Source organism: Gymnoscopelus braueri (genome assembly GCF_963280865.1).
Source record: "Gymnoscopelus braueri genome assembly, chromosome: 11".
Classification (NCBI taxonomy): Eukaryota; Metazoa; Chordata; class Actinopteri; order Myctophiformes; family Myctophidae; genus Gymnoscopelus; species Gymnoscopelus braueri.
Window position 1 is genome coordinate 1,894,632 of NC_137613.1, and position 144,179 is coordinate 2,038,810.

At 40.7% G+C, this 144,179-nt stretch overlaps 2 protein-coding genes across 26 annotated transcripts in view; one reads left to right on the top strand and one right to left on the bottom strand.

The window, feature by feature from the left end:
• The first annotated feature begins 20,408 nt into the window (after window positions 1-20,408).
• On the top strand, window positions 20,409-80,015 carry LOC308095000 (NACHT, LRR and PYD domains-containing protein 3-like). 21 transcript variants are annotated; one of them, XM_080441860.1, is made up of 19 exons: window positions 20,409-20,476; window positions 30,368-30,495; window positions 32,529-32,642; window positions 33,473-33,586; window positions 34,183-34,296; window positions 37,019-37,132; window positions 37,723-37,836; window positions 38,649-38,762; window positions 39,355-39,468; window positions 41,583-41,696; window positions 46,054-46,167; window positions 46,758-46,871; window positions 47,934-48,169; window positions 48,426-50,214; window positions 53,342-53,518; window positions 59,410-59,538; window positions 60,924-61,073; window positions 64,447-64,508; window positions 77,632-80,015. In XM_080441860.1, exons 2-19 carry the CDS (start codon window positions 30,386-30,388, stop codon window positions 78,174-78,176), a joined length of 4,338 nt encoding a protein of 1,445 aa, XP_080297986.1. In that variant the 5' UTR covers window positions 20,409-20,476; window positions 30,368-30,385; the 3' UTR covers window positions 78,177-80,015. The 21 variants fall into 21 exon arrangements, with proteins under 21 accessions (XP_080297986.1, XP_080297975.1, XP_080297990.1 ...); XM_080441849.1 differs by lacking the exon at window positions 20,409-20,476 and adding an exon at window positions 26,473-26,562; XM_080441864.1 differs by lacking the exon at window positions 20,409-20,476 and adding an exon at window positions 26,473-26,562 and having other exon boundaries at window positions 47,946-48,169.
• A 53,218-nt stretch (window positions 80,016-133,233) lies between these two features.
• The window catches only part of LOC308095033 (uncharacterized protein), an 11,125-nt gene continuing 179 nt past the window's right edge, over window positions 133,234-144,179 (bottom strand). Inside the window, exons 1-11 of one of the 5 annotated variants that reach the window (XR_013934011.1) lie at window positions 144,150-144,179; window positions 140,806-140,868; window positions 138,375-138,484; window positions 137,819-137,916; window positions 137,534-137,593; window positions 136,163-136,222; window positions 135,998-136,055; window positions 135,832-135,891; window positions 135,458-135,529; window positions 134,657-134,686; window positions 133,239-133,354 (exon numbers count right to left, since the gene is read on the bottom strand). The exon at window positions 144,150-144,179 is cut by the window's right edge and continues 179 nt beyond it. Coding sequence is in view for 1 of the 5 variants with exons in the window: in XM_080441948.1 (XP_080298074.1) it covers window positions 135,846-135,891; window positions 135,998-136,055; window positions 136,163-136,222; window positions 137,534-137,593; window positions 137,819-137,916; window positions 138,375-138,484; window positions 140,806-140,868; window positions 144,150-144,179 (525 nt within the window). In the remaining 4 variants the exon portion in view is untranslated. Of the gene's footprint in view, window positions 133,355-134,656; window positions 134,687-135,457; window positions 135,530-135,831; window positions 135,892-135,975; window positions 136,056-136,162; window positions 136,223-137,533; window positions 137,594-137,818; window positions 137,917-138,374; window positions 138,485-140,805; window positions 140,869-144,149 lie in introns of all 5 variants that reach the window. The other 4 variants (XR_013934009.1, XR_013934010.1, XR_013934008.1 and 1 more) reach the window with 4 other exon arrangements.

A 144,179-nucleotide genomic window follows, 5' to 3' on the forward strand; every position in this document is an offset into this window, starting at 1 on the left:
GTCAGGGCATTTGGGTGTCAAGAAAACATATTATCGGATTTTGCAGTATTTTTTTTGGCCCAAGTTGAGAAAGGATGTGGCTGCATACATTAAAACGTGTCACACATGCCAGATGACTGGGAAGCCCAATCAGGTAATTAAGCCTGCCCCATTGCACCCCATACCAGCTATAGGGCAGCCATTTGAGCACATCATCATCGATTGTGTCGGCCCTCTGCCTCCCTCTAGGTCTGGCGCAAAGTACCTGTTAACAGTCATGTGCCAGGCAACCAGGTATCCAGCTGCCTATCCACTACGGTCAATAACGACTAGGGCTGTGGTTAAAGCTCTCTCGCAGTTCATGTCAATATTTGGTATTGCTCGGGTTCTGCAGAGCGACCAGGGATCCAACTTCTCCTCCCATATGTTTGCTCAGGTTCTGAAGCAGCTCCGGGTGAAACACTCTCAATCATCAGCGTACCATGCTCAAAGTCAGGGGGCGCTAGAGCGGTTTCACCAGACCTTAAAATCCTTAATGCGGGCTTATTGCATGGAGTTGGGCAAAGATTGGGGGGAGGGCTTGCCCTGGTTACTTCTGGCTGCTCGGGAGGTGGTGCAAGAAAGTACTGGGTTTAGTCCTAATCAGTTGGTTTTTGGTCATTTAGTTCGTGGTCCACTTGCACTGCTTCATGACAACTTTAAGGCTCCTGACCCTCCCAAAAATCTAATTGACTTTGTCAATGGGTTCAGGCAGCAGTTGTATGTGGCAGGTACAATGGCTAAAGAGAATCTAGCAAAGGCTCAAGTGAAAATGAAGCGCTCCTATGATCGGCGGGCTGAACGTCGGGAATTCAGTCCGGGCGATCAGGTGCTGGCTCTTTTGCCAATTGTGACCTCGCCTTTCCAAGCAAAGTTTACAGGTCCACACACTGTGGTTGAGAAAATTTCAGAGGAAAACTATGTCATTTCAACTCCAAACCGTCGTAAAGCTACTCAATTGTGTCACGTAAATCTGTTAAAACCATATTATGGCCGAGAGTCTGGGGAGATTCTACCTGTGTGTTTGGCAGCGGGCGTGGGTCCTACCTCTCAGTCGGTGGCGGTGGCTGAGGGCGAGGACACCAACACATTTGACGAGACATTGGTGTATGGGCGCTTGAAAAACACAGAGTCCCTTAGTAAGTTAGACAACCTGTTGTGTCATCTCCCCAAGGCTCGGCGGTCAGAGTAAGGGCATGGAGAGTAGAGTTGGAGCTGGTGGAGATAGGTCTGCTTCTCTCAGGCTTCTCCTAGAGACTGGCCAGGGTGGGGCTTTTATAGCCTCCTGGAGGCACCGGGCCCAGGTGCTCTCCAATGAGCAATCAGCTCCACCCTGCTCCTCTATAGGGCAAGAGTTAGTGCAAGGCATTCACCCCCACAACCACCCAGACTAACATACGGGGCATCACACCCCCCCCCTTAAAGACGTGGTCCCACTAGGAACCACGGCTCCCCATTGAACACTTACTTAAATACAAAACAATAATCAAACCCAAAATTCAAACACTTGAGTGCACTTTACATCACACTCTTTTAACATTAAATTTTACAATTTCAGACTCAAAATACTTTCAGAAAATGTGTGTACTACTAGAGTGTAATACACCCTTAGAGCCCTGGCTTTGCACACCCCTGGACTCTCCTCCCCCCTCAACAGCTGGATCCTGGTGTTTCAGCTAGCAATAGGGCTGTCAAGGAGCAGGACAGGCCAGGGACCACAACGCCAGGCTCTAGAAAAACAAAGACATCAAGGATTAGACAGACATTTACACAGGAGCACGAGACAGTGCATCTGCCACCACATTATCTTTCCCTTTAATGTGCCTGATGTCCAAAGAAAATGACTGTAACAACAAAGACCACCTAATAAGTCTTTGGTTTGGACATTTAAGAGAGCTAAGGAATGTAAGTGGGTTGTGATCTGTATCGACAATAACAGGCACCCCAGATCCCACATACACACTGAAATGCACCAAAGCCAACACCAGTGCCAATGCTTCCTTTTCAATAACAGAGTAATTAAGCTGGTGCTTATTAAACTTTCTAGAAAAGAAACTGACTGGTCTGTCCAGCCCCCCACTGTCAGCCTGCAACAATACTGCACCTGCCCCAAAATGACTCGCATCGACCTGCAACTTGAACTGTTGGTCCATGCGAGGAGCTGCCAACACTGGGGCAGAGCACAGCAAGATCTTAGCATTTTGGAATGCTTGCTGACACTGGGAGGACCAGACAAACTTCACCTTGTCCTTGAGAAGGTCAGTCAGAGGACAGACAACAGAAGAAAAATTTCGGCAGAAACTTCTATAGTATCCTATTAACCCTAAGAATCGCATAAGATCTTTCTTAGTAGCGGGAGGAGGATAATTCTCCACAGCAATCACTTTTGCGTGCACAGGACGGACCTCCCCCTGGCCGACCACCCGACCAAGGTACGTGACCGTTGCACGAGCAAATTCACATTTTGCAAGATTGACTGTTAACTGCGCATCAGCCAAACGCTGAAAGAGCGAGTGGATACGTGCAATGTGACTCTCCCAAGTGTCACTATACACGACCACGTCGTCCAAATAAACGGCACAGCCTTCTAGGTCACCAACAACCCTATTCATAAGGCGTTGGAACGTCGCCGGTGCATTTCGTAACCCAAATGGCATGACTTTGTAGGAGTAGAGACCGGACGGAGTAATAAAGGATGCAATTTCCCTAGCTCTTTTTGACAGTGGGACTTGCCAGTATCCCTTTAACAAATCAAATTTGCTGACAAACTTCGCTGACCCAACCTCGTCAATACAGTCATCCATTCTAGGCAATGGAAAGGCATCTGGTTTTGTCACGTTGTTAACTTTGCGAAAATCTGAACAGAACCTAAATGACCCGTCAGACTTCGGAACCAAAATGCATGGTGAAGCCCAACTAGCCGACGACGGCTCCGCAATCCCATTCTCCAACATATACCGGACCTCTGCATCCAACACCCGGCGTTTGTCTGCAGAGACCCGATAAAAACGCTGCCGAATGGGTTTTGGATCAATCAACTCAATGTCATGTTCGATAAGATGTGTTTGTGATGGTGTATCACCAAATAAACCTGGGAAGTTACCAATCAACCTAGCCAACTCTGACCGCCGAGCCTTGGGGAGATGACACAACAGGTTGTCTAACTTACTAAGGGACTCTGTGTTTTTCAAGCGCCCATACACCAATGTCTCGTCAAATGTGTTGGTGTCCTCGCCCTCAGCCACCGCCACCGACTGAGAGGTAGGACCCACGCCCGCTGCCAAACACACAGGTAGAATCTCCCCAGACTCTCGGCCATAATATGGTTTTAACAGATTTACGTGACACAATTGAGTAGCTTTACGACGGTTTGGAGTTGAAATGGCATAGTTTTCCTCTGAAATTTTCTCAACCACAGTGTGTGGACCTGTAAACTTTGCTTGGAAAGGCGAGGTCACAATTGGCAAAAGAGCCAGCACCTGATCGCCCGGACTGAATTCCCGACGTTCAGCCCGCCGATCATAGGAGCGCTTCATTTTCACTTGAGCCTTTGCTAGATTCTCTTTAGCCATTGTACCTGCCACATACAACTGCTGCCTGAACCCATTGACAAAGTCAATTAGATTTTTGGGAGGGTCAGGAGCCTTAAAGTTGTCATGAAGCAGTGCAAGTGGACCACGAACTAAATGACCAAAAACCAACTGATTAGGACTAAACCCAGTACTTTCTTGCACCACCTCCCGAGCAGCCAGAAGTAACCAGGGCAAGCCCTCCCCCCAATCTTTGCCCAACTCCATGCAATAAGCCCGCATTAAGGATTTTAAGGTCTGGTGAAACCGCTCTAGCGCCCCCTGACTTTGAGCATGGTACGCTGATGATTGAGAGTGTTTCACCCGGAGCTGCTTCAGAACCTGAGCAAACATATGGGAGGAGAAGTTGGATCCCTGGTCGCTCTGCAGAACCCGAGCAATACCAAATATTGACATGAACTGCGAGAGAGCTTTAACCACAGCCCTAGTCGTTATTGACCGTAGTGGATAGGCAGCTGGATACCTGGTTGCCTGGCACATGACTGTTAACAGGTACTTTGCGCCAGACCTAGAGGGAGGCAGAGGGCCGACACAATCGATGATGATGTGCTCAAATGGCTGCCCTATAGCTGGTATGGGGTGCAATGGGGCAGGCTTAATTACCTGATTGGGCTTCCCAGTCATCTGGCATGTGTGACACGTTTTAATGTATGCAGCCACATCCTTTCTCAACTTGGGCCAAAAAAAATACTGCAAAATCCGATAATATGTTTTCTTGACACCCAAATGCCCTGACTGGTCATGTGAAAGTTTCAACACTAAATCCCTGTATTTAGCTGGAACTACCACCTGGAACACTGGTTCCCCCACCCCAAGTTCCCCACATGGCACCCACTTCCTCACTAGCAACCCTTTATCAAGGAAATACCCATTTGCGCTATCCTCCACCTCACTACCTGTCAGAACTTCCTCAAAGAGGCCTCTGATGGACGGATCGGACTGCTGCGCCGCAACAAGCTCTGTCTGGGAAACAGAAATGGGCACATCAGATAACGCAAAACCGGCATCAGAATTTTCAACTTTGTCACGCTCAATTTCACGAGCGCCGGCGCGTGTCACAGCTGCTGCTGCAAATACCTGCGGAAAATCCCGCTCGCTCTCGTCTGGATCACTGGCTACAATCGGAACCAGACTCACCAATGGTGCTGGCGGCACCTTAGCCCATACGAGGCCACCCGCATGCATATTCCCCAAGAGGACATCGACCCCAGCCATCGGAAACGCCTCACGCAACGCCACCTCCACCTCACCATGGACCAAGCCACAGTCAATTTCAAGTTTGTGTGTAGGAGAAGAGATTATGGACATGCCCATACCACGGCTCAACATGGCATCCCCAGTTGCAGACTTAGAGGAAAACGCCAGAACCGAATCAAGCACGTATGTGCCCAGCGCCGCAGTGTCCCGCAGAATTGTTACGGGCACCTTTTCATTGGACCCAACAAGGGAGACAAACCCCCTCTCTACGAATGGACGGTACGCCTCGTCTACATCGCCGAGACTCCTCTCGTTCCCATGTAAAGGACCTTCCGACCGCGACACCACAGACACCGGCGCAACAAACGCTGCTGACTTCACGTTCACGTGCGTTTTATTCCTCTGTTGTAAAGAATAACAGTCTGCCTTTATGTGACCCTTTTTCCCACAATAGTGACATGTTTTTTCACCATCACGGGCAGCCCTACTTTTCCCATCCTCCATTTTCGAATACCTGGTGAAAGGTGCGTTAGAATTATGGCTGGGTGCGCTATAATGATGGCTGGGTGCGCTGCTCTCCCGGTGCGTACTTTGGGCGCCCCGCGGTACCCACTCTCGGTGCGTCAACACATATTGATCAGCCAAAGCGGCCGCCTCTGCCACTGTTTTAATCTGCTGCTCTGTAATATACGTTGCTATACGATTTGGGATAGCATTTTTAAACTGTTCTAATAGTAGTAAGTCACATAAACCCTCACATGTGTCGCCACCTGAAACCATCCGCCAACGGTTAAAGTTAATGACCAACTCCCGTGAGAACTCCAAATATGACTGTTTGTCGTCTTTTCTGTTGTTTCTAAAGTGCTGACGGTAACTCTCCGGCACCCTTTCATACACTTTAAGAACAGCAGATTTAACAGTGGCATAATTTAAACTTTCCATTACCGATAATGCCGAATACGCCTCCTGTGCCTTCCCAGTAAGCACGCACTGCAGCATTACAGTCCGGTCCGCATCAGGCCAACCTCTTGAATTAGCCAATCTTTCGAAAAGTGAAAAAAAAGTCTCTGGCTCCTTCTCACTAAACTTTGGCATCAATCGCAAACTGCTCACCAAATCAAACGATCGCTTTCCTGAAGCTACACTTCCATCTCCTTCCAACAGCTTCTGGTCCAATTTACCCTCCTTGACAAGCTCTACCTTCTCTCTCTGCAGAAGAATTCTCATTTTTTCCACCTCAAGTCTCTCTCGCTCTACTTCAACTCTTTCTTTTTCAATTTTAAGCTGCTGTCTGACCCTCTCCATCTCTAACTGAACAAGCATCAGTTCTTTTTGTTCCAAAAAAGACAGATTTTGGGTTGGTGGCGGCACCGCCGCACCGTCCTCCCCTGTTTCATTACCTGGCAAGATCCCAATATCTTCCAAGCCAGCACTTAATACTACCTTAATTGTCTGTAATTTCCGTCTCCTGTCCCCAATGTCAATTTTGTAATGGTCAGAAATTTCTAGGAGCTGCTCCTTTGTACAGCTTTCCAAAAAATCTTCTGACGGTGTCGCAACAAATTCATCAATTTGAGCCATTTTAATTATCACTTGAATGTATATATAGACACGTTAAATGAAACACTGGTACAAACTGTAACCGACTAATCAGGAGCGTCCCCTAGCTGCCTAATCCAATCTTATATAACTCACCCCTAGCTCTTCATGAGGTGTTGCGGGGGTACTTACGCACTAAATATACGTAGGAGACAACGTAATCCGTTGATAATTATGCCGTCAGCCACGTACCGTGCTCCCGAGACAACTGCTACTACCGCGTTCACCCCAACATTACAAAAATACAAGAAAAAAAACAAAATCCACGAAAGTTTAAAAACTAACCGTGGCTTATGCCTAACATGGGACAAACAGTAGCTCCTATGTGAATATTCAATTACCAGTGTACCAGTGTGTCAAAAACTTAGCCCACATACATTCAAATAACTCCACGCTCAACGAAAAAAATACGGAGAATCAAAATTTAACTATAACAAAACGTTTAACAAAACACCGCACGCACTGAAAACACTTTGAAACCGCTTTACACAAAGAAAAAGGGAATCCCGAGTTAGGCCCTCCCAAACCGCATTTGATTGGCCCAACTTTACATTACGTCACGGGGAATACCCCACTTACTTCAAGACCGGCTTTCAAAAAACACTCAGTAACTGCGCGCAACAAAAAACTTTAACTTAACTTTAAAGTTTGACAATACTCACTTAAGTTCGGAACGAGCCCCCATACTGCTACTAAGAAAGATCTTATGCGATTCTTAGGGTTAATAGGATACTATAGAAGTTTCTGCCGAAATTTTTCTTCTGTTGTCTGTCCTCTGACTGACCTTCTCAAGGACAAGGTGAAGTTTGTCTGGTCCTCCCAGTGTCAGCAGGCATTCCAAAATGCTAAGATCTTGCTGTGCTCTGCCCCAGTGTTGGCAGCTCCTCGCATGGACCAACAGTTCAAGTTGCAGGTCGATGCGAGTCATTTTGGGGCAGGTGCAGTATTGTTGCAGGCTGACAGTGGGGGGCTGGACAGACCAGTCAGTTTCTTTTCTAGAAAGTTTAATAAGCACCAGCTTAATTACTCTGTTATTGAAAAGGAAGCATTGGCACTGGTGTTGGCTTTGGTGCATTTCAGTGTGTATGTGGGATCTGGGGTGCCTGTTATTGTCGATACAGATCACAACCCACTTACATTCCTTAGCTCTCTTAAATGTCCAAATCAAAGACTTATTAGGTGGTCTTTGTTGTTACAGTCATTTTCTCTGGACATCAGGCACATTAAAGGGAAAGATAATGTGGTGGCAGATGCACTGTCTCGTGCTCCTGTGTAAATGTCTGTCTAATCCTTGATGTCTTTGTTTTTCTAGAGCCTGGCGTTGTGGTCCCTGGCCTGTCCTGCTCCTTGACAGCCCTATTGCTAGCTGAAACACCAGGATCTAGCTGTTGAGGGGGGAGGAGAGTCCAGGGGTGTGCAAAGCCAGGGCTCTAAGGGTGTATTACACTCTAGTAGTACACACATTTTCTGAAAGTATTTTGAGTCTGAAATTGTAAAATTTAATGTTAAAAGAGTGTGATGTAAAGTGCACTCAAGTGTTTGAATTTTGGGTTTGATTATTGTTTTGTATTTAAGTAAGTGTTCAATGGGGAGCCGTGGTTCCTAGTGGGACCACGTCTTTAAGGGGGGGGGTGTGATGCCCCGTATGTTAGTCTGGGTGGTTGTGGGGGTGAATGCCTTGCACTAACTCTTGCCCTATAGGGGAGCAGGGTGGAGCTGATTGCTCATTGGAGAGCACCTGGGCCCGGTGCCTCCAGGAGGCTATAAAAGCCCCACCCTGGCCAGTCTCTAGGAGAAGCCTGAGAGAAGCAGACCTATCTCCACCAGCTCCAACTCTACTCTCCATGCCCTTACCATTATGATTATGTTCTTTCTTTCCATCCACACACCTCGCACCACACCATGCTCCACACATCCACATCTACACTACTGATTACTGACTTCACACTCCATAGGATCCGTAGGTTCTGTTTATACCTCAGTTGTTTGTTGTTAGTAGCTTTCGTTTAATAAATATGATTTGATTTATAACTTCATCCTGGTCTCCGTCCCAATGTTTGTCACGGCCTAGAGCCAAGCTGTGACAGCATCTTCGTCATTTTAGATTTTAGCTTTGATATATGTGTGTGTGTGTGTCACGACTTTTCAAAAATAGCAGATCTACAAGCTTAGCAGCTTGTAGATCTGCTATTTTTGAAAAATGATATACTTGTGCAAATCTTTGAATATATATATATATAAATATATTTTTATATACTAGGGGTGCGTTCGGAAATACAGCACTGAGCGCCAGTCACTGGCCAATACAAACTAATAGGAAAGTGCGCTCCGGTGCGCAATTTCCGAACGCACCCTAAATCTTTTGCTTCTGGGGGGTCCCTCCCTGGAACATAATATTTTGAGATGGGGGTCCGCGGCCAAATGCATATCATTATGGGGGTGGTTGACGAGAAAAGGTTTGAGCAGCACTGATACACTGGTACCAGCACTGGTACTGTGAACTAATCGTGAAAATAATGATAATGATAAGTAATAAGTTATGACTAACATTTATCACAGTGAGTCACTCAGAGTCTCCACAGCAGTTTACTGTAAATCATGTGATGTGACACAGAGGAAGTTGGTCCTTGCTGCTTTCACTTCCTGTCTGTCTGTCTGTCTGTCTGTCTGTCTGTCTGTCTCTAATTCTATCCATTCCTCTGACTGTCTGTCTCTCCCCCTGTCTGTCTGCCTCTCTCTCTGTCTGTCTGTCTGTCTGTCTGTCTGTCTGTCTGTCTGTCTCTAATTCTATCCATTCCTCTGTCTGTCTGTCTGTCTGTCTGTCTGTCTGTCTGTCTGTCTGTCTGTCTCTAGTTCGATCCATTCCTCTCTCTCTGTGATTTCCAAGTAAATTAAGCCAATTAAATAAATACTAATAGTAAAGTGTGTGAATCCTATTCTATAGATCTATAGATCTATACCATATACACAACAAAGTTATCTATATATCTATACCATATACACAACACAACAAAGTGATCTATAGATCTATACCATATACACAACACAACAAAGTGATCTATAGATCTATACCATATACACAACAGTGATCTCATGATAAGTTACAGGAGAAAAAAAAAGACAATTCAGCGTGAAATATCAGCCGAGTATTATTATTTTATAGTATTTATATTCAATAGTATGTATTATTTTTTTGTGTTTTTTTACAGAATCAAATGTTTTATGGTCATGATTAGCCAGGAGCCTGGATGGCTTGGTTTCAGGCTTAAAATAATTTATATAAATATGTTTCGGAAATCACCGAAGGTTTCATTACATGTGACATATTTTGCGTATATTAAAGGGATATTTAGCTTTCAAAAACACATGTGGGTCATTTTATGATCTAGTCAGGCTTTTGTGAGCACCCAGCCAGTTTTTAAGTTATTTGATTCACTATTTAAATATTTGATATTAATTTTATCAGACACGCCCCCTTCCTATACAAACCCATTATAACTTCAAACATTTTTAACGTGTTACATTCATCAAAAAGTGAAAAGGTTACAATGGGTTTGTATAGGAAGGGGGCGTGTCTGATAAAATTAATATTAAATATCTAAATAGTGAATTCAAGCAAAAAAAAACTCCTAACTCCCAAAAGCCTTAGACGATAAATTGACCCAATTTCTTTTGTAAAGCGAAATATCCCTTTAAGTACCAGGTCTTCTGACTTGGCCAATGTTGTGACGCTATTTTGAGTGGCTAAACAGCATTGGCCACGCCTCTAGGTCTTAAGTTATGTCAGAAGACCTGGTACTTGAGAAGTGCCCTCAATGTTCCAGCATTAGACTACTTTCAATTGAAATAGAGCCAAAAAAAAATAAACGTTAAAATGTTTGAAAAGTGTTTAAGCTAACAAGCTAACGGTAGCCTACATGCTGCTGTCAGAGCAGTAGTCTTGTTGAACAGTGTTTAAGCTAACAAGCTAACTGTAGCCTACATGCTGCTGTCAGAGCAGTAGTGCTGTTGAACAGTGTTTAAGCTAACAAGCTAACGGTAGCCTACATGCTGCTGTCAGCGCAGTAGTCTTGTTGAACAGTGTTTAAGCTAACAAGCTAACGCTAGCCTAAAAGCTGCTGTCAGAGCAGTAGTGTTATTGAACAGTGTTTAAGCTAACGAGCTAACGGTAGCCTACATGCTGCTGTCAGAGCAGTAGTGTTGTTGAACAGTGTTTAAGCTAACAAGCTAACGCTAGCCTAAAAGCTGCTGTCAGAGCAGTAGTGTTGTTGAACAGTGTATAAGCTAACAAGCTAACGGTAGCCTGCATGCTGCTGTCAGAGCAGTAGTGTTGTTGAACAGTGTTTAAGGTAATAAGCTAACGGTAGCGTACATGCTGCTGTCAGAGCAGTAGTGTTGTTGAACAGTGTTTAAGCTAACAAGCTAACGGTAGCCTAAATGCTGCTGTCAGAGCTGTAGTGTTGTTGAACAGTGTTTAAGCTAACAAGCTTACGCTAGCCTAAAAGCTGCTGTCAGAGCTCTCTCTAGGTTGTCCTCAGACGAGCCCTCCATCGTTGCTTCCAGTCATCCCGACTCTCCATACATCTGGCCAGCTCATTGGTGCTATGGGCTCCTGCATCCTTCTTGAGCGTGTCCACATATGTTGGTGTGGGGCGTCCTCTTGACCGGTGCCCATGTGTTGGTTCCCACAGCACCAGTTTGCTGGCTGGCAGCTCTCGGTGCCTTTGGCAGTGTCCTGCTAGTCTCATTCTCCTTACAGCAATCTTCTCGCTCACCCTTGGTATTCCCTCATACAGGATTATGTTGGTAACATGCGCACTCTTGCTGATGTTAAGCACTGCACGCAGCATCCTGGTGTAGCACCCGTCCAGGGACTTCTCAAGGGCTGGTTTCAGGGTCCAGCATTCACTGCCATAGAGAAGAACGGACTCTACTGTCGCGTAGAAGAAGCTGAGTTTGATTTGGCGGGGGAGATTGGAGTTCCATACACTGGTCATGCCATTCAGGGCCCTCCATGCAAGTGCCTTCCTCACTTTAAGATCTTTCTCAGTTGAGTTGACCCAACTTCTTTCAGCACAGTGCCTCCTGCTGTAGTCAGAGGTTGATGTTCTGGTGGAACGTTGTAGGTGAGGACCTCAGTTTTCTTGGCGTTTAGCCTGAGGCCGACCTTGGCGCACTCTAGCTCTACCCTGTTCAGAATCAGAATCAGAATCAGAATCAGTTTTATTGTCACATCACAGGTTTACAAGGTAAAGAAGTGGGTGAAATTCGTTTTTGTACATCGTTCCCATCGCAACGTTAATTTCCATAGAAAGAAGAGGGGGGGGGGGAGAAGAAGAGGGGTGGGGGGCAAGTGGGAAGGAGATCAAAACAAGAGAGCAACAGAAGGCCAGACAAGTTATCTACATATTTACAAAGTACCTGAGATAATAAAAAACTAAGGTGCCTGAGCATAGCAGCAATGTATGTATACTGTGCATGTTATACTTATACTGTGCATGATATACATATGGACGTTAAGGTGCTTAGAGAAAAAAAGCACAATAAAAAAGACAAAAAAGTCAGTGCGTTATACATGGGATTAAGGTGCAAAAGGTCAGTGCGTGTCCACCTAGGGTGGACTGACCCTAGTATAATCCGCAAGTAGCTCCATGAGGGAGTGCAGCAAAAAAGTAATTTGTACCTGGTGTAGTCCACAGGTGTGTCCGAGGGGGAGCTAAGTCCAAGTCATTGTCCCTGGTATAATCCACAGGTGTGTTCAGGAGGAGCCAGAAAGGTTTTACACCGCCTGCTGTCAGGCTGCTGAGCAAGGCTTATGCCTCATTCAGCACCCTGACAGCAGCTGGATTAAAACTACACCAGTACCTGGTGGTGGAACTCTTGATACTGCGGTAGAGCCCCTTGCCCGGTCGCGGTCGTTGTAGGGGTTTGAACAGTCTGTGACTTGGGTGGTGCTTGTCCTTGATGATGCGCTTGGCTTTGACCACGCACCGCTTTTTGTACAGTTCCTGGAGCGCTGGGAGCTCGATTCCCATTATCCGCTCTGCCGATCGCACTACTCGCTGTAGGCTGGTCTTTTCTCGGGCAGTGCAGTTCCCGTACCAGGCCGTGACACAGCCTGTTAGGATGCCTTCAACCGAACTGTTGTAATACAGCCTGAGGATGCGACGTCCTACTCCGAGCTTCTTCAGGTGGCGGAGCCAGTACAGTCGCTGCTGAGCCTTTTTCCTCACGTGTGGTGTGCGTCTCCCATTTGAGGTCCTCCTCGATGTGTACTCCGAGGAACTTGAACTCGCTGACCCTTTCCACTGCAGCACCGTCGATGAGGATGGGCGCATGGTCTCTCCGCGGCCTCCTGAAGTCCACGATCAGTTCTTTGGTCTTGTCGACGTTAAGAGAGAGGTTGTTCTCCCTGCACCAGCGTGCCAGTGAGTTGATCTCCTCTCTATAGTCAGACTCGTCGTTGTTGACGATTCGGCCTATCACTGTCGTGTCGTCCGCGTACTTTATGATGGTGTTGGAGACATGTGTGGCTGTGCAGTCATACGTGTACAGGGAGTAGAGGAGAGGGCTCAGCACGCATCCCTGGGGTGCTCCGGTGTTGAGGGTCAGGGGGTCGGATGTGATGCTGCCCATTCTCACCACCTGATGTCGGTTGGACAAGAAGTCCTGTATCCAGTCGCACATGCTTGGGTGTAGCACTAGGTCTCTGAGCTTTTTGTCAAGTATTGCTGGGACAATGGTGTTGAATGCTGAGCTGTAGTCCACGAACAGCATACGTACATATTTGTCCTTCAGCAGCTTGTTGTCCATGTGCGAGAGGACGGTGTGGAGAGCCATGGCAATAGCGTCGTCGGTGGATCTGTTTTTGCGGTATGCATACTGCCACGGATCCAGCGAGGCAGGTAGCGTGGAGCTGATGTATTCCCTCACCAGTTTCTCGAAGCACTTGCTGACGATCGGGGTGAGAGCGACAGGTCTCCAGTCGTTCAGGCATGTCACTTTGGCCTTTTTGGGAATGGGCACAATGGTTGACATTTTGAACCCTGCAGGGACCACAGCCTGGGAGAGGGAGAGGTTAAAGATGTCAGCGAAGACACCCGCCAGCTGGTCTGCACATGCCTTAAGGACCCGGCCTGGAATCCCATCAGGTCCGGCTGCCTTGTGGATGTTGACCCGTGCGAAGGCTGTACGCACTTCTCTCTCCGAGATGGTTAGAGGGTTCTCCTCTGCTGGTGCTGCTGATGGCCCCGCTTGGCTGCCGCGGTTGGGGCTGATCTCAAACCGGCCGTAGAAAGTGTTCAGTTCGTTGGGGAGGGAGGCAGGCGGGTTCACCTCGCTTCTGGTTCTTGTTTTGCAGTCTGTCAAGGTGTGTACCGCCTGCCATGTGCTCCTGATGTCGCCATTGCTGAGTTTGTCTTGCATCTTTTTTGTGTAGGCCTTTTTCGCCTTCCTGATGGCGCTGTTTAGGGCCGCGCGCGTCGTGTTGCGCGTTTCCACGTCGCCAGATTTGAAACCAGCATCCCGTTCATGCAGATGTGCACGTACTCCGCTGTCCATCCATGGTTTCTGATTGGGATAGATCCGAACTGTCTTTTTTGGGACTATGTCATCTATGCACTTACTGATAAAGCCAGTGACTGAGTCTGAGAGTTCGTTGATGTTATTCCCAGCGGCGTTCTTAAACATCCCCCAGTCAGTCTGGTAGAAGCAGGATTGTAGCATAGCGTCTGTGTCCTCAGACCAGATTCGGATTTCCTTCTCAATGACCGGCTCCCTTTTTAGCCTCTGTTTGTAGGCAGGTAGCAGCTGGATGGCGTAGTGGTCAGAGCTTCCTAGCGGTGGGTGGCGGAGAGCTTTGTATCCATCCTTGAAGGGTGTGTAGCAGTGGTCAAGAATATTGTCACCACGGGTGCTGCAGGCGACATGCTGGTGGAATTTGGGAAAGACCTTTTTTAAGTCTGTCCGGTTGAAGTCGCCTAGGCAGATGACTGCGCAGTCCGGGTGGCGATTTTCTTGTGCACTGATCGCCTGGTGTAATTCCCTCATAGCTGTGTCCTTATTAGCTCCAGGATGAATGTAAACAACGGCTACAATCACAATGCTGAAGTCGCGTGGTAGGTAGAAAGGACGGCAGGCTATGATTAAAAGTTCAAGGTCTGGTGAGCAGTGACTATCTAGGATTTTAACATCTTTGCACCAGTTGTTGTTGATCAAGGCACAAACTCCCCCCCCCACGTTGCTTACCGCTTAGTACAGTGTCTCTGTCTTTTCTATACACGGTGAACCTTGAACTACCTTGTTCAGTAGTTCTTGTGCTTGTTCCACGTTGTCAGAGAGCAAACCGATGTCATCCGCATAGTCAAGGTCTGTGAGGACCACTGCGGGGTGTCGCCTCGACTTCCTTGGCGCTAGTGTGAAGCCAAGTTCCTGCTCTCGCCCACTGATTGCTTTCCTGAGCGCATAATCGAGGACTATAATGAAGAGAAAGGGGGCTAGTGTATCTCCTTGCATAACCCCAGCCAGGATGTCAAACTCCTCGCTGTTGCCGTCTGGGGTCACCACCTTGGCCCTTGTTCCTGCGTACATGGACTCTATTGCTCGGAGTAGGTTGGGAGGAATCCGGTATGCCTTCAGGATCTTCACCATCATGCCTCGGTGGATCGTGTCAAATGCCTTTTTGAAGTCTATAAAGCATAGGACTGTAGTCAGGTTGTACCTCTTTAGGACCCTGTTTAGGATCATGCGGTTGTAAGCCTTAGCAATGATGCATGTCAGACTGATGCCTCGGTAGTTGTCCGGCTTTGAGAGGTCCCCGGATTTGGGCACTGGGATGATGTTTGACAGAGACCACATGTCAGGCAGCCGATGCAACAGGGCAAGGTTACAGAACTCTAGAATGATGTCGTCGAGATCACAGTTCTTCAGGACCTCTGGGGGAATGCCATCTGGACCGGGACTTTTTCCCACTTTCACTGTGGTTTTCGCCCTGGCGAGCTCCCCAGGCGTGAAGGGACCATCATCGATTTCCAGGTCCGGGAGGACTGGCGGCACATCTTCCGCAACTGCTTCTGGCGACTCTCCCAGCAGCCTCTGGAAGTGGGTGAACCAGGTCTTTACCCTCTCCTCAGGGCTGTGTCCCTTGACCTGTCCCTCCTTGGTCCTCTTCCTCCCAGTCATCTCGTTGATGACCCTCCAGGCCTCTCCATATTTCTGGTCACCCTGCGCTTCCTGCACTCTCTGCACTTTCTCCATCAGCTCCTCCCCTTTGATGGTGTCATATGTGTTGAACAGAAGATGCTTAGTGCTTAGAGCAGTAGTGTTGTTGAACAGTGTTTAAGCTAACAAGCTAACGATAGCCTGCATGCTGCGGTCAGAGCAGTAGTGTTTTTGAACAGTATTTAAGATAACAAGCTAACGGTAGCGTACATGCTGCTGTCAGAGCAGTAGTGTTGTTGAACAGTGTTTAAGTTAACACGCTAACTGTAGCCTGCATGCTGCTGTCAGAGCAGTAGTTTTGTTGAACAGCATTTAAGCTAACAAGCTAACGGTACCCTACATGCTGCTGTCAGAGCAGCAGTGTTGTTGAACAGTGTTTAAGATAACAAGCTAATTATAGCCTGCATGTTGCTGTCAGAGCAGTAGTTTTGTTGAACAGCATTTAAGCTAACAAGCTAACGGTACCCTACATGCTGCTGTCAGAGCAGCAGTGTTGTTGAACAGTGTTTAAGATAACAAGCTAATTATAGCCTGCATGTTGCTGTCAAAGCCGTAGTGTTGTTGAACAGTGTTTAAGGTAACAAGCTAACGCTAGCCTAAAAGCCGCTGTCAGAGCAGTAGTGTTGTTGAACAGTGTTTAAGCTAACGAGCTAACGGTAGCCTACATGCTGCTGTCAGAGCAGTATTGTTGTTGAACAGTGTTTAAGCTAACAAGCTAACGGTACCATACATGCTGCTGTCAGAGCAGTAGTGTTGATGAACAGTGTTTAAGCTAACAAGCTAATTGTAGCCTGCATGTTGCTGTCAAAACCGTAGTGTTGTTGAACAGTGTTTAAGGTAACAAGCTAACGCTAGCCTAAAAGCTGCTGTCAAAGCAGTAGTGTTGTTGAAAAGTGTTTAAGCTAACGAGCTAACGGTAGCCTACATGCTGCTGTCAGAGCAGTAGTGTTGTTGAACATACCACACAGTGAAGGAAGCTGATCGTTTGATGGTTTTGAAGTTTGTTTTGTTAAACAACGCTGTGTGATTACAAACACTGGACCCTTGAATTGGAACGTGTGTCTCAACTTATCCGTCTCCGTGCTGGCTGGTGACTTCAACATAAAGGTAGGACAAGTCTCCATGACAATGGGAATGGAGCGGTTTGTTAACCTAGCACACCATAGAAGACATGGAGACACCATAGAAGACATGGAGGCACCATAGAAGACATGGAGGCACCACAGAAGACATGGAAGCACCATAGAAGACAGAGAAGCACCATAGAAGACATAGAGGCACCATAGAAGACAGAAGCACCATAGAAGACATGGAAGCACCATAGAAGACAGAGAAGCACCACAGAAGACATGGAAGCACCATAGAAGACAGAGAAGCACCACAGAAGACATGGAAGCACCATAGAAGACATGGAAGCACCATAGAAGACAGAGAAGCACCATAGAAGACATGGAAGCACCATAGAAGACAGAGAAGCACCATAGAAGACATGGAAGCACCATAGAAGACAGAGAAGCACCATAGAAGACAGAGAAGCACCATAGAAGACATGGAAGCACCATAGAAGACAGAGAAGCACCACAGAAGACATGGAAGCACCATAGAAGACATGGAAGCACCATAGAAGACAGAGAAGCACCACAGAAGACATGGAAGCACCATAGAAGACATGGAAGCACCATAGAAGACAGAGAAGCACCATAGAAGACATGGAAGCACCATAGAAGACAGAGAAGCACCATAGAAGACATGGAAGCACCATAGAAGACAGAGAAGCACCACAGAAGACATGGAAGCACCATAGAAGACAGAGAAGCACCACAGAAGACATGGAAGCACCATAGAAGACAGCGAAGCACCATAGAAGACAGAGAAGCACCATAGAAGACATGGAAGCACCATAGAAGACAGAGAAGCACCATAGAAGACATGGAAGCACCACAGAAGACAGAGAAGCACCATAGAAGACATGGAAGCACCATAGAAGACAGAGAAGCACCATAGAAGACATGGAAGCACCATAGAAGACAGAGAAGCACCATAGAAGACATGGAAGCACCACAGAAGACAGAGAAGCACCATAGAAGACATGGAAGCACCACAGAAGACAGAGAAGCACCATAGAAGACATGGAAGCACCATAGAAGACAGAGAAGCGTCATAGGAAGCACCTTAGAAGACAGGAAAGCACCATAGGAAGCACCATAGAACATTGGTTCTCATTGTGGGGTCTGGGGACCCCCAGGGGTCCTTGGGGGGTGTTCCAAGGGGTCCCCATTAAAAGTAGTTAATGTAGCATCATAATCATTTTAAAGAGGTGGTGCCATGGTTTTGCACTTTTTCTGTTTTTCATGTGTCTATGAGGTTGATAGAACTTCATTAAGCCCCCTGGTGGTGTTTTTATGGTGTTTTATGTCTTCTCTGACTATTTTGAGTTTCTACCTGGAGGCTGAAACCTTGAGGGTCAAACGTGCCAATAGAAAAACAGCCCTTTAGTGACATAGTAAAAATATACCCTCCCCCTCATTATCATAACACAACAGGTGTGGTTATGAAGAGGAGGAGGGACTAGGACAGGTGGGTGAGGAGGTGCTAAGGTGAGAACCAGGTATACTTAATGAACTGGAGGCGTGTCCACATAAAAACATAATTTTAATAATTTCTGTACACTTTTTTGAAAACGTCTTCCTCCTAGTATAACCATAATACTTGATGATTATTTTTAGGGGGGGAAAAAAACATTGAAAATCACGGCACCCCACCTTTAACTACTTTATCCATATATACGTTGGCTATTCAAAAACAGCAGATCTACAAGTTCAGTGAGGTACATCTGCTATTTTTGAAAAATATTTTAAAATAATTTTGAATATATAATTTTTTCCTGGCAAAAAACCTTCAGATGGGGGCCCAAATACATATTAATTTGAGGGTCCTTGACACAAAAACTGCAAATTAGGCATTAGGAAAATATGCCCAAATTTCCATAACTTTCCAGAATCAACATTGGAACATTGGACAAAGCCAGAGTCAACATACTTATTTAATTTTGTTAAGATGTTGGAGTCAAAGGTTTTTAACGAGGGAATATTCAATATCTGGCTCAATTTTGGGGCTCTGGCTCATGGACTAAATGCCTAATTTGCATATTTAAATATACAATTTCAGAAAACTTGTAATACGATAAATCATTGTCTTCGTGTAAGTAATCAACTCAGGAAGTTTCATTATGATAACTCTTTTTTAAATGTTGTCATTTTTTCACCTGTCATGTACGTATGGGGAAAATAACAAAATGTGTGATAACCATGAAAAAGCTGCTCCTGTGGAAAGGTTATCATATATTTATTTACTCGTGTTGACCCTATGAACAATTTAATATAGGTTTGGTTTTGCCCACTCTTTCGATAATGAAATCTTGTCTGGCTCATGGACTAAGTATGAACACAGGTAAATGAATAGTGCTTTATCAAGGTTTTAACCACTTTATACGGCCTAGGTTGGCCACTTGATGGCGCCATTTGACCAGGTATTCTAATCCCACTGATGAAGTGATGGTGAACAGCTGCATCAAAAGCTTAACCTCTTAAACCAGTGGTTCTCAACCAGTGGTCCGGGGACCACTAGTGGTCCTTGAAGGGGTTCCAGGTGGTCCCCAGTTAAATGCTGGAGAGTTGGTAACCAAATGGACCCTTATATAGGTCTTTAACTATTGAGAGTGTAAAATGAAACCAAATGGACCCGTAAGGGTCCATTTGGTTTCATTTTACACTCTGTCTGACAGACTGTCTGTCTCTCTCTCTCTCTCTCTCTCTCTCTCTCTCTTTCTCTCTCTGTCTCTCTCTGTCTCTCTCTGTCTCTCTCTCTCTCTCTCTCTCTCTCTCTCTCTCTCTCTCTCTCTCTCTCTCTCTCTCTCTCTCTCTCTCTCTCCTCACTGTACTCTAGTCTCTGTAATAAGGCCCTTAAGTGTAATATTAGATCTCTCTAGGTCGTCCTCAGACAAGCCCTTCATCGTTGCTTCCAGTCATCCCGACTCTCCATACATCTGGCCAGCTCATTGGTGCTATGGGCTCCTGCATCCTTCTTGAGCGTGTCCACATATGTTAGTGTGGGGCGTCCTCTTGACCGGTGCCCATGTGTTGGTTCCCACAGCACCAGTTTGCTGGATCTAATACACTTTTAAGTTTTAATTTATCAGAATCTGTCATGGCTGTTGGTGGAGCAGAGATTAGCTGTCAGTCCAGCTCATGTGACATAATATCATGTTCTTGTCAAACAGATGTCTGTGACAAGCAGCCTCCTAGCTCCTCCTACAGTCAGTGACATCACTCCATCTTCACAGGATGTCAGTCTGGTTCAGTGACAACCCCCCCACACACACACACGCACATGCACACGGTCTGAGTGCGTGTTCATGTGTGCAAATGAGTGTTTCAAACTTTATCATAAGGACCCCCGAATTAATATGTTTATTTGGTGAAGGAGCCCTTTTGAAAATATGTTTTTGCCATGCAGGGACCCCCATAAGAGATGTGGTGTTCAAACATAATATTGTATTTTATTTTTACAGACAGACAAAAAAAAAAAACAGACTGGAAAGCATGTGTTACACAACACCACCGTGTGTGTGTGTGTGTGTGTGTGTGTGTGTGTGTGTGTGTGTGTGTGCGTGTGCGTGTGCGTGTCCCCATGTCACACTCCATGTACGCTGTAACTGTAGCCACTCCCACTATGATAGAACTTTATGTGTTAATACACCGTCAACCATTTTGACACAACATCACAGAGAGCTGAACAGCATGGACTCCATTTTGATTTGTGACATCGCGTTAAACCTTAGAGATTAATATAGGGTAAGTGTAATTGATCAATATATACTATAACTAATGTCTCTAGTCTGGTATTATATAGTTGATTGTTGGGTCTTTATACTATAACTTGGCTATAAAAGGTTAACATGGAAACAATGAAGTATCACTTCTTACTTATTACCCCTCGCTCTCGCTCTCTCGCTCTCGCTCTCTCTCTCGCTCTCTCTCTCTCTCTCTCTCTCTCTCTCTCTCATCATATCAACACCAACATGTATCAGACAGATCCTGTTAAAGGCCGAATTAACCGTTTGTGGTTTCCTGCGCTTGGGGCGCCCCCCCCAGGCTTGTTGGGGGGGGGGGGGCACTGTGGCTGTAATGTTCACTTCCTCAGCAGGGTGATGGGTGATGGGTGCTGCCGCCGCAGTTGCTGTTTCATCACCCTAACCCTCCAGACATGATTTATTTCACAGTTACTTATAATACTCAAGGTGTTTCCCCCCCCCCCCCCCCCCCCCCACCGGTCTGCATCCTCTAAAGCCTGTTCTTTAACCCATTAAACCGGGAAAGCATCTTCGTCATTTTAGATTTTAGCTTTGATATATGAGTCTGTGTGTCACGACTTTTCAAAAATAGTAGATCTACAAGCTCATCAGCTTGTAGATCTGCTATGTTTGAAAACATTGCTGAGTATTGTTATTTTATACTGGAATTTATATATTATCTGTTGGAAAAATATTTGGATTTTTAATTATATTATATTTAATAGTATACAATTAGTTTTTGTGGTTTTCAATGTATTTTTTTTACAGAATGAAATGTTTTATTATGATCATGATTCACCAGTCTGGATGGCTTGGTTCCAGGCTTAAAATAATTGATATACATTTTTTCGGAAAAATAATGTGGGTTTTCTATCTGTGGCACCACAAAATGGCCGCCCTATTGGAAATGCATTGGGCCTCTTCCTTACTTCCTTCACAGATGGTAATTAAGGTTGTGTTCCATTCTGGTCAAACAGAGTCAGGGTGTTGACTCACTGGAAACACTCTGTTACACCAGAGGGTCTCAAAGTGTGGTCCAGGGACCTTGAGGGGGTTTAAATGGACCCTTACGGGTGTGTAACTCTGAGAGTGTACAAATGGAACCAAAAGGTTCCATTTGTACACTCTCAGAGTTATGGGGGAAATGTAAAAGTTTGAGAACCAAATGGCCTAAAAGAGTCTAAATTGAGCTTCATGTACATAGTGGACACAGTGCATGACTCTGCTTTTACGTATATCCCATGTATCACAGATGTTTCATTACATGTCACGTGTTCACACTCTGTGGGCCCTATTTGGAGCGTATTAAGTACCAAGTCTTATGACTTAACTTAAAACCTGGAGGCGTGGCCAATGTTGTGTCTTTATATTGAGTGGCCAAACAGCATTGGCCACGCCTCCAGGTGTTAAGTTAAGTCATAAGACCTGGTAGACGAGCAAAATAGGACCGTCAATGTCCCAGTGTTGGAATCCTTTCAGTTGAAATGCAGCCACACAGTTTAGCTTTAAACATGTTTGAACAGTGTTTAAGCTAATAAGCTAACGGTAGCCTACATGCTGCTGTCAGAGCAGTATTGTTGTTGAACAGTGTTTAAGCTAACAAGCTAACGGTAGCCTAGATGCTGCTGAACAGTGTTTAAGCTAGCAAGCTAACGGTAGCCTATATGCTGCTGTCAGAGCAGTAGTGTTGTTGAACAGTGTTTAAGCTAACAAGCTAACGGTAGCCTACATGCTGCTGAACAGTGTTTAAGCTAACAAGCTAACGGTAGCTACATGCTGCTGTCAGAGCATTAGTGTTGTTGAACAGTGTTTAAGCTAACAAGCTAACGGTAGCCTAAATGCTGCTGTCAGAGCAGTAGTGTTGTTGAACAGTGTTTAAGCTAACAAGCTAACGGTAGCCTAAATGCTGCTGTCAGAGCAGTAGTGGTGTTGAACAGTGTTTAACTTAACAAGCTAACGGTAGCCTATATGCTGCTGTCAGAGCAGTAGTGTTGTTGAACAGTGTTTAACGTAACAAGCTAACGGTAGATGGGGGCACGGTGGCGCAGTCGGTAGCGCTGTCGCCTCACAGCTAGAAGGTCCTGGGTTCGATTCCCGCAGGGGGCGCTGGGGGCGTGTTCTCTCCTCCGCGTCATCAGTGCCCACACCCTAGGTGGGGTTGGCGAAAGGGCCTTTTCTGTGTGGAGTTTGCATGTTCTCCCCGTGTCTCCTAGGGTAGGCACCCTCACAATAAACATGCAGTAATCCTGCTCACTATACTGCCTCCCCCTGGCCAGCCGGGGCGCCTGATGGAGGGGTAGGGAACTGGTTGGAATACAGGTTCCTTCCACACGCTACGTCCAACCAGGGAAACTCTCCCCTGTCAGGTGATAAGAAGGTCAGTTGGCTCTCATGCATTGAAGGAAGCATGAGCTCGGCCCCGGCCTCCCTAGGTTGGCAAAGGGAAGGTTTTGCCCAGGATTACACGCTTAGACATTGGCACTGGGTTAAAAAATAGGGGTTACAAAATCGTGGGATACAAATGTAAAGGAAAAAACAAAACAAGCTAACGGTAGCCTACATGCTGCTGTCAGAGCAGTATTGTTGTTGAACAGTGTTTAAGCTAACAAGCTAACGGTAGCCTACATGCTGCTGAACAGTGTTTAAGATAACAAGCTAACGGTAGCCTATATGCTGCTGTCAGAGCAGTAGTGTTGTTGAACAGTGTTTAAGCTAACAAGCTAACGGTAGCCTACATGCTGCTGTCAGAGCAGTAGTGTTGTTGAACAGTGTTTAAGCTAACAAGTTAAAGGTAGGCTAAATGCTGCTGTCAGAGCAGTAGTGTTGTTGAACAGTGTTTAACTTAACAAGCTAACGGTAGCCTACATAGTGCTGTTAAAGCAGTAGTGTTGTTGAACAGTGTTTAAGCTAACAAGCTAATGGTAGCCTACATGCTGCTGTCAGAGCAGTATTGTTGTTGAACAGTGTTTAAGCTAACAAGCTAACGGTAGCCTACATGCTGCTGAACAGTGTTTAAGCTAGCAAGCTAACGGTAGCCTATATGCTGCTGTCAGAGCAGTAGTGTTGTTGAACAGTGTTTAAGCTAACAAGCTAACGGTAGCCTACATGCTGCTGAACAGTGTTTAAGCTAACAAGCTAACGGTAGCCTACATGCTGCTGTCAGAGCAGTAGTGTTGTTGAACAGTGTTTAAGCTAACAAGCTAACGGTAGCCTAAATGCTGCTGTCAGAGTAGTAGTGTTGTTGAACAGTGTTTAAGCTAACAAGCTAACGGTAGCCTAAATGCTGCTGTCAGAGCAGTAGTGGTGTTGAACAGTGTTTAACTTAACAAGCTAACGGTAGCCTATATGCTGCTGTCAGAGCAGTAGTGTTGTTGAACAGTGTTTAACTTAACAAGCTAATGGTAGATGGGGGCACGGTGGCGCAGTCGGTAGCGCTGTCGCCTCACAGCTAGAAGGTCCTGGGTTCGATTCCCGCAGGGGGCGCTGGGGGCGTGTTCTCTCCTCCGCGTCATCAGTGCCCACACCCTAGGTGGGGTTGGCGAAAGGGCCTTTTCTGTGTGGAGTTTGCATGTTCTCCCCGTGTCTCCTAGGGTAGGCACCCTCACAATAAACATGCAGTAATCCTGGTCACTATACTGCCTCCCCCTGGCCAGCCGGGGCGCCTGATGGAGGGGTAGGGAACTGGTTGGAATACAGGTTCCTTCCACACGCTACGTCCAACCAGGGAAACTCTCCCCTGTCAGGTGATAAGAAGGTCAGTTGGCTCTCATGCATTGAAGGAAGCATGAGCTCGGCCCCGGCCTCCCTAGGTTGGCAAAGGGAAGGTTGTGCCCAGGATTACACGCTTAGACATTGGCACTGGGTTAAAAAATAGGGGTTACAAAATCGTGGGATAAAAATGTAAAGGAAAAAACAAAACAAGCTAACCGTAGCCTACATGCTGCTGTCAGAGCAGTATTGTTGTTGAACAGTGTTTAAGCTAACAAGCTAACGGTAGCCTACATGCTGCTGAACAGTGTTTAAGATAACAAGCTAACGGTAGCCTATATGCTGCTGTCAGAGCAGTAGTGTTGTTGAACAGTGTTTAAGCTAACAAGCTAACGGTAGCCTACATGCTGCTGTCAGAGCAGTAGTGTTGTTGAACAGTGTTTAAGCTAACAAGTTAAAGGTAGGTTAAATGCTGCTGTCAGAGCAGTAGTGTTGTTGAACAGTGTTTAACTTAACAAGCTAACGGTAGCCTACATAGTGCTGTTAAAGCAGTAGTGTTGTTGAACAGTGTTTAAGCTAACAAGCTAATGGTAGCCTACATGCTGCTGTCAGATCAGTATTGTTGTTGAACAGTGTTTAAGCTAACAAGCTAACATTAGCCTACATGCTGCTGAACAGTGTTTAAGCTAACAAGCTAACGGTAGCCTACATGCTGCTGTCAGAGCAGTAGTGTTGTTGAACAGTGTTTAACTTAACAAGCTAACGGTAGCCTAAATGCTGCTGTTAAAGCAGTAGTGTTGTTGAACAGTGTTTAAGCTAACAAGCTAATGGTAGCCTACATGCTGCTGTCAGAGCAGTAGTGTTGTTGAACAGTGTTTAAGCTAACAAGCTAAAGATAGCCTACATGCTGCTGTCAGAGTAGTAGTGTTGTTAAACATTGTTTAAGCTAATAAGCTAACAGTAGCCTCCCTGCTGCTGTCAGAGTTTAGTGTTGTTGAACAGTGTTTAAGCTAACAAGCTAGCGGTAGCCTACATGCTGCTGTCAGAGCAGTAGTGTTGTTGCACAGTGTTTAAGCTAACAAGCTAACGGTAGCCTGCATGCTGCTGTCAGAGCAGTAGTATTGTTGAACAGTGTTTAAGCTAACAAGCTAACGGTAGCCTGCATGCTGCTGTCAGAGCAGTAGTGTTGTTGACAGTCATGCTTCTGTTGGTTGTAATGTCCATGTTGGAACACCGGGGGCAAACTGACAAATCAGGAATGTGAATAGCATTCAAATGATCAGTGTTATGATTTGTTTTGGTGCCTGGCCCAAGCAAGATACTGTACATTTTGTCAGCCCAGAGGGTTTAAATAGGACCTCCAGGGCTTTAGGCCATTTATAATGTTGATCCTTGAATGCAACAAACTATGGAATGTCATTATAACTGTGTAACTGGTATTTTACTGTATTTATAGTACTATTTATTTACTGTGTTTCTGTAAGGCTGTCTATAAAAGGCAACATATTGAATACTTTACAAATCAATTGGAAGATCATTTGACTAAACCACCTAGATTTAGGAGGTTCAGTCTCCATTAGTTTTCTCTGAACCCACAGAGGCTGTTAATAATAATGAATACAATTTACTGCTTAATAATGAACTCTCTAGGAATATGCAAATAAATTGATCTTATAGCAATGAGTTTTTACTGCAGACAGTTTTCTCTGTAGCTGCCAGTAGCTCTGTGCACTGGGCTCTGAAGCACCAGTACTGCTGTTATCTCCATCTTTAGGAAACATAGAACAAGAGCAAAGCTTCCTGCATTCACTATAGTTTATATTCAGTGACTTTATCACCTGCCTTTGTATTGATATAAGCTAATGACATGATTCTCTGCCCTTTTAGTGTTTCAGTCTGGCTTTTGTGAGACTGTAGCACAATATAAAGATAAATGCATCAATCTGATGCACATTGAAAGGAAAATAGATCTACAATATGAAGGCAAGCACATTTCATTGAAATCAATAGGCTGCCATTTCCCACACCTCATCCAGTTCTTCTAATAATCCATGTTTATAAGAGATTTAATCTGCTAACTTTTTAAAGCTTTGATCATTTATTTTAGATCCACCTCACATTAGTGTGATTTTGCTTTGTATGTTATCACAAACAAGTATTAGATTGTATGTGTGTGTGTGTGTGTGTGCGTGTGTGTGTGTGTACGTGTGTCCCCATGTCACACGCCATGTACGCTGTAACTGTAGACACTCCCACTATGATAGAACTTTATGTGTTAATGCACCGTCAACCATTTTGACACAACATCACAGAGAGCTGAACAGCATGGACTCCATTTTGATTTGTGACATCGTGTTAAACCCTAAAGATTAATATAGGGTAAGTGTATCTATCTCTCTCTCTCTCTCTCCTCTTCTCTCTCTCTCATCATATCAACACCAACATGTATCAGACAGATCTTGTTAAAGGCCGAATTAACCGTTTGTGGTTTCCTGGGTTTTAGGTGCGCTTGGGGCTGCTGGAAATGTTTGGCTGTGATGGGGGGGGGGGTGATGGGGTTTAACCGTTTGTGGTTTCCTGGTGCGCTTGGGGCTGAAAATGTTTGCCCCCCCCCCAGGCTTGGTGGGGGGTGATAATGGGGGGTGATGGGGTGCTGCTGTAAATGTTCTCTTCCTCAGCGGGGTGATGGGTGATGGGTGCTGGGTGCTGGGTGCTGCCGACACAGTTAGGTGTTTCATCACCCTAACCCTCCGGACATGATTTCCACAGTTACTTACATTACTCAAGACGTTTGGTCTCCTTGACATTTTAGCTATGATGATACACGAATGTGTGTGTCAGGATTTTTCATAAAAAGCTGATCTACAAGCTCATAGCTCATATGAGCCTGTAGATCTGCTGTTTTTGAAAAATTATGAACATTTTTGCAAATCTTTGAATTTATATATATATTTTAAAACAAACATTTTCAACTAACTTTTTTGCTTCTGGGGGGTCCCTGGAACAACATATTTTGAGATGGGGGTCTGTGGCCAAATACAATTTGGGGGTCGTTGACATGAAAAGGTTTGAGCAGCACTGATGTACTAAATATCAGCCGAGTTTTATTATTTTATAGTATTTATATTTAATAGTAGGCCTATGTATTTTTTTGGTTTTTAAATATATTTTTTACAGAATCAAATGCTTTATGGTCATGATTCACCAGGAGCCTGGATGGCTTGGTTCCAGGCTTAAAATCATTTATATAAATATTTGTTCGGAAGCTGCATTACATGTGACATATTTTGCGTGTATTAGAGGGATATTTCACATTCAAAAAAATATTTGGGTCATTTTATCGTCTACTTAAGCTTTAGTGAGGCCCCCAGACAGTTTTAAGTTGCTTGATTCACTATTTAGATATTTGATATAAATTTTATCAGACACGCCCCCTTCCTATACAAACCCTTTGTAACTTCAAACAATTTTAACATGTTACATTCATCAAAAAGTGAAAAAGTTACAATGGGTTTGTATAGGAAGGGGCTTGTCTGATAAAATGAATATAAAATATCTAAATGGTGAATCACGTAAAACTCCCAACAGCCAAAAGCCTGACTAGACAATACAATTACCCATTTTATTTGGTAAAGTGAAATATCCCTTTAAGTACAAGGTCTTCTGACTTAAGACCTGGAGGCGTGGCCAATGCTGTGACTCTATTTTGAGTGGCTAAACAGCATTGGCAACGCCTCTAGGTCTTAAGTTAAGTCAGAAGACCTGGTACATAAGAAGTGCAAAATAGGGCCCTCAATGTTCCAGCATTAGAATCCTTTCAATTGAAATAGAGCCACATAAACATGTTTGAACAGTGTTTAAGCTAACAAGCTAACGGTAGCCTACATGCTGCTGTCAGAGCAGTAGTGTTGTTGAACAGTGTTTAAGCTAACAAGCTAACGGTAGCCTGCATGCTGCTGTCAGAGCAGTAGTGTTGTTGAACAGTGTTTAAGCTAACAAGCTAACGGTAGCCTACATGCTGCTGTCAGAGCAGTAGTGTTGTTGAACAGTGTTTAAGCTAACAAGCTAACGGTAGCCTACATGCTGCTGTCAGAGCAGTAGTGTTGTTGAACAGTGTTTAAGCTAACAAGCTAACGGTAGCCTACATGCTGCTGTCAGAGCAGTAGTGTTGTTGAACAGTGTTTAAGCTAACAAGCTAACGGTAGCCTAAATGCTGCTGTCAGAACAGTAGTGTTGTTGAACAGTGTTTATTTAAGCTAACAAGCTAACGGTAGCCTACCTGCTGCTGTCAGAGCAGTAGTGCTGTTGAACAGTGTTTAAGCTAACAAGCTAACGGTAGCCTACATGCTGCTGTCAGAGCAGTAGTGTTGTTGAACAGTGTTTATTTAAGCTAACAAGCTAACGGTAGCCTACATGCTGCTGTCAGAGCAGTAGTGTTGTTGAACAGTGTTTATTTAAGCTAACGGTAGCCTGCATGCTGCTGTCAGAGCAGTAGTGTTGTTGAACAGTGTTTATTTAAGCTAACGGTAGCCTGCATGCTGCTGTCAGAGCAGTAGTGTTGTTGAACAGTGTTTATTTAAGCTAACAAGCTAATGGTAGCCTACATGCTGCTGTCAGAGCAGTAGTGTTGTTGAACAGTGTTTATTTAAGCTAACGGTAGCTTGCATGCTGCTGTCAGAGCAGTAGTGTTGTTGAACAGTGTTTATTTAAGCTAACAAGCTAACGGTAGCCTACATGCTGGTATCAGAGCAGTAGTGTTGTTGACAGTCACATGATGCTTCTGTTGGCTCTAATGTCCATTTTGGAACACCGGGGGCAAACTGACAGCTAAGGAATTTAAGTGGCTTATTTTTAAATTATACTTTAAGTTGCCTGGCCCAAGTGGAAGATGCGTTCTGCTGGCCCAGAGGGTCTTCCAGGGCTGTGGGTCATTTATAATGTTGATCCCAATTATTCGTGTGTTTGTGTGTGTGTGTGTGTGTGCGCTAGTTAACTGCATTGAGCTGGTATCCCAGCTCTATGTTCATTTCTGGTTTAGATGAATACAATAAAAAGCATCAGTACTGTGAGTGTTCAGGACCAATCACCTGCTGATTGACAGGAAACCAGAGGAACCACATGTATATTAGCAGTAGGGGTGGTGTAGGAACAGTAGGAGAGTAAAGCATAGTGCACAGTCTGTGCACGTGACTGTGTGTGTAGCTGTGCAGGCACGTGCACACATGGACATCAAAGGGGGCTTTAGCCCCTCCCCTTTTACCTCTCTGTAAAAAGTGTCCTCTCTCTCCAGACCATAAATGTAGCTTTTACTAGGGTGAAAGAAATGCTAAATGTCTCCTTTCTCCTAGCCTGGGATCTAGCTGCTTCACTACGTTTCTCAGTCTGGAAAGAAGCTCCTATTTGACTGGTTTTGCAGAACTACACTGGAACTACATATGTTACGTAGGCAACGTCGTTGCTGATTGGATGTTGTTCAAACGAAGCACGAATCACACTGTTTTTTTTTTTGTCCCGCCCCGCACCACAGACCAATCAGAAGCCACGGCTCGATTCCAGCAGTATGGCATGTCCCGCCTCCCTTGGAGGCTTTCCAGACTGAGAAACCAAGTGAGAACGTAGTGAAGCAGGCTGGATCCCAGGCTACCTTTCTCCATTACTGTACCAGAAGGCTAGCCTGGCATTGCCAGACTGATGCTCAAGATGATTGCCTTTTCTGAACTCTCTTTAATGCAGCATTTTATTCAATTAAATGGTTTGTCCTCAGTGTATAAATCAACGCTGTGCACTGCATCTCCAGTAAAGGCTTGATTATACTTAGTTGAGAGCGGTGTGTCAGACACCAAAAATAGCCGATCTACAAGCTCACAGCGCGTCGCAGTGTGATGCGTTGTGAGCTTCTAGATTGGCTATTTTCACCACAAGTGCCCTTTTAGAAATGTCAACCTCTGTCCCTCTAACATTCTCTGCACTTCCCTGTGTGTGTGTGTGTGTGTGTGTGTGTGTGTGTGTGTGTGTGTGTGTGTGTGTGTGTGTGTGTGTGTGTGTGTGTGTGTGTGTGTGTGTGTGTGTGTGTGTGTGTGTGTGTGTGTGTGTGTGTGTGTGTGTGCGTGCGCGTGCGTGCACTTTGTGTATATGAAGCAAACATTTACTGTTTTCTGGTCTATTTTCACTGTAATCTTGACAGGTTTAATAAAGACCAAAGATGAGTCATTGTGAGGAGAGAGAGGAGGAGGGAACTGACAAACAGCTCATCCACAGACCAGAGCCTCCATCTGTGTCTAAGAGTGATGAACCTGGACCTCCACATACAAAGTATGTCAATCCTCCTTTACTATATATACACAACACTAACACAACAACGTGATCTCATGCTAAGTTACATTAATTACAAAAACAAAACATAGCATCTAATCATGTTGTATCATCCCTGTTATATCTATAAATGTGACTGAATACAATGAAACCTTCCCCAAGTCGCTTTTGTGGAAACAGAGTAAAAATGAGAATTTAGCTCTTTTTTTTTTGTGTGTTTTTCGTTTTTTTTTCATATTAAAACAGTTCGAATGTTAAAGAAGGTTTCTATTGCAAAATATAGTCGTGGGAGAATCATTAAATGGTTACATTTGTAGGGCAAAGTATGCTCTACTAGGCAGCTTAGAGCAAGTCTCTGTGTTACTTTGCGTGTGGAGAGGGGGGTGGAGAGATACTCTGCCGAGATTTGCATAGAGTGGTTTCGATTGGTCCTGGCTAGGCTTTGTTCTCCGGTTTCTCTCTCTAGTACAGCCCCCATAAGTACAACGTGTTTCTGTTAGTAAACACACAGCAAGGCTTTCAACTCCACAAAACCGTCTTTGTTTTGGTCAGTAGCGAAAGTGTATTATTTTTTATTTTTTTTACTAAAGACGAGCAGCCTGCGCTACCGCGGGTGTGAGGAGAAAGGAACGACAGTACCATAACGTTAAGGAGAACTCCTTCTAACGCTAATCAGCTCTCCTGTCCTCTTTCCCTGTATTAGCACCGACTCATACTCCAAAAAACAGCAGATCACAACGGGTCACGTCTGGACGCGTTGTGAGCTTGTAGATCTGCTGTTTTCAGCGTGCGACACCGTCGTGCATAAGGAGCATAAATGAGGCTTTGACCAGTGTTGCCAAATCCGTTTATTATAAGCGACTTTGGTATTGTTTTTCTGTAAAGTAGATTGTACATATTGAGGGGCAAGAGGGGTCCTCTTGGCATGAAAATCTTTGGGAAAACATAAAACAATATTAGACAGTATTTAATATTAGACAGTTTGATTGACCTGCCCTAGTTGCTTATTTTGGCCTTATTTTTATAGACCTGGCTGCTTGTTTCTCTCCAGCAGAATCTGGCAACACTGGCTACGGCTAATAATAACGCTAGCTCCGTCTGTGATAACAGAGCCTGCTCCGGTCTGAACCATGCCCTCTGACTGGACGGTGGACAGAACTTTCTGTTACAGTAAAATCCATCTAAAAGTACCACCACACAACTGAAAAGTATCGCGACTATGACCACAAGTTAGAAACTCAAAGTGGTTATAACTTTGAGGCACAGCTGTTAACAATGCAATGTTAATACCAGCGGCCGTCATTGTTTTGGTATCGGGTAAAAGTATCGGGAGCTTTACTTTTAATGTACTGTTTCACTGTACATTTAGACATTTAAAAGCAGGTCTGTCTTGTCAAGTGTGTTTATAGTGTTGACAGCTAACCTACTGTCACTCCTGTAGGGGAGTGGTTAGGGGTGGGGGAGTGATTAGGGGTGGGGTTGAGTACCTATTGTCCCTCCCATTGTCACACCCATTTCTGGGCCACTGAGGTGTTAAAATCTCTAGGATCTTTGCAGGGCAATTTCTCTGCTTTGAGGTTTAAGGTTCAACAAGATTCAAATGACCACATCTTCTTTAAATATTGTTCAATTTCAATGAATGATACATCATATGAAAGCTTATATTATAAAATGGAAAATGATCACTTGCGGCATAAACCATTGTACCCAGTCACAAATATGTTGTTAGTTACTATGTGTGCAGTTTGTGAATGAAGTGGTACAAATCACAGAGTGGTGTTCAGTGGTGATGCTGCACTAGACAGGATGGCTGCTTGTGTGCATGTACAGTATGCAACAATCTATGTAAATTATGTCTATCACCTGTTATTGTACTGTATATTTATTGCTATTTTATTATTATTATTATTCTTGTTGCTGCAATGTTGTGTGAGGAAACTAAAAGATGTTACCCTTTTAGAAGTAAAATGGAATGTGACAATGAAAAAAACAAATGGTCTTTTTCATTCACACAAACATGTATATGATTCCAGAAGTCTGTACCACAGACCAGAGTCTCCAACACCAAGCTGTGTGTCTGTGAAGAGTGACTGGTCTAGAAGAAGCCCTCCTGACTTCAGTAATGAACCTGGACCTCCACACACACAGTATGTGAATCCTCCTATACAATATACACAACACTATAAACTGCACACTACAGGTTTTTTTTCAATCTTAAACAATTTGGAATTCTGGTAGCATCACACACTACAGGAGAATCTTATAAGATTATTTTATGGGATTATCTTGACCATGCACACACTACGAGATTTTAAAACAATGACCATTGCCGTGGGAACTAGGGGTGCTGGGTGGGTGGACACCCCCCTCAGGTCCCCACCCAGGAGGTTGAAAATGAATGAATATTGATTTGTTGGTTCTGCACCTCAACCTGCAGCATTTTATTAAGAGATGTTCAAAGTTTATTTATAGATCATAAGTTACTGTGTGTGCAGTTTGTGAATGAAGTGGTACAAATCACAATGTGGTGTTCAGTGGTGAAGCTGAACTATACGGACTGGCTGCTTTTTAAACATTTTTAAATTTACATTTTTTTCTTCCTGAACTCAAGATATCATTATCTGAAGATATGCATCTCCATCCACTCCTTGTTTAACTTATAACTGAAAAAGGCTGTATCTCGCTTCCTAAGCACTTTTGTTTTACTAAATTTTAAATTTGAATACAAATTGTAATGGCCAGAAATAGATATTAATAACTATGGCACTCAATGAGTTAAGATGTAAAATGGGACGTAACTTTAAAAAATCTTGAACAAATTGACCTCTTCATTCACATGATAATTATAGAAACATTTATATGATTTGCGTGGGACTCTCGTGCAAATCTTATAAATATTTCTATAATTATAACAAATATTGAATCAATTTACTTCTTCATTTACATGATAATTATAGAAACATTTTCATGATTCCAGATGGCCGTACCACAGACCAGAGTCTCCAACACCCAGCTATGTGTCTATGAAGAGTGACCAGTCTAAAGGATGGGTTCCTAACTTCAGTAATGAACCTGGACCTCCACACACAGAGTATGTGAATCCTCCTATACAATATACACAACAATATAAAGCATAACGGACAGTAGCGATCCAGATAAAGATAAACCATGTTTGAAAATTGTCTTGACGGTCTCGAATGACTGAGAGCAAACCGGGAGGCTTAAGAATGGATCTTTGAACCGCTCACACTAGACTATAATCATGCCTGACATTTGCTCTGGATCTAGGCTGGGGTATGGAATGTCCCCCCCCCCCCTCTGTGGATCTCAATGCCAATGCAAATTCAAGAAGTAGACATAGCATCTATTAACGTTATATGCTCCCTGGTCAAAGTGTATCTATAGATTGTAAGTTACTATGTTTGTTCAGTTTGTAAATGAAGTCGTACAAATCATAACTAATAACCGGAAATAGCTAATCTACAGGCTCACAACACATTGCGCTGTGACGTGTTGTTGAGATTGTAGATCAGCTATTTTCGGTGAAAGACATGCTTCCAAATGAATGAAATCAGTTGTGGCGACTGAGAACTTTAATCCATGTAGATGTAAAATGGGACTAACAATAACACATATTGAACAAATTGAATTCACATGATAATTATAGAAACATTTATATGATTCCAGAAGTCTGTACCACAGACCAGAGTCTCCAACACCCAGCTGTGTGTCTTTGAAGAGTGACTGGTCTAGAAGAAGACCTCCTGACTTCAGTAATGAACCTGGACCTCCACACACACAGTATGTGAATCCTCCTATACAATATACACAACACTATAAACTGCACCCTACAGTTTTTTTTTAAATCTTAAACAATTTGGAATGTTGGTAGCATCACACACTACAGGAGAATCTTATAAGATTATTTTATGGGATTATCTTGAACATGCACACACTACGAGATTTTAAAACAATGACCATAGCCGTGGGAACTAGGGGTGCTGGGGGGGCGGACACCCCCCTCACGTCCCCACCCAGGAGGTTGAAAATGAATTAATATTGATTGGTTGGTTCTACACCTCACCCTGCAGCATTTTATTAAGAGATGTTCAAAGTTTATCTATAGATCATAAGTTACTATGTGTGCAGTTTGTGAATGAAGTGGTACAAATCACAATGTGGTGTTCAGTGGTGCAGCTGAACTATACAGACTGGCTGCTTGTGTGCATGTGCTATCTATGTAACAATCTATAAACGATGTATAGACTACTGTGTCTATCAACTGTTATTGTACGCTATTGTTTGTGAAATGTTAGTGTTTCTATTATTAATAATATTATTATTTTGTTGTTTTGTTCTGTTGTCTTGTTGCTGCGAAACTCAAAACATTTGTAAAAATGGGACGTAACAATAACAAATCTTGAACAAATTGACCTCTTCATTCACATGATAATTATGGAATTAGGAATTTCGTAGTAGTAAACTGTATTTGAACTTGTCCAGGTATTTGGACAAACTAAAATGACCTATAAACACAACACGTGTGTGTGTGTGTGTGTGTGTGTGTGTGTGTGTGTGTGTGTGTGTGTGTGTGTGTGTGTGTGTGGTGTGTGTGTGTGTGTGTGTGTGTGTGTGTGTGTGTGTGTGTGTGTGTGTACTCATGATAAATCCATCTCATGTAATTAAATGTAGATAAGACCTTAAAAAGACCGTAAAACATTGTTCAACCATAAGAGATGAATAACATAATTGTAATTGGAGGTAAAGTAAAGACACATTACAGACTCCCTTTTAGTCCAGACAAATATAGGTAAATCAGGCATATAGGTAGATTAGGTATTATGTAGATATAACTATAATAACAGGACTTAACCAAGCAATCAACCAAAATACCGTCAGTCCACAGTAGAACGGCATATCAAACAGTGGCACAAAATTACCCCAAGCAGAATACACCAGCCATAATAACGTTGAAACATATAGCAGACATAAAGCACAACTTACAGTTGTTCAATGACGCACACAGGTTAAAGGATGGAAGGTAGAAAGGAGTATACAAATAACAGAAATAGTCCGTCGCGGTGAACAAACTCCTCTGGGCACGGTGACACAGCTCGTCTTCAAAGAGTCACTAATGATTGACAGGTGCGTCCTCGCTCCCGTTACGTGCCTGCGGGGCGCGCTCATGCACGCGCTTTGGGAGCGTGCCTGATGGTGTCTCTGAGACTTTATAACAAACAGTAACCTACTCAAGCCAAAACATGTAGGCCAGTGTTTTTATATCAATACGATTACCAAGTCTTGCACTGTAACAGAACAGTTTGTCATTTTCCTCCCAGATGCTGGTCATGTTGACGATGTATTTGCACTGCATTGGTTTACCTCTGTGCTGCCATATGGTTGTAAATAAATACAATATAATGTGATTTTTCAATCAATCAAGTGTTTCTACCTTTTCTAACTTTGCCTAGAATAGCATTCTTGTTAAAGTGACAGGTTAGAATGGTTTAGAATGCTATTCTAGGCCAAGTTAGAAAAGGTAGAAACACATTGATGGGGAGAAAAATCATATTAAATTGTGTTTTATTTACAATCGTCAGCACCCAGGTAAACCAATGCAGTACAAATGAATGGTCAACATGAATAGCATCTGGGAGGAAAATGACAAACCGTTCTGTCATAGACAACATATTCTAAAACTCTAAAACTTGTGTGAACTTGTAGATTAATATGAACATTTTCATGAAAATATAAAATACAACAAGTAATATTACATCAAATTACATTGTCTTACACCACAGCTATAGTGCATGGAAGGAAGAAATACGTTATAATATACTATATATCTTATAAGATTATTTTATGGGATTATCTTGACCATGCACACACTACGAGATTTTAAAACAATGACCATAGCCGTGGGAACTAGGGGTGCTGGGTGGGTGGACTCCCCCCTCACGTCCCCAACCAGGAGGTTGAAAATGAATGAATATTGATTGGTTGGTTCTGCACCTCACCCTGCAGCATTTTATTAAGAGATGTTCAAAGTTTATCTATAGATCATAAGTTACTATGTGTGCAGTTTGTGAATGAAGTGGTACAAATCACAATGTGGTGTTCAGTGGTGAAGCTGAACTATACAGGCTGGCTGCTTGTGTGCATGTGCTATCTATGTAACAAACTATGTATAGACTACTGTGTCAATGAACTGTTATTGTACGTAATGTTTGTCAAATGTTAGTTTCTATTATTAATAATATCATTTTGCTATTTTGTTCTGTTTTCTTGTTGATGCAAAGACGAAACTAAAAATATTTTCCCTTAAGATGTAAAATGGGACGTAACAATAACAAACCTTGAACAAATTGACCTCTTCATTCACATGATAATTATAGAAACATTTATATGATTTGCGTGCGACTCCCGTGCAAATTTTATAAATATTTCTATAATTATAACAAATGTTGAATCAATTTACTTCTTCATTTACATGATACTTATAGAAACATTTTCATGATTCCAGATGGCTGTACCACAGACCAGAGTCTCCAACACCCAGCTATGTGTCTATGAAGAGTGACCGGTCTAAAGGATGGTTTCCTAACTTCAGTAATCAACCTGGACCTCCACACACAGAGTATATGAATCCTCCTATACAATATACACAACAATATAAAGCATAAAGGACAGTAGCGATCCAGATAAAGATAAACCATGTTTGAAAATTGTCTTGATGGTCTCGAATGACTGAGAGCAAACTGGGAGGCTTAAGAATGTATCTTTGAACCGCTCACACTAGACGATTATCATGCCTGACTTTTGCTCTGGATCTAGGCTGGGGTATGGAATGCCCCCCCTCTGTGGATCTCAATGCCAATGCAAATTAAAGAAGTAGATTTAGCATCTATTAACGTTATATGCTCCCTGGTCAAAGTGTATCTATAGATTGTAAGTTACTATGTTTGTTCAGTTTGTAAATGAAGTCGTACAAATCATAACTAATAACCGGAAATAGCTAATCTACAGGCTCACAACACATTGCGCTGTGACGTGTTGTTGAGCTTGTAGATCAGCTATTTTCGGTGAAAGACATGCTTCCAAATGAATGAAATCAGTTGTGGCGACTGAGAACTTTAATCCATGTAGATGTAAAATGGGACTAACAATAACACATATTGAACAAATTGAATTCACATGATAATTATAGAAACATTTATATGATTCCAGAAGTCTGTACCACAGACCAGAGTCTCCAACACCCAGCTGTGTGTCTTTGAAGAGTGACTGGTCTAGAAGAAGACCTCCTGACTTCAGTAATGAACCTGGACCTCCACACACACAGTATGTGAATTGAATCCTCCTATACATTATACACAACACTATAAACTGCACCCTACAGTTTTTTTTTTAAATCTTAAACAATTTGGAATGCTGGTAGCATCACACACTACAGGAGAATCTTATAAGATTATTTTATGGGATTATCTTGACCATGCACACACTACGAGATTTTAAAACAATGACCATAGCCGTGGGAACTAGGGGTGCTGGGGGGGCAGACACCCCCCTCACGTCCCCACCCAGGAGGTTGAAAATGAATGAATATTGATTGGTTGGTTCTACACCTCACCCTGCAGCATTTTATTAAGAGATGTTCAAAGTTTATCTATAGATCATAAGTTACTGTGTGTGCAGTTTGTGAATGAAGTGGTACAAATCACAATGTGGTGTTCAGTGGTGAAGCTGAACTATACAGACTGGCTGCTTGTGTGCATGTGCTATCTATGTAACAAACTATGTAAACTATGTATAGACTACTGTGTCTATAAACTATTATTGTACATATTGTTTGTAAAATGTTAGTTTCTATTATTAATAATATTATCATTTTGCTATTTTGTTTTGTTGTCTTGCTGCTGCAAAGACAAAACTCAAAACATTTTTCCTTTAAGATGTAAAAAAAATGGGACGTAACAATAACAAATCTTGAACAAATTGACCTCTTCATTCACATGATAATTATAGAAACATTTATATGATTTGCGTGCGACTCCCGTGCAAATCTTATAAATATTTATATAATTATAACAAATATTGAATCAATTTACTTCTTCATTTACATGATAATTATAGAAACATTTTCATGATTCCAGATGGCCGTACCACAGACCAGAGTCTCCAACACCCAGCTATGTGTCTATGAAGAGTGACTGGTCTAGAAGAATCCCTCCTAACTTCAGTAATGAACCTGGACCTCCACACACAGAGTATGTGAATCCTCCTATACAATATACACAACAATATAAAGCATAACGGACAGTAGCGATCCAGATAAATATAAACCATGTTTGAAAATTGTATTGACGGTCTCGAATGACTGAGAGCAAACTGGGAGGCTTAAGAATGGATCTTTGAACCGCTCACACTAGACGATAATCATGCCTGACATTTGCTCTGGATCTATGCTGGGGTATGGAATGCCCCCTCCCCTCTGTGGATCTCAATGCCAATGCAAATTCAAGAAGTAGACATAGCATCTATTAACGTTATATCCTCCCTGGTCAAAGTGTATCTATAGATTGTAAGTTACTATGTTTGTTCAGTTTGTAAATGAAGTCGTACAAATCATAACTAATAACCGGAAAAGCTAATCTACAGGCTCACAACACATTGCGCTGTGACGTGTTGTTGAGCTTGTAGGTCAGCTATTTTCGGTGAATGACATGCTTCAGGATGAATGAAATCAGTTGTGGCGACTGAGAACTTTAATCCATGTAGATGTAAAATGGAACTAACAATAACACATATTGAACAAATTGAATTCACATGATAATTATAGAAACATTTATATGATTCCAGAAGTCTGTACCACAGACCAGAGTCTCCAACACCCAGCTGTGTGTCTTTGAAGAGTGACTGGTCTAAACTTAACCCTCCTAACTTCAGTAATGAACCTGGACCTCCACACACAAAGTATGTGAATCCTCCTATACAATATACACAACACTATAAAGCTGTACTCAACACTACAGTTTTTTTTTTATCTTCTTAAACAATTTGGAATTCTGGTAGCATCACACACTACAGGAGAATCTTATAAGATTATCTTATGGGATTATCTTGAACATGCACACACTACGAGATTTTAAAACAATGACCATAGCCGTGGGAACTAGGGGTGCTGGGTGGGTGGACACCCCCCTCACGTCCCCACCCAGGAGGTTGAAAATGAATGAATATCTATTGGTTGGTTGGTTCTGCACCTCGCCCTGCAGCATTTTATTAAGAGATGTTCAAAGTTTATCTATAGATCATAAATTACTGTGTGTTGTGAATGAAGTGGTACAAATCACAATGTGTGTGTGTGTGTGTGTGTGTGTGTGTGTGTGTGTGTGTGTGTGTGTGTGTGTGTGTGTGTGTGTGTGTGTGTGTGTGTGTGTGTGTGTGTGTGTGTGTGTGTGTGTGTAACCTCGCGTCACCAGTCTTTCTGTGTGTGTGTGTGTGTGTGTGTGCGTGTGTGTGTGTGTGTGTGTGTGTGTGTGTGTGTTGCCTTTTGTTAGGCTATTCAATATTAGTTTTAATTTCTTGAAATCATATTTATTTAATTTGCAATAATTCAACTGTATGGCATGCTAATGTTTTGAGACATATTGTATTATATTACTACACAATAGTAAATAAATAATTCTACACAATAAATAAACATGTTTTAAATAACTGATCTAAATATGGATTATAGTTATGATAAGTGAGATGTAGTGGAGTAGAAGTAAAAGTACTGGAAATAGGTACAGTACTTGAGTAAATGTAATTAGTTACTTTACACCACTGTTGTTCTATAAATCTAATTTAACCACCCACACACATTACCAGGTATTGTTTAACTTCAAATTGAATTATTCTACTTAAAATGGTTTATTATTATTATTATTATTATTATTATTATTATCACAAATTGCATTGTTTGTTTTTAATGTCAATAATTAAAGTAGCTAATCTTCATAAAACATTTTTAACCCTCGTAGGGTCTTCGTGTTTTAGTCACACCCAGGGCCTTCGGGTCACTTTGACCCGAAGGCCCTGGGTGAAAATTTTCATTTTCATGAAAATGAAAAATTTCATTTTCATATCACATGTTTAGTACAGTAAATAAGGCAAATAGAAGAAGTTTCAAATTTGTTTACATACTTTTAATTCATGTTGAAAATGTTAAACCGGGTTAAAAGGACCCGAGGACCCTACGAGGGTTAAAGTGATATACCGTTATGTCACAGCAGTGACTGAGATGTAGTGGAGTAGAAGTAAAAGTACTGGAAATTGGAAATACTCTTGTGAAGTAAAAATACGTCAAATCTTTACTTAGGTACAGTACTTGAGTACATTTAATTAGTTACTTTACACCACTGTTGTTCTATGAATCTAATTATTTAACCACCCACACACATTACCAGGTATTGTTTAACTTCAAATTGAATTATTCTACTTAAAATGGTTTATTATTATTATTATCATTATCATTATTATTATTATTATTATTATTATTATTATTATTATTATTATTACAAATTGCATTGTTTGTTTTTAATGTCAATAATTAAAGTAGCTATTCTTCTTAATACATTTTTTAAAAGTGATATGCATAGTTAGTAGCAGTGTCTGAGTGTGTGTGAGCGCGCAAGTGCGTCCGCAACTGGATCCGGCCCACCTCAAGTCACCACTTGACCAATCTGGCCCCAACCCCAAAATGAGTTTGACACCCCTGCACTAGACGATAATCATGCCTGACATTTGCTCTGGATCTAGGCTGTGGTATGGAATGCCCCCCCTCTGTGGATCTCAATGCCAATGCAAATTCAAGAAGTAGACATAGCATCTATTAACGTTATATCCTCCCTGGTCAAAGTGTATCTATAGATTGTAAGTTACTATGTTTGTTCAGTTTGTAAATGACATGCTTCAGAATGAATTAAATCAGTTGTGGCGACTGAGAACTTTAATCCATGTAGATGTAAAATGGAACTAACAATAACACATATTGAACAAATTGAATTCACATGATAATTATAGAAACATTTATATGATTCCAGAAGTCTGTACCACAGACCAGAGTCTCCAACACCCAGCTGTGTGTCTTTGAAGAGTGACTGGTCTAAACTTGACCCTCCTAACTTCAGTAATGAACCTGGATCTCCACACACACAGTATGTGAATCCTCTTATACAATATACACAACACTATAAAGCTGCACTTACACTACAGGATTTTTAAAATCTTAAACAATTTGGAATTCTGGTAGCATCACACACTACTTGATTATGGGATTATCTTGAACATGCACACACTACGAGATTTTAAAACAATGACCATAGCCGTGGGAACTAGGGGTGCTAGGTGGGTGGACACCCTCCTCACGTCCCCACCCAGGTTCTGCACCTCACCCTGCAGCATTTTATTAAGAGATGTTCAAAGTTTATCTATAGATCATAAGTTACTCTGTGTGCAGTTTGTGAATGAAGTCGTACAAATCACAATGTGGAGTTCAGTGGTGAAGCTGAACTATACAGACTGGCTGCTTGTGTGCATGTGCTATCTATGTAACAAACTATGTAAACTATGTTTAGACTACTGTGTCTATCAACTGTTATTGTACGCTATTGTTTGTGAAATGTTAGTGTTTCTATTATTAATAATATTATTATTTTGCTGTTTTGTTCTGTTGTCTTGTTGCTGCGAAACTCAAAACATTTTCCCTTTTAGATGTAAAATGGGACGTAACAATAACAAATCTTGAACGAATTGACCTCTTCATTCACATGATAATTATGGAATTAGGAATGTCGTAGTAGCAAACTGTATTTGAACTTGTCGAGGTATTTGGACAAACTAAAATGACCTATAAACACACAACATATTGGCTATACAGTTAAAGATAGATACAAAGTGTGTGTGTGTGTGTGTGTGTGTGTGTGTGTGTGTGTGTGTGTGTGTGTGTGTGTGTGTGTGTGTGTGTGTGTGTTTGGACTCTCGATAAATCCATCTCATGTAATTAAATGTAGATAAGACCTTGTAAAACATTGTTCAATCATAAGAGATGAATACCATAATTAATGGAGTTAAGTTAAGTAATTGGAGGTAAAGTAAAGACACATTACAGACTCCCTTTTAGTCTAAACAAATATAGGTAAATCAGGCATATAGAATCAGAATCAGGTTTATTGTCACATCATAGATTTACAAGGTAAAAAAGTGGGTGAAATTCATTTTTGTACATCGTTCCCATCGCAACGTTAATTTCCATAGAAAGAAGAGGGGGGGGGGGGGGGGGGGAGAAGAAGAGGGGTGGGGGGCAAGTGGGAAGGAGATCAAAAACAAGAGAACAACAGAAGGCCAGACAAGTTATCTACATATTTACAAAGTACCTGAGATAATAAAAAACTAAGGTGCCTGAGCATAGCAGCAATGTATGTGTACAAAATTCCCTATACCCACATTTATTGTCCTAATTAATTTAGTGCAGGAGTGCTTCAGGCGCCCTGTAGTTTTCTGAGGCCCCAATTAATTGAGGCTCCTGTTTGGGCACTCCCAGTAAAAGAGGACCCCAGTTGTTTACAGTTGTGCTTCCCATATGCAGCTACACACAAACATATGCACTTAAGAATGCGTTCTTGACGAAGTGAGTTTGTTTTTGTCTATATAGTGCAATATTGGTTCATGTGGTAACATGTTCATTGTATCAGAATTGATCTGTGTGTGGTTTAAAAAGATCGTTTTTGTAACAGTATGTTCTAGCTAAAGTTCAGTGGCTAAGCTAACAACAGGGCCTATTCTGTGTGTGTGTGAGCAGGCTAAGTAGGTCTAAGCTAATGGCTTCATGGTTCATGGCTCACTGCAGTGATGTGCTATGTGCTGTATCCTAGTTTGCATAGGATATTAGTTCACTGTTTCCATTTCTGTAAATTTATGTCATGATTTCCATTATTTCAGATACCATTCATCACTGTGTATGTTTGTATCTGCCAACTACCATTCTACATAAAAACCCATAAACTGCCATCAAGTGTCATCTTTGAATACATGCTCTATGACCGGAGCCCTGTGGTGGGAATAGCTTCAACCCCTATGAACATACAGTCCTCTCTTAAAAAACTACAATTTTTCACAGTATGTATACTGTGCATGATATACTTATACTGTGCATGATATACTTATGGACGTTAAGGTGCTTAGAGAAAAAAAATCACACCCTGTGTGAAGTGGGCGGTGTCTTGCTAGCTAATCACAATACTGAATGGAGTCAACCAATCATGTACAAAAAATAAATACATTTATTGAAACACTCTTTATGATGGAAGAAACCATAACTTAAAAAAAACAAATTTATGGGTTTTTTTAAGTTATGGTTTCTTATATAGGGCTATGCACATGTGTCATGTGACACTGGCCAATCACAGTCCTGAATAGACTGTGATTGGCCAATCACGGTGCAGGGTTAGGCGGGGTACAATTTTGGCCAATCACAGCACAGGATTTGTTGTACAAATATCCAAACCTCACTTATAGGGGCGGTTTCACCGCCCAAAAAGAGCACAATAAAAAAAGACAAAAAAAAGTCAGTGCGTTATACATGGGATAAAGGTGCAAAAGGTCAGTGCGTGTCCACCTAGGGTGGACTAACCCTAGTATACTCCGCAAGTAGCTCCATGAGGGAGTGCAACAAAAAGTCATTTGTACCTGGTGTAGTCCACAGGTATGTCCGAGGGGGAGCTAAGTCCAAGTCATTTGTCCCTGGTATAATCCACAGGTGTGTTCAGGAAGAGCCAGAAAAGTCTGCGACCAGCTGGACAGTACCGCCTGTTGTCAGGCTGCTGAACAAGGCTTAAGCCTCATTCAGCATTCTGACAGCAGCCGGATTAAAACTGCACCAGGACCTGGTGGTGGAACTCTTGATACTGCGGTAGAGCCCCTTGCCCGGTCGCGGTCGTTGTAGGGGTTTGAAAAGTTTGTGACTTGGGTGGTGCTTGTCCTTGATGATGCGCTTGGCTTTGACCACGCACCGCTTTTTGTACAGTTCCTGGAGCGCTGGGAGCTCGCCTCCCATTATCCGCTCTGCCGATCGCACTACTCGCTGTAGGCTGATCTTTTCTCGGGCAGTGCAGTTCCCGTACCAGGCCGTGACACAGCCTGTTAGGATGTCTTCAACAGAACTGTTGTAATACAGCCTGAGGATGCGATGTCCTACTCCGAGCTTCTTCAGGCGGCGGAGCCAGTACAGTCGCTGCTGAGCCTTTTTCCTCACGTGTGTGGTGTGCGTCTCCCATTTGAGGTCCTCCTCGATGTGTACTCCGAGGAACTTGAACTCGCTGACCCTTTCCACTGCAGCACCGTCGATGAGGATGGGCGCATGGTCTCTCCGCGGCCTCCTGAAGTCCACGATCAGTTCTTTGGTCTTGTCGACGTTAAGAGCGAGGTTGTTCTCCCGGCACCAGAGTGCCAGTGAGTTGATCTCCTCTCTATAGGTTATATCCTCCGAGGTCAAAGTGTATCTATAGATTGTCTCACACGACGTGAGGCTGTGTGGAGCTCAGGGCTCTGCGCCTGGCTCCCTGGTTCTCTGTTATGCTGTTTGTTGCTGAATAAATGATTCTGGAACCTGGAAACCTGACGTCTCTTCTTCTCCTCTTCTTCATTACAACTACAAGCCTACTAACACGCAGTTTAATGCCTCATCATATACGACAACAGATTAAACAATGAAAATTCAAAAGAACGCATCAATGCGTTCTTTGGAATCCTGGCACTCAAGCGATGGATTTGAAAGAACGTATCGATGCGATCTTGGCACTGTATGTATTAAACAATTTGGAATTCTGGTAGCATCACACACTACAGGATTATGGGATTATCTTGAACATGCACATACTACGAGATTTTAAAACAGTGACCATAGCCGTGGGAACTAGGGGTGCTGGGTGGGTGGACACCCCCCCTCACGTCCCCACCCAGGAAGTTGAAAATGAATGAATATTGATTGGTTAGTACCGCACCTCACCCTGCAGCATTTTATTAAGAGATGTTCAAAGTTTATCTATAGATCATAAATTACTGTGTGAGCAGTTTGTGTATGAAGTCGTACAAATCACAATGTGGAGTTCAGTGGTGAAGCTGAACAATACAGACTGACTGCTTGTGTGCCTGTGCTATCTATGCAACAAACTATGTAAACTATGTATAGACTACTGTGTCTATCAACTGTTATTGTACGTATTGTTTGTCAAATGTTACAGTTTCTATTATTAATAATAATATTATTTTGCTATTTTGTTCTGTTTTCTTGTTGCTGCAAAGACGAAACTCAAAACATTTCCCTTTAAGATGTAAAATGGGACGTAACAATAACAGATTGACCTCTTCATTCACATGATAATTATAGAAACATTTATATGATTTGCGTGCGACTCCTGTGCAAATCTTATGAATGTTTCTATAATTATAACAAATATTGAATCAATTTACTTCTTCATTCACATGATAATTATAGAAACATTTTCATGATTCCAGATGGCCGTACCACAGACCAGAGTCTCCAACACCCAGCTATGTGTCTATGAAGAGTGACCGGTCTAAAGGATGGTTTCCTAACTTCAGTATTCAACCTGGACCTCCACACACAGAGTATGTGAATCCTCCTATACAATATACACAACAATATAAAGCATAACGGTCAGTAGCGATCCAGATAAATATAAACCATGTTTAAAAATTGTCTTGACGGTCTCGAATGACTGAGAGCAAACCGGGAGGCTTAAGAAAGGATCTTTGAACCGCTCACACTAGACGATAATCATGCCTGACATTTGCTCTGGATCTAGGCTGTGGTACGGAATGCCCCCCCTCTGTGGATCTCAATGCCAATGCAAATTCAAGAAGTAGACATAGCATCTATTAACGTTATATCCTCCCTGGTCAAAGTGTATCTATAGATTGTAAGTTACTATGTTTGTTCAGTTTGTAAATGAAGTTGTACAAATCATAACTAATAAGCGGAAATAGCTGATCTTCAGGCTCACAACACATTGCGCTGTGACGTGTTGTTGAGCTTGTAGATCAGCTATTTTCGGTGTGCGATATGCTTCCAAATGAAAGAAATCAGTTGTGGCGACTGAGAACTTTAATACATGTAGTTGTAAAATGGGACTAACAATAACACATATTTAACACATTGAATTCACATGATAATTATAGAAACATTTATATGATTCCAGAAGTCTGTACCACAGACCAGAGTCTCCAACACCCAGCTGTGTGTCTTTGAAGAGTGACAAGTCTAAAGGAGGAGTTCCTAACTTCAGTAATGAACCTGGACCTCCACACACAAAGTATGTGAATCCTCCTATACAATATACACAACACTATAAAGCTGCACTCACTTTACAGGATTTTTTAAATCTTAAACAATTTGGAATTCCGGTAGCATCACACACTACATGATTATGGGATTATCTTGACCATGCACATACTACGAGATTTTAAAACAATGACCATAGCCATGGGAACTAGGGGTGCTGGCTGGGCGGATACCCCCCTCACGTCCCCACCCAGGAGGTTGAAAATTAATGAATATTGATTGGTTGGTGCCACACCTCGCCCTGCAGCATTTTATTAAGAGATGTTCAAAGTTTATCTACAGATAGTAATGAAGTCGTACAAATCACAATGTGGTGTTCAGTGGTGAAGCTGAACAATACAGACTGGCTGCTTGTGCACATGTGCTATCTATGTAACAAACTATGTATACTATGTATAGACTACTGTGTCTATCAACTGTTATTGTACGTATTGTGTGTAAAATGTTACTGTAGCTATTATTACTAATATAATTTTGCTGATTTGTTCTGTTTTTGGGGGGCACTACCTACACGTTTAGCAGTGTTGCTCATTCCATGATAGCACAATCTTTGGAAGTTATACCTTGTTGTAAAGGTGACTAATTAACGATAAAAATGATATAAAATACAATACAATGCCAATCGGTGTTATTGAAGGGGAGAATTATTAATTGACTGAAGTTAAGTTTCAGAACTTTTTGTGGGCAGTTATTAATATATTTATTTTAGTAATTGTCCTCTTTGGTGGGTCTGCGGACGTCCAGAGGTCCTTTAGGGGGTTACCCCAGCAAACTGATGAACAGTAATTTTCATACTTGGGATATTCCAAAATACCTGATGTACATATCACATTGCGGCCAATTTTGAGCTTGTAGATCTGTACTTTTTGAAACATTTAGTTGAATCTTGAAAAGGTTTGAAAAATGTGGAATAATTTCACAAAAAATTGAACAATGATCAAACACAAATTTTCTCTTTTGGGATCCCTGGCAGAACATATTTTCAGATGGGGATCTGCAGCCAAATAAATATACATTGTCTTCATCTCCACAGAGAGAGGAAGAGGAGTGATTGTGTTGTGACAGAGCAGGCGTCCAGGTGTTCAGTGTGTGAGGAGGTTCTGACAGATCCAGTCTCTACCAGCTGTGGACACTGGTTCTGCAGACAGTGCATCACCTCATACTGGGACCAGTCTGCTCCAACAGGACACTATGGCTGTCCCCAGTGTGGAAAGAGATCCAGATCCACACCTGGACTGAAGACACCAAGTCAAACCACACCTGGACAAGGTAAGACTGGACAGAATTTGGACTAATTAAAATAAAAAATTCTAAATTCCAGAAATCATAGTCAGACTAAATGTTCAAATTAGTGTCTGTATCAATATCTAAGTGCAAATAATGAAGCTAAACAATTATCAACTCGACAAAAACAACACATCTTGTGTTATTACTTTTGGCTGTTTAAAAAAAAATGTGTGCCATAAATATGTAAAGTTATGAAATAACCGGAATGTTTAAAACATACATTTTCTTCTCATTTCAGATGTCAGTCTGCAGGATGATTTGAATGATTATAAGATCAGTTTGAACAGTCTTGATGATGTGAAAGACCACATGACAGAAGAGTCTGGAACCTCCCTCACCAGCACCTACACAGAGCTCTACATCACAGAGGGAGAGAGTGAAGGGGTTAATAGCCAACATGAGGTGATACAGCTTGAGACAGCTTCCAACATGAAGACCTTCCATGACACACCAATCAACTGCTGTGACATCTTTAAACCCGTCCCTGGCAGAAAGACACCCATCAGAAGAGTTCTGACCAAGGGCATCGCTGGCATTGGAAAAACATTCTCTGTGCGTAAGTTCACTCTGGACTGGGCAAAGGGTTTGGAAAATCAAGATATAAATCTCCTGGTTCCCTTTTCATTCCGGGAGCTGAACTTGGTCAGAGATGAGCAGTACAGTCTTCTCACACTGATCCATGATTTCCACCCGACATTAAAGAAGGTCACAGCAGAGCAGCTCGCTGTCTGGAAAGTTGGCTTCATCTTTGATGGTCTGGATGAAAGCAGATTTCCATTGTTCCAAAAAACAAACAAAAAAAACAATGACATTGTTTCTGATGTCACAGTGACATCATCAGTGGATGCTCTGTTAACAAACCTAATCAAGGGGAATCTGCTCCCCTCAGCTCTCCTCTGGATAACCACCAGACCTGCAGCAGCCAATCAGATCCCTCCTGCATGTGTTGACATGGTGACAGAAGTGCGAGGGTTCACAGACCCACAGAAGGAGAAGTACTTTAGGAACAGATTCAGTGATGAGAAACAGGCCAGCACAGTCATCTCACACATGAAGACATCAAGGAGCCTCCACATCCTGTGTCACATCCCACTATTATGTTGGATCATTGCTACCGTTCTGCTGGACATGTTGAGGACACACACGATAGGACAGCTGCCCAAGACCCTGACTGAGATGTGCTGCCACTTCCTTTTGGTTCAGACAAAGAGGAAGAAGAAGAAGTATGATGAGACACATGAGGTGAATCAACAGCAGCTCATGGAGACTGACAGGGATGTTCTCCTGAAGCTGGGCAGGCTGGCATTTGAACATCTGGAGAAAGGTAGCATCCTGTTCTACCAAGAAGACCTGGAAGAGTGTGGTCTTGATGTGAAAGATGCCTCACTGTACTCAGGAGTGTGCACAGAGATCTTCAAAAGAGAGGGTGTGCTCTTCCAGAAAACGGTCTACAGCTTTGTTCATCTGAGCATCCAGGAGTTTCTAGCCGCAGTCTACCTGCTCCATTGTTTATCAGAGAAGAACATGAAGGTACTGAAGACATTCCTGGAACGTCATTATTTCTCCATCTCCCTCTCCGACTTCCTGAAAGCCGCTATGAAAAAAGCCCTGAAGAGTAAAAATGGCCACCTGGACTTACTTGTTCGGTTTCTTCATGGCCTCTCACTGGAGTCCAACACGAGTCTGTTAGGAGGCCTACTGGGTCAGACAAAGAACAGTCCAGTGAGCATCCAGAAAGCCATCACGAACCTAAAGAGCATGATAAACACTGATGATATCTCTCCTGACAGATGTATCAATATCTTCCACTGTTTGATGGAGATGAACGACCACTCATTACATCAGGAGATCAAACGGTACCTGAACGGATCAAAGGAGAAACTGTCTGACAGCCAGTGTTCAGCTCTGGCTGCCATGCTGCTGATGTCTGAGGAGGTTCTGGAAGAGTTGGACCTGGACAAATACAACACATCAGAGGGGGGGCGAAGGAGACTGATCCCAGCTGTGAGGAACTGCAGAAAGGCTCGGTTAGTAGTCAAGTGAATAGAAACATCCTAGAGTCAATCTGACATTACAGTTAGCACTATAATTAGAAATTAAGGTTGACATAAAGGTTCCAATAAAACTGTCTGTGTCTCAAATAGTGACTAGTGGTATTGTGTGTATAGTGCAAATAAAGGCCAGACCACAATAAAGCAGGGTAAAAACTAAACTAAGGTAAAAACTAAACTAAGAGTCTAAAAGCCCTGCTGGTTACCCCCACCAGACTAGTGGTTTGAACCCACTGAAATTGCCATCCTCTCCGTAATTAAAATAAAAAGGACAAGATAATTGTTATTTTTAATGGTCCTCATTCACACAGCTCTTAACATTTCTGCTATATTCTTTATTGTAGGTTTGCTTGTAAATAAAGAGCCACGTCTGATTCATGAAAGGCTATGTGTAAAGCCTTGATTTGTGCGTGACTCAGGTGTATCAGATGATAAATTCCACCAAATAGTAAATATGCCATATATTTGCTCATTCTCACTTTATTCATTTCATACCTTCAACTGCTGGTTCAGCCTGATCTCCAGAGATCTCCGTAACATTGCACGGAACAGTGCACTTCATTCCGTGGATAGTCGCCTAGAAACCCCGAAATTGCGTGCATATGTACGGCGAGTCCCACGGTGGGCGTAACCAGTCGCAAGCAGTCCCCACAACAAAATGTACGATTCTGTGCCTATCGGTACATAACTCAAACGGCGCTGAGTAGGCACAGGCGAACGTCACACCGTTCAGGACGGCAACTCGGTCGCCTTAGCTCCCTCGGTGGTCCTTCACGGGGTGACAGTTCGCCTGTGACTGCGCGCCTCCGTCATGGTTTAGTCACAATGGGGGAGATGGAGGCGGCTATTCACGGAATTTCGGGTTTTTCCGTGTCTATTCACGGAATTTCAAAAACTTCAAAAACGTTCAAAGAGAACGTTTCCTCTGGAGATCGGGTTGGCTGGTTGAACATTGCTCTCTTCCTCTGTTCAGTCTTTCTGTGACGTCTAGTGGTGTTGACCGTTCCACACTCCACTCTGCCCCTCCCCCCACCTCAGAACTTTTTTGTTTTGGTTGCATTCCTGAGCCAAAATAGAATATTTGCATTGTCTGCTGTGGTAGAAAACCAATGCAAAACTATATTAAAGAAAAGTATATAAACTCCAAAACAACTCTCACAGTGTAATCACTATGAGCCTACTGATGATCCAGGTTTAAAGAAAATGTTTTAAATATAGTTTTGCTCTTGTTAAGATTGGTTTCCTATTAATGTCATTTAGTCAAACTAAAGGTTGGGGCCGCTTCGTGGCCCTCACATCTACGGTGCACCAGTGATCCAACTGATATGGCCATATATGGAGATCTCTATCTGTCAGTCCTTGTCCTTTTTATGGTACACTGTGCCTATGTCACACATGTGCAGTAGGGTGGGCCTAGCGGCCAAAAAGAAAGTGGCTAAAATGTGCCTGAATAAAAAGAATGTAGTTTTATATTAACTGTACAATATGTAAGTACATTGAAGGTGGGGAAAGAAGCCTAGGCATTAGCCAGAGCACTGATCAATAGTCTGTGGCAAGTTTGGAGGCAAGTGGAGACCTCGTGTGCTGGCCAACCCGGGACGTACAGCACAGCGTGGGCATTTTAATTAAAGTAGTAGGATATTGGATTTAGGTTCAGGAATGTCACAAATACTAAAAAACTCAAATATCCATGAATTCAAGGTTTAATTGATAGGGAAACAGTCTTTTTGGGTGAAATATTCCTTTAATGGAAGACAAAACTATTAGGGCCGGGACTTTATCGCGTTAATTTCTATCAATTAATTATAGAAAAATTATCGCGTAAAAAAAATTAACGCATTTTAATCGCACCTATTTTTGCAGCGCGGAACGTTTCTCACTGGACGAGTTTCAGACGGACCGAGAATAGCAGCGCACCAACAGACGGTGGTTCTCACTTCTCAGACATGACAACAAAGTTACTGCGTGCTGCAGCCAGCACAGTGCATGAAAACATGATGCCTGCTTGATAATGTTGGCTGGGCAAATCAGAATCTGTAATGGATGCTCCCCCCCCCCCCTACGCGCGCGTTTGTCCCGTTTAGGGGGGGGGCGGCGGTGCGCTGGTGGGGGGGGGGGGGTCCACGATGCGGTGCGGATCACATGCGCGCGATTTTTATTAATAATTAATTAAACTACTATAAAACATCAGTAACAACAACACACTCTACCAGCCTCATTGGTGGAAAATAGCATATCTACAAGCTCACAATGCCTTGCGCTTGTAGATCTGCTATTTTCACATGGTTACTGTAATGTTTTATAATAATCTAAATCTACAAAGTAACTAGTAACTAAAGTTTTCAAATAATTGTAGTGGAGTAAAAAGTACAATATTTGCCTCTGAGATATAGTGGAGTTACTGGAGTAGAAGTAAAAGTATTAGAAATTGGAAATACTCGAGAGTCAAGTGCAAATACCTCAAAGTTATATTACAGTTCTTGAGCACATGTACTTAAAGACGTATGCCAAAATCCATTTGAAAAAAATGCTTTTCACTGTTCTCAGGTCAAATATTGATATGCGATTAAAATGCGATTAATTGCGATTAATTAATTACAAAGCCTCTAATTAATTAGATTATTTTTTTTAATCGAGTCCCAGCCCTAAAAACTATATTAGTATACTCAGCATACTGTAGGTGAAGTGCACACATGTAACATGAAGGTAACCAGCATTAATTGGACTCATCCAATCGCCGACAGACGACCCCAACCTTAGTACACACAGAACAACAGGAGAACTCAAGTCCTCAAACTATTCATATGTGTCCTCCTTATGAGTTATTCTACCATGAAAACAGACCATACCATATGAGAAATGGACCATACCATTAGTGAAGGGGTGTACAGAGGATGGCTTTTTCAACAGTGAGCTTGGTTACTCAGATTTACTTACATTACATTAACTTTTCATCTGTTGTTTACTTCCCTGTTCTCTGATCATACTTAAACTGTTTATGTCTGTATAACTAGATACAGTAGGAGATCTCTTAGTTAACTTCCATGACAGTGAACTAGGCATAATTTGTTTTTATAGTCTCTTATTTAATCTGTATTTACAGACTTGTTGGCTGTAACCTCAGACAGACAGAGGTTGAAGTTGTGGCTTCAGCTCTCAGCTCTAATCCTTCCCATTTGAGAGAATTGGACCTCAGCAAAAACAACCTGCAGGAATCAGGACTACTGGATCTGCTCTTAGCTGGACTGAAGAGTCTGCACTGTAGACTGGAAATCCTAAGGTAAGATACTGATTTATTGTTTCAAAATAATATTTGGTTATTGTATTTAATATATGTTTAATTGAGATATATACTCAAGCTCACAATGCGTCGCTGACGCAACGCATTGTGAGCTTGTAGATGTACTATTTTCGTCGTACGACAGAGTATACATTGGGCTGTAACGCGTGCAGTGTCGGGTTACTATAGTAACGTGACGCTGTCAATGAACAAACCAAGATGAGACGACATGTATTTCTGCTGCCATGCACCTGTCTCACTCTCTCACTGCCATGCACCTGTCTCACTCTCTCACTGCCATGCACCTGTCTCACTCTCTCACTGCCATGCACCTGTCTCACTCTCTCACTGACCAAACCTTGTTTAGACAACAAAGAATAGTAAAACATACCACTTCCATAGGATATTATTTTACAGTGGTGGAAAAAGTACACAAAGTTCAATACTGCAATGTAGAAATACTCCTAGTATTAGTATCAAAATGTACTTAAAGTACCAAAAGTAGAATACTCATCATGCAGAATGTCCCGTTTGACATGGTATGTATACAATGTATTAAAATGTTTGAAAATAGCAGATCTACAAGCTCACAACGCGTCACATCGCAAGGTGTTGACACAGTCAGTGGTGGAAAGCAACTAAGTACATTTACTTAAGTACTGTACTTGAGTATTTCCAATTTCCAATACCTTTACTTCTACTCCACTGCATCTCAGAGGCAAATATTGTACTTTTACTCCACTACATTTATTTGAAAATCTTCGTTACTTTTCAGATATAAATGATGATATAATGAAACATACATTAACCACTTTAACCCTATTTTATACCTAGGCTATTTGAAAATAGCCGATCTACAAGCTCACAGCGCGTCGCATTGTGACGCGTTGTGAACTTTTTTTTTTTGGTACTTTAAGTACATTTTGATGCCAATACTTTACTTTATTATGGAAAATATTATATCCAGTTGGGTGAAGTTTAGACCATTTATTAGGAATATTTCAGCAGAGCATCAGCATACAGATCATGAAAAGCTCCTGCAGCCCCTCGGGGCACAAGCTTCTTGAGCACCCATCTAACACAGTTCTTATAGTCCACATTGTACCAGAGATGCTATTCTAAATGGTCATATAAGGTATGTACTAAAGATAAGAGCGAGGTACACATATACACATAGCTGACAGAGTAAGAGTAGCATGAGAGAGTCAGCTCAGCTGTTAGATGGACAGCTGTAGCTGAGTTGGAATTAGCCCATTTATGTGAAACCTTGCTTCAATGAGATAACCAACAAATACACAATATATATACTTGGCAATCTATACATTTATGCCACCATAACTTTTACTCAAGTACATTTTTAATTCTGGACTTTTACTTAAAAGTCACATAACAGAGTATTTACTCTGTTAAACGTAACAGAGTATTTTTATATTGCAGTATTGGTACTTTTACTTAAGTAAAGAATTTGAGTACTTTTTCCACCACTGGACACAGTACTTGAGTACTGTATTGACACAGTACTTGAGTAAATGTACTTAGTTACTTTCCACCACTGTTCTTTTAGGACTAAGCTAAGATCACAGGCTAGGAGATGAAGTGAAGTTGAAGCAGAGAAGCCTACCTCAGTTTACAACAACGATGTGGTGAAACACACCATCCAGGTTCACTTTTTATATTCTGACAAATAATAACTTGTGCTGCTGTGGGATAAATCACCCGCCCCGCCCCCCCTCCCCTGTAACTAAAGGGACTCGTAACGTGCGTTGGGTCGTGAGTGAACTCACATTTCAAATGGCTTTGATTGACAGGTGATATAAACATAAGCTGACACAAGTTTTAATATCCAGACTTGACAATAAAAGTTCAGAATCAAGTGCTGGATCTTGTGAGACCGGGGGGACATGAGTTCCTGTGTCATCAAGCTTACAAATGCACAGCGAGGATTTACAGAAACTAGAGCTGTAGTTTCAATTTAGTTTTTATATAAATATATATATACAGACATCATCAGACGTACAGTAGCTGATAAACAGAAAACTAGGAAAGCAATGCTCTCCTCCGCTCCATTCAGTAGCCTACCTACCTACCTACCTACCTACCTACCTACCTACCGGGGAGGGGGCTGAGTTTTGTAGCCTAGACTCGTCGATAATAAGCGCAACAAGAGTGTGCCTTCATCATCATCATCATCATCATCATCATCAATCATTATTAGAATGGCCCAAATTGATTAACATTTCGTGCACGCTTTGTATTGCGATTTGCATTTAATTTGGCTATATTTGAAGAGTATAATTCTCGAGGAGGCAGACCATTAGGATACATTTATTTTGCAAAATAAAATGACACATATCGTCCAAAACATAATCGCCTAATAAAAACATTCGACGATTGGACTCATCCAGAATCAGAATAAAATGTATTGTCATATCACATTTACAAGTAAAAGTGGGTGAAATTCTAAAGTAAGATGAATTCACCCTATTTATTTTGATCAATTCTGTGTTATTAGGTACTGTATTATGTGAATATAATATGAATGCTGTGGTGAGAATGTATTAATAAGAATGATATCATGGGAACCCAAGCCTACCTCCATGTCCTGCCATGCTGAGATACAAAATTACAAAACATCGTTGTTGGAGGTCTTTTGTCAGATCATCCTCTAGTTTTGATTATTGTCTCCGCCAGGCCAAAAGGCATGGCGAGAGAGTATGTTTTGCCCCCTGTCTGTCCGTCCGTCCGTCCGTCCGTCCGTCCGTGTGTCCGTCCGTCCGTATGTGTGTCCGTGTGTCATTCTGTCTGTGTACAGCTAATCTCCGGTACCGTTGGCTTGCTCACAGTGAAACTGTGCACACACACTCCCTGGATGCCACAGAAGTACCTCTGCCCAAATTTTTTCACATGGGTCTTTTATAGCGCAACCAGGAGGCCGATTTGTGCAAAACATATTTTTTGACAGTACTCCTACAGATTGTGTCCAAAAATCGCACAAATCGGTACACAGTATCTCTATAGTCATTTAACGAAACTGTTTTTTCAGATTTTTTATATTCCATCTTGATTGGCTAAAAATGGCTTCCAAAGTTTGCAGTAGTGCTCCGTTTTGAACAAAATGCCTCAAATCATCAACACAGCATGCAATTACCTTGAAATTTTGCACGTACATTTCCACTATGCCGAGGAAGAAATGCCAATTGAATATTTTCAAATCAGCCTCATGGTGGCGCTATAACAGGCCGATTCGTGTTTTTACCTATAACTGCACCGATCTGTGTACAACTTTGTAAGCGCACTCCCTAGACGTCAAGGAAAAACCCTTGCCCTGCATTTTTCACATCTGCCTTTTATAGCGCCACCAGGAGGCCAACTTATGTAAAACATGTTTTTTGTTTCCGCCGGAGGCGGAGAGTATGTTTTCGCTTCGTCCCGCCGTGTGTTCACCTCCCTCCTAGCCAAGCTAACATTGGTCAAGCTCCACGTGACACGTGTCAATATGTTGACACCAATGCCTTTGATTGGCTAGAGGGACGCATGACGAAATACAATCCTATAAATAGGTGTGTCACTTCAAAAAGCCATTTATGTTTTTTGAAGTGAGGTAAGACAGGATCAATCAGTCTTGATTGGAACAGTACCTTCCAGTACAAACCACCCGTCCGTGCGTGTGTGTGTGTCCCTCTGAGAACACCTAACATTGGTCAAGCAAAGGCGCAGAAGGCCAAAGCTAAGAAAGCATACTCATCTACAACAGTAACACAGAAGAGGACTATAGAGTTGAATTGATCCCACAACAAGGCCAAAGTCTTAATACTGTAACAATTGGACACCTTGATCAAATACATTATGTAGCACTAGAGAAAACTGACATAGATCAAACACACCAATCAACTGCTGAAACTGTTCAAGACAATGAAGATGAAGAAGACAGACAAGCATTTGAACAAACCAGTCAATTACGACGACTCCCATATGACACATTGCTTCAAGAAGAACATTTTTTAGATGCAGACACTACATATTCAGTCGCCCCTGCAGAACACCAAAAACCACGCGCATTCTACCAAGACGACCCGTTCTACCAAGACGACCCGTGCTATTAAAATAGCACAGGTCTGCTGGCGGAGACTTGTGCTCCGAGGAGCACATTTTCTAGTTTTATATTACTCCTTCCGATTTTATCCACATTTCACGCAAAGCGCTACACATGATCTCTATAGTCATGTGATCAAGACGGATATGTTAGATTTTTCATATTCCATCCTGATTGGCTAAGATTTACATCTAAAGTTTTCAGTAGTGGCTTGTTTTGAACAAAATGCCGCAAATCATGAGCGCAGCGTCCGATTGCGGTCAAACTTTGCACGCACATTCACAATATGTTGAGGAGCAAATGCCACCCTTTTAACATTAGCCTTTTATAGCGCCACCAGCAGGTCTAATTTAGCAAAACAATTGTTTTGAACAAAATGCCGTGTCCGATTGCCGTGCAAGGCCTAAGAAGAAATGGCTACCTTTTCACATTGGCCTATTATAGCGCCACCAGGAGGCCACAATAACTTACCTGACCTGGCGGAGACCTGTGCTCCGAGGAGCACTTTTTCTAGTTTATATTGATATTAATGGGTGCAAGTGTCCATTTCAGGAATAGGGATTTCACTAGATGACCACCCTTAAAAAGTTAAAAAGCAGGTACAAAGGTGATCTGGATTTCCTCCCTATAAGCATGTGGTATTTTTCTCCTTCCTATGAAACATCTTTCTGAACTTTCTGTATATCTGAATTCCTAATATTCACCATTGTGATGGAGAAAACATTTGTGGTTGTTGAACTTCTCATTGATATAGTTTATTATTTGGTCTAAAGTTTAAATAACTCAAGACCTGACATAGACCTATGAGACACAGAGAGCAGGAACATCCTCAAACATTTAAAATGACATTCATGAGAAACATTAGGACAGCCTTGTTCATTTGTAGCAATTTTCAGATGATCTTGCAATGTACTTAAAGACATTTCTCATTTTATTTAGAAGGATCAGTCTGAAACCGAAGCCTATTTGTGTCTCAACTAATCACAAGTAGAATTTTACTTAAGTACAGTACTTGAGTAACTGTACTGTTAATGTAACTACATTTCTTATTTCTAAACTAAAATGTTTTCAGATAAATATTTTAGTGTACTCTTTAAGTTTAAAATGAGTAATACACTGTCTGGACGTCATCTTGAATGAGATTCAAAATGGCGTAGCGCTGTATCATTTAAATCAGGTGTGTTTGGAGGAACATGCAGCTATGGGGATCACACAGGTGAATGAAATCAAGATTCATATTTATGCACAAGTTCTTGATTATGTCAGGAAGTCATTCAAATCGGCCTTTTAGGGCCTTTTGACATAAGAATACACTCAGGTCATTTGCCAAGTTTGACGTTGGTCTGTTGGACAGTTCTCAAGATACCTGAACTACAGACGTACTTAAAGTAAATACATACATACGTACAGAGATTTTGTGCATGTATTTTGTGCCCATATATGGAGATATATGTACCTGTCTGTACTTGTCCCTTTTATGCCCATATAAGGGGATCCCTAATGTCTTCAGTATATTATGATCTATATTGAGTGTTTGATGGTAGTAACAGCCTTGTATGTGTGTGTGAGCTGAACTTCAGAATCTTAAGAATCTGTCTTTGTTTTCTTTCTTATTTTATTGTATTCTTGTAGTATTTTCTTTCTTTCTTTTTTCCTTTCCACCTCTTGGGTCACTAGTCCAAAACCCTGACAGTCCATCACGGTCAGGTCCAGGTTCTCAATCCAGGAATAATGTATATTGTAACGTGTTTTATTTCTTTTTCTTTTTTTTTCATCTGGTGTTTCATTCTTCATTCAGACTGGCTCACTGCTGGTTGTCAGAGAGATGCTGTGAAGTTCTGGCCTCAGCCGTAAACTCTCATCCCTCCCTAAGAGAGTTGGACCTGAGCCTCAACATGGTGAATGATTCAGTTCTGGAGAACTGCATGTGAGTAGACTTGGACTGTGTCCATGTTGGATAGTACAGTGAATGTCCAGTGTTCCCCTCATGTGTCCCTTAACGGTGTATTCACTCTGTCATAAATAGATGCAAATATGTATGTATATTTAGTTAATACTTTAACCAACTAACAAGTAATATCTGTGGGGTTCAGGTCAGGTCAGTTGTCTGGTCAGTTAAGCACAGTAATACCATGGTCAGTACACCAGTTACTAGTAGTTTTGACACAGTGGGCAGATGCAAAGTCCTGCCTAAAATCTCCTGGTAGATACTGTGTTGACTCCAGTGTGAAGCTTTCACTGTCAGTGATGATTTTGGGTGCCATGTCATCTGGTGTTGATCCACTGTGTTTTATCAAGTCCAGAGTCAACACAGCATCTATCAGGAGATGTTAGAGGACGTTGTGCTTCAGTATGTTGACAAGCTTTATGGAGATGCTGATTTCATTTTCCATCAGGACTCGGCTCCTGCCCACAGTGTCAAAACTACTAGTAAAGTTACTGACCATGGTATTACTGTGCTTAACTGACCAGACTAGTGTTGTCACGATACTGGATTTCTAACTTCGATATCGATATTTTGAAAAATATCAATATTCGATACGATACGATACAATTCAATACAATTCAATACAAAAATAATTGTACGATACAATTCGATACGATACGATATTCGATACGATATTCGATACGATATTCGATACGATATTCGATACGATACTCGATACCACGCAACCACAGGAATTCAGAGTGCAAAATGTTTTCTTTTTATTTAAAGAAAAACTAGGAACTAGGAGGTAGTGCATTTTCACATTTTAGACAGTCTGGTGCAATCAGTAACAATGCCCAAATAAAAAATAAAAAAATAAGCCTGAGTGACACATTAAAAAGCAGGCATTTCAAGTCAAAATAAAGGCAGCACAAAACGGTCATAGGAACTAGGAGCCCTAGGAGGTAGTGCATTTTCACATTTTAGACAGTCTGAGTCTAGTTAGTGCTTAGTACAAATACAACAAATCAATTAAAAGAGGTGCAATCAGTAACAATGCTCAAATAAAAAAAATAATAAGCCTGAGTGACACATTTAAAGGCAGGCATTTCAAGTAGAAATAAAGGCAGCACAAAACAGTCAAGAGCAATAGTACTGTACTACTACAACAAATGATCAACTGTGTGAAACAATTCAAACACATTCAAAAGGTAGTTAAGGCACTTGGCAGCACTAGAAACATTTTACTGAAATTGAAAAAAAAAAAACAAGGAAAAGGGAAACAGTGCAACTGCTTATTGCTTAAGAAGTACAAAAACTTCTCTGTAGCTAGCTTAGCTAGGTAGGTTTATCATCTTATTCTTTTCTTCCTCTGGCCCTCTCAGATTTTTTGCTAGGAACACCAACATGTCAATGTGCTCCTCTGTAAGTCGTGCCCTTCTTGGACTGACAATGAGCCCTGATGTACTAAATACACGCTCTGATGCTACACTTGAAGCAGAGATACACAAATACTTTTTGGCAAAGTGGGCAAGGTAAGGTAACAATTTGTCGTTTTCTCCCCACCATTCGAGTGGGTCCTTTGTTTTTTCTTCACAGATTCTGTCATATATCATGAACTCTTTTGTGAGTCCTACAGCAGCTTCCTCCTCGTCTTCGATATTTTGACTCTTTTTTTCCCCCTGTATGCTGAATAGCAGTCCCTTCAGATCCGTTTTCTTTTTCTTTGCTGGCTGTGGGGCTTCTGGTTCTGGAGGAGGTTGTGCTGTTTCTACTGAATTGCCAAGACTTTGTTTTACCTCTTCTTTCATAGTAACAAAACTGTCCTTGAACCTTGGGTCAAGAAACGTGGCTGTGTTCAGTAGTAGCTGCAGACTCTGGTTCTCATATCTTTGTTTGAGATCCCCTCCAATAGCTTCTTTAATTTGACGTTTTAGGTTGCTGTCACTTTCCTCAACTGTCAAATTTTTGAATATTTTCCAACATAGGGGAAGGACAGAGGAGAGTGTGGTATGTTTTTCACCACTAAGTGCATCAGTGTAACCACTGAGGGGGCTCAATACCTCCTGCACATACTGAAGAGCTACAATGTCCGTGTCTCTGGGCATGAGGTGCCATTTCTTCCGGTCCTCGGCTAGAACGGCACAGACTGCTTGCTGCTGCTCTAAGTATCTGTTTACCATTTGGTATGTTGAGTCCCAGCGTGTGGGCTCATCGTGGATCAATTTGTGCTCTTTTAGGTTCAGAGGTAATTGTTTTGTCTTTAAGTTTCGATACATCTTTGGAGACCTGCTGAACGCAGAAATAGTCTTTCTTAATCTCGACAGTACTTCAGGCACACGGCCTACATTCAGGCCCCTGCCCACGGCAAGGTGGAGGTTGTGGCCAAAACAGGGAACCCATGTGAAGGAGGCAAATGCCTTCTTATTGTTTGAGGCATTATCAGTAGTAATACCGGCCATATCTGACATGTCCAGCTTCCATGTTTCGTGTACCATCTCCTCCAATGCCTCCTTCAAGCTGTCCCCTGTGTGATCCGAGTGCATCCCAGCACAGCCCAGACACCAGCTCTTCATCTTCCAGGACTCTGTTATGAACTGTATAGTTACTGCCATGAAACAGGAGTTGGCCCTGCTGGTCCACAGGTCAGTGGTGCAGGAGAAGAAGCGATTCCCCACAAAACTGTCTGTGACAGTATTTTTTATTTCATTGTACAGGGCTGGGATTTCAGTGTCCATGAAATAATTACGTGATGGAAGGGAATATTTATTGTTTAACTGCCGAAGAAGCTGTTTGAACCCAGGCTTCTCTACAGTGTAAATAGGGACCTGGTCCATGCAAATGTAAGTCGCTACAGCTCTGTTGATCTTCTTGGCCTCTTGCGAGTCTTCATCATACTTTTTTTGTCGATCCCAGGTCTCTCCAACACTCGGCTGTGCCAGTGGACAGTGACTGGCTGCACGTTGAGTTTCAGATTGAAGCTCAGCATCTCTCTTGCGCTGAAAGAAATATAACAATCTATCTTTAGAAGTTTTATAAAAACTGTTTTTTGCTTTTAATCAGGCTTTTATAAAAAACTAACTATTTAATACTATTATCTATCTTATTCTTATCAATTAATCTTGAATGAAAAACAAAGTAAGTATACATTAAACTAAAGTAGTGATGTGCTATTGTGCTTACCTACAATACTTTATTTGTGTATGTACTTTCTTTGATTTATTTCTTAGGAGATTAATTTGATAAGATAACAAAGTTATAACTTATATTGAATGCCTGATTCAAATAGAATAACTTAGATGCTGTTGTGTGTGTCTCACACAACAGCATTGGTTGATATGAATAGAAACCATGATGAAGCAGTTAGTTGACTATGGTGGTAAAAAATAAATGATTAGATTTGTGCTTAGCAGGAGCAGGTTACAGCATTTAAAGGGATATTTCACTTTCAAATAAAATAAACATTTAAAAAATATATAAAAAATAAATGAAAAAAGTAATGGAAAAATCACGGCCCCCTCACGCATTAGAGTGTCCTACTAATGTGTGAGGGGGCCGTGATTTTGCCATAACTTTTTTCATTTTTTAACTATTTATTTTTAATGTTTATTTTATTTGAAAGTGAAATATCCCTTTAAGTTATTCTCTTTCAATGGCCTTTATAATAACGTATCTTATCAATTAATCTTAAAATAAACCAAAGTATACAAAAGTAGTGTGTGTCAGACTCACACAACATCATCTAAGTTGTTCGTTTCTTTTTTACCAGTCTACTCCTGCATTGGTTTGAGGGTTTCTATTGATATGATAACTAATGCATCCGGTCTAAGGCACGCCTACTCAAACTATTTCTGTTCATTTCCACTCCCCCACCCACACACACACAAACTGAGAATCGTTTCCGTATCCTCTCTCTAGAACGGATATGCACTGCAGTTAGCTTTAGCCATCATCGCTATCACTAACAACAACAAACACGTTTACTGGCCTCGCGGGCCGATTTTAATGACTCATTTATGGTACAAACCTCTCTGAACTCCTTGTATAGGTCTTTGTGTTTGTCCTGGAGGTGTGATGCAAGGTTGCTCGTGTTGGCTCCCTTGCTCGGCACAATGCGTTTGCATCGCTTGCACCTCGGTTTGCTCGTGTCCTTTGGCTGTCCGTGTGCATCGGGTTCGAATCCGAAGTAGTTCCAAACTACACTTCTGGCGTTCTTTTTGTCAATTAAAACGGGCAGCGAAGGTCCTGCATCTGCACATGCCATTTTAAGAATAGAAAAGCGACTCGTACACCATTAACTTTATACTCGCACCAGAGCAGTAGCACACTCACATGGCTAGAGAGACAGAGTGGAGAGGGGAGGGGCTGCAGCCTGCATGCATTGCGTTCCAGTCAGGCTGCGCCGTGTGTGTGTGTGTACTACTGGCCCCGGCTGGCGCTGTTGCGCAAGTGTTTTCTTCACCAACGGCAGAGGTACAAACGGAGTATCGTTATAACAATTTTTTTTTTTTCCCCTAAAAATAAATAAATAAATAACATTCTGTACATTTGTGGTTGAGAAATAAGACATATCAAGATATATCTGCATAGTAAACTTGCATTAAGAACAAGATATATCTGCATAGTAAACTTGCATTAAGAACAAGATATATCTGCATAGTAAACTTGCATTAAGAACAAGATATATCTGCATAGTAAACTTGCATTAAGAAGGGATAAAGGAGAGTGGAGTGCTAGGGGTTAAGGTGGAGTCTGAGGAGGTGATGAGATCCAAACTGGGCAGCAGTGAGTATGTCTGGATGGGCTGCAGGGCCAAGATAATGATAGGAGAAACACTGTAGTGTCAGGTAGTGGAGACGTTGTGTTAGACAGTTAGACATTGATGCATTGTTGTTCTATTTCCTACAGTGTGAAACATGGAGGAGAAGAATGTCTTAATTCTCGACTCATTACTCAACTCAGTACAAAATGTGAGTATCTGTCTGTCTGTGTCAATAGAGCACCGAAGTCTGACCTAATTTACACATCCTACCTGGGTCGCGTTCCTCCCCCCCCTCCCCCCCGTTCTGAATTCCCATAGACGTGTTTAATATCGTGTCAAATAAGAACTGCGTTCCAAAAATAGTAACTAATGTTATACTTCCGCCGAATTAGTTTTAATTCTCGCCAGAAACAGCCTGTATCAAATATGAGTGACTGACTATCATAAACGATACAGAGCCTTTTTTTTGGACCACAATTCTTATATGAGACGATTCTAAGATGACCCATTGTTATTCTCCATAGAGAAATTACTTTACGACCCAGGGGATGAACGAGTGACGTCAGGACTTCTGTACTCTATATCACACATTAACATTTTATACACTGTTTTACAGTGGTGTAAAGTAACTCAGTACATTTACTCAAGTACTGTCCTTAACACATTGAGTGCCAAGAACGCATACTTGCGTTCTTTGCGTTCTTTTGAATCCATCACTTGTGTGCCAAGAACGCATTGATGCGTTTTTTCAAAAAAAATAAAAAAAAAATATATATATATATATATATTTTTTTTTAATTTGATTTGACCCAAAGACCAAGGAGATATGATTTTTTGAAGATTTATACTCCCATCCACTTCCTTGTTAACTTAAAACTTAAAAATTCTGTATCTCGGCTCCTGAGTACTTTTTTTTTCTCAATGAAAAATCTCTGGCATAAAACAGCTAAAAAAATCTGAAATAACTCTGGCATTCAATGTGTATACTTTTGAGGATTTTTTTATTTACCGAAGTATTTACCATTTTCAATACTTTTACTTCTACTCCATTACATCTCAGAGGCACATATTGTACTTTTACTCCACTACAATTATTTGGCAGCTTTAGTTACTAGTTACTTTGCAGATTTAGATTATTATTACAACACATGCATGAACCACTTCAGCCCTATATATATTTCGGCCATTTGAAAATAATAGAGTACTTTTACTTTCGTTAATTTGAGTATATTTTGATGCTTATACTTTTGTACTTTTACTCAAGTAAATTTTGATTACCTGACTTTTACTTGTAACAGAGTATTTCTACACTGCAGTATTGATACTTTTACTTAAGTAAAAAATGTGAGTACTTTTTCCACCACTGCTGTTTTATAGTGGGTTGGCCCCTCCCCAGATACTGTCCTGAAAACTCTTCAGTAGAGCTTCCAGGGAATTCAGGAGGTTTCTCTGCTCTTGGCCCGGTCCTTAACCCATTAAGACCTGGAAAGCCTATACGTTGTTATACCTTTAAAACCGGGAAAGCGTCTGTGTCATTTTACATGTTTCTATGTATATATTAACATGAATCTTTTTATTTATTTTGAAAAAAACATTTAAGTTTTTCAGAAAACTAAGTTCATGTGGGTTGACAGAAACAATGGGCCTCATTCACTAACCTGGTCATAAATAAGGTGTATATCCTGGTCATAAATAAGGTGTATATCCTGGTCATGAATAAGGTGTATATCCTGGTCATGAATAAGGTGTATATCCTGGTCATAAATAAGGTGTATTTCCTGGTCATAAATAAGGTGTATATCCTGGTCATAAATAACATATGTATATTGGGATAAGTCAATTCTGACGTGTGATTCATGAAAGAGGGTTCAGAGACGTGATTTGTGTGGATCACAGGTGTATCACATTTGTGTTCTAAAGTCACTAGTGTTCTCCCGTGTAGATCCTTTGTATTGTTCCACGCCCCATTTAACACCATAAAAGGCAACCAGAAATAACCCACATGAAGAAAAAAAAACGCGTCAAGTCGCACCACATTGACAACTTGTACATCTGTTCTGTCTGGAAGTGAGTCCCTCGATCGCACGATGGATCAGCTGAACGTTAATAAAGTAATGCTCTCATAATGAGAATAAGAAGTTACAATGTTTAACCCCACCACCAAATAATAGGTTGATAAAACGTGGAAAGGATATTATAGAAGCGTTTTCTTTTAAATAATGCTTGCATTTGATTGAGGAAACAGAGATCCGATCACAGATCACACTTTATTGATTACTGAGGATAAATCTTTAGGATTAACAACATATCCTGTCCTACGTCAGAATGGTGAATGGATATTATGGACACAGCTAGATTTCATCCATACTATATCCTCATCAGATGATAAGACATAAGCGTGATGTGATGTGGTCAATTAGGGATGTTCCGATACCATTTTTTTCAGACCGAGTACGAGTACTCAATTTTCAGTACTCGCCGATACCGAGTACCGATACGAGTACTTTATGTTTCTTTTGAGTAACCACTTATTTTACCCCCTTTTTCTCCAATTTCATTTCATTCTTATGCCTTGTACTTGTTATTTTAATAATAATTATTGTTAAAATTGCGTTAATAACTGTCTGTTTACCTGGTTAATAGTAGCTCTGGTCACTCTCTGGCTCTGGTCACTTTTTGGCCAGAAAAGAAGATATTTCACTGGAAGAAAAAATCTGGTCAATAGAACAATTAAAACAGATCTGTAGAGCAGTGGTTCTCAAACTGTTACATGTCAAGGACCCCCAAATTGACCCCTATTTGAAAATATATGCCAGGGACCCCATAAGAGAAGAATATTATGGCTCTAGCAGTCAATTCCCAACCATTTTAATTTCAAGGACCCCCAGTTTGACATGCATTAGGGCTACGGACCCCCATTTAATGGCATTTTTATCTCATGGGACCCCAATTTATATTGTGAAATCCATGGTAATTTAACTCTGAGAGTGTACAACGGGTCCATTTGGTTCCATTTTTACACTCTCAGAGTTACAGACCCATAAGGGTCCATTTGGTTCATAACTATCCATCATTTAGCTGGGGACCCCCTGGGGGTCCCCGGACACCACTTTGAGGACCAATGCTGTACAGGGCACCAACATTTTTTTTTCCTTCTGATGAAATATTTTATTTTCTGGCCAAAAAGTGTATTTTAGACGCGAGGTGGGGGGCTCAGAGTGTCCCCACTAAGGAAAGAAGGCTTTCAACTCCACAAAACCCTCTTTGTTTTGGTCAGTAGCGAAAGTGTATTTTAGACGTGAGGTGGGGGGCTCAGAGTGTCCCCACTAAGGAAAGAAGGCTTTCAACTCCACAAAACCCTCTTTGTTTTGGTCAGTAGCGAAAGTGTATTTTTTATTTGTTTTACTAAGGACGAGCAGCAACGTTAAGGAGAACTCCTTCTAACGCTAATCAGCTGTCCTGTCCTCTTTCCATGTATTAGCGCCGACTCATACTCTACGCTTGTAGATCTGCTGTTTTCAGCGTGCGACACCGTCGTGCATAACGAGCATAAATGAGGCTTTTGTCAGACACGCTATGGAGCAGAGCTAGGTTAAGAGCATATTTCTGTAGAAGCAGAATCAAAAATATTTAAATTAGTCAAAATTATTCGGAGGAGAAGATAGACAGTGTGTTTGTGGCTACTAGCTGCTGTACCGTTCCATTCTGACCAGTGTTGCCAAATCCGTTTATTATAAGCGACTTTGGTATTGTTTTTCTGTAAAGTAGATTGTACATATTGAGGGGTCCTTCCTCTTGGCATGAAAATGTTTGAGAAAACATAAAACAATATTAGACATTACAGTTTGACTGACCTGCCTTAGTTGCTTATTTTGGCCTTATTTTTATAGACCTGGCTGCTTGTTTCTCTCCAATAGAATCTGGCAACACTACTGGCTACGGCTAATAATAACGCTAGCTCCGTCTGTGAATAACAGAGCCGGCTCCGGTCTGTGAGTGTGAACCATGCTCTCTGACTGGACGGTGGACAGAACTTTCGGTTACAGTAAAATCCATCTAAAAGTACCACCACACAACTGAAAAGTATCGCGACTATGACCACAAGTTAGAAACTCAAAGTGGTTATAACTTTGAGGCACAGCTGTTAACAATGCGATGTTAATACCAGCGGCCGTCATTGTTTTGGTATCGGGTAAAAGTATCGGGAGCTTTACCGAGTACCGATTCGAGTACACAAGTAGCGTATCGGGCCCGAGTACCGATACTGGTATTGGTATCGTAACAACCCTATGGTCAATATTATAAATTAATAGCACAACATGTTGGCATGAAAGTCCAATATGTGAAACTGTGGCCACATTTGCAGAAATGGAAAACACACAGAGGGACCTAATAATTCAGCTCTAAATGTGTCAACTGAAAAGAAATACAAATCGGTTGAATTTGCATCATGTCTACCATATGCATCCAAGCAATAGATCTTTGACATATGTTTTTTTAATGTGTTGACACATTCTGGGCACATGAAAACATTATTTGAGGTTTGGCACTATTGTCATGGATTTTTCATGAAGAATAAGGCATTCTAATAACATTATACGAAAGGTTTGAGGCATATAAGTCTGTTCCTGAGCAGACGTGAGTTTGAGTGTCCGCCCAAATTCACGGTCAAAAAAAGATGAATGAATACTGAACGTGTGAAGTCACGTATATGCACATAAGTACAAAATATGTGAGGACCTGAGCTTAGTGAATGAGACCCAATGCCTCACAACTCCTCACAACGCCTCGCATTGTGACACATTGTGTGCTTGTAGATCTGCAATATTTAGAATAAAGCCGATCTACAAGCTCACGTGTCACATTTCGACCCTATGTCGCACAGTATAAACACATTAACACTTGCGTGACTAAGCCATCAATCTGACCGATTTTGAGAATTTAAAGTGGATTATCTTCTCTCATGAAGCTCTGAGAAAGTTCCCCTTTCATGACTTTTCCTAACTATTTGTTTCAAATCATCTCTGTTTTTTTCAGCGAGTCTATGTTGCCATGTCTGCTTATTATAAGCGACTTTGGGCTTGTTTCTCACGTCTTTCTATTATTATTATTATTATTATTAGTATTATAATTACCCATATAATTACATTATAATGGTAATAATTTTCTACTCCACTACAGCTCAGAGGCAAATCTTGTACTTTTACTCCACTACAATTATTTGAAAACTTTAGTTACTTTGCAGATATAAATATATTTTCATACTTGTTTAGATTAGAGCTTCATGCATATCCTTTTGTAAATGATTTTTTATTAGGTAAATATTTATATAGAAAGGTCTAACCAGGGACTGGGGTTGCAAATTAGCCTCGGCTATAAACCCCATTCATGCCTCACTGTTTTCTCAGGGCACAACGACGCATGCAGTAACATTTTCATAGACCTGACTGATTATTTCTCTCGCAAAATTTGGCAACCCACTTCACTGCAAAGCGGTGGAAAAAGATCGGATCTACAAGCATACAGTTTGTCACGCAGCAACTGTTTTATGCTTGAAGATCAGATATTTTGCGCAGGATTGAGCACATGTGTGAAGCATACCGATGTGTTCGCTACAGATCGCGCTATTTTCTAATGCTGTGCCAACAGATCTGATCTACAAGCATAGGGCTTGTCAGGCAGCGACTGAGGAGGAGAGGAGACGCGTTTGTCAGCGACGTGGACAGCTGATAGAATGAGAGCTTTACGCTCAGACAATAATGTGAATATTATTATTATGAAAAATAATAATATTGGTTTGTCAAGAGATATCCATGTGTTTTGGACAATGGAGATAGTCACGTAATTAGACAGTGGCTTCAGCGTTCATATAGGCTCCATGTTTCATTCAAGAGTTTAATGTGACGCTACAGATCGCGCTGTTTTATACGCTTTTTTTTATAAAGATTTTACATACAGAATCTGCAGTTACCATTACAAGTTAGCCTAGTTTATAATGTTTCTGCCTGCCTACAACAACAACATATGTGAGCTCACTGACTGAGCAGAGTGCAATTGAAATGTTAATAGCTATTTAGAAGACAATGGAACCCCCACTGTGTGGGGGAGAAGGTGTGAGCTCGTCTGGAGCACAGAGGGGAGACAGTGACCAATAGAATAGCTGGAAAAACTGTCTTTTTGACCCCCAAATCCCCCCAAATCAGGCAGTGTGTGGGATAATGAAACCCCAGTCATGCTAGTGTTAATAAATGTTTTGGGCTTTACATCTCATTCAACCTTAATATGCAAAACCTACAGCTTTTTGTTTTGTTTTGTTAAAGGGATAGTTCACCCAAAACATTTCTTTTTTTCTATTGATTAGTCACCCCATGGAGACCTGAATTCATGGATATTTTTTAGTTTTTGTCTCATTCCTATGATATGACAATAATTTGATGACCAGCGGACCGGTAGGCAGTTCTGGTAGGAGACACAAAGGAGACTCTTTGTGTCTCCTACCGGAACCGCTGCTGGTCATCAAATTATTGTTTTAGGAATGAGACAAAAACTAAAAAATGTCCATGAATTCAAGTCTCCATGGGGTGACTAATTGATAGAAAAAGGTCATTTTGGGGGTGAACTATCCCTTTAATGTTAATTATGTCATCATGAATGATGGCACAAGGAAGGTTCATAACTTGTCTGTAATGTATGTGTGTCACCAACTTTCACCACTTTATCCATTGCAGACACACAGACATAAAATAGCCTGATTATGTTTATAATTAACGGCCAATTAAATATTATATCTGTCATGACGTGTGGTGAGCTTTTAGATAGACTATTACAAATAAATACAAATTGCCGATCTACAAGCTCACATCATGTTGGGTTGTGAGTCTTTAATTACATCGGCTATATTACAAGAATGGGCAAAAATAGCAGATCTACAAGCTCGCATGATATGCATGCATATGATGCGCTATGAGTTGTTAGATCGGCTATATTTCAAAAACAGCCGATCTACAAGCTCACAGTAGAAGATCACGCTCATCCAAAGTAATTTAAAAAGCCAGATGCAGAGCAGAACTCTGCACTGGAATAATTATGATCCATAAGTTAAATGGTTTATTACCATCATGAATGTGATGTTTAAAGCCTGCTGGATCTTCCTCAGACCTCAATCCTACATATCATTTAAGGAATGTCTGTCTGTCTGTCTGTCTGTCTGTCTGTCTGTCTGTCTGTCTGTCTGTCTGTCTGTCTGTCTGTCTGTCTGTCTGAAGTTCTTGGTCCTCCTCAGTGGCTGAAGCACGTGGCCATTCATCATTAGTAAATGCCCACTGTGAGGAAGTCTGTTTTTCACTTTATCAAAATTCAAGCTGTTTATCAGCCTTTTATGGAAACGCTGTCTAACTCTTAAGGTCCTTACACACCGGGGCGATTTTTTTCATGCGAATAATACGTTTTTTTTTTAAACCTTATAAAGTCAATGCAAGCGTCCACATCAGTTTCGCGAAGCGAAAAAGCGTCTTTTAATTATTCGGAACGAGTCAGAATTTTGCGTATATTCGCATATTCGCCGGTGTGTAAGGACCTTAAGACCGCAGTTTGCGCCGTTACTGCACATGCCCAATACAGGGTTGCCAGGTTTCGTGAGAGAAACAAGCAACCAGGTCTATGAAAACAAGCCCTAACAAACGGAGCCCAAGTCGCTTATAATAAGCGGACATGGCAACATGATCATCTGCAGCCTGTCTGTTCGCGTGTGTGTGTGTGTGTGTGTGTGTGTGTGTGTGTGTGTGTGTGTGTGTGTGTGTGTGTGTGTGGTTAATCTCACCTCACTTGAGAAATACAAGAAAGAAATACAAAGTAATAGAAACCAAAAATAAATTATTTGGCAACATACATACAATTATACAAAAATACAAATACAACAATAGATACACAGTATGAATACTAGAGAAAACACATTTTAGTATAAAATGGTAGGTGCAAGTGTGTGAGTGGGTGGGCGTAAGAGTGGATGTCTCTGGGAGTTGTTAAATTTGATTAATCAAATGGGCTTTTAGCTTATATTTAAAATGATTTGGCAAAGCAGCCTTCGATGAGATTTTAATATAGCTGTTCCATAGCTGAGCCCCCCTATACCTGATGGAAAATTGACACAGACCAGTACGGAACTTTGGGATATGTAAATGATTTGCCTGTCTTGTATTAAAATGGTGTACATCACTGTTGAACTGGAAGAAGGCTTTACAGGGCAAAGAAAATGAATCTGGCTGAAGCAGTATTTTGAAAATAAAGTTACAGGTTTGGTATTTATGTAAATTAAAAATGGATAAAATATTAAGTTGTTTGAAAAGTGGGGCAGAATTAGCAGACCAATCACTACACGTAGCAATCCTGCAGAATCTTTTTTGCAACATATGGAGTTTGTTTAGATGTGAAGGATAAGTAGCTCCCCAAATGATATTGCAATATATAAGATACGGATAAATTAAACTATAATAAAGGGTTAGGAGACACTTATGATGAACACAACTACGGAATTTGCCAATAATGCCGACAGATTTAGATATTTTTTTACAGACATGGCTAATGTGGCTTTTCCAGCTTAGTCTTTCATGGATAATTACTCCAAGGAAAGTTGTTGATGAAACCTGAGTGACTGGGTTATCTCCTATAGACAGACAGGTGTTAGATTTACAATATTTTTTGTTTTTTGATGTAAATATAATAAAATTTGATTTTTTAATATTGAGAGATAATTTGTTTAATGTGAACCATTTTGAAATATTTTCTAAATCGTGATTAGCTTTTGCCATAAGAACAGAAAAATCAGGATGTGAAATAAATAAATTTGTATCATCTGCAAAAAGTACAGGAAACAAGGAGGACATTGTCATTGATATAAATAAGGAATAAGAGTGGACCTAGTATAGATCCCTGTGGGACCCCACATGTTAAAGTGGCACTATCTGATGACCTTCCATTAATGATAACAAATTGTTGTCGGTTATGAATATAATTGTAAAACCATGTATGAGTGATTCCAGCAAATCCATAATGTAACAGCTTTTGAAGTAAGATGTCATAATTAACAGTGTCGAATGCTTTGGATAAGTCAAGAAAAATTCCCAAAGCATATTCATTATTATTGAATGCAGTATGAATTTTATCAACCAATTGAAGTATGGCCATTTCAGTAGAATGTTTTTTCCTAAATCCATATTGGTGTTCATACAGAATGTTACACTCCTGCAGATGTTCCATCATTCTGTTATAGACCAACTTCTCCAGGATCTTAGAGAAACATGGGAGAACATAAATAGGGCGGTAGTTGCTAAATACACTACGGTCTCCAGCAATTTTAAGGTCATTGGGTATTATTCCAGTTTCTAATGATTTGGTGAAGATGTGGGTCAAAGGCTTAATAATTGAATGACTAGTTTTGATGATTAGGTTAGACCTGACCTCATCATGACCAGCAGCTGAATCTTTCAGACACATAATTATATCTATGATTTCCTTCTCAGTAGGAGGCTTGAAGGTCTGAACAGAAGGATGGCAATCTGTCAGAAACGCAGATGGAGACCCGGCCATAGGACTTATCTTCTCTGATAGAACTGAACCAATATTGACAAAATCATTGTTAAAAGCACATGCAATGTCAGATGGATCAGAGTAAACTCTATTTTCATCGATAAATTGGGATGGAAGAGTGGCTGAAGCCTTTTTCCTATTTAGAAGCTGGTTGATGACTCCCCAGGTGGTTTTGATGTTATTTGAAGCCTCATTGAACTTGTCTGAAAAGTACTTTTTCTTAGCAATTCTAATAACATGATTGTATTTATTACGATATTTCTTATAATTTGCTATATTTATTGGGGTTGGATTACAGATATATTTCTTATACAACCTATTCTTAGCTTTCAAAGATTTATTGAGATCTGGTGTAAACCAGGGTTTTCTGAATGCACTGACCTTATTTGCTTGCTTATTAACAAGAGGAAAGCACCTATTGAATACAGAGTTAAAATACTTTAAAAATGACTGATATGCTTGTTCAGCATCATCATGAGTGTATACATCATCCCAGAGGATGTCATCAATCAGCTCCTCAAACCGGTCAATGTTTCTTTTGTTAAACACTCTAAACCTTATAACTTTGTCAGTCTCCTGATAGTTTGCTGAGGTTATTGATGTGAAGTGAAATACAGGATAATGATCAGATATATCAGAGTGAAAGACACCAGATTTCCATACATTATTGAGAGAGTTGGTAAATATATTGTCAATAAGGGTTGCAGATGAGGCAGTCACTCGAGTAGGTTTAGTAATTAAGGGGTATATGGAATTTGCATAGAGAGTATTCAAAAATTCAGCTGTGAGTGAAGAGGACTCACTGTTAAATAGATTGATGTTATAGTCACCCAAGAGGAAACATACTTTACCTTCTCGGTTAATTTTGTCCAAGACACAAGCGAGACTAGCATTGAAATGTTCAATGTTTGAGTCAGGGGGCCTATAAATGCAACCTATGACAACACATTTACCATTAAAAATGTCACAAGAGGGTATTTCAAGAAACAGCGATTCAACATCATAACCCTCAGAGTTTAGAGCAAGATCATCTCTATGTTTGAATTGATATTCATTGTGCAGGTATATAGATACACCTCCACCAGATCTTGCCATTCTACAATGGTGTATAGCATTATAATTTGGGATGTCAAAAAGAGATGTCAACCCATCAGTCAACCAAGTTTCAGAAAATGCTAAGACCGAAAATTCATGATTTAACAAAGACAAAAAATGATTAAGTGTCTCATAATTCTTTGAGAAACTACGGATGTTTAAATGAAAATTAGAAAATAGCTTAGGTTGGATAATTAAGGATAAGGATAATTCCTTTTTAACAGGTCGTTCATGAAAGTCCTTGCGGTCTTGTTTCCAATGAGAACCTGTGAGCAATTGGGGTTAAGAGTCTTGCTCAGGGACAAATTTCATATCATCGGCACATATGCTGGGATAGCCTGGAATCGAACCTGGGGCAACCAGGGCCAGCTGGTTCCCTAGGCGGGCTCACTAACCACTCAGCTATGGCCGCCCCCTTTTAAGCCGTTGGGGCTTTGGAATATCAAGTAGTAGACTATGAAATTGATCTATACTAAAGTAGTCACAGGATAGTGACTCAGGAATTAAAGAGCTAAAGAAATTTGAATCAGGATCAAGAGAGCCCATAAATTTAGAGTCGCTACGTAGGCTCCAATCAAAGGGATTAAAATGCATAAGATTTGAGTCAGTTGTTAACCTAAACTTGCATTTTATATCCTCAACCAAGCCATCATCATCAATATCATGATATGGGAATATGGAGACACACTCAGAACAAGTCCAAGAGCTCCATTTATTCATTTCATATTCATTTATAGGTGAGCATCTCAGATGGTAAACCTTTGTACAGCAAGTACAACAAACAGTTGGGTTAGAGAGGATATCATGGCAGTGACGACAGTGAGAGCTGTAGTCCATGAAAGGGTATAGAAGTGATTAGTGAATTAAACCAGGAAATATATTCCCTTACTCAAACTTTTTCAGTTCATCCAGGTTCCGAACTACTACCATCTTGGCTTGCTCTGGGGACTGGCCATTCAATTTAATAAATACTCTACAATTTGCAGTCCAGGTTCCCTGGATCTTGCCTTTCTTTTTGAGGAATCTTGCTTTCCTAGCAATCTCACCATTTTTCTTTGTCAGGTGCTCATTCAGGTATACCTGGGATCCTTTAAGGTTTTTTCCCTGTCGCAACAGTTCCATCTTGTGCTTCCTGCTGTAGAACCTCAGGATGACAGATGGATTATCCATTTGATTGACTCGTCTGGATTGCCCTTCCACATCTGTTTGCTTCCTGCGAGGCAGGGGATGACAAGCCTCAATCTTATTTTTGTCAATGATAATGTTCCTAGAGTGGAGAAACGCCACCACCTCCTCCTCCACTGTGACTCTCTCCTCCTCACTAGGCTCCATTTCATGACCCATGGCCTGGGCAGCAGCCTTGGCATAGGTCTTTGGTTTAATGTTCAGTCCTGAGACAATAATATCATTAAGTCTCGAGTACTGCTCTAGCTCATCAACCCTATTTTCCAGTGTGTCAATCCTGTCATTTTGTTCAGCATTCCGGGTTTTCACTTTTGCCATCTCTTTAACCAAGCTATTTATGACCTCTTGTTGATTAGATATTTTATCAATAGTATTTGAGAGTAGACTAATAGTCTCCTTCAATTCATTCACCTCCACATGGAGTTGTTTCAGAGTCATTGTAGCAGATCTACTGTATATGGTACTTATATAACAGCAGAGGGTTAGAAATCCACAACCAGCCTACTCAGCTCTAGGCTAAAAACGAGCCACACTGAGCAAAGCAATCTTAAAAGTTAAGTATAGCTTATCTGGTGGTGACCTCCAGCTGAACAGGCCTTTGCCTTGTTTGGATGGTAGCTGTAGTGGAGGTAGCTTGGCTGGTCAGCTGGGCTTCTCCAAAGGTCTAGGCCTGCTCGGGTGGTAGCTGGAGTGGAGGTAGCTTTGCTGATTAGCTGGGCAGCTCCAGAGGCCTGGGCCTGGCTTGGATGGTACTGTAGCTGAAGTCAGAATCAGAATCAGTTTTATTGTCACATCACAGGTTTACAAGGTAAAGAAGTGGGTGAAATGAAGCTGTAGTGGAGGTAGCTTGGCTGGTCAGCTGAGCTGCTCCAGAGGCCTGGGCCTGGCTAGGATGGTAGCTGGAGTGGAGATCCCTTGGCTGGTTAGCTGAGCTGCTCCAGAGGCCTGGGCCTGGCCAGGATGGTGTCCAGCTGCCCTGGGTAGCTGGGTAGCTGGGCATCCACTTCTGCAATGGAACCAGGCCTGGCTTGTGGTAGTTGGCCTGGTGTTAGCTGACCTGCAGCACGCTCCCCTTTCAATCAGCAATTTCACTTTTGGTTGCAATTTTAAAGAAGAGTAACTAAATAAAGAACCTAAAATCCACTGGTAACCTTTTGGTTGGTGAAATACTAAGGATTTCTTAGATTTTTAGACAGATAGACAGACAGTTTCACAGCACTGCAGCACTGTCAGCCATCTTGGATGTGAAAACAAACAAACAAACAAACAGGGTGTGAGTTTGTAGATCAGCAACATAAAACAATCTGATCTACAAGCTTACAACACCTAGCGTTGATAGCTTTATTGATATTATGTGTGTGTGCGTGTGCGTGTGCGTGTGCGTGCGCGCGTGTGTGTGTGTGTGTGTGTGTGTGTCAGTCAGTGAATGATGTATGTAATGTTTACTGTGTTGTTTTTCTCATCAGATTTCCATCCTCTCACACTGGACACAAACACAGCATGCAGATACCTCTCTCTGTCTGAGAACAACAGAAAGGTGACAGTGAGACATCAATTATATCCTGAACATCCTGACAGGTTTGATGGAAAGGCTCAGGTTCTGTGTACAGAGGGTCTGACTGGACTCTGTTACTGGGAGGTAGAGTGGAGTGAAGGGGTTTATATAGCAGTGACTTACAGAGGGATCAGCAGGAAAGAAGGTGGTGGTGACTGTAGGCTTGGATACAATGACAAGTCCTGGAGTCTGCACTGTGGTGGTGGTGGTCTCCATGGTAACAGTTACACTGTCAGACACAATAGTAAGGAGACTGTCCTCCCTGTCAGTCCCTCTGACTCTAACAGAGTAGCAGTGTATCTGGACTGGCCTGCAGGGACTCTGTCCTTCTATAAAGGGTCCTCTGACTCACTGGCACACCTGTACACCTTCCAGAACACATTCTCTGAACCTCTCTATGCTGGGTTCAGGTTACCCTACCCCCCCTCCTCAGTGTGTCTGTGTGAGCAGAGATAGAGTCTCTATGTGAGGATGACATCAGGTCACCATGGTTACTCAACATGTTTGAGTGAGTGCAGGTTGTCATGGTTACCACTGTTGCCAGGATACTTTGAGACTAGATGAGTCTGACGTCATGGACTCCATATTTGGGCATGAGTGACTCATCATGACATCACGGTGACATCATCATGATGATGTAATAAGCAGCACAGTGACAGTCACACATTAAAGCTCCTGTAGAGTTTTTACCTTTGACCCCTGACCCATAAGACAAGAAGCTCGCAACACATTAGATTATGACACACTGTGAGCTTGTAGATCTGCTATTTTCCAATACCAAAGTAATACACGGTTACAGTAGTTACACTGAGTTTGATGCTATTAATGCATATTTAATAATTTAGCTTAGGACCCCCTGGTATCCCCTCAAGGACCCCCCGGGGGCCCCTAGACCCTACTTTGATAACCAGTGGTCTCAAAATCAGTTTAAACACGTTAACCCCCTTTATACATTGGCTATTTAAAAAAGAAAAACATTGGATTTTTTATATATTATTTTTGATAATTGTAACAAAATGTTGTTCGGGGGTCCGTGGCACAAATGTGTTCAAATGGGGGTCCCTGGCACAAATATGATCAAATGGGGGTCCCTGGCACAAATATGTACAAATGGGGGTCCCTGACACAAATGTGTTCAAATGGGGGTCCCTGGTCAAATCCATATTAATGTCAAACTCTATGGTATAAAATGAGTCATCACCACAGGGAGCTTTAGATCTTAGATTAGATTAGATAGAAGTGAACAAACCTCCACTCCATACATTTATAAATATGTATCATAAATACTGTCCATCAACACTGATGATGATGATGTAAATATCAGTGTCATATTGTGTCTCTTATGATACAAACTCATTTTATGTATATTTCATTTTTGATATTTTTACACAAGAATAGACTGAGGAAAACTGTATATTTGATCATGTAATTCTCACAGTATCAATACTGTTTATTGTATATAAACCTTTATACTTAACCAGTTAACTCTGTATACTTTATTGACTGGAGTCCCACAGGATTTTGTAATTGGTCCATCCCCCCCCCCCCCCCTCTAATATCTAAGATCTACGTCACAAAGCGACACATTGTGAGCAGTGTTCAGTGTTCATTATTTGTATTACATGTTTTTAACTTAGTTGCATCTTTTTTCCTATAAGAGGGTTTAGGACCCATCTGTGGTGAAAGTTTTTCTTTCCGTCGTGAACATTTGTCTTTCGCTGTGACGCCATGCTGTGGAAAACACGCCCATAGGCTAAGCTTTCCAGGGTGTGCTGTGATTGGCTAGCGAGACACATGATGAAATTAACTTCAAACTTCGCAGACGCACTGTGATTGGCTAGCGAGGGCATGATGAAATTAATAATAATGTAAAAAATGTAAGCACGTCACTTCGCAGGACGTGCTCTGATTGGCTACCGAGATGCATGATGAAATTAATAACTCATAAATAGCACCGCTCACTTCACACTGGGTGTGATTTTTCAAAGTTTCTCCCCAGTTTAGTCGTCATGCCAATGAATTCCTCCCCACACACATCTCTGTGTTGTCTCCTATTGGCTCACCTGCCAGTGAGGAGCCCCCACCGGCAGGACGTAGGGCCTTCGTCCCACTCCTCCCGCCCAACACTCCCCTCTTCATCTTTCTGCCCATGGCCATGCAGCAGGGCTCATCAATGTGTCCGTGGTAAAGACTTAGATTCTCTGTTTTACATAACATTATTGTTCTTATTTTGATCATAAGAACCAATTACTGAACGTCAGTCTCCAGGTTTTCTTCAGAATATGTATGACACTGATTTACTACGACACTATATGACACATTATGAGTCCACTAGTACTAGTGGTTCTCACACCTTTTATTTGCAGGGTCCAAGGCAAAATACATATGATTTTGGGGGTCCTTGACATGGAAAAGTTGGATCACCACCGAGCAACAAACTGTAAGGATTTGGAAAACAGCAGATCTACAAGCTCATAGCGCGGCACCCGGTGCCGCGCTATGAGCTTGTAGATCTGCTGTTTTTTAATAGCCAAAGAAATCTTAAAATGACACAGTATATTAATTTAGGGGTCCTTGGCATGAAAAATTTTGAAAACCATTGGATTAAACTATAGAGAGAGCTTAGACTTATAGGCTGCTTTACTTTGTGATTAATAAGTCATAACCCTAAAAAAAATATAAAAAATAAAAAATAAAGCCAACTCTCACTGCTTTAAAAAACAAAGACCAAAGCAACAAAAAGGGTCCATTAGTGACCCCTGGTGGTCCCCAGGCCCAATGTTGAGAAACTGTGATTTAGACGCTAAGAAACTCCCAGGCTTTAATTTATCTAATTTAGAATAAAATGTTTTATAAACAGTGTTTACAGTAACATGTTGGTTCATTTAACTCTGAGATACAGATGGATAAATTAACACTGAACTTTGTTGTCTTTCTTTTTGTTGTGTATTTGTTTAGGAGGTTTATATTATATATGTATATATTTATAATAAGGGTTTATATTATATATGTATATATTTAATAGGAGGGTATATATTATATATGTATATATTTCTGCTCTTATTAATGATTGGATCCAAAGAGAACCTTTGATGGTTCCTGCATTAGTGAACCAACACTCTTCATCTTATGGGCGTTTCCTCTGTCTATAGACGGTGCTTTTCAAACCTTTTTCATGCCAAGGACCCCCACATTGAAATGTATTTGGCCACGGACCCCCACCTGAGAATATGTTGTGCCAGGGACCCCCAGAAGAGAAGATTTGTTTACAAAATCTATATATAATTATATTCAAAGGAAAATGTCCAAACATCTTAGATATTTCTTCAAATATTTTCTGCAAGCTTGTAGATCTGCTATTTTTGATAGCCAACAAATAAATGAATAATGTGGTTAAAATGATTGTGATGCTATGTTAAATACTTTTGCTGGGGACCCCCCTGAGAGCCACTGGTGTATAATATACATTCTATTAATCTCCACAATTATTTATAATGATGTATGATTCATTGTGTCTTTGTTCTGTATCGACTGTGAAATAATCAATCAATTTCTCCATTGATCTATTGAAAATATATTCTGCTTAATACATCTGGCATGTGGTCTTTCACTGCCATCTGCTGGACATTATGGAGATCTGCACGTTTGAACTGAGTGTGTTCTTAGACTGTGTTCCTTTTAACTACCTCTGATTGGTCATTATGACGGTCCATCACTTTTCCAAGCGTATGATTGGTTGGGGGGCGGGACGAGCTAGGATGTGCGGCGTGTGCTTAGCCAGCTTAGGAGGGAGAGGTTTTTGGTGTGTCTGAAGAACTCAAATGTGAATCAAAACAGGAGCATTACGTGACAATATTAACACTTAAGGTCCTTACACACCGGGGCGATTTTTTCGTGCGAATAATACGCTTTTTTTAAAAACCTTATAAAGTCAATGCAAGCGTACATGGCGCGAAAAAGCGGAAAAGCGAAGCGAAAAAGCGTCTTTTAATTATTCGGAACGAGTCCGAATTTTGCGTATATTCGCACATTCGCCGGTGTGTAACCGCCTTTACTGTTTAAGTGTTGAATGAGTTTACTCATCTGTATTGACAGTGTTTAATATTTGTCCTGTTTGGAGTCGAGGCGAGTCCTGGTTTTAACATTTTACTGCAGTAAGCAGGCGGCTAGAGTCACACTGTTGTTAGCCTTGTGGTATCTGAACAGTATGCAAGTAAAACTCCTCATAACATAATGTACAAATCTAAAACCATATGTTAGCAGTACTGGGATCACAAGTCCACTTTGGCCTGTACACAGGAGAGCTTATTCAGAGGTGGCTGATGGGCCTAGCCAGGTGGGGGTGGAATTAGCATTCCCAATTGGGGAGACAAAAGGTCTCCACTCCCTTCCTCCATGCACTTGCAAATCATGTCACCTAATGTTCAAAGAAGTTAATCAACAGGTGGTGGGGGCTCTCCCCCACCCCACAGTCTGTGTTCTAAATGTAAATGTGAAATACAGGGCATAAAAGTAAACTGTAATGTGACTTTAGGAGGACACTCTCACAAGCCGTGAGGCTGGAGGGTGGACAGGGGCTCTGCTCCTGGCTGCTCCTCTGAATGCTGGCTGTTTGATGCTGAATAAACACACTGGAGATTCTAGAACCTGGAAACCCTGACGTCCGTCTCTGTCTATTCTCCTCCATTTTATTACATCTAAAGCCTGCTAACCTGCAGTTTATGCCTCATAATATACGACATTTGGCGAACCAGCGGCTATTGTTGCTTTCCTTTCCGAAGGCGCTTTAGAGAAGAACCTGTGTATTTTGAGGTGGCCGTGATGCGGGCCTGTGCGGAGGATCGGACCCGTGGGTGTCTTCCTACGGCGAGGTGGACCACCGCGGAGCAGACCATGGAGACTTCAGGGCGACCTACGATGAATGCCTTGCGACGGCGACGTTGTGATGACTGCGCGGCCGCTCAGATGGCTACACAACTGACTACTCTACTCTTCTCATGGAGACGGCGGTGCGGAAAACTTTCTGTCGAAGTTGTCCGTGGGGGGAGGTGGTGAGCATGGAGGCTATCTTTTTGGCTGGAACAATGATATCACCTGGAACTGCGCTCAGCTTTTCTGCTGGGTGCGTGGACATTAAGGTAGAGACGACAGAAGAGCATTATCGGATGGAACACTGAACATTCGGGACAAGAGGTTATATTTTAGTGATAAAGTGATTTAAAACACGGAGCGTTATTTTTGTTGCCGTGCGTAAAAGTGTGAAGTGAGGATTTTTGTTGTTACACTCTCTGGTCTATTTCATTGAAGAAACACTTTCTTCTGTTCAATGTCGGCACCTCCGTTGGTAGTTAGCATGTGTAGTTAATAGGAGTACTCGAAAGGTTCTATCTTTGGTTACAAGTTTGGTGACTCGGCGTGGGGGGACATTGGTAGGGGGAAGGGTTATCTTTAGTGTGAGAGTTTAAGAAAACAGAGAGACCTGCGCACTATTGAATGAGAATGCATTTTGACTGGTGTTTTTATTTTCGAGACATGGGTATGATGAATTGAAGAAGTGGTATAAGGAGAAAGTTCAGCACCGTATTGATGTATTTTCTGTGAATAAGGTTTTCTGAGTTGTTTTATTTTTAAGCTTGTTTTATTTTTAAATAGTTCCAGTCTTTGCCTTTGGTGTCAGTCGAAAGTCATGTGATCCATGACGCACGCGTCCAATGTTAGCCGATCCGTTACTAAATATTGATATTCTTGCTTGATTTTGTGAAACAGTTTGTTTATTTTTATTTTGAAATTTAAGGTAAATCACTGTATGACCATTATGTAATTTTGATGCTTGTATCTAAGTTGTTTTGTCTGATGTGTTGTTTGTGTTAATTCTCCTGAATGTCTTCTTTGTTTAGGTTTCAGCCATTGATTGGTCTTGGGGGGTGTAGCAGGATGTTGTTTTTTGATGTTTTCTCTTGCAAACTGTTCTATTTAATATACCTGGTTGCGGAAGAAGTTAAATTCTTCCGTGGGGGGAATAGTTGTGTGGTATCTGAACAGTATGCAAGTAAAACTCCTCATAACATAATGTACAAATCTAAAACCATATGTTAGCAGTACTGGGATCACAAGTCCACTTTGGCCTGTACACAGGAGAGCTTATTCAGAGGTGGCTGATGGGCCTAGCCAGGTGGGGGTGGAATTAGCATTCCCAATTGGGGAGACAAAAGGTCTCCACTCCCTTCCTCCATGCACTTGCAAATCATGTCACCTAATGTTCAAAGAAGTTAATCAACAGGTGGTGGGGGCTCTCCCCCACCCCACAGTCTGTGTTCTAAATGTAAATGTGAAATACAGGGCATAAAAGTAAACTGTAATGTGACTTTAGGAGGACACTCTCACAAGCCGTGAGGCTGGAGGGTGGACAGGGGCTCTGCTCCTGGCTGCTCCTCTGAATGCTGGCTGTTTGATGCTGAATAAACACACTGGAGATTCTAGAACCTGGAAACCCTGACGTCCGTCTCTGTCTATTCTCCTCCATTTTATTACATCTAAAGCCTGCTAACCTGCAGTTTATGCCTCATAATATACGACAGCCTCATGCTAGCTGAGCTAACGTCCAGTGTGAACAGCTACACCGGGGGTGGTTTTAGAATAGGCTCTATGCACAGCAGACATATTGTGAAGACATTCACAGGTGTTACCTATGATTCTAATGAAGGCTCTGTTCCATTCTGCTCAAACAGAGTCAGGGTGTTCATGTTGTTCATGTTGGCTCACTGGAAACACTCTGCTACACCCGTGGGTCTCAAAGTGTGGTCCAGGGACCCTCATATGGTTCCTTGAGGGGGTTCCACATGGCCTCTTACGGGTGTGTAACTCTGAGAGTGTACAAATGGAGCCAAATGGACCCTTACGGGTCCATTTGGCTCCATTTGTACACTCTCAGAGTTGTGGTGGTCGTGTAAATTAAAAAGTCTTGAGAACCACTGTGCTACACTAAATGGAACAGAGCCTTCATTAGTATCATTGGTAAGACCTGTGAAGGAAGTGATAATATGGCTGCTGTACATAGAGCCCATATAAAAGACTTTAGGACCCTCTGCGTTCCTTTGTGGAGACATTAAGACTCGTCTACAGAGAACCAGATATAGCGCCCCCTGCTGCAGGACAAGCTGGGTGCACCTCTGGTGTCATGATGGGAGAGAGCAGTCATCTATTCCACTGGAACGCTCTGTGTTGGGAACGTCAGGAAGAGACACTGAACTGTGATCGTTGGGTGAGTTAACCCAGTGGTTCTCACACTTGTTCATGTCAAGGACCCCCACATTGACACTTATTAGCCCGCGGACCCCCATTTTGAAAAGATATGTCAGGGACAAGATAAGAGAAGATTTTTTTATGGCTCTAGCAGTGATTCTCAACCATTTTCATTTCAAGGACCCCCCAGTTTTGACATGCATTAGACTATGGACCCCCATTTAATGTAATTTCTATCCCTGGGACCCCAATTTATATTGTAAAAGCTATGTTAATTTAACTCGGAGAGTGTAAAAATGGAACCAAATGGACCCGTTAGGGTCCATTTGGTTCCATTTGTACACACTCTGAGTTACAAAAGTTAGGAACCAAGTTCGGAACCATGTCCTTTTAAAAGTACCATTTGGTTCCTAACTATCCATTATTTAACTGGGGACCCCCTGGAACTCCCTCAAGGACCCCTGGGGGTCCCCGGACCCCACTTTGAGAACCAATGAGTTAACCCATTGACTCTGGGCTCACGTTGAGTGAAGAGGCGTCTCCATTCTGTTCACACTGACTGAACACCAGCGTTGATCAGGCCTGCAACAAGGTTATTTAGTTCATGTTTATGTTTTTTTTTTTTTTACAATCATAATAATCAGGCATGTTGGTTTTTTTTCGGGTCAGGTATCACACTATTGCCCTATTTGGATTCAAAACGGCTATTGTAGCTGAAAAGCTACAAATGTGCATGTCTGAATACAGAAAAATAGAAATATTTGTTTGCATTTGCTTCGGCTGCTTGTTCAATGGATTTCACCCCATGGAGACTTGAATTCATGGATATTTTTTAGTTTTTGTCTCATTCCTAAGACAATAATTTGATGACCAGCAGACCGGTAGGCAGCGGTTCCGGTAGGAGACACAACGAGTCGTTGTGTCTCCTACCGGAACCGCTGCCGGTCATCAAATTATTGTCTTAGGAATGAGACAAAAAAATAAAAAAATATCCACGAATTCAAGTCTCCATGGGGTGACTAATCCATTGAAACAAAGTTTTTTTTGGGTGAAGTGTCCCTTTAAGGTCATCAGCACCGAGGCAGCGTTACATAAAATATTGTTGCGGTGTCCAAAACCATTCCTTTTTTATTATTAAAAACTAAATTAATAAAATATTGATAATAGCCGATCCACAAGCATGTGGGCTTGTAGATCGGCTATTTTCAGAAATTTGTGCTTTAAAGTGTGACATAAATTTACGGAAAAAACGAAGTTTCTGCCCAATAGCAACTATTCATCCTCTAATTATTATTATTATTATTATCATTATTATTATTATTATTATTATTATTATTATTATTATTATTATTACCCTTATTATTATTATTATTATTATTATTATTATTATTATTACCCTTATTATAATAATTAGGCCGAAAGGCATGGCGAGAGAGTATGTTTTGCACCCTGTCCGTCCGTCCGTCCGTGTGTCATTGTGTCTGTGAACAGCTAATCTCTGATCTCTTTCTCTAAAATCGGCTTTGCAGGAATGTTCCGTTTTTAACAAAATGCCTCAAATCATGAACACAGCGTGCAAATTCAGTGAAATTTTGCACGCACATTCCCACTAGTCAATCAGCCTCATGGTGGCGCTATAACAGGCCAATTCGTGTTTTTACCAATAAATGCACCGATCTGTGTAAAACTTTGTATGCGCACTCCCTAGAGAACAAGGACAAACCTCTGCCCTGCATTTCTCACATCTGCCTTTTATAGCGCCACCAGGCACCAGGAGGCTGACTTATGTAAAAAAAAAAATGATATTAAGCCTTCAGAATTGATCCAAATTTCACGCCTATCGGTACACATGATCTCTATAGTCATGTGATCAAGACGGATCTGTTTGATTTTTCAGATTCCATCCTGTTTGGCTAAGATTGACATCCAACGTTTGCAGGAGTGTCCCGTTTTGAACAAAATGCAGCAAATCATGAACACAGCATCCGATCGCGGTGAAACTTGAGATGTACAGTAGTGGAGTGGAAGTACTGAAAATAAAGTAAAAATACCTAACATTTTTACTTACGTACATTACTTGAGTAAATGTACTTAGTTACTTTACACCACTGAGATGATGTCCTTTGCACCATTACCCCACACGTATTATTAGACCAATTTGATCTTGTGGGGTAAAAGCAGCTTTCAGCTTTACCCAGTTGATGTCTGCCCACAGAGGAGCAGTTAAGAGGTTAAGTGTCTTGCTAAGAGACACCCAGACACACTGCTGGGGTCGGGTCTTGAACCTGTGACCTTCTGCTCACCAGACAGTCACTCTACCCATTCACCTATATGGATGTCTCTTTGATCACAGTGGTTCTCAAACATTTTCATGTCAAGGACCCCCACATTGATATGTATTTGGCCACGGACCCCCGTCTGAATAGATGTTGTGCCAGGGGGGCCCCAACAAAAGATTTGTGTTAAAACTTTCAAACATAATTCAGAATTTGTCAAACAAAAACCACGAATGTTCAAAATTTAGATCTTCTTCTGTGTCATTTTAGATTTGAGCTATATTATTTGATACTTTGGCTATTCAAAAAATAGCAGATCTACAAGCTCATAGCGCGGCACTCGCGGACTGGAGGTCCCTGGAACAACATATTTTACAAATGTTGGCTTTAAAATATTTATATATATATATATATATATATATATATATATATATATATATATATATAAAAAAAAAAATTTCAAAGATTTGCACAACTTTTCACGATTTAAAAAAAATTGCAGATATACAAGCTCATAGCGCGGCACTCGGTGCCGCGCTATGAGCTTGTAGATCTGCTATTTTTTGAATAGCCAAATAAATGTTAAAATGTCACAGATGCGTTCCTGGTCTTAAAGGAGAATTCCGGACAAATTAAGTGTTATCTTTCATGTCTCGTTACTCACCTAGCGACGTAAAAAGTGGCGTTCTTTTTTTCCATATATTCCCCTGTCGTCATTTTTTAAACACCCTCCGTTGTTATAATGGGAGCAAGTGGGTTAGTGAAGTTCGTCTATTATAACCGACGCAATGTTATTTTTTTCTCTACTACGATTCATTGTAGAGTCTCATGATAGTCAAACATGCGCTGAAAATTCCTGCGAGCCTGCCGTTAATGGCGAACGATTTAACACTGGTTGCTTGTTTCCAGAATCTGGCAACACGAGTTGCATAACACTTAATTTGTCCGGAATTCTCCTTTAATGGGTTAACACAGTGAACTGTTGTACTTGCTGAACAACAAAAAGACAAATGGATTCATCACATAAAAGCCAGAGGCTTGTTTCCATTGAGCTCCATAAACATTCAAACATCTAGACAAGCAACAGCACAATAAACCATAAAGAAAGACATAACTGCATATTTTGATATGTATTTAGTTTTTTAATCGTTGTAAGATGTGTGTTGTATTCCAAACAACTCCAGAAGTGTGAGCTTGTAGATCTGCTCTTTTCAATAATATTCCTGAAATCCTTTAACAACACTTGTTATCATGAGCCTGTCCTGAGTCAGGGGATTCCTCACGCTCCATAAGAGGACCAGCTGGACTGAAACTATATTCTTAGAGCACCGCCTTACTCCTTATCCCTGAACTTCTTTGCCATGGTTTTACTATTTTTAAAATCATTTTTAAATAGCCGATTTATAAGCTTACAACGTGTTGATGTAGATCGGCTAGTTGAACTATTTTAAAATGTTTTTAAAAATCTGTAAAATATGTCTAATAAGTTTAGGGATAAGGGTTAAGACAGGATAGGACCCTTGATCACTCCAGTATGAACACAGGTAAATGACTAGTGTTTTTTAAAGGTTTTAACCACTTTATACGGCCTAGGTTGGCCACTTGATGGCGCCATCTGACCAGGTATTTTAATCCCACTGATGAAGTGACGGTGAACAGCTGCGTCAAAAGCTTAACCTCTTAAACCAGTGGTTCTCAACCAGTGGTCCGGTGACCACTAGTGGTCCTTGAAGGGGTTCCAGGTGGTCCCCAGTTAAATGCTGGAGAGTTGGTAACCAAATGGACCCTTATATAGATCTTTAACTATTGAGAGTGTAAAATGAAACCAAATGGACCCATAAGGGTCCATTTGGTTTCATTTTACTCTCTCAAGAGTTAAATTATTGTTAAACATCTGCATTACATTACATTATTAAAATAAGTTGCTGTTATCTCTCCTATGGAACCAACATCAATACAACATGGATGGAATTGTGGACAAAATCTTCTCCAACGATAACAAAATATTGTAAGTCTTGTGTCTGAGAGTCTAAACCTCATCAAACGGTGGTTCTGTGGCTCAAATGCAGAATAAATAATGGACCTTGATGTGAAAAAGGTTGAAAAGCAGTGACTTAAACCTTTATAATATGTGACCCAGGCCTCTCTACTTGGTCCACTCCTCCACTTGTACATCATCATGTTCAGTGCAGAGAGTTCCATCCAGTCTAATGGACAATCCTGCATACATTATGGAACGTGTCCTCAATTCATTGCATTTTGGTATATTAAAGGAGTAGTTCACCCAAAACATTACTTCCTTTCCATCATTTACACCCCATGAAGCCTTGAATTCATTAGTATTTCTGGTATGAGACACAAAGAGTCAACTTTGAGTCTCCTACCAGAGACATTAGCATCTTTACTCTGTTCATCACATTATTGTCTCAGGAATGTGACTAAAACTAAATAAACTCCATGAATGCAAGGCTTCATGGGGTGTGTCATTGATAGAAAATAAGTCATTTAGTTTGGGTGAACTATCCCTTTAAGGGACTGTCCAGATACTCTCTCTATGTCTCTGTCTCTCTGTCTCTCTGTCTCTGTCTCTGTCTCTCTCTCTCTCTCTCTCTCTCTCTGTCTCTGTCTCTGTCTCTGTCTCTGTCTCTGTCTCTGTCTCTGTCTCTGTCTCTGTCTCTCTCTCTCTCTCTGTCTCTGTCTCTGTCTCTGTCTCTGTCTCTCTCTCTCTCTCTCTCTCTCTATGTCAGTGTTTATCAACCCTGGCAAACGTCCCAATTTTGGTCCGCGAGTACTGCTGAGGTGTTCCGCGCCGTTTGAAGAAAGTGTGAACCCAGCCCCTCGAGAACAATAGCGGCGAACGATAGTCCGTCAATCGATACGGCCATCATCCGTTTCACACACAGCCACGGCCGAGTCCATTCAGTGTAGCGACCATCACCCATAGGAATGCAAATATGTTGTCCTACCTGGTACTGTATAAAAAGGGCACAGGGTAGGCCTACATGCTTTGGCACTCAGTATTACCAAGTGGGTCGGAACGGGTCGACACGGCGGACCTGAACATCGTACCTGCTAAAGAGGGGCTGTCCTGTCCCAAAAGCCCATGTTATAACCTGCCATGATGAATGTCCAACAATAAAATACTACCTAAGTTGTTAGTTTTCTTATAAAGTGCTTCTAAATCTGTGTAGTTTGTAGAGTTTAATTACTCCTCCACAGAGAGAACTTCAAGCCGTGGTGCCGTCGATACATAACCGGAAAACTCGCCCCAAAACACGCTCGCCCCCATTTCTTTTCACGGACCAGCGGTTCTTGCATTCCTGTATTTGTTTTACTGAGGATAATGTTAGAAATAAGTTTACGGTTATCCATATTATTAGTTTTACTGAGGTTACGTTTAGGAATAAGGTTAGGTTTAGGCATAGTTTAATGAGGTTACGTTTAGGAATACCAGGTGAATATCACCGGATTTCCCCCGGGGGTGACTGTTTTGGGGTGAGGGTTTTGGTGTTCGTCTGTAGTGGGCAACAGCGCATGCGTCCGCAATAATGCTATCAGGATCAGATTATTAGATATTATTATCAGATATTAGAAGTATATTGGGTACCAAATATACTTACCAAAGAAGTTTTACTCTGGGAAGGTTTTCAGACTCCTCCATTCATTGCACTGACCCAAGTGTATATATTTTTAGGCCAAAGATTTATATATTTGTAATGGTCAAGGTTTCTTTATACCTGCCCAATAATGTATGTGTGTGTGTGTGTGTGTGTGTGTGTGTGTGTGTGTGTGTGTGTGTGTGTGTGTGTGTGTGTGCGTGTGCGTGTGCGCCCTGGGATCTTTTGGCTAAGCCAGGTGTGCCTTGGCACAAAAAAGGTTGATAAACACTGGTCTATGTCTCTCTCTCTCTCTCTCTCTCTCTCTCTCTCTCTCTCTCTCTCTCTCTCTCTCTCTATCTCTATGTCTCTATGTCTCTATGTCTCTCTCTCAGACGGCGGTGTGGGTGAACTTCTTCTTCTGGCTGATCATCGGGGTGCTGGTGTTGGTGCAGAGGGGTCAGCTGATGGGGGGCTTCAGGATGGGGGGGCGGGGGAGGACCCCTCCGCCTCGCCCGGGGAGAGCAAGCCCTTCTTCAACCGCCCCACCAGACCCCAGTGAGAGAGAGAGAGAGAGAGAGAGAGAGAGAGAGAGAGAGAGAGAGAGAGAGAGAGACTGTCACACACAGACACACACACACACACACAAGTGGTGGAAGAAGTACTCACATTTTGTACTTATAAAAGTACCAATGTGCCACAATGTAAAAATACAAGTAAAAGTACCAGCATTCAACATTTATTTGAGTAAAAGTACAACAGTATTGGCATCAGAATATACTTAAGTACTAAAAGTAAAAGTACTCATTATGCACAGTGTCCCATTTCACAAGTTCATTATGTATAAAATATTTTGAAAATAGCAGATCTACAAGCTCACATTGCGTTGCTTTTTTAGCTTGAAGATCTGCTATTTTCAAATGGCCAAAGTATATATAGGCCTGAAGTACCTCAAATTGTACTTAAGTACAGTACCTGAGTACATGTACCTAGTTACTTTCCACCACACACACACACACACACACACACACACACACACACACACACACACACACACACACACACACACACACGATCCAGTTCTAATGTGATTTATATCCATATTTGAGTTGTATGCCGTCTGAACAAGGCTAAGGAATGAGATTCAAATCTGATTTACAAAAAAAACGAAATCTACTTTTTCAGATTTTTTTGTTTTGTTTTTTCCATAGTTTTGTCCATGTAAGCTTTGTTCACATTGGTTCATGGGCTAAACGTTGGCCATACGTCGTATCATCCAACAAACATTATTATTTTTTAATTCCATTATATAATGACTTCATAAACCTGACAGTTCAATGTTCCATTCTCTATACTGGCATCGTGTTCATTATACTCAGCAAGAGTTCCTAAACCTTTCAGGCCGTGACCCCCAAAATAATCATATTTGTACTGGGGACCCCCCCCCAAAATAATCATATTTGTACTGGGGACCCCCCCAAAATAATCATATTTGTACTGGGGACCCCCCCAAAATAATCATATTTGAACCGACAACCCTGACAAGCACTTGGAATTGTAATCCATTTTACATTTAGTTTGACTCGGTTCCACAGATAAATATTGGGAAAACAGACGATCTACAAGCTCACTACGTCTCACACTGCGAGAAAGCTGCGGCTGTTTTCACAATGTTTGCTGCTTTCTCATATAATATTTGACAATTTGGCCAATTTGGTCTTAAAAAATATCTTAAAAGTCCATAAATGGTCACTTTAGAAACGTGCAGATTTCCTGTATACGCTTATACTGTATGTTGGTTTACTGATGATTAGCTTAATGTTGCACATTAAGCTAATGTGCAAGAAGGGCCGGTCCACAACATGCAGACAAATAACTTTGTTTGGCAACGGACCACATCACCTGAACCCCAGCAAAGAGCTGGAGAAACAAGGATGGATTATTTGTCCCGGTTAACGTCCGTGCTGGTTCCAAGACCTGCGTTCTCAAGCAGACCACCGCCTGAAGGAATGTGGCCGGTGACGAGACAAGGGCTTCCCCAACAGCAACGTCATCAAGAGGATTTCCTCATGCGCCACACGGGCGCAAGACAACCGCAGGATATCTCTCAGAGGGAAGCACAGGAAAACTGTGTTTTTTCCCATGTTTCTTCCATCTCCTGGCACCACCGCTTGGCGTCGACGCGGGACAACAGCTTCACCCCTCCTCCTCCTCCACCACCACCACCACCACCAGTCGATACCAGGACAACCGCATAGTATCCCACCGAGAGGAATGCTGGGAAACGGAGTTCTTTTCCCTGTTTTCCAAGCGGTCACTGGACATCTACATGGTTTTCCCCTGTGGGATCGGCGTGGAAACAGAGATTTTTTTTCTCCCTGAGTTTCCCATTTTCCCAAACAGTCCTTTGCCTGGGGGAATTTGGCCGAGATCGACACAAGGGTTTCCCCACATCGCCTCAAATCACCTCCACACCCCCCCCGTGGACATCACAAAGTCCCCCCCTCCCCCACCCACACCTCCGACCCCCCCCACTGACCCCCCCAGAGCTTGTAAGGGACAATGGTTACTACTCAACTGAAGACATGGATGCCATCTTTTCAACTAGAGGTACTCACATTGTTCACTTGAATGTTAACAGTCTTAAAAACTCAAACAAAATGTCTGAGCTGAGATCCATGTTTGGAAGTGGCAAGGTAGACATTATTTAATTCTCAGAAACTAAGTTGGATAATTCCATCAAAGACTTTGAGATTGAAATAAAGGGCTACAATGTCATCAGAAAAGACAGAAATCTCTCTGGGGGTGGGGTTTGCATTTATGTGAGATCAGACATTATTTACGATGTGATCCCAGATATGGATAACAACCCCACTGAATCGGTCTGGGTCAAAAAAAATTACCCACATGCAAAACCACTGATAATTGGCGCCATTTACAGACCCCCAGATCAAAATGCTTTTTATGACCTGATTGAGGATCATGTGGCGGGTTTAGGAAACTCTGAGACGGTACTAATTGGTGACTTTAACACCTGTGTTCTGAAGAAAGACTACCTTTAAGTCCCTCAGAAAGTTCTGTGACCTGCACAGCTTTACCCAGCTGATAAAGCATTTTACAAGGGTAGGCATTGCTTCTCAATCAATCATAGACCAAGTGTTGACAACGGACCAGTCCAGAATTTCCAAGAGTGGAGTGATTGAGTGTAGTTTAAGTGATCACAATATCATTTTCTGCACTCGGAAGATTCACGGACCTGGAGCTTATTGTCACAGGACAATCAGCTGCAGGTCTATGAAACACTACTCAAGTGATCTTCTAACAACAGCTCTTGAAAAGATGGACTGGTCCCATGTCCTAAATTGCACCTCTGTGGAGGAGTCCTGGTCCTGTTTCAAAAAAGCTTTTTTGTGTGTACTTGATAACATCGCACCCACAAAGGTGGTGAGGGTCAAAGCTAGCACAGAACCTTGGATGAAGGGTGACATTTTGAATGCCATCAAACTCAGGAACAAAAGCTACTCCGAGTTCAGGAAAAACAAAAGTGAGCAGCTACTTGAAAAGTGCAGAAATCTACGAAATGTAGTTACTAAATTGATCAGAAATGCCAAAAATAATTTCTTAAATGAGAACATAGAGGCAAACAAAAGCCACCCACAAAAACTGTGGGAGGCACTAAAACAATTAGGCTGCAACGGAAAAATTCAGACAAATTTTACAAACATTTGCATTATTTCAAGTGGCTCGCTCACTAACGACAAGCAATTGGTAGCGGACTGTTTTAACAGTTTCTTCACCACAGTTGCAAACCAGTTGGTAAGCAAACTCCCTCAGCATTCAGGTCTGTATGGCCCCGACCACATTCAAGCTCACTATGAGAAACTAGGGGCTAAAAAAGATTCCTTCTTTTTTAAACCTGTATTGACAACAATACACCGGCCTTGACAACATCCCCACCAGATTCCTCAGAGACGCAGCGGTCTCCGTTGCTCCCATAGTAGCCCACATTACAAACTTATCCATCAGTCAGTGTCACGTCCCACAATAATTCAAGTTGGCAAGAGTAATCCCTCGATATAAAAAAGGAAGCAAACTAGATCCTGGCAACTATAGGCCTGTTTCCATCCTTTGTTCCATCTCAAAGGTTATAGAGCGATCAATCCAAGAACAAATCAACAGCTACCTCAGCGAGCGTAAACTGTTGTTTGAATTCCAATCGAGCGTCAGAACATCCCACTCCACTGACACACTGTAAACCACGCGATTCTACCTGATAAGCTGAGGGCGATTGGTTTTGATTGCACATCACTAAATTGGATGAGATCTTACTTGGAGGGTAGAGAACAAGTGGTTGACATCAACGGAAACATGTCCTCATCCCTCCCGGTGAGCTGCGGGGTTCCTCAAGGCAGCATTCTAGGGCCGTTACTGTTCCTTCTATACATTAACGACATGAATGCTGCCTGTAACTGCAAACAGTTCCTGTTCGCTGATGACTCGGCACTCCTGATCTCGGGTGAGGACAGGTTGCAAGTTGAGGAAGCTCTCAGCTCTGAACTCTCAAAAATCTGTACCTGGCTTACCGATAACAAACTGTCACTACACCTTGGGAAAACTGAATCCTTTCTATTTGGGACCAAACATTCCCTCAGTAAAATGAAGGTAAATGACTTCAAGGTCAAAGTCGATGACACAATCATCACTAGCAAAGAAGAGATTACCTATTTGGGATGTATTCTTGACAAATACCTGACAGGTGAAAGCATGGCAACAAAGGTGGTCAAAGGAGTAAACCAGAGAACCAGATTTATGAGCAGAGTTTCCTCTTTTGTCAACCCTCAGGCCCTCAGGACCCTCTCAGGGGCCCTGATTCAGCCCCCTTTTTGACTATGCTAGCTCCTCTTGGTACTCCAACACCTCAGTGTCACTGAAGACTAAGCTTCAAACCTCCCAAAACAAACTGATTCGACTACTTCTCGGACTGGGGCCCATGACCCACCTCTCTCCCACTCACTTTGCCAGCCTAGGCTGGCTCAGGGTGGAAGACAGGGTTAAACAACAAAAAATGGGACTGGTCTTCAAAATTGTAAATGCAGATTTGCCCGAAATGCCCCCTATACCCGCATATCTGTATAAATACCTCGAAAAAGTTAGTGACACCCACAGCCACGAAACTAGAGGGAGCGTAAACAACAATCTGGTACCACCCACCCATAAAACAAACATGGGCAAATTCTCCTTCTATAGCACAGCCACCAAGGAATGGAATAGTCTAACCCCATCCCTCAAAAAATGCAGTTCGCTGGGCTCATTCAAAACAGCCCTAAAAACCCATCTTTCTGAAGGCCAAAAGAGGAGCTAGTACCAGTTTCCCTGTAGACAGACGACCCCCCCTCCCCTTTTATTGTACATATTTTTTATTTCCTCATACTTTTTTTGTATATAATTTTTATTTTTCCATGCTTCCCCCCCCCCATTTTTTTGTACATATTTTTTAATTTTTTCATGCTTTTTTTTTGTACATAGTGGTATTTTTGGGCGGTGAAACCGCCCCTATAAGTGAGGTTTGGAAATTTGTACAATTATCTTGGGCAGTGAAACCGCCCCTATAAGTGAGGTTTGGAAATTTGTACAATTATCCTGCGCTGTGATTGGCCAATCACAATCTATTCAGGACTGTGATTGGCCAGTGTCACATGACACATGTGCATAGCCCTATATAAGAAACCATAACTTTAAAAAAAACATAAATTTGTTTTTTTAAAGTTATGGTTTCGTCCATCATAAAGAGTGTTTCAATAAATGTATTTATCTTTTGTACATGATTGGTTGACTCCATTCAGTATTGTGATTAGCTATCAAGACACCGCCCACTTCACACAGGATGTGATTTTTTCTGTATTATCTGTATTTTCATGTTGATTTTTGAACTGTTTGGTTGCTACTGTCTATGAAATTAATTCAAGGACCCCAACGGAAACAAGTCCGCAAGGACTTTTTTGGCCGGACCTTTTAGACAAAAGCATTATAAATGTAACTGTGTTGTTTTAAAATTTTTTGCCTAATAAAAATTTCAATCAATCAATCAATCAATGACCCTAAACTGACATTATTTACATATTCTTGGATCCAACAAAGCATTTAACCCTTTAAGACCGCATCTGTGTCATTTTAAGATTTCTTTGGCTATATAAAAATAGCAGATATACAAGTCATAGCGCGGCACCGAGTGCCAGATCTGCAATTTCTTTGGAAAAATCGTGAAAATGTGTGCAAATCTTTAGTTTGAATATATATATACTTTTTTAAAGCGAAGGTTTTTAACTCAAATCTTTGCTTCTGGGGATTTTACAAATGTCTTCTAAATCCTAACAGTTTTTTTCCCCTAAAGTTTATTATCATAATTTTTTTTTTAACTTATGTTGCTATATTATCAATGGTTTTCAAACTTTTCTCGTGTCAAGGACCCCCAAAATAATATGTATTTGTCCGCGGACCCCCTCCCATCTAAAAATATTTTGTTCCAGGGACCCAAAATGGCAAAGATGTGAGTTAAAAATGTATATAAAAGATTTGCACACATTTTCATGATTTTTCTAAAAAAATAAAATCTACAAGCTCATATGAGCTTGTAGATCCGCTATTTTTTGAATTGCCAAAGAAATCTTAAAATGACACACATGTGTTCCCTTCCCGGCCTTAAAGGGTTAATACCATCTAAGATTAGAACCCTTTTTAATGTCCAGTTTAATCTGCATCAGGACACAGAACCCTATATGACAGGATTTATTTTGTTCATCTTTTGAACCCCAGATCAACAGTGTCAAATCCTCAGTATTTATTCAACTCTGAGAGTGTATTCGTTTGTACACACAGAGCTACAGACCCGTAACGGTTCCTACTATCCATCATTCGGCTGGGGGACCCCCTGGGACCCTCTCAAGGACCCCTGGGGGGCCCCTGGACCCCACATTGAGAAGCAGTGCCTCATATCACATGAGTAACATACACAACAACAACAACCCACCTCACCTAAAGGTGTTGTACTGTAAGTAGCCTCGATCTCCAGGCTTTTATTGTTTAGTTTTGCTAAAAAATAAAAGCCTAGACCAGCACGTCGGTCTACCCGGTATAGGAAGTGTTTCATTTCCCCAACCAATCAGAGTGCAGTGGGCGTCGCTCGTAATGCTGTGTTGACGGGGCGGGGGCTGACGGACAGATCGGTGAACCAATGGGATCAGGCGCATTCTCTCCGCCCCTCTATACAGGAAAGCAGGAAGGCTAGTGCAGCCTATGTTGTAAGTGATATGTGTGTTAAAATATATTCAGATCATTGCTGTAGAGCGTTTGTTCAGTAACAGGAGTCTCTCCACGTCTCTCTCCAGCTCTTTAGAAAACAGAAAATGCATGTTCAGGTCAGGATACCAGTTTGATCCAGTCAGGAGAGACAACTCATGCACGATACAGGACAAATACATGATATTGGAAGTGATGAAACAACAAAATTATAATAATAATAATAATAATAATAAAAAACATTAGCTGACAACATTGGAAAAGCTGAAAATGTGGTTCTTTCTCGTGATTGGATGACATCTGTGACCCACCTGAAAATTTATTTTCTGTTTTATTAATCTAAAGCTATTTAATTGGCTGAAGTGAGACATTGTCTCACTGTGAGTTTGGTGGACAGTAGCACCTACAGTAAGTACATTTACTCGAGTACTGTACTCTACTTTTTGAGCTATGAACTTTAGTTGAGCATTTGTTTTTTTAGTTTTATTCTCATGAATTTCACTGGGCTATGCATTTCAATGTCACATATTGTACTTTTGAATCCTACAATTCTAGCAAAGTACATTACCTACAGTAGGCCCTATTCCAAATGTAGTGAAAATAGCGGATCTGCAAGCTCACGACGCAACGCGTCGTGACCTTACAGATCTGCTATTATATCACTACATTTGGAATTGTTTTGAAAATAACTGACATTTGTTTGAATTCTCTGAGAAAAAAAAGATTTAATCTCTTGATAAAAGGGAGAATTTTTTTTTTATATGCTTCTTTGTAATTTATACTTTTTGAATACTCGAGTATTTATGGAACGCAGGTATACTTTTGACAGAGAAACCTTCACTTGGTTAGTGGAGTAATATTTGACCAGGAGTATTTATACTTTTTTTTAAATGACCATTTATACTCAAGTACTGGGTGGGGTTGAGTACTTTGTCCACCACTGCAAGTGGGTAATGTTGATCACATGACTACTGGGATGTGTTTCAATAAAGCTGTTGTTGTTTTTACACCAATAAACCAAAGAGTTTCAATGAAATAAATTAAGACCTTTTGTTTTTTCTTATATAAAATGTTTGTTATAAATCAGTGGTTCTCAAGCTTTGTGAGCCTTGTGAGCTTGTAGATCAGCTATTTTCACTACCCATTACTATACGTTTTGTGGTCTTTCTTTCTTTGTCATTATTATTGTTATTATTAATTTGTTTATTTTCTAGGAAAGGTAAAAAAAAAAGAGGGAAGCAGTTTCATTTGGGGAAACACTTCACTATAACAGTGGGTTTCAATCTTTGAACTGGGGACCCGCCAAACTATTCATATTTGAACTGGGGACCCCCCAAACTATTCATATTTGAACTGGGGACCCCCCAAACTATTCATATTTGAACTGGGGACCCCCCACCCTAACAAGCACTTGGAGTTGATGGCATTCAATTTAGTTTGACTCGGTTCCACAGATAAATATTGTGACGTTTTTGCCTCTTTCTTATATTTCACAATTTTGCCAATGTTTATATTATTTTTTCATAGTAGGCTATAGTTTGTTGATTACTTTTGTTGCAGTAATGGTCTTTTTTATGAGGTATTAAAAAGGTCTTAAAAGTCCTTAACTTGTCACTTGACTGGCATCTGGGGACCCCTCCTCCCCCCCAAAAAACCCACAGGTTGAGAAACACCTCACCAGAGAGCTCCAGTGCCCAGTGTGTTGAGCAATGGCTCCATCTAGCGGTTCACAGTGGATACTACACGACCAAACAGCACAACACAGTTTAGTATGTGTCTGCCCTCTAGACTTAACAGTGGTGAAAAAAAGTACTCAACATTTCTTACTTAAGTAAAAGTATCAATACTGCAATGTAGAAATACTCTGTTAGGGCGCGCTCCCACCAAAACATGGTCGGCTAGCGGTAAACGCAGGTTGTGCGCGGCCACAGTTTTTTTGCAGCCAGCGGATTTTAAAAAACGGGAGTGACGCACCTGTCACTCACTTTCAGGACCCTCCCCGTAGCCCGCATCACCTTCTGCCTTGAGCACCATGGTGCTTCCTGAGTCTTGGGACGGTCCGCCTTCAACTCACCCGATTGGACAGAGGGGGAAAATCAGCTCCTGCCTCCAGCAGTTTTATGCTTCAAATAGACAAGTCGTGTAGAGCGGATAAACGCACGGTCTGCATGACAAGCGGAAAGATCCGCTCTTGCGTGAATCCACGCATTTACATTGACAAAGCATTGGCAGATTCTGCTCCAGAGGTAAAATAAAAGTGCGGTGGGAGCGCGCCCTTACAAGTAAAACTCTGGAATTCAAAATGTACTTGAGTAAAAGTGTTGGTATCAAAATGTACTTAAAGTACCAAAAGTAGAAAGTAGTCATTGTGCAGAATGTCCCATTTCACAAGTTTTCAAATGTATACAATGTATACAAATCATTTGAAATTAGCAGATCTACAAGATCACAATGTATCATGACGCATTGTGAGCTTGTAGATGTTTTGTAGTGATCAAATCAAATAATAATTATGATATTGATATATAATATTTATTGATAATGAGATAAATAATGATGATAATCAAAAGTAACTAAAGTTTTCAAATAATTGTAATGGAGTATAAGTACAATATTTGCCTCTGAGATGTAGTGGAGTAGAAGTAATACTTAAAGTATAGGCACTTGGAAATACTCCAGTAAAGTAAAAGTACCTCAAAATTGTACTTAAGTACTGTACTTGAGTAAATGTACTTAGTTACTTTCCACCACTGGTAATCATTGCTATGTGTAACATAATGTATCTTAGTTTAACCCTATGAGTCATAGGGCTACTAGAGATGTGTGATTTAGAGGTGTAGTTGCATGTTGTTCCCACTGGAGGGCGCAATACACTGATACTCTCTATATATATAGGAACTGCTTCCTGTTCTGTAATCTTCACTTCCTGCCAGGTGGGTTTGTTTGGTTGCTGTGAAGAAGAACTACAGGTAAAACACACACAATCATCATTTATTATAGATTATTTACTGGTATGAAAACACACAATAATCATCATTTATTGTGCATTATTTCCATAATACATCAGAGCTAAGGAGACACTCTTATTAGAGTCCACAGACCAAAGATAATTCTGTTTAGTGTTGTTGTGAAACCACTAGGCGTTAGCCTGTTGCTAATGCTAACATAACACTCTTTATTTGCTTGTTTGAGTCCAGATTCTCGATAAAAAAACAAACAGGGGTTGTGAGAATGTTGTGTTAATGTTTTAAACGTACTTTAGTGTGTTAATGTTTTAAACGTACTTTAGTGTCAACACTGTAGTTTATTAGGGAGGCAGCAGCATAGTGAAACATTAAAGGGTCATTCTGCTTATTTTGTGACATGAAAACCATTTGGTTTGAGTGTCTTCAGACACTAATGGTTTGTTTTAGCTACAAGTACCTGGATGGTTATAATTTACATTTTAAATAAATTAGAGATGCAAATTAATGGTTAAAAAGGGGAATATATTAAAATGGTGTATAAAAGGTTAATAAGGATTATTTATAGTATAGCTAAAAGTAAAATTATTCATTTGTAAATAATTCATTCATAATTCGTTAATTTGTGTTGTGATACTGACATGATACTGACTGTGATACTGACATGATACTGACCAATATAAGGACCAAGATATTGACCAAGATACTGACTAAGATATTGACATGATACTGACCAGGATATTGACCAAGACATTGACATGATACTGACATACTGACATGATGCTGACCAGGATATTGACCAAGATGCTGACATGGTACAGACATGATACTGACCAAGATGCTGACATGGTACAGACATGATACTGACCAAGATGCTGACATGATACAGACATGATACTGACCAAGTCACAAATCACATGATGCTGACATGATACTGACCATTTGATGTGTACTGATTTATTTCATTAGTGGAGGTGTTTTGTTGTCAATGACTATCTCTCTCTCTCTCTACGTCGTCCTCAGAGGAGCCCTCCATCGGAGTCTCCAGTCATCTCGGTTCTCCATACATCTGGCCAGCTCCTTTGTGCTTTCTGCACCAGCATCTTTCCTTAGTACATCCACGTAGGTAGGTATGGGACGTCCTTTTGATCGATGCCCGTGTGTTGGTTCCCACAGTACGAGCTTTTTGACCGGGAATTCTCTGTGCCGGTGGCAGTGGCCGGCTAGTCTCATCCTCCTGACTGCTATCTTTTCTGATACTCTTGGTAGTGCCCTGTACAGACTTTTGTTGGTAATGTGCTCGTCCTGGTTGATGTTCAGTACCACACATAACATTCTGGTGTAGCACCCGTCCAGGGACTTCTGTAGGGCTTGCTTTAGTGTCCAGCATTCACAGCCGTAGAGGAGAACGGACTCCACAGTTGCAGAGAAGAAACTGATCTTGATGCGTCGGGGGAGGTTGGATTTCCACACACTGGTCATGCCATTAAGAGCTCTCCAGGCAAGTGCTTTCCTCACCTTAAGGTCCTTTTCTGTGGAGCCGACCCATGCGCCCAGGTATTTAAAGTCACTGACCTCCTTTAGCACAGTGCCTTCTGTTGTTGTTAGGGGCGGATGTTCTTGGGGGATGTTAGAGGTCATGACCTCGGTTTTCTTTGCATTTAGCATGAGGCCAACCCTAGCACACTCCAACTCCACTCTGGACAAGAGCTCCTGTGCCTGCTTTACGTGGTCAGATAGCAGGCAGATGTCGTCAGCGTAGTCCAGGTCTGTCAGGGTTTCTGCAGGGTGACCTCCACCTATGTCCTAGTAGTAGGTAGCCCACCTCCACCTATGTCCTAGTAGTAGGAATTTTGTCTCTGTAAAATGGCCGCTAGTCCAACTTACATTTGGAACCAAACACTGTAGAAAAAACATTGAACGTATTATTTCCAACTAAATTGGGGGATGCCCTTTCATTTGGTGATTCAATAAAAAAAAAATCGATTTTTATTAAAGTGTCAAATCACAAAGTGATACTTTTGAGATCACCAGAATTCATGAACATGTGTTTAGATCAAGGTCAATGTACAAATTCACCCACAAATGAGTCAATTTGCAATAAATTTGCAGGGTGGTGTCCCTGTAGTGAATGTACTTATTTAATTTGAGCTTGTCAGTGTGTTTGTCCTTGTGATAGATGTGGTGTCAGTTATGTGTCGTTTGTGATGGTCAGACTACTGGGAAGGTCAGCCTGGAGCTGTGTGATTGGACTGTAGAGAAACAGATCGACACCACCAGACTGATAAAACAACTGCTTTCCAGTGGTGGAAAAAGTACTCAATTTTTTTACTTAAGTAAAAGTATCAATACTGCAATGGAGAAATACTCAGTTACAAGTAAAAGTCGGGAATTCAAAACTGAGTTGAGTAAAAGTACAAAAGTAAGTACAATATTTGCCTCTGAGGTGTAGCGGAGTAGAAGTAAAAGTTTAACAAATTGGAAATACAGTAAAGTAAAAGTACTTCAACATTGTATTTAAGTACAGTACTTGAGTTAAAGTACTTAGTTACTTTCCACCACTGCTGCTTTCTGTGCGTCCTGATCTGATGGTATATTCACAGGGAAGAGAAGGACATTGGACCAGCCCTCATGATGGACAGTCATCTTGACAGTTGATGCACTTAACCGTTTAAGACCGGGAACCACTGTGTAACCACTTTAACCATTATTTTATACTTTGACTATTTTTATGCACAGAGTGCCGCACTATGATAAGCTTGTAGATCTGCTATTTTTGAGAAATCGTGAAAATGTGTTCAAATCTTTGAATATATATATATTTCAAAGCGAACATTTTTACCTCAAATCTTTGCTTCTGGGGGGGTCCCTGGAACAACATATTTTGAGATGGGGGTCCGCGGCCAAATACGTATAATTTTGGGGGTCCTTGACATGAAAAAGTTTGAGAACCACTGATATTATAGCAACATACGTTTTAAAAAAAACTAAGATTTAGAAGACATTTGTAGAATCCCCCAGAAGCAAAGATTTGAGTTACAAACGTTTGCTTAAAAAAATAAATATATATATATATATATATATATATATATATATATATATATATATATATATATATATATTCAGAGATTTGCAAAACAAAATCCAAATTTTACAAAAAATAGCAGATCTACAAGCTCATAGCTCATCGGTGCCGCGCTATGAGCTTGTAGATCTGCTATTTTTGAATAGCCCAAGAAATCTTAAAATGACAGAGATGCGTTCCCTGATTGAATAGGTTAATGTAAGCAGCGCAGAGATCTTTAAGTTTCTACTTGGGGTCATTCAGGGCAAACTGACCGCAGAAGGCTTCCCATACCCGTTGTGTCCTCCAGATGGCAGCACATTTCCCCCTCGGGATGAAATACGTCTAAATACCCCATTAAGACCGGGAACGCATCTGGGTCATTTTCAGATTTATTTGGCTATTCAAAAATACCGAGTGGCGCGCTATGAGCTTGTAGATCTGCTATTTTTTTTTTTAAATCATGAAAATCTTTGTGCAAATCTTTGAATATATATATATTTTTAAAGCTAACATTTGTAACTCAAATCTTTTTTTTTTAGGGATTTTTTTTCTGGGGATTCTACAAATGTCTTCTAAATCCTATCAGTTTTTTGAAAAAACTTATGTTGCTATAATATCAGTGGTTCTTTTTTCATGTCAAGGACCCCCAAAATGACATGCATTTGGCCGCGGACCCCCATCTCAAAATATGTTGTTCCAGGGACCCCCCCAGAAGTAGATGTAGAATTCATGTGTAATAATAACACATTCCGTTAAAACCAGGTTTACAAAGTGGAGCAGGACCATTGTGAGGTGTAAGGGACTGCATTCACATTGTCCCTAGCCTCCATCTCCAGGCTTTTATGTTCCTTTCATTTCCCCAACACAACCCAAGAGTGCAGTGGGCGTCGCTCCAAATGTTCTGACGTCAGGGCTCTGGGAGGAGGAGGGACGTGGGGCTGACGGACAGATCGGTGAACCAATGGGAGCCAGCGGATGTTTTCTCCGGAGCTTTTGAATGCGCCCCCTCTAGACCAGATATCAGACGGGCTCTAGGGCAGCCTACATTTTCCCTAAAGAATTGATTGTGTCTTGTTTATTAAATATATTCTACGCACTTATATTGGAACTAACAGCATGCACGTGCACACATAGACATCAAAGGGGGCTTGAGCCCCTGCCCTTTTATGTCTGTCGGTAAAAAGTGCCCTCGCCAAACCATGGATGCAGCATTTATAATGGTGAAAAAAACAACAAATGCCCTTTCTCCACGCTGTACTCGAAGGCACTGAGGCAGCATTCAAGAGAATTGCCCTGTCTTACTCTCCTGAACTGGAATGCAGCCTTTAATGTTGTAAGAATGCCCCCTAGTCTCCTCTGCTCTGCCTGTAAACTGTAGAAATCCTTGCGCATCCGTTGGCCCGTACCTGCAGACAGTAAAGTTTACTTAGTGAGCCCCGTGCAGTGCGTGCGCAGAATTATAGCCGATTTACAAGCTCACAACGCGTCGCAACGCGAGGCGTTGTGAGCTTGTAGATCGGCTATTTTTGGTGCGCGATACCGCCCGCCAAACGAAGTATATACACAATGGAAACCTAGCTGAACGCACGGCACAACAATGCACATCTTCAATGAACACGGACCAATTTCAGACAGATTATTACTTGTCAGGCAGGAGCCTGCTGCCAAGTCTCACCCTTTGAGAGTGAGAGTCACGCAATTTAACCTCTTCACACGCCTCCCTGGTTCCCTGGTTGGGTTGAGTTGGCTGTCTGGCTAGCTGGCTCCACCGCAGTTGAGTGATGTCGACAAACACACTGACTAGTGACTTAATTTGTTGTTTCTGGTTTATTATAGTTGTTGAAGGCAACCACCATTGTATTGTGAAGTAATTGTAGTATTAGTCTGTAGTAAATTCTGAAGAACATCAACAATGGAAAACCTGTGATCATTGTTGCCATGTCTGCTTATTTTAAGTGACTTTGGGCTTGTTTGTTTGCAAAGTGGCTTATATATAGTGGTGGTTGTCGTTTTTTGGGCTTGTTTCTAAATTGTAGTTGCTTATTTGGGCCTCTCCTTCCTAAATGTTGTTTAAACCAGTTTCTCAAACATTTTCATGTCAAGCACCCCAAGATTAATATGTGTTTGGCCACAGACCCCCATCTGATATCAGTTTTTGATATCCCTTTGATATTTATTTTAAAATGACAGCTTTTTTTTAAGCTACTACAAATATGTTAAAAGTCTTTAACTTGTCACTTTAGAATTAAAAAAATGAGCAGATAGTCTGTCTACACTTTATCTTCAACCTGTAAATAAGTCAAGAAGCAAAAGACGCTGGTATGGAACTCCTGGTTTACTAGGACGGGGTTCAATTCCCTGCGGTGTCTGCTGATTGCAGGTTGTTGTAGTCTGCTGTTGTAGTCTGTTACGGTAGTTTGTTGCCACAAACTACTGTATCAAACTACAGTATCATTCCTATCAGACTGTTCATTTTATTTCCCTCATTTTCTCCCCCTTGTATATTTAAAATACTTCCAAAACATTCCACATTTGTCACATCTTCTTTTGTGAGCCTTTTAAAGCTATTAAAAAGATGTTAAAAGTCTTTAACTTGTCACTTTAGAGATGTGCAGATAGTCTGTTTACACTTTATCTTCAACCTATAAATAAGTGAAGCAAAAGACGCTGGTATGGAACTCCTGGTTTACTGGGATGGGGTATTAGTTTGTTTCCAGTTCCAGGAATTAGTCTTGCCCCGAGTATTATAGTTCTTTTTTTCCAGTTCCAGGAATTAGTCATGCCCCGAGTACGTAATGGTTTTTTTTGGATCCATTACATACTCTGGGCATGACTAATTCCTGGAACTTTTTCCAGTTCCAGCAATTAGTCATGCCCCGAGTATTAATGTTTTTTTTTCAGTTCCAGGAATTAGTCTTGCCCCGAGTATTATAGTTTTTTTCCAGTTCCAGGAATTAGTCATGCCCCGAGTATGTAATGGTTTTTTTGGAACCATTACATACTCGGGGCATGACTAATTCCTGGAACTTTTTCCAGTTCCAGCAATTAGTCATGCCCCGAGTATTATAGTTTTTTTCAGTTCCAGGAATTAGTCATGCCCCGAGTATGTAATGGTTTTTTGGAACCATTACATACTCGGGGCATGACTAATTCCTGGAACTTTTTCCAGTTCCAGCAATTAGTCATGCCCCGAGTATTAATGTTTTTTTTCAGTTCCAGGAATTAGTCATGCCCCGAGTATTATAGTTTTTTTCAGTTCCAGGAATTAGTCATGCCCCGAGTATGTAATGGTTTTTTTGGAACCATTACATACTCGGGGCATGACTAATTCCTGGAACTTTTTCCAGTTCCAGGAATTAGTCATGCCCCGAGTATTATAGGTTTTTTTTTTTCAGTTCCAGGAATTAGTCATGCCCCGAGTATGTAATGCTTTTTTTGGAACCATTACATACTCGGGGCATGACTAATTCCTGGAACTTTTTCCAGTTCCAGGAATTAGTCATGCCCCGAGTTTTATAGTTTTTTTTCCAGTTCCAGGAATTAGTCATGCCCAGAGTATGTAATGGTTCCGAAAAAAGCATTACATACTCGGGGCATGACTAATTCCTGGAACTTTTTCCAGTTCCAGGAATTAGTCATGCCCCGAGTATTAATGTTTTTTTTTCAGTTCCAGGAATTAGTCTTGCCCCGAGTATTATAGTTTTTTTCCAGTTCCAGGAATTAGTCATGCCCCGAGTATGTAATGGTTTTTTTGGAACCATTACATACTCGGGGCATGACTAATTCCTGGAACTTTTTCCAGTTCCAGCAATTAGTCATGCCCCGAGTATTAATGTTTTTTTTCAGTTCCAGGAATTAGTCATGCCCCGAGTATTATAGTTTTTTTCAGTTCCAGGAATTAGTCATGCCCCGAGTATGTAATGGTTTTTTTGGAACCATTACATACTCGGGGCATGACTAATTCCTGTAACTTTTTCCAGTTCCAGCAATTAGTCATGCCCCGAGTATTAATGTTTTTTTTTCAGTTCCAGGAATTAGTCATGCCCCGAGTATTATAGTTTTTTTCAGTTCCAGGAATTAGTCATGCCCCGAGTATGTAATGGTTTTTTTGGAACCATTACATACTCGGGGCATGACTAATTCCTGGAACTTTTTCCAGTTCCAGGAATTAGTCATGCCCCGAGTATTATAGTTTTTTTTTCAGTTCCAGGAATTAGTCATGCCCCGAGTATGTAATGCTTTTTTTGGAACCATTACATACTCTGGGCATGACTAATTCCTGGAACTTTTTCCAGTTCCAGGAATTAGTCATGCCCCGAGTTTTATAGTTTTTTTTCCAGTTCCAGGAATTAGTCATGCCCAGAGTATGTAATGGTTCCGAAAAAAGCATTACATACTCGGGGCATGACTAATTCCTGGAACTTTTTCCAGTTCCAGGAATTAGTCATGCCCCGAGTATGTAATGGTTCCAAAAAAACCATTACATACTCGGGGCATGACTAATTCCTGGAACTTTTTCCAGTTCCAGCAATTAGTCATGCCCAGAGTATTAATGTTTTTTTTCAGTTCCAGGAATTAGTCATGCCCCGAGTATTATAGTTTTTTTCAGTTCCAGGAATTAGTCATGCCCCGAGTATGTAATGCTTTTTTTGGAACCATTACATACTCTGGGCATGACTAATTCCTGGAACTGGAAAAAGTTCCAGGAATTAGTCTCCAGCTCTTTAATAAACATGTTCAGGTAGGCGACAAAAACTCAAATCAAGAGAGAGTACCCATTTATCAGCTTCATTTATACAGTGTTCCAGTACTCAAATGTTTTACTTAAGGTAAAAGTATCAATACTCAAAACTTTTCAGGCAATCATTTACCTAAAAAGTTTGTATTAAAGTTAAGAAATCAGAACTTGAACTTTTTGTACTTTTGTACTTCTATATATAGATTACCAAACTCAAAAGTCAGATGTATTCAGAACTGAAACCTTTTACTTACTTGTACTTCTGTAAATCGATAACCATGATTTACTCAAATAATTGTAGTTAGTACTACATGTACTTTTTATTCATAATTAATTTAATATATTTGTTATATCAACTCAAATATTATATTTGTGCTATGGCTGTGTTTCTGGGTGGGGAGGAACTTGAACTTGTCCCAGAGTTCAAGTACCTCGGAGTCATACTAGACTCAACCCTAACTTTTAAAAAACATGTGAAGAAAGTCACAAATACGATTAAATTCAACCTTCAAAATTTTAAACAAATTAGACCCTTCCTGACAGTTGGAGCTGCCAGATCGTATCTTCACTGTATGATCCTATCAAACATTGAGTACTGTTTTACAAACTGGTCTTGCACAGGCGTGACGATCCTAAAACCCATCGAACAGCTCTACAAAAGTGCGCTCAAGGTGTTTGACAGGAAGCCTCACTCTTATCATCATTGTAACATACTCAGGAGGCTCAATTTTTTTAGCTTCGACAATTTCAAAAAGTTCAAACAGGTTGGGGTCATATACAAGACCTTACATGGTCTGTGCCCGCCCCCCCTAAGGGAATTCATTAAAAGGAAGCCTGAAAGAGGAATCAGTACCAGAGCAACCACTCGAGGAGATTGTGAAGTGCCGCACCGGCAAACAACCTTCGGTCAAAATGTCCTCTCAGTACAGGGTTGTGTAGCATGGAATGGCCTTCCTCTACATATAAGGGATTGTGCTACATTTCCATCTTTTAAATTCAATGTGAAAACCAAAGCTGCAACCATTTGTGATCATATTTTAGGTTTTTTTAGGCTATGTGATGTAATGTAATTGTATTTCACCGTTTGTCTGTTTTCTGATGTTATTGTTTTTCTGTTTTTCTGTTTTGTGTGAGGACTGCGGATGAAAATTAGCATCTTTGCTAAATCCGGTGTATTTACGTTCATGTGACGTTCATTAATATGCTCTGTCCTGTCTAAATAAACAAATAAAGTAAAGTAAAGCTACGCTGAGCTTTATCGCCACACCCCAAATTAGCAGTCTTTACGACTTCAGGATTATTGCATGAATTTAATGACTAGAATGTCATAGAATATCAAAAGACAGAGCCGTGCAGCGTAGAGAATAGTTATACCCTTCCAGACAAGAGTCATATCCCGGCGGACACAGTCGTCTTCAAGGCAAGAGTCAAAGTCAGAATGCAACATATACCTTATAGACGCCGGTAGGGAGGGGCAACTACTATTCGCTTATAGATTCCAAGGACTTGGAATCAATACTCGATTAATGTTAGAACATAAGCCTAACACACTTCCCTAAAGGCAAGGCTCCTTTCGGTCATCTCTGTGCTTTCAGAGCTCGCTCTATCGGGACGGACAAGACATAGGAGCTCTGACTGGAAGGGTATAAATATTCTTTACGCTGCGAGGCTCTGTCTTCTGATATGATATTCTATAAAAAGTACACATGTGACATCATTATATGGGAGCGCCAATAGAGTGGGAAGGCTGCTTCCGTACACGCTCCTCAGCGTGGCAGCGTTTCTCCTTTTTAGTATTTTTAAGCCTTTTCTTTTTTTCCTACACCGTCAGGTGTCTAAGGAGATATGACAGACAAGCACTTCTGGACATCAGCACAGCGATCGCACACAGAATTCCGGACTTTTTTGCAGAAAACCCTCGACCCAGCTGGGTGGTGGGAGATCTTCCCTTTGTCTCGGCAGGGATCATAGCGTGGAAACGGCGAAAGACGCGAGCGCGTCCTGGCCGTCGGGGGACAAGAGTGGGCCTTCGAAAATGTTCAAAAATAGCAGATGTCCAAGCTCACAGCGCGTGAGCTTGTAGATCTGCTATTTTTGAATAGCAAAAATATAAATGGATACAGTGGTTAAAATGTTTATGATGCTACCTTAACTACTTTAGCTGGGAACCCCCTGAAATCCCCCCAAGGACCCCTGGGGGTCCCCGGACCCCACTTTGAGTCAGGCTAAGAGCTTGTAGCTGCGTTAGCATTTGGAACCGTATCCATCACACTGTCAGAGCTGGTGTGTGGACTTCACGTCTGATAAACCATTACAATTCCAGTGGTCCTCAAACTGGACCAAGGACCACCATAACGGGTCCATTTGGTTCCATTTGTACACTAAAGAGTTACAGACCTGTAATGGTCCATTTGGTCATCAACAATTATAATGAAGGATCCCAACCCTACACAATGAACATAAAGAATAAACTAGGTAAATACAACACAATGAACATAAATAATAAAACAAACCATGTAAGGGTAAATACAACACAATGAACATAAAGAATAAAACATAAACCATGTAAGGGTAAATACAACACAATGAACATAAAGAATAAAACATAAACCATGTAAGGGTAAATACAACATTATGAACATAAAGATAAAATAAACCACATAAGGGTAAATACAACACTATGAACAAAGAATAAAACAAACCATGTAAGGGTAAATACAACACAATGAACATAAAGAATAAAAGATAAAACCATATAAAGGGTAAATACAACACTATGTACATAAATAAAACAGACCATATAAATGGTAAATACAACACTATGAGTAGGGCACTGCAGGGAATTGAACCCCATCCCAGTAAACCAGGAGAACCACACCAGAGCCTTTGTTTTTGTGTTGTTATTTACAATCACATGGTAACATTCACTAATTTAAAACAATCACATGGTAACATTCATTCATTTACATTTCAACGGTAAAGTCACTTCACAATTTTCAATGTAGATATTCATCTATACTCTTTATCCAGAGTGACTTACAATAAACAAGGTAAACGCATACATAGAATGCAGAGACAGTGTAGTGTCTCAAGTAAACTAGGATCACAGGTAAACCAAGAACCTAGCAGTCTAAAGAGTATAATAAATGAATAATCTGTACATAGAAACTATAGGGATCCAGGTCAACAAATGAACCCAGCATCTGAGGTATTTTTTACTTTACTGGAGTATTTCAAATTTTCAGTACTTTTACTCCACCACATCTCAGAGGCAAATATTGTACTTTTACTCCACTACAATTATTTGAAACCTTTAGTTACTTTGTCGATTTTGATTATTACTACAAAACATACAAACATTAACCCTATTTAAACTTTGACTATTTGAAAATAACAGATCTACAAGCTCAAAATGCGTCTAAGTGCTACAGGCTGAGGTGGAGTCTGAAGATGAGTCTCTTCACATTACAACAATGATGAGTTACGCTGTTGGTCACATAGAATTCCTGAAGCAGCACAGCGGTACAGTTACATATAATGAGCCTATTGATATTAGATAATGTAATGTTTAGTGATATAGCCCCTTTATTTAAAAAAGAAGCAATAAACAAACAATACAATAAAAAAAACATTAAAATACAATAAATGGAAGTTAAAACAAAACATACATTACAACTGAAATATTGTTTGTGAAAATATTACATAATTTCCAATGATATTATCCATCAAAGACTAATGCGATTATGTCATTTTGACAGGCCTATGAAGTCATGACGACCAAGAAGAAAACAGGAAAATAGCAAAAAATACATGTCAATAATTAACAGTACAAAAATAAAAAAGGAGAAAAACTAAACAAAATACAGATAATACATACAATAAACTAACAGATATTCAAATTAATATTTGCACAAAAAAAACTCTTGCTGACCTCCCTCATCTACTCACCGTCACAGTTCATCCATTTACCAATTTAGTTTATACACTTAACAAGGCTGCCATGTTAAAGGACAAGTCCAGACTAGAATAACAGCCTTTTTTCCCTACTTATATTGATCCCAAATGACTTTCCATAGAAAATTCATGAACAGACCATAAATAGGTAGCCATGTTTTCACTCCAGAAAAACCTTAAGGAAAACTCCTTAGACAGAGACTAAGAAAATATATTTGCATTTTATTTGTTCATGCTCATAAAGTGCTCCAAGTGCTAAAAGTAAAAGTGCAGCAGCAAACGTTTGGGTCAAAAGACCATCGTCAGTGCCTCGCCTACTGACCGGCGTGAATAATGAAGCTTTACCCGCAAATGACAACACATAAATCCACATCACATACAGGGCCTATGGTCATATGTGATGTGGACTGACGTGATGAAGACTTACCTGCAAATGACTTAAGTAACGTGAAATGATAAGACGAAAAGCAAATCAAATTACACGAAACGATACTAGACATAAGTCCACATCACATACTACACTACACTACACTACACCACACATACACTATGGTCATATGTGATGTGGACTGACGTAATGAAGCTTTAACCACAAATGATCATATTTGATGATATAGCACTGACGATGGTCCTATGACCTAAACGTGTGTTGCTGCACTTTTCACTTGGAGCACTTGGAGCACTTTATGAACATGAAACAAATAAAACAAAAATTGATTTTCTTTGTCTCCGTCTAAGGAGTTTGTGGAGGGAGTATTTTTTTTCAGCCAGTTTTGCTTTGTTTTTGTTTTATTTTTATTTTCCTACAATTAAAACAAATGATACAAATATTTAAAGAATTAAAAAGTTTATTTTTCAAAGGAACCTTTAAGGCAACAAATGGAACCAAATGGACCCTGGTCCACTGTTTCCCAAGTTATGGGTCGGAACTCAATAGTGGGTCGTGGACACATTTTCTTGCGTCATGAATAAATAAATCCCCAAACCTGTTAATTAAGTATTCAATCAAAGCTTCCAGCAGGTGATTGGCCCGTGGATTACAGTTCATTGAACATTGTAATGTTGTAAGTACATTTGAAAATGACATTGGTTTGTTCTGCACGGAGCAGATATGACATATTGGAATATTGTTGACGTCCAAAAAACATTATAAAAAGTGAAACTAGCCGATCTACAAGATCAATGTCACGAAAATAATCAAAAACATTCAAAAGAATGTAATTTAAGAAAATGCTAATTCCATAAAAGAAAATAATGAAAATCTACAAGAGTGAAGATCTACAAGCTCACACAAATTTCATAAAGTATATTTAAAAAAAAAGAAGCAATTACATAAAGTAGTGAAAAACTAAGAAAAAAGGTATTAGCATACATTTATTTATTTTTCTCATTTGTTTAACATACAACTTACATTTAGTTGAAATTTAAACCAGTGGTTCTCCGCCTAAATAATTGGCAAAAACATTAAGATTTAATATAAAAAAGTGAAACCAAATAAATGACTTAGTACTAAGTCAGTTCCAATGGATTGATTGGTCTTTAAAGCATGCTCTGAAAAGGCCCACCCATCTGTCCACTTAACACGGCTGCCATGTTAAGTGGTCAGATCCAGAATAAGGCTGAGAAACACTGATTTACACATTTCAAAGATCTACAACTACAGCAGATGAAAGCATAACCCTATGGATTAACACTGTACATGAGCAACATTTAATTAAAGATCTACAACTACGGCAGATGAAAACATAACCCTATGGATGAACCCTCTGTACATGAGCAACATGTAATTAAGTTTCACAATTAAGATCATTTTTAGAGGAACTATATTTTATTCACTTTTTTAAAGCTCTGTGGACATTGTTTTAATAAAAACCTGATAATGCTTTTAATCGGGTAAACGACATATAGATCATATTTGTTATAAAAAAAAAAAGAATATCCACAGAACTTACAAGTGTGAAATAAAATCTCGACTCCTCCGAACAATTTTTTTGTGTGGAAAATTTTAATAATGTAATCATTTACAGACTATAAATTGGTAGCCATGTTACCATCTTTATACAAAAGGAAAACCGGTTGAAGAAAAGACTCACTCCACAAAAACCTTAAGAAAAACTCCTTAAACAGAGACTAAGCAAATACATTAGCGTTTTATTTTTTCATGCTCATAAAGAGCTTCAAGTGCTAAAAGTGAAAAGTGCAGCAGCAAACGTTTGGGTCAAAGGACCATCGTCAGTGCCTCGCCTACTGACCGCCGAGAATTATCAAGCTTTACCCGCAAATGACAACACATAAATCCACATCACATACAGTTTCTATGGTCATATGTGATGTGGACTGACATGAACTTACCTGCAAATGACTTAAGTGATGTGAAATGATAAGACAAGACGCAAATCAAATTACACAAAATGATACGAGACATAAATCCACATCACATACTACACTACACTACACCACGCATACACTATGGTCATATGTGATGTGGATTGACGTGATGAAGCTTTAACCGCAAATGATAAGATCTGATGATATAGCACTAACGAGTGTTGCTGCACTTTACACTTGGAGCACTTGGAGCACTTTATGAACATGAAACCAATAAAACAAAAATAGATTTTCTTGGTCTCTGTCAAAGGAGTTTGTGGAGTGAGTCTTTATTTCTGCCAGTTTTGCTTTGTTTTTGAGACCAGCTACAGTCAGTAAATATTCCCCTTTCCTTTTAGTTTCTTACAATTAAAAAGAAAGAAAAACACATTTACAGAAATAAAAAGTTAATTTTTCAAAAGAACCTCATACTTAAGGCAACACATGGAACCAAATGGACCCTGGTCCGCTGTTTCCCAAGTTATGGGTCAGGACTCAATAGTGGGTCGTGGACACATTTTCTTGGGTCATGAGTAAATAACCCCTCCCCCCAACCTATTAAGTATTCAATCAAAGCTTCCAGCAGGTGATTGGCCCGTGGATTACAGTTCATTGAACATTAATTTATTAAATACATTTGAAATTGACATTGGTTTGTTCTGCATAGAGCAGATATGACATATTGGAATATTGTTGATGTCCAAAAAACATTATAACAAGTGAAAATAGCCGATCTACAAGATCAATGTCACGAAAATAATCAGAAACATTCAAAAGAATGTAATTTAAGAAAAGGCTAAATAAGAAATTCCATAAAGAAAATAATGAAAATCTACAAGAGTGAAGATCTACAAGCTCACACAAATTTAAAAAAGTAAAAAAAAAAAAAAAGCAATTCCATAAAGTAGGGAAAAACAAAGAAAAAAGGTATTAGCATACATTTATTTATTTTTCTCATTTGTTTAACATACAACTTATTTAGTTGAAATTTAAACCAGTGGTTCTCCGCGCAAAAAAATCTGATTTAATATAAAAAAGTTATACTAAATAAATAACTTACATTAAGTTGTTCCAATGGATTGATTGGTCTTTAAAGCATGCTCTGAAAAGGCCCACCCATCTGTCCATTTAACACGGCTGCCATGTTAAGTGGTCAGATCCAGAATAAGGTTGAGAAACACTGATTTACACATTTCAAAGATCTACAACTACGGCAGATGAAAACATAACCCTATGGATTAACCCTCTGTACATGAGCAAAATGTAATTAAGTTTCACAATTAAGATCATTTTTAGAGGAACTATATTTTATTCAATACTTTTTTAAAGCTCTGTGGACATTGTTTTAATAAAAACCTGATAATGCTTTTAATCGGGTAAACGACATAGATCATATTTGTTATCAAAAAAACAAAAATATCCACAGAACTTACAAGTGTGAAATAAAATCTCGACTCCTCCAACCATTTTATGGGGTGGGGGGGGGAATTGTAATAACGTAATCATTTACAGACCATGGGTAGCCATGTTAACATCTTTATACAAAAGAAAAAACGGTTGAAGAAAAGACACCAAAAAAAACATATGGAAAACTCCTTAGACAAAGACTAAGCAAATATATTAGTGTTTTATTTTGTCATGCTCATAAAGAGGTCCAAGTGCTAAAAGTGAAAAGTGCAGCAGCAAACGTTTGGGGCAAAGGACCATGGTCAGTGCCTCGCCTACTGACCGCCGTGAATAATCAAGCTTTACGCGCAAATGACAACACATAAATCCACATCACATACAGCGCCTATGGTCATATGTGATGTGGACTGACGTGATGAAGACTTACCTGCAAATGACTTAAGTAACGTGAAATGATAAGACGAGACGCAAATCAAATTACGCGAAATGATACGAGACATAAATCCACATCACATACTACACTACACTACACTACACCACACATACACTATGGTCATATGTGATGTGGATTGACGTGATGAAGCTTTAACCGCAAATGATTAGATCTGATGATATAGCACTGACGATGGTCCTATGACCTAAATGTTTGTTGCTGCACTTTTCACTTTGAGCACTTGGAGTACTTTATGAACATGAAACAAATTAAAAAAAAATAGATTTTCTTGGTCTCTGTCTAAGGAGTTTTCCTTAAGGTTTTTGTGGAGTAAGTCTTTATTTCTGCCAGTTTTGCTTTGTTTTTGAGACCAGCTACAGTCAGTAAATATTCCTCTTTTTCCCTTTAGTTTCCTAAAACATTTTTTAATTAAAGGTTAGGGTTATAAAACACATTTTGAAAAATACTTTTACAGAAATAAGGTTTTTCAAAAGAACCTCATGCATTTAAAACAAAATCAAAGAAATTGTTTAAAATAGTGAAAATAGCAGATCTACAAGTCAAGCTTGTAGCTATTTTCACTAGGTCCCAGGGAGACATCACGTGTCTCTTCTGGGTCTCGAGCTAAAAGGTTATGATACTCTTTTCACTGAAATGTTTACATCCCAGTGTGTTTTTGCCATTGTTTGTTTATTGTTAATTTCAGATCCAGATTCATTAGTTGACTGTTCTTCCTGGGGTCAAATAGTACAATTAAAATGAATTAAAAGTACACGTACAAGAAGCAAGCAAAAATAGAACATGTGCCATTTCATGAAAACAAAACAAATCTAAGCAATACATTAGAAAAAAAAAAAAGAGGTTGTGAAAATAGATTTACAAGCTCGTTGTGAGCTTGCAAATCTATTATTTTCACTAGTTTAGGTCCCGAGCTAAAAGGTTTGGGAACCTCTGCAGTGGCACACTGCCTGGTAGCAGTTAAATATAGAGCTTACAAATGTTGAATGACATCAGTTACGACGTTTAGAATGTCATGTTTAGAATGCAATCACACAGTTATTAGTGTAATGTTTAGAATGCAATCACACAGTTATTACTGTAATGTTTAGAATGCAATCACAGTTATGACTAATGTTTAGAATGCAATCACACAGTTATTAGTGTAATGTTTAGAATGCAATCACAGTTATTACTGTAATGTTTAGAATACAGTTTATTTTATTTTCCAGAAGTAATAGTCTACAGTGACTGAACTGCCTCTTACACAGTGTCACAGTGGCTGTAACCAAAGCACTTTATAATGTGCATTACATTCACCAACCTAATAATTAACTAATAATGAATTGCATTTTTATAGCGCTTTTCCAAGTGCTCAAAGCGCTTTACAATGGTTCATTCATACAGGGGGGGGGGGGGGGTCATTGGAAGGTGAAGCAGCGAACAGTCGATGCCAGCGTCCTCACATTTCCCACATTCACACACCAATGGTGGCAAGCTAGCGCCGACCGACTCATTGGAGGCAATGTAGGGTTCAGTGTCTTGCCCAAGGACACTTCGACATGTGGACAGGAGGAGCCGGGATTCGAACCGCCGACCCACGGGATCATTGGAGACCTGCTCTACCTCCTGAGCCACAGTCGCCACAACCTACTCACCGGGGGGGGGGGGGGGGGGGGGGGAGAGAGACAGAGAGACAGAGAGATAGACAGAGAGAGACAGAGAGAGACAGACAGACAGAGAGAGACAGAGAGACAGAGACTCATATAATTCATGTCATTTGTGAACGATTGACAAATTATACGAGGCTGAATGACGCCATGGCAGCAGCATTCTTTGCTTCATGTTCTCAGTCTCAGTCCAGTCAGTCCTTTATTTCATTATTCTTCTGCCAAATGACGAGCATTGTCCGCAAAATACATGAAGCTTTACTCGCAAATTACCGCGCAAATAACGAGAAACTATATTTTACTCGCATATGTTGTGAAATGACACAACGCATACATCACATCAATCCACATCACATACGGCCCTGTATGGTCATATGTGATGTGGGCCGACGTGATGCAGCCTTACTGCACATGACGGATGTGACGTGAAATTATGAGACACGACGCAAATCAAATATGAAGCTTTACCCGCATATGTTGTGAAATGACACAACAAATACATCACATAAATCCACATCACATACTACACTACACTACACCATGGGCTTATGTGATGTGGGCTGACGTGATGAAGACTTACCTGGCGGACGTGAAATCCTGAGACACGACGCAAATCAAATTACGCAACGCAAATGACGCGCAGCGATACGAGACATAAATCACATGAACGCTGGTCGTCACCCAATAAAAAACCCTGGTCCAGTCCTTTCTTAATATGCTTCACAAATGACGAGCAGTGTCCGCAAAATGCATGAAGCTTCACTCGTAAATGACCGCGCAAATAACGAGAAACTATACGTGATGCACATGCAGACATGCGTCACACACCTTCACATCACATACTGGTCATATTATATTATTATTATTATTGTTGTTATTATGTGATGTGGATTGGCGTGATGAAGCTTTTACCCGCAAATGACGCAACGCAAAATCAATTGTGCCAATATTTGTCAGCAATACATCAACAGCATGAATGACATTAGTACACAACATGCAACACTATGAATGACATTAGTACACAACATACAACACAAGCAACAGCAATAACCAAAGTGATTAAATGCATATAATGTGAATGATAGGCCTACATCTCTTCCTGTTCTGACCTAAACAAAGATTTGCCGAACGATGTGAATGACGAGCCATCCGCAAATGTCGTGAAATTAATCACAAAATTACATAAATCCACATCAGTGGTCACATGATCGTATGTGATGTGGCCTGACGCGATGAAACTTTACCTGGAAATGACGCAACGCAAATAACCTGAAACGGTACAACGCGAATCAAATGGCGTGAAACGACACGACGCAAATGACATGCATCACATACCTCCACATATGTTCATATGTGATGTGGACTAACGTGATGAAGTTTTACCCGCATATGTTGTGAAATGACACATACATCACATCAATCCACATCACATACGGCCCTGTATGGTCATATGTGATGTGGGCTGACGTGCACATGACGGACGTGACGTGAAATTATAAGACACGACGCAAATCAAATATGAAGCTTTACCCGCATATGTTGTGAAATGACACAACAAATACATCACATAAATCCACATCACATACTACACTACACTACACCATGGCTTATGTGATGTGGGCTGACGTGATGAAGACTTACCTGACGGACGTGAAATCCTGAGACACGACGCAAATCAAATTACGCGACGCAAATGACGCGCAACGATATGAGACATAAATCACATGAACGCTGGCCGTCACCCAATAAAAAAACACTGGTCCAGTCCTTTCTTACTTAATATGCTTCACGAATGACGGGCATTGAACGCAAACCGTTGGCCCGCCACCCGTTAAAATGACGCAACGACGCTGATAGTGCAATTTTACGGTTAAAACTAAAAATTTTTTACTTGATACTATGACAAAAAACGCTACAGTTTGAACTTTATCAAAAGACGCTAAAGCACAAATAGGTTTAACTATGCGAGTTTGCTATGTGACCAAGAGCCACATATAGGCTACTGTACCCTGGTCACTATATTATACAACCTAGTATACTGTACCCTGCAGTGGTCTAAAGTAACTAAGTAGATTTACTGGACTTAAGTACACTTTTGAGGTACTTTTACTTTACTGGAGTATTTCCAATTGTCTATACTTGTGTGTAAAACCACTAGTGAAGAACTAGTGCAATAGAAAGGCAAGAAGAAATAAATAAGAAATAGACTTTACAAAGATTGTTATTCTGAGTAATCAAAGACACACGAAAACAAAAAACGAGTAACTTTATTAAAGCAAATAATAGAGAAGAGAAAAGAGGGAAATTAAAGTATGGAGGTCAGGTAGAAACCTTGTATGTCCAAAACTGTTACTTTTCAGGAAATGGACACAAAAAATAACATGTGTTCCAATGGATCCAAGGTAATTATCATGATCTTTGCGTTGTGAGTTTGTAGATCGGCTGTTTGTACTGCTTTAGTGTGTGACACTGTAGTATAACCAAGTAAAGAAATGTATTTACAAAAATAATGTTTAAATATGGAGATACAAGGTTTCTGCCCGACAACCAATGATAGACCGTGTCACTACTATCACTTACCTTCAACAGCAGCCACAACTCAGACAACAGCAAATACAAATAAAAAACACTAATAAAGGAAGCAAATGACACACAGACATCATTTGCTTTCTCTGTTAGTTTGCACAGACCTACAGCATAGATGGCTGTAAACACAGGGTTAATGGGGCTACATGTGATGTGGACCGACGTGACCAAAGCTTTAGCCGCAAATTACGTGAAACTATAAATAAATCACATACATCACATACAGGGCACATGGTGCTATGTGATGTGGACCGACATGACGAAGCTTTATCCACAAATGATGTGAAACGATAGACGACGCAAATGACAACATGCATGGTATGGTAGCATGTAGCCCCCTTAACAAGCAGCAGCTGCAATCAAAAGGTTCCTACCTTCCTGCCATCTTCACTGCACACAGCAAGCAGCAACAGCATCAGCTTAGAGTTCCTACCTTATGGACGTCTTCTTCTTGTCATCTTCATGTTCTGTAAAGACAAAAACAGAAGAAAAACAAAAACGTTGAGTTAAGCAGGTCTACAGGGTGGCATTTTGGAAGCCATGATGGTCTGTAGAGCCATAAGCTGGTCACTGACAGGGCTGTGTCACCACTATGGCATTTTACTTGATTGTCACAAATAATTGCGATTAACAACTTAATTGTGGCATTGAACATAATACAAAAAATTGCTGGCTTTTAAGCTTCGTAAACAGGGCAGATATGAGAAATAACTTCATATTAATTGAATGGCATATTATTGACTTTGTTTTTAGATTACAATCTCACGCTGTGAGCTTGTAGATCGGCCATTTCCTCCATTTTATGAACATGTTTGAAAATGCATGAACATTTTTTCAACATGGAAATGAATTGCGATTTTGTAACCAGGAGAGTGGGCACCCGGGAAAAGTGGGCACTTCAATGTGTAATTGGACATTTCTATTCCTCAAAGTAAGTAATTAACTTAAAGGGATATTTCACTTTCAAAAAAACGTTTGGTCATTTTATCGTATAATCAGGCTTTACTGACCCCTCCAGACAGTTTTTAAGTTGCTTGTTTCAGTATTTAGATATTTGATATTCATTTTATCAGACACGCCCCCTTCCTATACAAACCCATTATAACTTCAAACTCAATTTGTTAGATTCATCAAAAACACCCGTCCTTGGTTGGTGACTCATCCTGCCCTCCTAACAAGCGAGGGGACTGTGTTTTTTTGATAATTTCTCATTTACTTACAATGGGTTTGTATAATAAGGGGGCGTGTCTGATAAAATGAATATAAAATATCTAAATACTGAATCAAGCAACTTAAAAACGGTCTGGGGGGCTCATAAAAGTTTAAGTGTAAATGATAAAATGACCCACATTTTTTTTAAAGTGAAATATCCCTTTAAGTACATGATTCATGATTTGAAGATGCTTGAACATTCGACAATTGAGGCCTAATATTTCTACAATTGCTACACAACGTGTCTCCTACAGCCAATATGGGCATAAAAGTTAAAAGGTACATTTAGGTCTGATAATGTACCGTACATGTTCACATCATGTATACTTTACATTACTTAAAGGGATAGTTCACCCCAAAACGTACATTTTTTCTATCCATTAGTCACCCCATGGAGACTTGAATTATGGACCGGTAGGCAGCGGCGGTTCCGGTAGGAGACACAAAGGAGACGCTTTGTGTCTCCTACCGGAACCGCTGACGGTCATCAAATTATTATTGTCCGAGACAAATTATTGTCTGAGACAACAAAAACAAAAACATAATTATCCATGAATTCAAGTCTCCATGGGGTGACTAATCCATAGGAAAAATAAGTCATTTCGGGGGTGAACTATCCCTTTAACACCATTTTGCTAATTTTTCATTACATGAAAACAAATTGTTTTCATGTAATGTTTTACATTTTGGGATAATAAATAACCAATTTAACAAAGAGGTGCCGTCTGCTCCTGTATCAAACACCATGTTCAAGTAAAGTCCACAATGCTTATCATTTCATCAAGTTTCAGAAACCACTAAAGACAGCGGCTCTCAAAGGTTTTCATATCAAGGACCCCCAAATGAATATTCATTTGGCCAAGGATTGGGCCTCTTCCTTACTTCCTTCACATGTGTTACCAATGATACTAATTAAGGCTCGGTTCCATTTAGTATAGCACAGTGGTTCTCAAAGGACCCCCATAACTCAGTGTAGCCTACAGATGGAACCAAATTAGTCCATGAGCCAGACAAGATTTCATTATCGAAAGAGTGGGCAAAACCATACCTATATTAAATTGTTCATAGGGTCAATACGAGTAAATAAATATATGATAACCTCTCCACAGGAGCAGCTTTTTCATGGTTATCACACATTTTGTTATTTTCCCCATACGTACATGACAGGTGAATCATGACAACATTTAAAAAAGAGTTATCATAATGAAACTTCCTGAGTTGATTACTTACATGAAGACAATGATTTATCGTATTACAAGTTTTCTGAAATTGTATATTTAAATATGCAAATTGGGCATTACGAAAATATGCCCGAATTTGTATAACTTTCCAGAATCAACATTGGAACATTGGACAAAGCCAGAGTCAACATTCTTATTTCATTTTGTTAAGATGTTGGAGTCAAAGGTTTTTAACGAGGGAATATTCAATATCTGGCTCAATTTTGGGGCTCTGGCTAAATGCCTAATTTGCATATTTAAATATACAATTTCAGAAAACTTGTAATACGATAAATCATTGTATTCATGCAAGTAATCAACTCAGGAAGTTTCATTATGATAACTCTTTTTTAAATGTTGTCATTTTTTCACCTGTCATGTACGTATGGGGAAAATAACAAAATGTGTGATAACTATGAAAAAGCTGCTCCTGTGGAAAGGTTATCATATATTTATTTACTCGTATTGACCCTATGAACAATTTAATATAGGTTTGGTTTTGCCCACTTCATTAGAACCACTGTGTTACACTAAATGGAACAGAGCCTTCATTAGAACCACTGTGCTACACTAAATGGAACAGAGCCTTCATTAGAACCACTGTGTTACACTAAATGGAACAGAGCCTTCATTAGAACCACTGTGTTACACTAAATGGAACAGAGCCTTCATTAGAACCACTGTGTTACACTAAATGGAACAGAGCCTTCATTAGCATCATTGGTAACACCTGTGAAGGGAAGTGAGGAAGAGGCCCAATTTATTTCCAATATGGCCGCCGATTCCAAAACTCAGTTTGTGCCTCCCTCCTACAATGGTGCCGGTGGTGTTACAGTGAAAATGGTGACCTTGAGAAAACATGTGACCATCTCGTAGACTTCACACAAACATCGATGTGACAGAGCAACTCTGTTCATAAACTAACAGCAGTGATTTACTTTGGATGTTTGACATGATGTGAAGTCCACAAGATGGACACATCTTTTGTCAGGTCACCAATTTCTCCAGAACACTGGAGTAGGCAGAATGTTGAGGGTTGGAATTTGAAACAAACTCTAGGGTTTACTAGACCTGTCACAATGACATACATAATGCTCACAATGTTTTGCACAATGGTCATAATCGTTACCATGTTCAAAATGTTTTTTTTTTTAATTGTGGGAACAGCAGATCTACCAGCTCCAAAACGTGTCACGTTGAGCTTGTAGATCATCCATTTCCACTCCGCTAATTCCACTATTATGTGTTTTTTGAAAGTATAAGAGTAATTAAATTATGTATATTATTATTGGTCATATCTGCCTTGTGCAACTTGTGTTTACGAAGCCTAAAAGCGGGGGGAAAATAATTGCATTCACATGTTCCAATGTTCAACGCCAAACACAATTAAATCATTAACCCTTTAAGACCGGGAACGCATCCGTGTCATTTTTAGATTTCTTTAGGCTATTCAAAAATTGTAGATCTACAAGCTCATAGCGCGGCACCGAGTGCCACGCTATGAGCTTGTAGATCTGCATTTTTTTTCGAAAGAAATCGTGAAGATTTGTGCAAATCTTTTAATATATATATATTTTTAAAGCGAACATTTGTAACTCAAATGTTTGCTTCTGGGGGGATTCTACAAATGTAGAAATCCTCAGACCCCCGCAGACCCTCATCTCAATATTTTGTTCCAGAAGCAGTTTTTAGTTAAAAAAAATATATAAATTCAATGATTTGCACAGATTAAAAAAAAAAAAGCAGATCTACAAGCTCATCGCGCGGCACTATGAGCTTGTATATCTGCCATTTTTGAATAGCCAAAGAAATCTTAAAATGACACAGATGCGTTCCCGGTCTTAATGGTTAATCGCAATCATTTGTGTGACAATTAATAGTCAACGTACATTTTATAATGGTGACACAGCCCTATAGTTTATAGTGTTCAGGTGTGATCCAGGTACGTACCGTGTGGGGTCTCCCGCCGCGTGGTTGAAGATAGCTGGTATTAATAGAGCCGCGTAGGTTGTATGGCACCACGTCCCGAGCACCGTACGCCTTGTATCTCGGACGGAGAGCGTGCGTTGGCACCGTTATACGTTTCAGCTCTCGGGGCTCGTTGCTGCGTCGACTCCATCGAGGTTCCATCTTCAAGCCCCTTGTCCTGAGTTACAGACACTCTATTACCAGCTATCTCCTGATGACTCCATCCATCCAGGACCTTCACTGTAGAACTCATACAGCGAGTCAAACGCTGAGTCATAGCTAGAAGCCATGACTCAGCGTTTTTAACTCACTGTATGAAGTAGATTTAGTCCACTCTGCTGAAGGTCACCCTCATGATTAACCTGCAAGACACAGATATACACCAACATTACATTTAAAATATTGTATAATAATAACAATAATAATAGAAAATCTAGTTTTTAAGTAGGCTATAGTGCAGGGGTGATACAACTTTGATGATGTAGACTAGAGGGCCACTATATGTCCACACTCACTCCAGAGGAACACATTGCATATTGTTGCTGTCGGGCAGACACCTCTTATCTCCTTATTTTTACTTTTTTTCATAAATTAAATTCAAGTCATTCTAGTATGTCACAATAGTAGCAAAAATAGATGTATTTTTTTAATTGGAATCCTGAAGTAATTGTTTAATTTAATTTCAAATGCATTTAGTTATACTTAAGTTAACTTTATGAACTTAAATACAAATACATTGGACATAAAGTCATTAAACTGATAATATAGACTGAAGTCATTAAAGCGGGTCATGATTGCATGTGTGGAATCGTAACAGCTGAAATCAATAATATATCACTATTAACCTGTGGGCCGCATTAAGTGAAGGTGAGGGCCGCATGTGGCCCCCGGGCCGCCTGTTGCCCATGTATGCTATAGTGTTAAGTATACGTTTGTTGTTGTCGGGCAGAAACCTCTCGTCCAAACTACAGCGTCAACAGTAGCAGATCTACAAGCTTGAAAGGCACAAAGCAACACGTTTCGAGCTTGTAGATCTGATACTTTTGCCATTTTTGAATCCTGAAAAGTAAGAGTTTTGGACATTCTGAGGTTTCCTCCCGATAGAGACCATATTATAGTTTCATCTTAACATTAGATCAAGACTCACATTTCATGTTATCGATTTTGATATCGATATTTAGTTTACTTATTCTCCTGCCTGGGTGTTATTTATCTTATGTTACAATTTAGCTCAGTTTAATCTCTATCCTTAGGGCTTTTACATTTGTTTTGTTCTAGATATTTTATGAAAAGTATGAAATGTGCAAAGTGCTGTACAAATAAAGTTTCATTATTATTATTATGATCCCATCTACAGTGGTGGAAAAAGTACTCAAATGTTTTACTTAAGTAAAAGTATCAATACTGCAATGTAGAAGTACTGTTACAAGTGAAAGTCCGGAATTCAAAATTTACTTGAGTAAAAGTTAAATAAGTATTGGTATCAAAATATACTTAAAGTACCAAAAGTAAAAGCACTAAAATGTTTGAAAATAGCAGATCTACAAGCTCGATGCGACGCGTTGTAGATCAGCTATTTGTAGATCGGCTATTTTCAAATAGCCTAGGTATAAAATAGGGCTGAAGTGGTTAATGTATGTTTTATAATGTAATAATGTATACTGAAAAGTAGCTAGTAACTACATTTTCAAATAATTGTAGTGGAGTAAAAGTGCAATATTTGCCTCTGAAATGTAGTGGAGTAGAAGTAAAAGTATTGAATTTGGAAATACTCAAGTAAAGTACAAATACCTCAAAATGTTACTTAAGAACATTACTTAAGTAAACTTACTTAGTTACTTTTCACCATCCACCACTGCCTATCTATGACATTCTTGAACTCTCCAAAAAATAGTGTTTGGAGTTAGTTCCATGTTAAAGTCTCAAACTACATCTCCATAAATGTATGCAGTCTAAATATAAAGTGTTCATCCCAAAGCTACAGATGTTATCCCACCATACGGACTCTTTATGTTCAATAATATTCCGTATTATTCAATGAATAAATGTTTCAATCTGGTTTGTCTGAACATCACTGTATGGGTTGTAAGCGGCGCTGTTGCAGCAGGTGAACGCCGGTATTACACCCCATGTACTCCTGGAAATACAATGACGTTCATCCACAGACTGGATTAAAACACGTATTTATTAAACTATACTGAATATTAACTGAATACTTACACCCCGTATGTACGGATAACATATGTAGCTTTAAGATGATCACTTTATATTTACAATGTATACATAAATGTAGACGCACGAGCCTTAAACACAGAACTACAAACTATTTTGGAAAGTGGCGCTGTTGCAGCAGGTGAACACAGGTATTACACTCCATGTAAATGTGGAAATAGAACGGCGTTCCGACACACGGGATTAAAACACGGCTTTATTAAAATTGTACGTGATATTACGGAACACAACCAACCCGTATGAACGGGTAACATCAGTGTCTTTGGGTTGAAACACTTTATGTGTTGGATTGGGTTCATTTATGGGGATTTATGAGCCGTTTAAAACTAACAACAAACATCAGACTCGATCACCATAAATACAATCCCTGACCGTCTTGATCCAAAGCTTAAATAGATCAACGCACATTAATGTATTTATGGCGACGATCTACAAACCCCCTCACAGTGAGAGTGGTTTAAGATTTAAACTTTAGGTGACAATTTAGTTGTGATCATTTGGAACACATGTTGTTTGATGATAGCCTTGGATCAAGACTATAATAGATGAATTTAATCGATTTAGACATTTGCATATTATATCTATGAGGTAAAAGTCAAGACTCGATAAAAATGACTAGTTTGATGCATTTTCTCCCTCGGTTATAAAACACAATATTTCACATAGGCCTATTTGTCCATGTTTGGTGTCATACTAATTCACAGTCCTAGAACACCTCGAATGCTTAAATAATAATAGTGTTAAATATTGGTGGATAAAAACGTGTCATGTTGATATAAATCAAACATCAGCTTACCTTCTAGAGCACAGTGGCGCGTCGCAAAACAAACTTTTCAAATCAAGCAGCAGTGGTGCGCCTGCGTCCAATTTAAACCCGTATTCACATCCGGTCCAAAGCCCCGCCTACTGGATCCGGTATGTTGAACACATTCACCTTACACGGACGCACCATTTCCGTTTCCGTTTTTGTGACCGGATCTTCAACCTGCAGAGTGAATTGATCCCCAGACTCCTTTCTTTCAGTCATCAACACTAAACTACCCTGTGTGGAGTCAATAAGCCACAAAAGCCACGTTTTATACTTTGGATATTCAAAAATATCAGATATACAAGCTCACAGCGCGTCACTTTGTGTCGCGCTGTGAGCTTGTAGATCTTTTGAAATGTTTTGAAAAATCTCGAAAATGTTTGAATAATGTTAATCTCTTAACATCAATCTTCTCTTCTGGGGGTCCCTGGCACAACATATTTTCAGATGGGGGTCCGTGGCCAAATGCATACATTAATTTGGGGGTCCTTGATATGAAAAAGTTTGAGAACAACTGATTTATAGATCCATAATAATCTCCAGACACATGTAGTGTCTGCTAATCCAAACAGCAGTTTTCCAGTCTGTCCATGACTGTTACTGGAGTATTTAAAATGTTCAGTACTTTTACTTCTACTCCACTACAGAGGCAAATATTGTACTTTCACTCCACTACAATTATTTGACAACTTTAGTTAGTTACTTTGCAGATATAAATTATTATATTTTAAAACACTATTTTATACATAGGCTAGCCTATGTATAAAATAGTGTTTTCAAATAGTATTTGAAAATAGCCTATCTACAAGTTCACAATAGCAGATCTACAAGCTCACAACGCCTCGCGAACTTGTAGATCTGCTATTTCCCCCCCCCCAAAAAATTGTACTTTAAGTACATTTTGATACAAATACTTTTGTACTTTTACTCAAGTAAATTCTGAATTCCAGACTTTTACTTGTAACTATTTCTACAATGCAGTATTAATACTTTTACTCAAGTAAGAAATGTGAGTACTTTTTCCACCACTGGCACAGACATCAAACAGTGAGGTGGGAGGAGGTGCAGTTCAGGAAGTGACCTCACCTGATTGTCATCAAAAAGTTGAAGCGGGTGTTATTTATTTTGCCATAACCCCCACTTTTACTGTGTGGAAACAACGGAGGCGATACTGCCCCCCCCCCCCCCCCGTACATGAGTACATCCGTGAGTATTGGCTTCGGTGCCGGTACTAGCCTGGACTTGAATCTGTGGCCTTGCTTGCAGAGATGGGAATCGAACCTGTGGCCCCGGTCACCGTGTGGCTTTCTGTGCCAAAGCCCACAGAGGTGTCCACCAACTATCCTCTGCCTTATGCCTCCTCCACACATTACACATGTTTCTATTAGTGCTTTAAGTGTGGTTTCTGCTCTATGTCTCCTCCACACATTACACATGTTTCTATTAGTGCTTTAAGTGTGGTTTCTGCTCTATGTCTCCACACATTACACATGTTTCTATTAGTGCTTTAAGTGTGGTTTCTGCTCTATGTCTCCACACATTACACATGTTTCTATTAGTGCTTTAAGTGTGGTTTCTGCTCTATGTCTCCTCCTCCACACATTACACACGTTTCTATTAGTGCTTTAAGTGTGGTTTCTGGAGGTTTGTGTTCAAAACATGCTTCAGAGTAAAGCAGGAGGATTTGAACGCACAACCTTCAGATCATGTAGACAGAGTTGCTTTTTATTAATTGAAGGTGGAGAGATGGAGATAAAATAGATTTATAAAAAATACAATACAACATATAGAGAATAAACAGAAATTCCAATATTCAACATGGATCAATATATTCATGTTTTAATAACAGATTTTGTTTATATAATTGACTCAGACTTGTAGATAATAACCAACAAACAACTTAGACATTTTAAGTTTATATGAAACATCTACAAGCTCATATATATATATATATATATATATATATATATATATATATATATATATATATATATATATATATATATATATATATATATATATATATATATATATATATATATATATATATAGTTTATTTGGTTCTTGTGTTTTAAACACAGCGAAAGGTTCATGTGTTAGATGTTGTAAGAGTTTGTTGTGGCCTTCAGGATACTTAAGGGACCAGAGTACCCATGTACCTGTCAAACTACTTCAAAAGAGTGAGAAATGCCCACGGGCACACCACCAGAGGAAGCTCCACAGATCTCATTCCCCCCAGATTTGGCGCAAACATGCATGGGGATGAATTCATTCTACTATTATGCCACCAAAATGTGGAATGTCCCACAGTACCACCACTAGACATCACAAAGTGTGACCCTGAGTACCCTCCTTGAAAACCGCCATAAAAGTGCACTTGTCTGCAACTTGCAACCAGTGGTGTAAAGTAACTAAGTACATGTACTCAAGTACTGCACTTAAGTACAATTTTAAGGTATTTTTTACTTTACTGGGATATTTCAAATTTACAATACTTTTACTTCTACTCCATTACATCTCAGCGGCAAATATAATACTTTTACTCCACTACAATTATTGGACAACTTTAGTTACTAGTTACTTTATAGATTTAAAATATCATTACAAAACATACATTAACCACTTCAGCCCTTTATAGACTTCGGCTAATTGAAAATAGCAGATCTACAAGCTCACAATTGTGAGCTTGTAGATCTGCTATTTTCAAAAAGATTTGTATACATTTGAAACCTGTGATATGGGACATATTCTGCATAATGAGTACTTTCTACTTTTGGTACTTTAAGCACATTTTGATACCAATACTTTTGTACTTTTAAGCACATTTTGAATTCTGTACTTGTAACAGAGTATTTCCAGATTGCAGAATTGATACTTTTACTCAAGTAAAAAAAGTACTTTTTCCACCACTGCTTGCAAGTTGTTGCAACTGGACCTAGACCAGTCTTCTAGCTTGTCAGAAGATATCACCCCCACTGTTTGTTTCTGTAAATATACCTTTATTGCTCACAGTATTGATCATATAGTTTTGTGTCTTTATATGTCTTGATGAACTGAATACACAGGACCACAATGGAAACAAGCCCTATGGGCTTTTTGTGTTATCCTTTTAGCATCATTGTATAACTGTACCGCTGTACTTTTTGCAAATTGTTAATTAAGTATTCAATCAATCAAACAAAAACATCGAACAGAAAATATACAACCACACGGAAAGATTTAAGATTATTATACTCTCAGGACGTAGTGAAGTCCATGTGATGTGTGAGTAAAGATATAAGATTATTATACTCTCAGGACGTAGTGAAGTCCATGTGATGCGTGAGTGTTCCCAGAAAGATTGCTAAAACGTTTGATAGTTTCTGAAACGTTTTGCTTGAACAAGATGGCCCTCATTTATCAACGCGGTGTATTTATCAATATATCCTGACTTTGACTTTATCATTCGGCCCGCTCAGATCTCATGACAGGTCGGAGGCAGTTGTTGACGTTGGCTGCAAGCAGGTTGTTCCATCCTAGACCTGCGGAGCAGCATTGTCTGACCGTCTGACAGGCGGTTGGACACATGTATCCAACCCACTAATAAATAATCCCTGTGAAAATATAACATTTTAAAACAAACTGTTTTAACAGTCATTCAGATAAGATTGCAGATCTGGCTGCATTGGCTATTTGAAAATAGCAGATCTACATATATATATCCTGGGTTGAGGATATAAACCCGACGCTCCAAACCTTTGACCAGCAGAGGTTATTCTTCATGCTGTGGATTCATTTGGGCCACCGCGGGAGATCGGACATTTACACTCCAACACACACCTGCCTTCATCCATTAATGTTTATAATTCATTCATCAATGATCACTCCATAAACGTTCACATTATTATTACTGACTTGCCTGCTATCTCTCAATTTAACGTGGCGTCACCGCAGCCCGTGACTCAAATGTACGCTAGGATTGGCTGTATAGGATCGCTTGATAAATGCCACTTGGACGTTGGCCTACGGCCAGATTTAAGGCAAAAAATAAGCATTTTTTTACGCTCCATTGATAAATAAGGGCCAGTGTGTTTGAAATGGTGAAGGAGAGTTCTCAAACTCCTGGTAGAGGGTGAACAGGTGTGACAGTGTGTTTGAAATGGTGAAGGAGAGTTCTTAAACTCCTGGTAGAGGGTGAACAGGTGTGACAGTGTGTTTGAAATGGTGAAGGAGAGTTCTTAAACTCCTGGTAGAGGGTGAACAGGTGTGACAGTGTGTTTGAAATGGTGAAGGAGAGTTCTTAAACTCCTGGTAGAGGGTGAACAGGTGTGACAGTGTGTTTGAAGTGGTGGGAGTTCTTAAACTCCTGGTAGAGGGTGAACAGGTGTGACAGTGTGTTTGAAGTGGTGGGAGTTCTTAAACTCCTGGTACAGGGTGAACAGGACGTGCAGAGACTGGACTGGGTTCTTGTAGACGGGGACGTCCAGCAGACCACTCACCACGTCCACGTAGTCCTTCAGCTTGCAGTCCAGGTTGGCCCCCGGCAGACCCACGGGCCCCAGCAGCTCCTCCAGCTGGGGGGGCCACTCCTGCATCAGGCTGTCGATGTCCGGCATGGAGCGGCTGGAAGCAACAGAAAACATTAAGTTTTACTAGACCATACCCGTCGGGGGGGATATGAGCACCCAAAGAGCATCATGGTCCCGCTTGTTTCACGGATGTGGCAACACCGGCGCTTGTTGCACGCACATGATTTGGCAAACCAGGGAGCCAGCGAACACCAAAACGCTAATAAACAGCTGACATTTGGGGAAAGCGGAAAACGGGCTCCGGTGTTCCGTGCACATGGTAATGGTCAATGGCTGTGTGCAAATGCAGAGCAATTGCTCCAGACACTGAGGAGAACTGGACAGAAGAGTTGTTGGGGACGCACGCCCCGACCGACCGACCGACTGTCTACTCTAGACTGTCTGTCCACAGACAGACAGACAGACAGACAGACAGACAGACAGACAGACAGACAGACAGACAGACAGACAGACAGACAGACAGACAGACAGACAGACAGACAGACAGACAGACAGACAGACAGACAGACAGACAGACAGACAGACAGACAGACAGACAGACAGACAGACAGACAGACAGACAGACAGACAGACAGACAGACAGACAGACAGACAGACAGACAGACAGACAGACAGACAGACAGACAGACAGACAGACAGACAGACAGACAGACAGACAGACAGACAGACAGACAGACAGACAGACAGACAGACAGACAGACAGACAGACAGACAGACAGACAGACAGACAGACAGACAGACAGACAGACAGACAGACAGACAGACAGACAGACAGACAGACAGACAGACAGACAGACAGACAGACAGACAGACAGACAGACAGACAGACAGACAGACAGACAGACAGACAGACAGACAGACAGACAGACAGACAGACAGACAGACAGACAGACAGACAGACAGACAGACAGACAGACAGACAGACAGACAGACAGACAGACACGACAGACAGACAGACGCACAGAACTTTGTAGAATTATAGGAGGATTCATCACTTCCTCATGCAGGTACAAGAAGCAAAATACAATTATGTTGAGGTTCCACAAAGTACTGTGACTACAACATACAATGACACATGTCAAAACACCCATAGTAATGCTATGGTAACATCTGTACCTGTAATGATACAATGCTATGGTAACATCTGTACCTGTAATGATACAATGCTATGGATAACATCTGTACCTGTAATGATACAATGCTATGGATAACATCCGTACCTGTAATGATACAATGCTATGGTAACATCTGTACCTGTAATGATACAATGCTATGGTAACATATGTACCTGTAATGATACAATGCTATGGGTACATCATTATATTGTATATCGTACCTGTAATGCACTGTGGCTGGAGTCTTGGATCTGTGGAGATATATATAAACGATACAGAGCTCTCTCTCTCTCTCTCTCTCTCTCTCTCTCTCTCTCTCTCTCTCTCTCTCTCTCTCTCTCTCTCTCTCTCTCTCTCTCTCTCTCTCTCTCTCTCTCTCTCTCTCTCTCTCTCTCTCTCTCTCTCTCTCTCTCTCTCTCTCTCTCTCTCTCTCTCTCCCCCCTGACAATATCGTAGAGACAGTTTGTTTATTTTTGGACCACAATTCTTATATGAGACGATTCTATGATGACCCAATGTTATTCTCCATAGAGAAATGACTTCAGGACCCAGGGGATGAACGAGTGACGTCAGGACTTCTGTACTCTATGTTAGGGGTCTTCAACAGGGGGTCCTCAGAGCTACTATAGGGGGTCCGCCAAATATTTGTGTGATAGGATTTAGTTTCTTTACATTAACCACAACCCTATAGAATTCCTTTTCTGAGAGGCGTTGCGAGGTGTTGAGAGCTTGTAGATCGGCTATTTTTGGCAAAGAGGCTATAGGTGTAGAGGTAAAAAAGAGCAGACTAAGTCTCTCTCTCAGCTAGGGGGTCCTTGGCCTGAAAACGTTGAAGACCCCTGCTCTATAGTTTGGGAGTAGCAACACAACCTGATGTTGCAGCATATTGTTGTCAACTACCACAGCATGTCTGAACACAACATCTGCATTGTAAGTCCTATTAATATGTCAAATAGTATTCACTGAGTTCTGTGTCCCCGTCTCTCTAAACGTTAGTGCAGTGAAACAGTAGGGTATCATACCAGTACTTGTACTTGCTCGCTGTGGGGCCTGGAGCTGGTGGTAACGGGCAGCACCACATCCTGACATCCCAGCTGAAACACACAGTAGGAAATGCACAAGGCAGTGAAGTTATTAGCATATGACACTATTGTAACCGCCCATGTAAGGAAATGATTGATTTCCTTTCAGCTGATCCCTAGATGTAATGCATTGCTCTGACCCAGGGATAAAATAAAGGGATGAAAGCTAAAGGCACCGTCCTAATTTACACTTTCATCAGAAACGTCATAAAGATAATGTGATAAAACACACATGACACAACACAGATGTTTAAACATATATATATACATACAGAATATGATGTTATGTGACTGCTGACTGTTTGATAACTCACCATTATGAACTTGCTCAGGTGGTGATTGCAGGTAGTTGCCATAGGTGCCAGTAAGCAGATCTACAAAGGGCCAATGGAAAACAAGTTGTGACTAAATGTATACAGAGTGCTCCATCTAAAAGCATGGTGTTCTACTACACATACTTATTATTGTGACATAACATTCCTTGCAAGTTGTGAGGGTGGAGTTTTGTAGTGAGCTGGAGTTGATCTTGGTATTATATCTGAAATGCAACACATTTTAATTTAGATAACATGTCTTCTGTTGCATGCATGATGCCAGCTCGCTCCTCACAAGAACAAACACACATGATAATATGGGTTCACTTACTGTTATTTGGATCAGGAGACAGCAAATTGTTTAAATAGCCAAAGCTGCCATTCAATGAATCTAAAAAGGTAAACCAGCCAGTGTGAGAATTGAAGATACTGCAAATTGTGTTTAAACAGTTATCCAGTTGATGTTTTAGCATTGATAGCAGGGTTTCCGCTAGGCATTTTTTGGGCCGGCCACCATGGCCGGCAGGATTAAATTTTACCGGCCAAAGAATAAATTTACCGGCCATATATTATAATTAACGTCACATGCGCGTTTGCACTGCATACATGCACCCAACTGATCATTACACCTTGTTACTTTAGAGCTGCGCTTCTTTCCACTTTATCACAGATGCAATCTGTTCCTGTTTTTATAGATAACTAAATTATATGATCTGATATATCATGCAGAGATGTCGCTTGCCAAAAATGAAATGAATAAAGTGGGCATGAGTGAACTGCTGCGCAACAAATACCACCCGCTCGCCCAAAAACACAGTCGCCCCGGGGAAAATCCGGCTGTATTCGACTGGTATTCCTAAACATATCAGTAAACTATGCCTAAACCTAACCTTATTCCTAATCTTAACCTCAGTAAAACTATACCTAATCCTAAACCTATTTCTACCCTTATCCTCAGTAAAACAAATACAAGAATACAAGAACCGCTGGTCCGCCTGAAAAATGGGGGGGAGGGTGTTTTGGGGCGAGCTGCGGCAGAGCCTTTCCATGCGAGACACCGTCGCCCAACTTTCACCACTTTATCCATTGCAGACAGACAGTCACTGTGCTTGCATAATATCCACGACCCACACGTGTTCGGGTCCCTTTATCGACAATTGGGTCCGGTTTGGTTCAGATTCTATCACCTCGGAAAATCCCGGTTCTGTTTATCAACACACGCGAGCGAACCACGCTGGCTGATGAGGAGGAGACACAGCTGTGTCTATCAGCTGTTTTGTGGCGTATCAAAAATAGCACACATACAAGCTCACAACGCGGCGCGTTGCAACGAGCTGTGAGTTTGTAGCTCTGATATTTTCAATGAGCGACACCATAGTACAACGAATAGGCGAATCTACTACTGCAGTGCGCAGCAGCAGCAGAGCAGGCTGTCGGGAATTAAACCACAGTCAGATCATGATAAAAACTTTAAATTATTATGATTTTAATGGTTGTTTGTAGTTGTAGCCAACTACTTTATCCAAATAATAATATTAATAATAGGCAGCTATATATATAGCTATAAAATAGCCTAATAACACAATTTTCCCAACCGGCCACGGTGGCCGGTGGTGTTTATAATTACCGGCCAATTAAAACTTTTACCGGTCAATGGCCGGCAAATACCGGCTAACGGAATCCCTGATTGATAGCAACATACCATTCATTTCCTGGTCTGGGGACCGCACAGCTCGAGGCTTGCTGGATGTTGGTGTCTCTCCTACAACATAATTTAGTTGGCATAATGTCATTCACAATGTATTTATTTTGGGCTAAAACTATATAAGCTAAGCCCGGTGTTGTAATCAAAATGGTCAGTTTTTTGTTGGTACAAAGTCAGACATATGTAATTAGTTTTTAACTGTGTCACAGTGATCACAGGGCTTTATATTGTCCAGTTCCAAGAGTGCCTATATAAAATAAATGCATTGCATTGTGTCAATACCTGGGAAACCCACTTCAGGTGGTTTGGCAAACCGTCTTCTTTTAACATCGTCACTCGATTGGTCATCAGAGTCTGAGTGCTCATACTGGGGATTTGGCCTAAAGAATACAATATACAGAATGTAGTCATACTATGTTAATTAACCACGTCTACAGTCTGAATACATAGGACCACAATGGAAACAAGACATCAGGCCTTTTTGTGTTATACTTTTAGCATTACTTGTGTAGTTGTACCGCTGTACTAGTTGCAAATTGTTAACAAAGTATTCAATAAATGATACCTTGAACAATAACTACACCAATGCTGCTCCAACACCCTAGCGTGAGCTGATCTGTGATTGGTCTAGCATGAGGCAAGCCGTTATCATGAGCCAATGTCAGCTGATCTGTGTGGTTAGCTGAATCCATGTGGTAGCATAAGCTGAGCTGTGATTGGTGTGATGGCATGGTGATAGAAATAAGGAGAGAGGTACAGACTAACCCTAGACAGCAGGCCCTGTCAGGGCCACGCTGAGGGGAGAGAGAAAAGACAAAGAAAAGAGTGATTACTATACCTGGATCTTCTTTTCTGCCGTAGTTCTCCTTCGTCCTCAGGTTCTATGTGGGAGGTTGGACACATTGTTGAGATGTACTTGGTCTCTCGTCGCTTAGCTTCATCAAAGGTCTCAAAAGAGCACAGGGAAAATGACCATTAACATGACAGTCCAGTGTTGAAGCAAAACATATAGAATACTTGGTTTAGTTTGTTACAAATGTAATTGTACTGTAAATTAACTCTCTCAGTGCCACGCCCCGAGATATCCCGAGTTCTTCCCGAGTACCCTCAGTGCCAGCAAGAGAAATCCCGAGTTTTTACTTTTGACTGTGGTCGCGCTATACTGTTTATTTTTCATGATCACTTTCGCTTCCTGACTCCTTCAGACTCATTGGGTTCCGGTTTCATGACGCAGATTCCGTTTCCGGTTCTAATTTTTTTCCCGCGATCATTTTTGGCCAGAATAGGGAAAGTCACGGTTTTTCACACGGTATAAAAAACAAACGGAGAGGTCCACGTCTACTCTCTTTGGTCTGGGTGACGATCAGTCATCGTAGTCGTGTATCACATCGTAATTTAGCCCGATCAACGATTGTCAGTCAAAAATGTCAACATCCGGTTATGACCGGATGTGACGTGAGCCTGTTTGGGAGGGGGCGAGTGAGCCAGCGAGGTCATCAATGTGTCGATTTATTGCTCTCTACTGGTAGAACTGTATTATGGGTTTAAAACCCCAATCAGATCATTTATTTGAATGAAAAATTTAAAAATTAAAAAAAACGCAAATTGCTGGCACTGGGGGAGTACTTTATGAAAATACTCTTGGCACTGAAAGAGTTAACCGTGACATCCCTATTCTGGTCATGTAGGTGAACATGCTTGAAAATAAGCAAACGTTCTGCAAAAATAGCTGATCTACAAGCTCCTAATGTGTCACATTGTGAGCTTCCTAGATGTATACATACTGTATGTGTTGCACAGATTACTCACCACAGGTAATAATGGGGGGGGGGGGATATCGGTCATTGCACCTACTCCTACGGGCTGGGAGGGGGGGGGGGGGGGGGGGGGGCACCTGTCAGCGGGGAGTGTTGGGTGGGAGGAGTAGGACGAAGGCTCTACGTCCTCCTGGTGGGGGCTCCTCACTGGTAGGTGAGTCAGTAGGATACGACAGCAGTGACAACACAGACATGTGTGAGGAGAGGAATTAATTGGCTTAACGACTAAATTGGGGAGAAAAAGGGGTAAGAAATAATTGGCTACTCTAAATCTATAGAAAAACAAACTGTAAAATAAGTGTAGATAACTAAATTATATGATCTGATATATCATGCAGAGATGTCGCTTGCCAAAAATGAAATGAATAAAGTGGGCATGAGTGAACTGCTGCGCAACAAATACCACCCGCTCGCCCAAAAACACAGTCGCCCCGGGGAAAATCCGGCTGTATTCGACTGGTATTCCTAAACATATCAGTAAACTATGCCTAAACCTAACCTTATTCCTAATCTTAACCTCAGTAAAACTATACCTAATCCTAAACCTATTTCTATTTCTAAATCTATAGAAAAACAAACTGTAAAATAAGTGTACCGGTAGTCAGAGATGCTGGTAAACTCAAACATGACAAACGTGAAAGAACCTCTTTTACTATACCAACGTGATAGTACTCTTTTACTATACCAACGTGATAGTACTCTTTTACTATACCAACGTGATAGTACTCTTTTACTATACCAACGTGATAGTACTCTTTTACTATACCAACGTGATAGTACTCTTTTACTATACCAACGTGATAGTACTCTTTTACTATACCAACATGATAGTACTCTTTTACTATACCAACGTGATAGTACTCTTTTACTATACCAACGTGATAGTACTCTCCCCCTTCAGTATTAGTGGTAGGCACATGTTTTTGCGTTCCAAGCAATGTTCTTCCATCTTTGGGAAGGGAGGGGTGAAATATCTTCAAGATGGACAGCAAAGAGGATAGTGCAACCAGAGAGACTGAATAGGATGTTGCCCAATATGTTAAACTTATCATGAGTAAATCTTCATTATGTTCATCACTGTCATTTTCAGATTCAATCTTGTCAGCCCCATCTATACTTTCAAAATGAAAATGTGGTGAAGCCTTTGAGGTTTTGGAGTTGATATTTTCACTCTGATCACTGATAATTAGTGGTCGGTTTATTGGCAAGTCTGATGTAGTTGGTAAAGCATCTAGCAGGCACTCAGAAGAGGTTGTGACAGGAGTTGTGCTCTCTAAACAGTGAAGGATTGTATTTGCATTAGCAGCAGCAGTTACATTATATTCAATGAGGATATCCTGCTCTGTCTCTCTCACTAATGTGTTGACTTTACGTCTTTTAGCCCAATAAGATGACATTATCTTAAGAGTGATGAGGTGCTGTAGTCACTGTACATAAATTGTGCCTAATTACTTGGCTGTAATGGACTGAGTCTTCCTTCTCCAATTCTGCTCGTCTGGAAAGTGGTACGTGATCCTGAAGATGGGAAAAGAAAAGAAAAGGTCCAAATTAATGTGCTGCAATATCACTGCAAATAATTGTTGCAATAAAACAAAATTCAGTACATACATCTTCTGTAGTGTTAAAAAAATAGATGAAGTGTCAGGGATTGTCATGAATTTAAAGGTAGTAAAACATCCTTGAAACCTGCACAGTCTAATGCAATGGTTCCCAAAACAGTGTGAAAGAATCCAGGTGTGCTTGTGTATCATGTATTTGACAAGGCAGCACACATTATGCAATATATAAAACTATTTATGAATTATTATTATCTATATCAGCACTCATTTCCCACTAGAGACACATTCTATATCCTAAAAAACAAAAACAAAAAAAGACTAGCTGTATTTTAAAGTCAATACCGCCCCCATCTGGCAGAGTCATGTTATACATTTGTCAAATATAGTATTTGTCAAAATACTTCCAAAATGTTAATGCAGTCCATGATCATAACACCAGAGGCAGCTCCACAAATCATGTTCAACCCAGATTTGGCTCAACTAAGGGAATGAACTCGTTCTCATGCTATTCATCAAAAATGTGGAATGCCCTACCAAAAGGAGTAAAGGAGTGTAAAACCCTACTCACTTTCAAAACTGCCCTAAAGATACACCTTCAGGAGGCTGCAATTCAAAAATGGCCCCTGTCTAAGTCTTAACCTACCCCCCCTACCCCCCCCCCCCCCCCCCTCCTTCATTTTCCTCTTTTGTATATATATATATATTTTATTCCTTTCTTCAGTAACCTGAAAGCTGATTGTATGACATTCTGTATAGTAGTGTGTATATCTGTCTGCCACTTATATGACATCATGATTTGTGTGCATGGGGATCTCATCTTAAACAAGCTCAGTGCTTAATGAGAGTTCCAGTTTAGTAGACCTTGTATTGTGAATTTGTACTTCCATGTACTGTTATTGCAAACGCGGAAGAAGCCGCGCCTCCGACCAAGTGGAGCTTACTATGTAACTCTGCTTGGGTTGTGAGTGTGTGTCTCCGTGTGTGTCTCTGTGTTCATGCACTGCCTAGTAGAGGGCCAGAGGGCGCCAGAGTGCAGGAATTTAGACACAGCCTGCAACACACACACACACACACACACACACACACACACACACACACACACACACACACACACACACACACACACACACACACACACACACACACACACACACACACAAGTCCGTAAATACACAATATTTTCGAGCTGCGTTCGCTTCCAGCGTTCGCGCGTCTTACGTGTGTACTGTCATGTACTATTCTCATGTCTTTCTAAATAAACTACATCAATCAATCAATCACATGTGTGCCTTGACACAAAATCTTGTTAACCCACATGGTTTAATGTAAGCCAATACATTAGCCCTACAACACAAACGTATTCATTTTTACTATCAGAAGGCCTATTGCAATACATCAGCTGGTACTGTAATACTTGGTTTGTGGTCATTTAGAAAACAGTGTCAACATCAGACCGGGAAACTAATCTGTGTCATTTTAGATTTATTTGGCTATTGAAAAATAGCAGATATACAAGCTCATAGCGCATCTGCAATTTATTTTTTTAATCGTGAAAATGTAAGCACATCTTTCAATATATATTTCTAAAAGCAAAAATGTTTAACTCAAATCCTTGCTTCTGGGGGGGGGGGGGGGGGGCTTGAAACAAAATATATACATCAGCCGTTCTAAAACTTTTTCATGTCAAGGACCCCCAAAATGATTTGTGTGGCCACGGTCCCCCATCTAAAAAAAAATGTTCTAGGGACCCCCAGAAGCAAAGTTGTTCGCTTTAAAAAATATATATATTCAAAGATTTGCCCAACTGTTCATGATTTTTCAAAAAATAGCAGATCTACAAGCTCATTTAATAACAAGGTGAAATGAGCTGAAATAACATTGCATAATTGTAATTTGGATTGCAATTTGGATCAACATCAAGGTGAGTTTATTATTAATCTTAACTACATAAAATACCAGCGTAAACGAACGTCTAACTTTAATAAAATAAACGGGACCAATGCAGCCCAGTGGAATAGCCCTGAAACATGACCGTCATATCATGACAGTCATGGATGAACTTCAACCTGGTGTTTGCACTTTCTCCATTTATCTCTTGTATATCTACATAAACGTTCAGATTTAAAATATAAAGTGTTTACCTCATGGCCACGGATATTACAATTATATACGGGCCCTCAGAAGTACCCATATCTTCCGTATTGTTCAATAAAAAGCATTTTAATCCGATAGGTGTCAATTTTTCTCCGTATGTTCTTCATATGCTTTCAACTAGGCGTGTATTGCACTCCGATACATTATAACTCTATGTGAAAATGGCCACCAATCGGATTAAAATGCTTTTTAATGAACAATACGGAACATGCGGGTACTTCTGAGGACCCGTACATAATTATAACATCTGTGGCCATGAGGTCAGCACTTTATATTTGAAATCTTAACGTTTATTATAGATCTATAATAATATTAAATAATGTATTGGTTCTAGGTCTGGGGAACAGACCCAGAACCCTTGTACACTCTCAGAGTTAAATTAATAAAAGGAGACACTGACAAATCTTCATAAATATTTAGCTTGAATAGCAGTGGTGGAAAAAGTACTCAAATGCTTTACTTAAGTAAAAATACCAATAGGCCTACTGCAATATAGAAATACTTTGTTACAAGTAAAAGTCCAGAATTCAAAATTTACTTGAGTAAAAGTAAAAAAGTATTGGCATCAAAATGTACTTAAAGTACCAAAGTAAAAGTACTAAAATATTTGAAAATAGCAGATCTACAAGCTCACAACGCGTTGCGATGCGACGCGTTGTGAGCTTGTAGATCTGCTATTTTCAAATAGCCTAGGTATAAAAAAGTGCTGAAGTGGTTAATGTATGTTTTATGATAACATAATTTATATCTGAAAAGTAACTAGTAACTTAAGTTTTCAAATAGTTGTAGTGGAGTAAAAGTACAATATTTGCCTCTGAGATGTAATGGAGTAGAAGTAAAAGTATTGGAAATTGGAAATACTCAAGTCAAGTACAAATACCTCAACATTGTACTTAATTACACTTTGTTACAAGTTGATACATTACATTTCAACTTGTAACATCCGTGGCTCAGGGGTAAGCACTTCATATGTTAAATCTGAACGTTTATGTACATGTGAGAGTTGTAATTGTACGAAAACCAGGAACTTTAGGTTCCATGACGCTTGTGACAGAGAGCGTCATGGTAACCATGGATACGTACTTGCCGGCTGCCGGTGGCTCCTCCTCCAAC

What these genes read in the sequence shown, in the direction of transcription:
- LOC308095000 (XM_080441860.1), top strand. Translation starts at nt 30,386, where the DNA reads ATGAGTCATTGTGAGGAGAGAGAGGAGGAGGGAACTGACAAACAGCTC. An exon ending in CCTGGACCTCCACATACAAA is followed by an intron (nt 30,496 to 32,528) that starts GTATGTCAATCC and finishes ATATGATTCCAG; the next exon opens with AAGTCTGTACCACAGACCAG. An exon ending in AGGAACTGCAGAAAGGCTCG is followed by an intron (nt 50,215 to 53,341) that starts GTTAGTAGTCAA and finishes CTGTATTTACAG; the next exon opens with ACTTGTTGGCTGTAACCTCA.